The 121023-nt window shown below is 45.7% G+C and overlaps 5 protein-coding genes across 15 annotated transcripts; 3 read left to right on the top strand and 2 right to left on the bottom strand.

Annotated features, from left to right (window-relative positions):
- Window positions 1-3855: 3855 nt before the first annotated feature.
- Window positions 3856-22825, top strand: NRIP2 (nuclear receptor interacting protein 2). 5 transcript variants are annotated; one of them, XM_055809117.1, is made up of 7 exons: window positions 3862-5450; window positions 10479-10655; window positions 16251-16333; window positions 16799-16926; window positions 19724-19776; window positions 20650-20734; window positions 21530-22825. In XM_055809117.1, exons 1-7 carry the CDS (start codon window positions 5220-5222, stop codon window positions 21556-21558), a joined length of 786 nt encoding a protein of 261 aa, XP_055665092.1. In that variant the 5' UTR covers window positions 3862-5219; the 3' UTR covers window positions 21559-22825. The 5 variants fall into 5 exon arrangements, 4 of the variants coding, with proteins under 4 accessions (XP_055665094.1, XP_055665091.1, XP_055665092.1 ...); XR_003553154.2 differs by having other exon boundaries at window positions 3864-5450; window positions 20650-20802; XM_005234395.4 differs by having other exon boundaries at window positions 3864-5450; window positions 20650-22825.
- Window positions 22826-29005: 6180 nt separating this feature from the next.
- ITFG2 (integrin alpha FG-GAP repeat containing 2) lies at window positions 29006-42244 on the bottom strand. Of its 2 annotated transcripts, XM_055809114.1 has the most exons (12): window positions 42049-42243; window positions 40528-40623; window positions 40039-40080; window positions 39015-39186; window positions 38627-38766; window positions 38040-38188; window positions 36848-36942; window positions 34260-34313; window positions 32492-32583; window positions 31924-32041; window positions 31180-31353; window positions 29006-31022 (listed from the first exon to the last, which is right to left on the bottom strand). In XM_055809114.1, the coding sequence occupies exons 1-12, from the start codon at window positions 42142-42144 to the stop codon at window positions 30874-30876; spliced, it is 1377 nt and encodes a 458-aa protein (XP_055665089.1). In that variant the 5' UTR covers window positions 42145-42243; the 3' UTR covers window positions 29006-30873. The 2 variants fall into 2 exon arrangements, with proteins under 2 accessions (XP_055665089.1, XP_055665090.1); XM_055809115.1 differs by lacking the exons at window positions 40039-40080; window positions 40528-40623 and having other exon boundaries at window positions 42049-42244.
- A 388-nt stretch (window positions 42245-42632) lies between these two features.
- FKBP4 (FKBP prolyl isomerase 4) lies at window positions 42633-63179 on the bottom strand. Its single transcript, XM_055809113.1, has 10 exons — window positions 62924-63179; window positions 58995-59139; window positions 57678-57820; window positions 53207-53327; window positions 52304-52460; window positions 51028-51118; window positions 50603-50686; window positions 49650-49835; window positions 48888-49127; window positions 42633-44926 (listed from the first exon to the last, which is right to left on the bottom strand). The coding sequence occupies exons 1-10, from the start codon at window positions 63005-63007 to the stop codon at window positions 44828-44830; spliced, it is 1350 nt and encodes a 449-aa protein (XP_055665088.1). The 5' UTR covers window positions 63008-63179; the 3' UTR covers window positions 42633-44827.
- TCAF2 (TRPM8 channel associated factor 2) lies at window positions 62490-105038 on the top strand. 6 transcript variants are annotated; one of them, XR_008747917.1, is made up of 11 exons: window positions 62491-62919; window positions 64450-64624; window positions 72893-73526; window positions 75872-76842; window positions 78682-78776; window positions 79765-79978; window positions 80797-81036; window positions 82874-83211; window positions 85979-86101; window positions 97154-97295; window positions 104945-105038. XR_008747917.1 is itself a non-coding variant. In XM_055809108.1 (10 exons), the coding sequence occupies exons 1-10, from the start codon at window positions 62794-62796 to the stop codon at window positions 97220-97222; spliced, it is 2985 nt and encodes a 994-aa protein (XP_055665083.1). In that variant the 5' UTR covers window positions 62491-62793; the 3' UTR covers window positions 97223-97410. The 6 variants fall into 6 exon arrangements, 5 of the variants coding, with proteins under 5 accessions (XP_055665084.1, XP_055665083.1, XP_055665082.1 ...); XM_055809108.1 differs by lacking the exon at window positions 104945-105038 and having other exon boundaries at window positions 97154-97410; XM_055809109.1 differs by lacking the exons at window positions 85979-86101; window positions 104945-105038 and having other exon boundaries at window positions 62490-62919; window positions 97154-97412.
- Window positions 104761-111265, top strand: LOC101916184 (TRPM8 channel-associated factor 2-like). Its single transcript, XM_055808650.1, has 4 exons — window positions 104761-104805; window positions 104887-105184; window positions 109092-109423; window positions 110451-111265. The coding sequence occupies exons 1-4, from the start codon at window positions 104761-104763 to the stop codon at window positions 110703-110705; spliced, it is 930 nt and encodes a 309-aa protein (XP_055664625.1). The 3' UTR covers window positions 110706-111265.
- Window positions 111266-121023: the final 9758 nt, after the last annotated feature.

Here is a 121023-nt window from a genome sequence, read left to right as displayed (position 1 = left end):
GGAAATACTCTTCTCCCTATGAATAGGAAGTGGAGGGACAGTGAAATGAAAGTAACTACCCAGAGACACAGCCAGGAGACATCTCTGAGACTGCATATTTCCAAGTACTGTGCTATTGGCCTTAAATACACAACTATCCTTCATCTAAAGCTCTTGCATAATTCTATGGGTAAGCATATTCCTACTGGAAATTATTCTGTATTTAAACATCTTCATGAGCAGAGAAGCTCTAGTATGAGTAAGAGAGTTGCCTTTGCTAATATATACATTAGCACTCTGTAAGAAAAGTGGGTATTCTTTCCACTTGTGAAAACAAAGACAAAGTGAAAACAAAGTCATCTAGTGTAATTCGTGCAGCCATGTAATAGAAGGGTGAATTTTGTCTTGCCTGCTGCGTGACCAGCTGCAGTTCTGTGGCAATGCTGACCATTCCAGCCAGACAGAAAAGGTGCCTTTGTGTGCAGCTTTGCTCGAGCAGTGAAATCAATACAGGCAAGACACAAATCACTACAAGCAATATCTAGACAGCAGAAGGAATTCATCTTGGACAACATCATTACAAGTTTGCCACAGTGTTTTCATAAATCTAGCCCATATGGCAGATGACTACAAAGACTTGACCCTAAATTACCTAATTAAGCAAACTATTCTACTTTCTGACTGACCTTACTGGCAAGACACACTTTGCTGTCCAGCAGCTGAGCTAAAATGTTGCATACATCTGAGATGACATTTATCTCAAGGAAACCTGCCAGGCATATTGGCAGATATACATACTGTAACCTGGTACTTATTATTTGAAGAATAGGGAGATATTTTATTATCCACATAGACAAACTAGAGGGAATTCAAAGCAGAGGAAGCTTTTTTTTTTTTTTTTCCCCAAATCATATTTTTCAGAGATGGAAGGGGAGAGAGAAGCATGCACAGTTCGTCTGAGTAAGGTTTGTCCTCTCTCATGCCTCCTCTGCGCCATCTGTGCATCCACAGACCGTGCATAGGCTGTGAGAATGCAAGATGAGCAGAAAGTCGTCTCATAGTGATCCTGCACTGGGCCACCACAAGCAGTCTCCTGGCCTTGGCATAGTTGCTGCATCCAGGGGCACTTTTACAGGCACTTGAAGCTCGCTCTACCAAGCTGAGGCAGTGCCTTGGAAACTGGTGTAATGTAGAAACAACCTCTGGGCTGGTTACATTATATGCAGGCTATTGCTGAGCTCTGTAACAGCCCAGGTTGACACAGAAGAGATGTAAAGCTCTTTATCTACAATCCACGCTCCCACCTGCATTGTGTTGGCCCTATAAGAGGACAAAATAATAGTTTCCAAATTGCTGAGAGAAAAATTCAAAGCTGAAGAGAATTCTCTGAGAAGGGAAGAACAAGCTTTAGAAGTTGCAAAAGTAGCAGGAGAATATTTTAAAGAGGAATTATTAGGTTAGGTAAGGCTTCCCACAAGTGAGATACCAGGAAAATCTGTGATGAAAGAACCTCAGCTTCTGAAATTCAAAGTCAAATCAGTGAAAGCCTTCACCAGAGCATCTCCTCAAACAGCTGGGATACTCCCTAACGCTCCCGGCAGAGGGAGATAACATCTTTTACTTTGTCTCATGTTCTTTAACCTGGGAGTTGCTCCTTTCAGCGAAGGAGTCTATTCCTCCCTTTCACTGCTCTGGGTACTGTTCATTAATTTCTTCAACAAAAGAATAGCTGGCTGGAATATCGACCCTCTCCTGCTTCTTGGCTGGGCAAACTGACTACAGGGAAATGCCATTTTTCAGTGCCTTTCCTCAGAAATAAGGGCACTAGTTCTGAATTCTTCAGCGTTTCTCAGACACGGCAGGGGTCAACAGCCACAAACACAGATAAAGTGCTGTGGCTTTGTGGTTAGAAGCTGGAATATTTTCCAGCTCCCCAGAGCTCTCACAGACCTGTAACTGCTTGAGCTAGAAGGCCAAGCTGCTAGCCAGAGCGGGGAGAAAGGTTTTTATCTTTTGAGGAGGTGGAGTGGTTCTTACATCGTCTGAATAGCACCGTCACGCGTCCTGGAAGTATTTCTGTATGAAGGGTGGACAACATTAAGGTATAACGGGTTACAATTATTGTATGCTACTGGATCAAAGAAGGAAAGTAATTTCTCAGTGTATATAGGTTTCTGTATGAATGTTTTTTTATCTAAATCAGTTTTATTTTTCTAACACAGGCCATTGGTGGGTCATAGGCTATTTTCCAGGGCCTACAAAAGATGACTGGGAAATGCATAGCTACTGGGAATAAGCTTAAATTTGCTGCACTGTGGTCTGGCTATCCATCAGAAAACCTTTAAGAGTGTCCATTCTGCAAAAAACCTGAAAGCACCTAACCTACTTAGTAAATGGGCTCTGTTTAAGAAGAACAGGACGGAAAAAGTAATAGCCGAATAGAAAAAAAACAGTGACCTAGAACCTAGCATGCCTCTGAAGGAAGAAGATAATACCTTAACTGACTCCACCTCCATCAGAATGCTAGGGGATTTTTGCCAGATCTGGGAACTAAAACACCACAGGATATAAAGAGTTACATGACCTGCTCTTTGGAGCAGAAGGGATGAAGGAGGAGAGAAAGCTTTAAACAATATTTGAAGAATTCTCCCCTTTGAGGCACAAAGAGAGAAATACTTTGTGAGTCAGGGGCCAGGATTAGCTGGTCAGACCCTAAAGGAGGACCACTCAAAACAATGGCTCCAGCAGAGCTGCAAGGCAAAGGATTTTGGATTGGGCTTTGCCAAAATGTGGTGCAAGAACAAATAATAAAGAGTGGTTAGATGCAAGGAGGAACTGGGACTAGGAGCTGTGAGTTCTCTCTCCTCCTCATGCCCACATCCACATCCAAGGTGGGAGACAATCTCATTAGAAATTGTGCAACTCTGCCCGTAGATTTCAAGGCAGGAACTGTAGGGGGTCTAGTCCCACGATGTTCTGTTCTGCTTTATGGTTTTAAGATCTCTTCTGAGGCTTTAAGAAAATTGGCACTGCCGTTGCTGCCAGCAGAAGCAGAACTGCCTTGTCAAGGCTGCCCTGCTGAGGTACTCATGGTCAGCAGGAAGGGAAACACCTTTTGGCCCCGTGTGAGAGTAGAGGTGCATGATTCAGTACTGGTTTATGGGGACGGTTAAAAGACTTGATAAAAGACCCAGAGGATGCTCAGTGAGGCCACCAGAGGTTAAAATTGTGTGTAAATCAGGAATCATGACAACCCAGAGGCAAGAAAACAAGACCATGGGAACACAGCTTCCCTGGGAATATCCATTATTTAAACTTTCATCTTAATTCCTTTTGCAGAGAGGCAAGGACGGCTGAAAACAGCTCTACTGATCTCTTGATGGGACTCTGTCTGCATTATGATGTTGGAGTTTGGCCTTGTAGTGTAAAGCAGTTAGAAAATATTTCTACTCCCATTTCTGCAAAATCTAGTTCTGCAAGCTGGTGCTGTGGAAACCATGATACCTTTTGTAAAGCAGTTAGCATACTGGTAACAAAAAGGTTAACTTCTAAATTTTGGAATTACTTTAAAGCTGACCAGCCTCCCTTCTAATGTTTGAAGACCAAAGATCCCAAGAGAAATGCTAACACTGTGATGAATAGCAGGGAGTAAAAGGTAAACACTATGGTTTGCTTTGGACTGAGGCCAACTTTTTGCAGTTTCTGCAGCCACACTGAGGTCTCATAGTGGTTGACTGGACTCATCATTGTACATGGACCATTGGATTTACTTCCTAACATTTCAAACTCACTGTTTTATTTTTATATACAATCTAGAACATAGAAATAATTGGTATCAGCAACGTTGGAATGTTACATACTGCTAAGCTGGGAAAAAAGAAAGGGAGCAACGGAAAGGCTCCTTTTGGTGTAACTTTCATCTGTGGCTGCTATTCCTTCTGTGTCATACACAAAAGGTGTTTCACCCTCAGCTGGCATTCTTGGAAAGGTAATGCTGTCCTCAGCTTCGTAGCTGAGTAAAACTCAGTTTCCTCCTCTGTACAGAGCGTCAGAACTTGTGTTTATTGAGGCAGTGCATGCACCAGTTAAAAGGGATCAAAATAAAGCAGCTTCTGTTCAAGTTGAAACTTACAGTTTCAAGCAGCACAATGTGGAGGCAGAAAGTTGAAAAAGCGAGCTCTGCCTTGTCCTCTCCCCTCTGGGAGGAGGGATGCCCTGGTCCAGACATCCCACGCTGTAGCAGTGTCAGCATACTCTCAGCGTAAACAGGGAGTCAAATCCACTGGTATCGACAAGTCAGTGATTTTACACTTCTGCGACTTCGAGGGAATTGCTCTAGGTGGAGAGGGGTGAAAATGAGGGCAGAGTCAGGCCCAGTACATTTCCTCTGGCTGGAAGGAGAAACCAGGCCTTCATCATTTTGTTCAAGCTATACAATAAAATCCTTCAGTGCAGCCTATTCCAAACGCATGACACTCTGCAGAAATGAGACTGGGCATGCCTGCCAGCAGCCTTGAGGCAGATGCTCTCTCCCGTTTACCAAGGCACTGCATCATCTCCTAGGCTGAACCATGTTGTTGCCAACATTACGGACTCACTGCGATGCGTCAAAGCCCCCCCAGCACGGACACTGAACTGCACAGCCTGCCACCGGTTTACTGTCTCCTCAGTGTATCGGGGAGGGGGGGAACAGGCAGTGTATACACGCATAGGCACACACACAAGGTACACACGTACATTCTCTCTCTCTCTCTCACACACACGCGCGCGCGTGCGCACGCACAGCCCAAGGGAGGTAAGTCCAGCCCCCAGCAGCGGGGCCATCCTTCTGCTGCTGGATTTTTCCAGCCAGAGCATCTTGCCGGCTCTGCTGTAATTTATGGAAATTGGTTTCTGACGTGGGGGTTTTTCTGTTACGGCAGGAACCCTCCGACTGGAGGAGGCAGAGCTGCAGTCAGGGCACGGGAAGAGAGGGAGGCGAAGAGGTGGGGGGCAGAGGGACACCGAGGGAGTGGAGAGGACAGAGAAAGAAAAAGACACAGGGACACTTCAGAGATGGGTGAGTTATAACTAACAGAGCAGGAAGAAAGGCAGAGAAAGGGAGAGAAGAAGAGCTGTGGGGAAGGGAAAGGGAAAGGAGCTCGGAGACTGACTCGGTCTCAGGAGGGCAAACGCCAGGAGACGAGTTCAGGGAACACCCCAGCATATCAAGAAGGACCTGTTCTGTCTGAACCTTCACCATGAGCACAAGGAAGAGCTGCCCCCTGCCACTGGGGCAAGGAGACCGGGAGGAAAAGCACGGTGAGGGTACTCCTGACCTGCAGCGACAGGAGTGTGAGGTGGAGCTGAGGAACAAAGCTATTCTGCAACAGAAGAGGCGCCTTAAACAGGCCACCCAGTTTGTGCACAAGGACTCTGCTGACCTGCTGCCCCTGGATGGCTTGACAAGGCTTGGCACCTCCAAGGATCTGGTGAGTCCAGTGGGACCCCATGTGGGAGGGGGTCCTCCTAATAGCCTTCATCCCAGTTGGGAACTGCTGTCAGGCTTTGTGAAAGGGTCATGTGTTCAGCAAAGATGAAACTTCCCTTCAGCATCATCTAGGAGCAGGTCAGGGTGAGGGGAAAGAATGAATCACTCATTTTTTTTCATCCATCTTCCCACGCATCCCTTAGGAACCAAACTCCTCACAGAGGCAGGCAGACATGGACTGGAGGGACGCTCCAGGATCCAACTTTCCACTCACCCAGTACACAGATATGTTCGTCTGACATGTATGTTTCATATGGGACGTCTCCGAAAGCCCCCGTGTATTCCTGCATGATCCAGCTCAAAAGCAGACTCCTTTCTGGACTCCGCAGGGAGGGAAGCACAGCTAACTCCGAGAGGATAACGTTTGACCTTGTCACCTTTTTGCATTGTTCTCTTTCCCCCCACTCTTTGGATTTCAGAGGGGCAAGCGCAGGGCAGGATCGCTAGCCAGGCGTGCAGGCAGCTGCAGTGGCCAGCACCAGAGGATGCCACCTCTGGGGAGGAGGCAGAGGAGCGAGGCCTGTGGGTGTCTCCTTGTGGAGACATGGAGCAGGGAGCGTCAGGGAGGGGATCTGTTCCAGGAGCCTGGGCAGTCTGTGGTCTGCAGGGACTTCCTCAAGGCTGGGAGCGTTTCCCACAGGATCTTTGCTGGCTTACCTGCATGCATCTCCCTCTTGCTCTGGCAGTTTTGCTGTCTGACTTCTCTCCACTGTGGAGTTTAACTGCTCGAGGTTGCAGAGGTCTAAACCATTATCCCAAACGGTTTAGACTGGCCTGGGTCTGGCCAGTGGTGGGGGCAGAGCCACTTATTCCAGCTGTGCCAGCGGGTGCCATAGAAGATGTTGCCCCTCCCTGCAGCCTGTCCTTCCCTCTGTAACCTCAGACCATGGCAGCAACACCACAGATGCTCGTGTGTCGGTATCGCTGGCTGTGTCCCAGCTCCCGTGGCAGGCCCCATGGCTGCCGGCAGCGAGGCGCTGCTGTGCACGGGGGCACACACGTGTGGGACAGGCAGGGTCCCAGGCACCGGGCTGGAATGGAAGCCATGCTCCGGGCTGAACCCCCCGGGCGCAGAGGCTTTGCCACGCACAGATGAGGGGTCAGTGCCATGTTCCTGTGCCGCTGCACCCTGCTGCTCCTGCCGGCCTCCCCACAGCCACCTCAGCTGCTGCTGACAGTCGCTGGCTCAGCGGGGTCAAGGGTGGCTCCTCAAAAGCTGTCACCTCATGCTCCGCCAGCCCTTCCCAGCCACACACACGGCTGCCAGCAGGGACCCCTCTGGCCCTGGACGCAGCCGCTGTCTGAAGTGCAAGAGGGAAGTCACGTAAGCGTTATACTGGTGAGGAACGGGGCTGCTCCTGCCCGTGGGGAAGGATGTCTGGCCACACCGGAGCCTGGAGGGCCTGGAGGGCCTGGAGGGCCTGGAGGCCGGCGGCAGGGGCTGGCTACGCTGGCCCTTCGTGCCCCGCAGTGCTGCGGCTGAAGCACCCCAGGAGGGGACAGCCAGCGTACCCTGCGGCTCTCCCTTGTACAGCTTTTGGCAGGGAACGGGGAGGAGCCGCTCTGGAGTCTTTCAGTGCACGTTTGCTGAGCCCAGCTGCAAAGGCAGAGAGGAGCATGTCTACCTGCTTTGCTTTGGAGTTGACTCCTGTCACACCGTGCCCCCAGACGACAGCTGCGGTGCCAGCCAGCGGCCCCCGTGAGGGTCCTGCCAGTACGGCTGGCTGCCCAGGCCTCCGGAGGCTGGCACTCTGATGCCCCACATGTTTGCTCCAGCTTGTCTGGGACACTCGCCACAAGCAGCTCTCCTGCTCAAATTAACCATGCTAGGCAGGAGACTTCCTCGCACGCAGGTGGCATTCCGTCACTGAAAACCACTGCGTAGTTCATGTTTGGTTCATAGCAGAATGGCTGCAACATTTTCACCGTGGAGTTAGGGAAGCAGTGAGTAAAGCATCACATCTTTTCTGCCACGGAAACTTTGCACTGGTGTTAGAAGGCACAAAATAACGTGTGGCACCTGTGCAAAGTTCTTACACATCGTGCCATATCTGGGGTCAGTGCAGTAGCTGCGGTACCTCATTTCTGGTTTACCTTGGGGCGAGAGGAGAACCAGGCCGTAGACTTCCAAGAGCAATTCAGCAGTCCCTGCAACCTGAAGGGCTGTTGTGATATTGCTGTGATGTTTTGGGACCTGCAAATCAGAGTCCAAGATATGCTTTCAGGCACTCCTCTGGCCCCATGCAAAACTCTGTCTATGTCTCCTAAATTGATCTGTCACCCTCCTGTAGGACAGGGCTGCAGGGCTGCAAACAAAGCAGCAGCAGGAATTGCTGGAGACGTTGATCTTGGAGAGAGCACAGAACACCCCTAGAGTCCTCCAGCACTTACGCTGAGAGTTTAATTCCCCAAAATAGGTCTCCATTGACAGTGCCAGAAACTCCAGCTGTGGCAGCCCTGCATGTCCTAAAACTGGAGCAAGGCCCTGTGTCATTTAGAACTACATGTTTTCTTATACAACGTCAGGCTGTTGATTTTTGCCACTCTTTTCTGTGTATTTTGTGTGTGTGTTCAGCTTATGCAATGCATCCAGCACTGTCTGGGATTTGATGGGCCCATCACATCTCTGGCAATGAGTAATTACACATTTCAGTGCAGACCTCGCTTTTTTTTCCAGATTTATAACAACTACAAGCATGACACATTTTTTTTTAAACGGAGAAGAAAAATAAAGTAGCTGCACGAGCTAAACCATCCTGAAAGTACCAAGAAGGTCCAAATATCTGGCTTCTCCCTTCCCAAAAATCAAGATCCCAAGCTCATATCGGTTCCCTAATTATAGCGAGGCCTTGAGATTTCACTTTGGAGAGCCTGAACATGATGAGTTGCGCTGGGAACCTGCTCTCACCCTTCGAAGAGCCCTGAGAGGGCCTCCCTCCCAGCCGCTGGCCACAGCTCCTTCGGGTCCTCCCTCACCACCCTCTTCATCTCGCTGTTTCTCACCAGCCCAAGAGAGACAACAATCACTCCTCCGTCCCACTGGAGAGACAGAAGACAGGGAGGGCCCCAGGAGTCTGCTCCTGAACCCCATGCCTGCACAGTCCCAAAGCTCAGCTAATCCCCATCAGTGCTTGGCCTCTTCCCAGCCCAAGTGACAAGAAGGGGACAGAGGTGGCAGCTGCAAAGGGCCTGCTCTTTCTGTGGGAAAGGCTGTGGGGAGAGGGAAAGGTCCTTTGCAAGCCAGATTGTGAGAGGAGACAGGAGGGAGGATGGGAATTTGGAGACCTGCTGTCAGTCCCCTGCCCTTTTCCCATGGCCCAGATTTTAGCTGGCAGCCAAACTGGCACTGTGCTCGGAGTATTTACGGAGTAAACTACAACAGCCAGCTGTGCTGTGGGCCTGCACAGTAAGCTGGGAAAAGACCAGGAACACAGAGATATTTTTACCTCACTTTTACAACTACTGCAGCGTCTCTTATGCAGCATGTGAGGGGTCTGACTCCTGCCCCTTGAGTGATGGGGAGACAGGGGCATGAGGGACGCGGCACCTCGCAAAGAGCAACACTGAGCGCAACCGAAGGGCCAGTAACAGCCCTCCTGCTCCAACCGTGGGGTAAAACCGACAAGTCAGTGCGCTTCAAGTTGCAATTTACACACTTTCCTGGCCTCAGCCCCCTGACCAAGCATAAAGCCAGTCCGAAGCACACATACACTAAGGTTAATAACAGCCCAGCGCATTGGCAAGTCTGGTCTCATTCAGATGCTTGGCCTGTGCATTGATAAGATCCTACATCAAACTGCTGCACCATCTGGAAGTTGATTTTAAACATTTGTTTTGAGAAAGATGAAAACAATGGTTTATGCTGTAGCACATCAGCCACTGTAGATTCTTTGCCTTTCTTCACATAGGCAGTTGTTACTGAGACCGCTATTGTCAGCCCTGAGCAGCTGCTCTCCTGCAGAAGGACCATGGGGCCAAGTACATGGAGAAAGGACAAAGCAACCTGCAACAGGCCTTCTCCATTGATGCTGCCCATAGTTGATTTCGTAGCTGTGCAGGGACTGGAGGCGCTGGATCAACACCAGGCAAAAACTAGAGCATCAAGCCGATGACAAAGGGAGCTTTCTTTCCAAAGCAACACTTTCCTGGGTGCATATGCAATGCTGGGACAAGAAGTTTTTCAAAATTTTTCATCTCCTTTGGTGCACCTCCTCTTCTGCCCAGAAGAAAGGAAATAGAAATGAAGTAGGAATGTGGGATACATGAGATATGAATGAGATACTTGAGATGATAGATAGGAATAAAGTTCCTTCAGCTGTTGGTCTGGCTGATGGTGCTCCCTTCTAGCTGTGAGCAAGTAAGGGCTTCATAGATGCTCCCCCAACAGGGAAGGGAATCAAAATAGTATCACTTCTGATGAAAGGAAGCAGAGACAGACTCCAAAGAACATCAGAAGCTAGTTTTAGTTTTATATGCAAGGGAAGCTTCCCACCTCACTACAAATAACCATTTGTATACATAAAATTTCTAGAGTCCTGCCTTCTTACCCACACGTACATCACACACTTGCTGGGTCCCCTGTCCCCTCCCGCATTAGAAGGTGTGAGCATGCCTGGTTGGATGTCAGTGCACACCCACCAGGTAGTGTGTTGCAGGACCTGAACAGGTACGAAGCTGCTGAGTGCATGTTTAGCTGAAGGAACAGCTACGTGTGGGGGAAAACACGCATCAGGCATGCTCTTCTCCTCCAGTAACTGCGTCGCAGAGACCTGCCTGTCACAGACATCCCAACACTTTATCATCACCTTAGTGGCTACAGAAAAAACCTTGGGATTTTGGGATAAGTCTGTCTTTCATCATTATGATCAGTTGGGTTCAACATTTGCAGTCTGCTTCCTTGGGCTAGCAAAAGTCCTTGTCCTGAGCTCCATACTTAGCTGGGATTTCTCTTTCTTTGTGATGGAGACAGCAGCCGCATAGTGTGGTCCAGAGGCGCCTCTTGGAAGGCAATCTGAACAAGCTGCGGGGCGAGACCAGGGTTCAATCTGCATGGGTTCAATCTCCGCTGGCAAAAGACCAGGATGAAAAGATGGAAAAGGGAGAGGACAGGAGAAAAGAGACTTCACACCTGCTGATACAGTGTCAGGTAAGGCAACAACATGGCGCTGATTTCACAGTGATGGCAAATGCTCGGTGAGCTCCAGCTGCCCCACTCCAAGGGCCATGCAAAGTTATTAATTGCAAAGCCAGCTGCAGCCAGAGAGAGCAGATTTCCCACATGGCCTCACCTAGAGTTTGGATTCCGTTCTTCCCACAGACAGAGGAAAGCTTTTCTGCCACATGCATTCTAGTCGTCTATATTTGAAGATAAATTACATTACTCGCATCTCCTTCCTTTGGAGGCCAGCTTTTCCGTGATATGAGGTATTTCATAGCTGTATACAGAAGCATGGAATGTCTCCTTACTACTCTAATACAGGTGCCTCTAGTTAATTTACACTTACTGGAGCCGGTCTGGTCTAATTCTCTCAGGTGTCAAAGGACCGCCTACGAAAGTGGCTGTGTTCTGAATTAGCACTGTTGCATTTCTTGATGAAAGCAGTATTTTTAGCTCCCTTTTCTTATATCCTCCCGTGAGCAGAACATGCTCCTTCCTGGCCCCTGTAGGTAAGAAAGCACATCCAAAAGCTGTGCCCATGGAAGAAGGCTGCATGGTTAGAGCTGTTCAATAGTATGCAGATACAAGACTCACCAAGATGTAGACCTGGTATATAAAATTCATTTTAAAGCTGCATTTATTTCAGTCACCTGTCATAAAAAACATCTCACATGTTAGAGTGTGAAGTCTACACTTCCAGGAAAACCACATATACCTTTGAAAATTCAGTTGGCACAAGTAATTATATGAATACAACCTGGTGGCAAATTTCTGAAACGTTCAGACCAGGTGTCTCAATACCACGCAAAGCCACTGTCTGGTTTGTTTTCCAGCTTCGACTGTTGCAGTTAGGCGTTGCTTGTCCTGGGTTTTAGTCTCTGCTGTAGCTAGGTTAACATAACCATACTTGGAAAAACAAACCAGTGGGATGAATGGCTCTCAGGGTAATTTGTCCAAATAGCTGGAGTCTTTTTTTTTTTTTGAACAAATGAAGGAATTTCTTTTTTTTTTAATCACCACTCTATATTGTTTTGTAAGAGGAAACTCAGTGATAAACGGTGGGGGGTTTACCAGGCACATACATTGAACAAGGACAGGCATGCATAGGTATCATGTCCCAGGGGCAGCAGCTAACTCAGCTTCAGAGTCCACTACTCATTCCCCTCTTGTGTTTCTAACGGACCGTACCCCAGCTCTCACACACATGTTTTCCTTCAGGAGGAAGGTTAATGGACTCCACAGTCCAAGAAACAGGTCTAACGCTGCACTTAACTCCCTCTGAACTCAGTACCTTCTCTGCAGGCATTTCTCTCTTTTTCTGCCCTTCTTAAGAGCCAGTCACTGCTTTCCACACTTAATCTTCTTACATTGAAGGCAGGGAAGCTCTCCTTCACTTCTTTTTAGTCTTGCTGCTTTTCATGTGCACATTTGTCAACTTCAAAAAGCCTCGCCTGTAAGTAACAGCTCTATGGCAGGAAATGGCACTCAGGCTGCTGACCTGGCACCTTTTGGAAATCTGCTTGACTATGGTGTAGTTTTTATTAGAAATGGAACACGACCCCAGTGAAGTCTCTTCTCTCTGACAGCAGCTCCTGAGAAAAGATCATCCACCAGCATAAAGCTTCCATCTACAGTCAGGCAAGTATGCTGGAAATTTCAAAGTGGTAACAAATGCATCACCCGACTAGTAACTGAACTTGACTAGGAAATAAAGCTGAATATATGTAAACTTCAGTGGTACAAGGAGATTCAGGCAATAAGTGTTTTCACTCTAACAGGTTATAGTTGCCCTGTGCCAAAGGCCTTTTTAAGTTTCAGAGATCACAGAGAGACCCAGTCTATAGCAGTTGTACTGCACTGTCCCTCACCCTCTTATTTACTTGGGTGGGTTGCTCACATGGTGCTTTAGCAGAACTTCCTCCTTTTGTGGGAGTTTTTGCAAAGCACTTTGGAAAGCTTGTCGTGACTGGCATCTGCATCATAAAATCAAGCAGCTATTTTTTGTGGTGAGGCTTGTCTCTTGCTGACTTGGAAATAGATGCTAAAAGATTCCACTGCTATCCCAAGCTGCTTTTCCTCTGTGCTAAAGCAATGTGGAATTAATCAGCCTTGGTTGGTTAAAGCAGCTTCTTGGCTTTGGAACTGGCACTACTTCAGAAAACAGAACTCTTTATAGATGGCGATCCTTACTGATTCTTCTCCCCTCTTTCTCTTTCTTGGAAATCCAGATAATTAACCTTTAGACAAAGACTAATGGTGACTGGTAGTAACAGACTGAAAATTCTGAGGCAGAGATGAGAGTGGGTAATGTGATGAAAAGTCCTTTTAGTCCAAGAAGGCTTGCAGTACTCCTTACCTAATCTGCACTGTGTTTGTGGTATGCTGGACTAAGGACTCTCCTCAGGCTCCTGGTGAGTTCTCCGGGCAAATACTGGTATAACTGGAAGGTGGATAGCTTTTGTGAGGCTGGCGGAGCTGTGCAGGGCTGTTTACTACTGAATGAGACAAAATGTTGTTTTCCACAGAATAATCACTGTTCTGTTACATCCTAGCAAATTTTGAACTTGCAACTTTCCCAGTCTGCTCTGAAACAAAACTCAAGAATCCACTAGTGATACAGTTTAAATTTATTATTACAATGCTAACAGTTTGTGCATCTCAAGTCTGCCTGCTCCCAAAGTGGTTCCTTAGCAATTGCCATCGATACTCCAGGTCTTCTGTTTCTGAAGGGCTGATGTAACACTTTTTCAGTAGCTGGTCAATGAACAGTTGGCTTCTGTGAGCCACAGGGATGGTTAACACTTTCCCAGTAGAATCCATGTCTGTTAATAAGGAAGAGCGGATTCAGCCGGACGCTGTTAGCAGACTGCAGTCTGGGCAGATGTGGTAGCACACCTGACCTGGCGCTCATGGCTAATGCACCCACTTAGGTAGTGAGGAGGCACAGGGAAGCAGAGTACAGAGGCTGAGGTGGCAAATGCTTAGCACGTGTCTGCACTTAGTGCTTTATCTTGCCTCTCTGCTTAGTCTGGCCAGAATCCTTTCAGGCAGGGCTGATGTATCAGTGAGGACCAGAGAGCACAGACATTACAGAGCTCTAAAAGCAGAAGAGGAGGCATTTTGCCAAAGAATCAGAGGATGGTTTGGGTTGGAAGGGACCTTAAAGATCATCTAGTTCCAAACCCCCTGCCATGGGCAGGGATAAGGGACTGTCCTCTGACTCCAGTAAATTTCTAGGCTGTTTTCTCTCTAGAAGCCTGGACTTTGTAGCACCAGCTTTTGCAATAAATAGCTCTTGTCGTGTGGGATGTCTCCAGCTGGCCTTGGGGACCTCTATGGGCAGGCACTACTCCTAGTCCTGAATGTTTAAACCTGGCATGCCAGGCAGCCTGGAGCCATGGCGGTAACGTATGTTCTTGAACAAGCAGAAGTATTGCCAAAGTCGGGAGCTTCTAGAGTGCTTTGCAGCTCTTCCCCTTCTCTGATGCTCTAGCATGTTCCCTCACTCGCTTAAAGCAGATTTGTGCCAAAAGGCAGGAGGTGTGCAAGAGAATAGGTGCACATTCTGGGAACAGGCAGCAGCTCAGCTGGGTCTCCTACCAGCTCTGTCATGTGTGATCTGGATTACCGCAGGATGGCAGTTCAAGCTGCTCTGCAGTGAAATGGAACTGCTCATTTGTGAAGGAGCTGGGGGACTATTCCAGTCCAAATGTGCAAAAAACTGCAGAGAGGGCTTCTGAGGGCTGGTTTCTCTGTGGTCTGACTCTATTTCATGAGTCTTCCAGCTGGTATCATGTCAGTTAAGTTTTGTGTTCTCCCAGCCTGTGACTTTGCAATTCTGTGGCAATTTCCATACCATGTGCTGAAGAGCAGCCTTGGATCGAATGTAGATGCCAGTGCAGCTGAGACTGAGAAGCACATGATATAATGGGGAAGGCATAGTGCTGGCAGCCAGAAGTTTGTAAGATCTGTCTTGGCTTTGGCTTTCCTACAGTACTTGGCATTTTATGCTTCACTTGAGTGTTGTAAGAAGTCCCAAGTGTTTGCAGTCACATGGGACTGTTAATTAACCGGATATAATTCTTTGTGAATAAGATTTGCTTTTTTACATTAAAGGAGAAAAAGTGTAACAACCAAATCAGGAGCTGTTGAAAATATGCAGCTGTGCATATTTTCTCTGTGGATACTGCTTGAGCACTGCTCTCCTTTTTCCTGGATGAGGCCACACACGGTGAATGCTCTTCCTTCTAAAACTATTGATATTGTTTAAATATACATCTAAAACTATTGATATTGTTTAAATATACATCATATATGCATATATGAGTCTTACATGGTTCTTGGTGAACTCTGTAAAACAATACAGGTTAAGATCTCTAGTTCCAGTGGTCTTGCAGTTCTTGAGAATTTCTCAATTAAGTGGCCATTCTAGGAACATGGTGTATCTAAATGTTCAGAATGATTAAATTCTCTACACTGATGTACTGCAGATGCAGTTTAGACCAGAGGAAAAGCTCCAAGACAAAACAGACTTGAAGCTTCCAGCATGTACTTTATGAGGTTGCCTTGAGTGCAATTAGCTCTTCCTTCTCTTTATTTTTTTTCCTTTTTGAACAGAACTCTATTGATGTCCTTGATAACCCTATTTTTTTAAACCTTTACCATATATGAGACCTGCTGTTACTTCAGTACCTCTGGCCTGCCATTAAGGACCTCTGTGCAGAGAAGACAGAAAACAGATGGCAAGCACATCTCCTGTTCCCTTTCAAGTGCAAAGGGATGAAGAAATAAAGTGGGCAAGGCACTGGGGATTATTCCAGTAAAATCATTCAGAGGTGACTTGGGTGCAGGGCATCCAGTCTCTCCCTTTACTAGATGACACCAGCTGTGAATATTGCAGTTGTAGTGTTTGTGTCGTATTTCTTTAAAGAGCTGTCTAGGAACTTAATGTAAGCCCCACACAAATTAGAAGCCTCATGCTTAGGTTGTGTCTTGGATTCAGGACTCACTTGGATGTGTCAGTTATCTTGTGAACTGCCTTAAATTCAAGCTCTTCTCCGGTATGCTTGTCCTGGCGTGGTCCTGCTTCTCCCACAGACTTCTCCCTCTGGAAGCTTTTCAGCTGACAACAGATGTCTAGCTCTGGAACATTGTTCCCTGTGACACCAGAAGAAATGGAGAGAGGAAAGCTACAAAGGCTGTAGCACGTGCTTATATTCCTTTAGAAGCTTTTATCATATCAGTTATTGCTCTGTTAATAAAATCTATGTGAGTTTTCTTAACAAATTCACAAGCATCTTTTGCCTGGAATACTGCTAAGTTAAAGTCACTGATAACAGATAAGTGTCTGGGCAATCAATAGAAATTGAAGAAGATGAATTAAAAAAAGCCTTTGGCAGAGGTTTGCAGAGCAGTGGGGAGACAACCGTTGTCTTCGACAAGTCTCCTGGTTTCTGCCTACTGCCTAAAGCACCACACCTTCGGCTGTGTGGCTAAGGAAGTTCTAAGAGATGGTCACACTGTTAGAGGACTGGGTATGCCAGTTTTGAGCCCACAGTAATTATCTGTTGTTATTTTTTCTAGTGCCAAGGTCAGGTATTGAAAGCAACTGTTAACACCGGGTGTCTACCAAATCTCATCTCCAAGAGCTGTTTAAACCAGCTGGGGTAAGTCTTTGCACAGCAGCAAAGGAGGGGTGGCTAAAAGAAAACCTATGGCAAGAAACTAGGCACTCTTGGTTCCCAGCCCCAGTGATAATTACTAGCAGCTTTGCATGTGCACATGGCTGTTTAGGAGAAGACGCAGAGGGTGGGCTACAGGGCAAGGCATCAGAAGCACTCACAAAGTTGTGTGCAGACCCCAGCCTAGGAGGCAGAGCTGCGTCATTCTCTCTGTGCGTACTGCAGGGCAAAGCAGCCCAGCTAAGGGTTAGCCTCAGCAGTGAGGAACCCAAATGGACAGCGCTTTATGGTTTTGCTTGTGGAGTCTGCCTCCAGTCATGCTGTATGAAAGAGATCCCTCCTCTTGTGGGCCTGTTCCCAATGAGACCGAGAAGCACTGCCATCAGTGAGAAGTCCTGTTTTTCCTCCTCTTCCTCCGCTTGAGGCAATAACACCTCTTGTGTCCCACAGGCTGGAAGAAGTGTCTGCCATGGACTGTGGAGACCTCTCTCTTCCCATATCCAGCGTTGTTGGCCGAGTAGAACATATGGAGTTGCAATTTGGCCAGGAGACAGTGCTGTGTTCAGCACTGGTTGTAGGTGAGAGTGCCAGCCCCTCCTCTCCCCCAGTTTTCCTGTGTCCCTCTTGCCCTGCCGAGGGCATTTCAAAGGATCTCTGGGAAAAGCATAATGGTGTGGGAGGTTGGTGATGTGGTCACCTCCGCTGCTGGCCAAGATTATTATGCTCTGTGTATATCCCAAATGTAACCACAGGCGAAGGGCATAGGAAGAGTACAGAGAAGACTGAAGATGTTGAAAGTGGGGAGAAATTAGGTGCTTTTTGGTCCTAATACAGAATGTGGAAAATTCTTATGCCCTTCTAAAATGGACCTTTCCTAGCATTATCTAGACTGTTTGATTAGTACTCTGGTGCCCTATGTTCTCCCACTGAATAGGCACTTTTGTCTTTGGCTGGATGGAGTCATCAGAGAAACTGATAGAGGGTACAGCTTATTCCCCAGAGTGTTTCTGTGTGTACTCATCTGCCTCTGCTGCAGGAGGCACCCTGGAAGAACCTGGTAGGCCCAGAGTGTTGGGTTTCCCTTGGTGTCCTGAGGAGGACCCTTTGAAGGAAGGAGCCTTAGGAGACAAGGTCAAGTCAGCAGGCACTGGAGCACGCCCAAAGAACGGCAGAGGCTGCATGTTCTGCATTTCCATCAAGCTGTACATATGCTGAAACCAACTCAGTCGTCTTTTTTCCCCTGTTCTTTCTCCCTATTAGTCTTCCAGCTTTACCCTATTCCCTTTGTTTGCCTCCTCATCTTTGATGAGTATTATCAATCTTCCAAGGCCTCCCTTGCTCCCTCTTTCCATGTCCATTCTTCCCACCTTCCTAGTCATCTAGAAGGGGCTTCCTCCTCTTCCACACTCCGGCTCACTCTTCTTCCCTGTTTTCCCCTCTACTTGTTCTTGCCCTTCATGGGGACTCCATACTAGCACCAGCACCGCTGAATTACCCCAGTAACACCTATCCATTTTGATGGGATGTGGACATGGCTGCCTGAAAGGACCAGAATTGTTACATCTATGCCTTACATCTCCCTGTGCACACAGCGCTCTTGTTTATGTGGTGATAAATAAATTACGAAATACAGCCACACACAGGGCAAGCAGGTATCCAGGAAACATGGGGCATGTTAATGATGTCACGGGTGGCTGCTGAACCCTGGAGACTCTAGGAGCTGAGGATTCCTCCTTCCCTGCCAGTGAGGTCCAGATGGATGACTCTAACACCCACAAGGTTGCTCTTGACCAGTCCAATGCATGTTCTCAGTGGCAGGTTCAGTCAGCAGCAAGGCTGAAGTATTCCAGAGAGGCACATACAGAGAGGACACAGCCAAGGCCATCCACACAGATTGCCACACACCTTTACTAGCCCTCACATCAGCAGTGCCTTTACCAGCGCTCACATCATTGCCAGCACAGATAGCCCAGTGCCCAGTCCTGGTCCTCCTCTGTCTGACCAGGATGGAAGTTCACTAGCAGAAGCTCATACATCCTCAGTCTCTAGCTTCACAAGCACACTCATATTCACAGTCTTCAAATAACAGCACAGCTTTTAAGTCTGTTTTATATCCATGTCTGGACCCTAGGTCCCTCACCTAGCCACTGACCCAGGCCTTGAGTCTTTCCAGATGCAGGTTATTTTCTACTCACTGGCTAGACCAGACTGAAGTTTTCTAGCTAATTATGTATACAAATCCACCAGCTTATAGCATTAAATTCACTGCAGAAATATAAATACAAGTCTTTCTAGTTAGTGGCATTTAGACCTCTCACACATATGCCCTGTCCTTTTCAGTTGCTGGTTTATAATCCTAAGGCTCCTGTGACCCTGGTCAAAATTGGTACCCAGAGCTCCCTTGCATGCTGATCTCTCCAGCTGCTGGCACTCGGGTGTATCAGCCCTATGACCTGTGCTCTCTTCCCCAGCTACTGGAACCCAGACTTCTCTTGCACACTGGCCCGCTCTAGTTGCTGGCACCTGTGAGTTATGTCCCCTTGTCCAGTTGCTGACACAGACCTATAGGGCCTCTGCTGTCCCTTCAGTTACTGGCACCTCTCCACGTGCCAGTCCCTTTGGTTGCTGACATCTAGATTATTTGCCCTTTAACCTGTGGCATCTTCTACATTTGCTGACACTTACGACTTGCAGCAGTCACACATAGGATAGAGAGGTTACACAGAAAAAAAATTACTTTATAAAATTATTTAATAAGAAGATCAGATAGATTGCGGCCATCAGGAGCAGGGTTTGGTCAGACAAGTGAACTGACCAACAGCCTGCTTGCATGTGACTGGCTCCCTTACTCCCTCTCCTCTTCATTATTCCATGCTTGTTCTTCCCTGATCCACCCTGCTGCTTGACTTCTCCTGCCTTTGGCCCTTCCCCTACACAGCCCATAGCAAGTTTTACGTGATCCCACAAGCCTCTTCTGATATCTCATAGGAAGTTCCAAACAATCCCACAAACCCCCTCAAATATTTCATAATACTCGTGATAATCATAGTTCCTTCCCCTTAGCTAAGAAGTTCACTTTGACCTTCTTCAGGGTTGTGCCTGAGTAGCTCCTTTAATGACCCACCAGTCAGTGGCAGACGGGTGTTGGTCTCTGGTATTGTCACTGTTACCACCTGCTTGTTAATGTTTGTGTGTTCAATTAATCACTTTCCTTGTTATTTGTTATTATTTACTTTATACTGAATAGACCATAACCACGTAACTTTATGAACCAGCTGCTCTCATATTCCACATCCTCTTACAGGAGAGACACACTTTCTTTAGAGGGGCAATATATATAGTCTTAAGCCTGATCAGTCTCTTTTCTCTTCTCAGATGATGAAATGCTGGAGTTTTGCATTGGTCTCCAGACTCTGTTGTCTCTCAAGGTAAGGAACAGCTTCTTCCTTATTGCAGGACTCCTCTCAAGAAGTTTGCAAAGATTTGATTGCTGTAAGCATCAGAAATATTTACTTCAGGTCTTCCAGGGTGCTACCGGCAATGCTTGTTGCACAGCTGCGTGGCTGGCTGCAGTATGCTCTAATTCCTTTCCAGTCTAAGTCACTAATTCCTTTCCCGTCCTTCTTAAAGGTTTTAGGAAAGGAATCACCCAGTAGGATACTATCACATCTTCCATTCTTTGTATTCCTGACCATCCAAGTTGCAAAGGCAACGAGGGAACTGAAGAGGCAACAAAAAAAGAGGCAAAGCACGCTGTGTCACAAGTTAGATTTGTGTTGCCTTTGGAAGGCAGATGCGAACAAGCTCTGTCCTCGCTTTGAGCTAAGTGAAGCTGCACGATCACCATCAGCGTGCAACAGTAACCAGACACGAGTGGGAAGAGTCCTCCCCTTTTGTCAGCTCAGCTCAGGGTCAGTGCTCTGCTGGGCCTGGCGCCTGGGTGGCTCAGAGCATGGCTGCAGCAAGACAGCTTGCTCCTGCCTGTCATATGTTTGTAGCCACATGTCAAACACATAAGCAGGGAAAGTCTTGGGCTGAATGACTGAGTCATGTGAGGACATCACCTCAGAGGGAGTCATAGGAAGAAGTGAGGCGAGTGGCTCTCTGAAGGGTTTGGAGAGGAATTCATTGAAGGGAATAGGAGCAAGGAGGCAGCATGGGGGACAGGGAGGGGAACTGTAAAGTCTCTACAAACCAAAAGTGGAGTTTTTTGGTGGTTATACAGGTTTTCCCCAGTCACAGACATCATGAGATTTGCTATCTGAAATGTCCAGCAACTAACTGGCTCTCCCCGTCTTTAGTGTTGCATCGACTTGGAGAAAGGAGTCCTGAGATTTAAAGCACTGAGTCAAGAGCTGCCTTTTCTACATGCCTCTGAAGAACCTGGTCAGTGACTGGCTGCGTTCCCAAAGTCTAGGGCTGAGGAGACTTGCTGCCGTGAGAGAGAGATGAGGGTGAGGCTCACACGCCCCTAACCTTGCTGAGTTCTAGGCTGAGGCATTCGCTGGGGAGTTAGAAAAAGGCAAATGGGTGCTGGAAGCTGTTGTTGCTGGGAGTGCCTCATCTTGAGAGATATCCCTCCTTTCAGTGGACCCTCTTGCTTGTCCCCATGTGCTGAGTGGGCATTTTGTTCTTGTTTTTCTATCTGTCCCTAGTCACTCCAATTTCTACTTCTGTACTAAATTCAGCCTACCCTTTTAATGACTTATTTTTACAATACCCTCTGTTCATGAGACAAGAGAGTCTCTGTGAACAGTCTCCGGTTGTTCTGTGGACAGGAGGACAGTGCTTTCTCCAAAAGCCTCAAAGATTGCCATGAGTATTTCCCACCTCTTTGCCTCAGTGTGAGAGGACTCCACTCCCATTTCTTTGTGGGAAGGGCTCTGTGGCCAGTCACCTCACTTGTACTCTGGGAAGCTGGATTTTACTACTTTTTCCTGGCTCAGAGCAGAAGAGAAGTATTTTCTTGGAAAAACCTTGCAGCAAGAACACTTTGAGAGTCCTTAATTCTAAGAAAACTTTGCAGAAATGCTGAGTGTAGATGCCTAGAGTACGGTGAATGCTCACAGGGGCTTGGGCTTTGCCACTGCATCCTTGGCCACTAAGCTATATTATATGAATAGCAATGCTGTTGGTGTTATATGCAGTAACCAGACTTGCACACCCTGTTCTTCTGACCAGGCCTCTCCTCTCTGCACTCCAGCTGCTAGAGCTACATTTCTGCCTCCTCTGCTGCACCATCAGAGATCCTGCCACTCACTTTAAATGCTGCGATGAATTACAGCACCCAGAGTCTTTTGCTCTGCCAGCTCCTTTCTTTCAACTTGAGATCTAGTGATACATCAGCCTCAAGTCCCAGCACCTCAGAGCCCATCAACTTTCCTACTCCTGCATGAAACAAAATCTAGACTTCCTTGCAGTATCAGCTCAGGTCAGAGAACTGTGAACTTGTCTGGGATGATCAGGGTGATTGTTAAATCACTTAATTGTTGGGGGGGTTTAATATTTTTTTTATGTGCATCCTAGAGCATAGCTGTATGACGAATATATAGTCTATTCTTTACTAGCTCTAGGAAAGATGCACCAGATCAGGGCTTGTTCCATGCCTTTTGACTACTTATTCACTACCTGCATTTTGCACAATGTCCCTTAGTCCACCCTTAGAATGTCACGACACCCCCGTTTTGCCTATCTTCTTGGATTAAACACTACTGGCTCTCTTCCTTTTTATCAAGCCTCTTGTTTCCATTGTGCTTGTTAAAGAATTTGTGTATGCAGTTTTGCTTTTTACTGTTAGTTCTTCCCTAAATCAGATGCTGCATGCTGTAGTTTAACATACGGTGAAATCAGCAGAGTACAGCCTGGCTGATACGATTTGGGATGCACTTCCCAGTGTTAGCTGGTGTGACTGGCATCTGCTCCTCCCACAAGCAGCATCAGGCTAGTGACTTTTATTGTTAGTCGTCATATCTTGCAGCTTCTGATCTGTTCCTTGGCTTCTTTGCCATTCTCCTACTTGTGCATCTGTTTATTTCTGGCTGCATGAACTGCTTTCCATGAATCTCCTGAACGACACCAATGGTCCTCTCATTTAAGTCAGGACACATCTACTTGATGAGCCTGTCTTCCAAAGTACCAGTAATTCCTCCTGGATTTGTATCACTTGCGTGTCTGACTGGCTCCTCAAACCCAGGGGTCTTTAATGACAGTTCAGACTTGTACTAAACCATCCTGTGTCTCAGCTGGAATCTACATAGTACTTGGGTCAACTCTGCTGAAAATGTCGTGTTTGTGATAGATGAACCACCTGTTCCTACGTGCAGCAGCTTGCCTAGTTTCCAACTCTCATTGCCCTCTAAAAATGGCATGTGAAACAATGGCAAATAATCTGCTAAGGCCAGTAGATACCATGTCCATTAAAGCTCTTATGATTCATTAACTTTTATGCCCTATTTAAAAAAAAAAAAAAAAGACAAACACTTAAATCCTAACCGTAAACATTAATGCTCACTCTAGCCCCAACACAAACCCTAAACTCTAACCCTCATGCTATCCCCTAACCCTATCCCTCACCCCTAACCCTAAACTTTAATGTACCCCCTAACCCTAAAACCTAAACCTACCCTAAACTAAACCTAAGCCTAACCCCTAACGTAACAGCTAACCACAAAACCTAACATTAACCTTAATGCTAACTCTAACCCCAAAGCAGTAATCCTACCCCCTGGCACCTAACCCTAACCCCTAACTCCCTAAATGTAACCACCTAACTCTAACCCCATACACCTAATTCCAAACCCTAACCCTAATCCTAAACTTAACGTTAACTCCGAATATTAAACCCTAACGCCGACTCTAACCCTATTCCCAACTTTATACCTAAGCATAACCCTATCCCTAATGATAACCCCTAACTCTGAACCTGTGTAACTAAACCTAACCCCTAACCCTTGCTCTAAACATATCCCTAACCCTACTCCTAACACTAATTGTAAACCTAACTGTAACTCCAACCAGCTAACCCTGTCCCTAACCCTGCTGGCTTTTGCTGATGCCCACAGGGGACCCTGCACCCCCCCAGAGTGCCCGAGAGCTTCTGCTGCGTTTTGCTTTGGCTTGAAGGGGCCCTGCTGCCTTCCAGAGCACAGCAGGGCTTTGCCAGCCTTTGCCAACACCCAGGCACATCTCCGCTGCCTTCCAGTGTCTTGACAGCTTTTGCTGGGCTTTGCTGGTGCCCACAAGGGGCTGCCAAAAGGCCACCAACAGCTTCAGTCCAGTGCAAGAGCTGTGCCTGGTGGGTGTCTGTTTTGGAGCTGGGCTCTGGCTAGGGTGAGGGTGTAGGTGTGTAGGCATCTTCCTGAACTCGGACTGAAGCCAACAGGAACCTTTCCAATGATTTAAAGGGTGCTGGATGGGATCCTACAGAAAATTGGCACGACTTTTGAGTTGACAATTCTATTTTGACTAGCGCCTGTCACAGCCCTGCAGATACTTGCATGCTAGCTGCTGCTGGAATTCACCAGCTGCTGTTCCTACATGTCAGCCTTGAAATAACTGGTTTTGCTTACCTTCAGAACATCCTACAGTCCTTCTGAAGCCTGTCTGTGATTCACATGCCTCATTTCTCAAATCACCAACAGGTTCCTCTGCAAATTAATTGCTACTGTAGATGAAAATCACCAGCCTTATCTATCCCTCTCCTCCCTGCATAATGAATCCTTTGAATTCTCCTTACTTTCCCCTGAGTGAATCATTCATTCTTTCACACTGGTAAGTGACAAATTTGCTTCTTCCAAAAGCAATTATTTCCTTTTTAGATAATCCTTTTAACACTGTCCTGTACCCTGGTTGCTAATACTCTCACATTGTGCTACCATCTTGCCAGCCTTTCCTCTTTGGTGTTAACAATTGCAGGCATAAATGTAGACCGTGCCACTTGTTGGTCAGAGAGGATGTTTCCAAGCAAGCACTAAATTAGCATGTGAGAATTCTTCTTTTCAGCTGTGAAATCAGCTCTAGAGCAGAAGACATGCCTTTCACCTTCCTCCTGTCCATGTCAGCTGAACATCCAGGTCCTTACAGTAAAGGTCTCTTCCACCCAGCCATTGCGGGGTCTGTTGTCAACAGTTAATTTGGAACCTCCCCATCAAGCTGTTGCAGGCAAAGCTTACAGAGAAAAACATTTATAGGACTAAATGAGAACTGCAGGTGGTAACACCATGGCTGACACCTCACTTCAACTCATTCCCTGAATCACAGTCTAATCCTACAGTGTCAGTACCTGGTTTCCTCATCATCAAACAGAACTCCTGTTGGGTTTCCATCTCCCAAAGTTCCTTGCTGTTAAATGACATGTTGTTCTTGACCTTAACACATGCATTCTGAATTCTTGCCCAAACTGGTGTTTACTCCAAAGACCAACATTTTTGTGTCATTACATGGGAATCCCAGCTTCCGTTGTGAAAGACAGAAGTCTTGGCTTTAAAAGATATGATTATAAAACAGGATTTACATCTCAAAGAAGCAAACTCAACCCCATCTACAAACATTGTAATTTTTAAAAGTCTTCCTACGTTAGGGAGTGCAGTAATTTTAAAGTGTGTTGGCAAGGCTGAAGACTGCCTCAATTGTATTTTCTTTTGGAAAAGCCTATTATACAGATACACTTCCCTACCCCCGATTCCAGTCATCTCTACCGCTTTTGCAGGGCAAGGGGAAGGAAGGAGCTATCTAAAGGTCTTTTCCACTGGAGATCAAAAAATGTGAATACTTTCATACGGAAAGTAGAAATTCAGTACAAACTGCCACCTCAGAGCAGGACAGAGGCACATCCTGAACGTGTCCAACACTGGCTTCCTCATGGTGAGGCCCATCCCTTCAACATAGACAATGGAATGTTATTATTTGAGGGACAATCTCCCTGATTTGCCTTGGTTGTCAGCTCCTACTAGTTCTACTTTCCAGTAGAGCAGACACAACAGTTGTGAAAGAGTCCGCAGGGACGCGCCGGTCACAGCAAGAACAGAGAAGCAAGTGTTGCACTGCAGGTGTGAGATATGGCTGAACCCGCCTGGGGATGGGGAAACGGACTTCTGAGGCCCCTTCCAAGGCCTACATGCAAGAAGTAAACCTACCCCGAGAACACACGCACTGCTGAAGCCATAATCAGGACCTTTCAGGAGCTTGGGGTCACCTGGTTTTGAATGGAATGGGAGCTCCAGCCATCCATGCTCCCAGAGGCCTGCTCCTTCCTCCACTACTAGCGGGTGAGTTATGGAACTGAAGACCACTGAGCCACCTAGACATGCCTGCAGTCAGTCCTCCTTCCAAGAGACTCCACTGGCAGACACTAGAACATACCTGAAGAGTTACAGAAATAACTACATTCAGCAAAGAAACCATAAAAATGAGGGCAGGGAGAGCCAGCAGTTTATGATGTCTCAGGAAAATAAAGCAACCCCCTCCCTTTTTCTTGCTAGTAAATCGTCACAGCCAAAGCCATGAACCATTTATCTGCAAATGGCCCCAGCATCTGAGAAGGCTGTTGGGACTCCTCACGTGCTCTGTGTTGGCACTGGGACATAAGAAATATGTCTTGCAAATCCTGCCTTGTCAAAAAGCCTCCCGGCACCAGTGGGTACGTCAATCTGCTGCTGAGTAGGACGCAGCAAAACATTTTCTGCTGCGTGGGAAGGAACAACGATTTACAGCTCTGTGGCTTGTGCTGGGTGGCAAGGACAAACAGGCAATGCGTTACAATGAAAGTGTAACGTAAATCCATCTGCCCGGAGACCAAGCCTACGTGCCTCCTCCTCTGAGCAGATGTATACTTCACAGAACATTGTTTCCAGTGAAAACAGACTGAAGCATTGACTTCAGGAATTAACGACTGTAGCCAGTCTACTAATTGTCACTTTGGAGTTCAGGGCATGAAAAAGGAAGGAAAGTCATCTTTAGCCAAGGAGCAGTACAGAAGCTCCATGTGGTGGGCTGAACCTGGCTGGACGCCAGATGCCCACCAAAGCCACTCTATCACTGTCTCCCCTCAACTGGACAGAGGAGAGGAAATATAATGAAAGGCTCATGGATCAAAAAACAATGACAGGGAGAGCACTCAGCAATTACCATCATGGGCAAAACAGATTCAGCTTGGGAAAAAACTAATTTAATTTCTTGCCAACCAAATCAGAGTAGATTAACGGAGAAAAAAACAAATCTTAAAATGCCTTCCTCCCCACTCCTTCCTTCTTCCTGGACTCAACCTTACTCCCAGTTTTCTCTACCTCTTCCCTCTCCAGCAGTGCAGGGGTACAGGGAATGAGGGTTGTGGTCAGTTCATGATGTTTCTGCTGCTTCTTCCCCCACAGGGACAGGGGTCCTCACACTCTTCCCCTGCTCCAGCATGGGGTCCCTCCCACAGGAGACAGCCCTTCACAAACACAAAAGCGGGTCCTTCCCACAGGCTGCAGTTCTACATGAACTGCTCCAGCTTAGATCCTTCCCACGGGGCACGGCCCTTCAGGCACAGCCTGCCCCAGCATGGGTCCCCCCACGGGGTCACAAGTCCTGCCAGCAAACCCGCTCCAGCCTGGGCTCCTCTCCCCACAGGCCCACAGATCCTGCTAGGAGCCTGCTCCAGCGTGGGCCACCCATGGGTCACAGCTTCCCTCAGGCACCCACCTGCTCTGGTGTGGGGTCCTCCAGGGGCTGCAAGTGGGGATTTGCTCCACCATGGACCTCCATGGGCTGCAGCAGGACCGCCTGCCTCAGCCTGGGCTTCACCACAGGCTGCAGCGGAATCTCTGCTCCAGCACTTGAGGCACCTCCGACCCCTCCTTCTGCACTGGCCTGGATATCTGCAGGGCTGTTTTTCTCACTCCTCTCTCTGCTGCTGTTGTTTCCCCATTTGTTTTTCTTTCTCCTTCTTAAATATATTACAGAGGTGCTGTCGCTGATGTGCTCAGCCTTAGCCAGCCAGCAGCAGGTCCATCTCAGAGCCAGTTGGCATTGGCTCCATCAGACATGGGGGAAGCTTCTAGCAGCTTCTCACAGAAGCCACCCCTGTAGCCTCCCTGCTACCAAAACCTTGCCACACAAACAGAATACATTCCAATTAATTATTCCGTAGACAGTTTTCATTTTCCTTTGTGCACAAGGGGCACAGGAGCAAAATGCATCTGCAAATTATGATGTGCTGTAAGTAATATAAAACCGTTAAGGGAAAACATCAAACATTAGTATTTTTCCTCTCAAATGCTTTTAAGAGCTGAAGAGTTTTGCGGAACGGATCATCTGTATCTTCCCACCTCTGCTTTCCACAATGCAGCATGCCTGGGCTTGCACAGCACACAGCAATGTTATCCTCAGGCCAACACAAGGAGAGGGCGAGGTTGCACAGGTTGCCCTGTCTAACATTTGCATTAGTTTTGCCCCATTTTCTTTTAAAGATGGTTCTTAGGAAAATGTCACTCTGCCCCGTTAAGCCTTTCCTGTTTCTTCTCAACAATTAACAGCCCAACAATGGATCGATTTAACCTTCCTTCCTTGGAAATCATTTGACCTGTACGGCAAATTTTGTTTTGCATAAAACAGTTTCAGTCATACAACTATTTGTATTCTCCTTGTGCTTCTGTTGCTAATAAAGATTTATATTTGGCATGGATAAACAGCACTGAGTTGTTCTCTGTTATGAGTGTAGACAATCCTGTTTTCCTGTTAGGCCTCAAGAAGGAATCACAGCGGCACTGCAATAGGCTGTAAGACCCCGCTACCAGATTAGGTCAGCCTGGCCCAACTCTCAGGCAAATAAAATGCTCCATGCAATTGCTGCAGGAACCTCTGGCGTTCCACCAGTGGATCAAGAGAGTACTTCTGCAGAGAGCACCTGCTCCACCACTCTGAAACAGTGCTGAGTGGGGCCATGGCAGGCACAAGCTGTGGTAAGAATCCATCTGGGTTTGTCAAAGCACACACAGCAGAAGAGCCCATCACCTGTGCAACAGTACACACGCCAGGCTGCGCGAGCCATGACTGAAAACTCTGGCACGATATAAACAGTAGTTATTTTCTGTTGCTTGTAATCATCCTGTTTCTGTTGGTGGTGGGGGAGACAGAAGCCACAGAATTGGAGGGAGGGAACGGAGCAGGACAAGAAAATATACAACCTTAAGTAGAGGAAGAACAGCTGTCTGGGTTCAGGATGGAAGAACAGCAAATGCCAAGACACAGGCCTGTTCAGGACCATTGGCACAACATCACTTCTGTTGTATGCATCTGGAAACTGCTCTGCAGAGCCCTGCTCCGCTGTGGTCCCTCTTCATGTCAGTTCCACTAATTCTGAGTGCAAGATTAAAATGAGGTAGCAACAGGGCTAGGCAGAATTATCTCAGAATACAGTGAAATCAAACTCTTCACCACACCTGTAAGGACACCTGCTTCTGCCCAGCTCAGCTGGGCCCCAGAGGGAGGAGGTAAGAGTAGCAACTGCTACTACTTCAGCTGAAGAGAGAAAGGAGAATCCTTACTTGTTCTGGTGATTGGAAAGAGCAGCTTTAGGTTTTGGGAAACAGAAACCTGAAAGTAGCAAGAACCAATATCATGTAATCTAGTTAACAAGACTCATCCTCATTAGGAAAGGACTATGAGACTGATGAGAGCCCAAGGGGTCACGTGGATTTATTTGCCAGAAGCAACGGTGGTTGCCCACTGGGATGGGTGGCTGTACATCTCAGCATCATGAGAGCTGACCATTTCTTGAGGTTACAGTCCAGAGCTGACAAGCTTCAAGCCAATTCCTTGCTTCAGCCCATCAGTAGATGGCCCTGATGCTGCCCGCTCTCCGTAGCTGACAAACTCAGGCCATGCTGCTCCAAACACTACTGTTACTAAAGCACTGTTATGATTTGAGAGCTCCTGCCTGAAGGGTCCAGTTTCACACAAGCATTTAGTATGACAGGGGAACATTTAAAAATGCTTTGCAGCGAGGTCACTAAAATGGAAAGAAACTTCCACTGTAGTTAAGAGTCAGAAGACACAGTGGTATCTCAGAAGCAAGCTAGGTGGTACAGAGCAGGTCATACTATGCACTGCTCCACGTTTCAACTTTCTCAGCTATCAAATGCAGAGGACAGAAGCCATTTTCTATAAAGCTTATATAAATATACAGATGGAAATTGCAAAGAAAAGCCAGGACTTATTATGTAAAGATCCTGCTCTTCTACCATGGAGAGCTATTTCAACAGTCCTTTTGACCCAAGGGCAAGACACTCCCTTTCTATACAAAATTCTTTCTCCCAGTTTGGGCTGCCCTTGCACGTTTTACAGAGTACAGCACAGCAGGTTTTCAACAGCCTGCAAGATCTTTAAATGTTCGTATTTGCTGAAGAGAGATCACTGAATTATATTTGCTCTGAGTCAGGCTGACATAAGGGTGAAGGGACAGCTCCATCCATCATGCATGTCCAATAAAACATCACACAAGTGAGAGAAGACAACAGATGCAAAACAGCAGGTGAGCCTAATCTGAATTAGGCAAGGGGCAAGCCGAGATGGGAAGAGCAGAACACCAGCAGCATGTGGAAAGGTGGGTGCCTGGGTCTTTGCATATGAGTAGCCTGGGTGAGCAACAGCCTTTTTGAGGCTCCGCATACCAGCAAGTGGAACATCACCTCCAGTCCACCTCTTCCAGTTGTGCAGGACTCAAAAATAGCACAGCATGCTCCATAACAAGGAGTATGGAATGGCCAAGCTCTCACAGCACCACAGATCCATGGTTACGATAGACTGCTCTTATGGCCCAGTCCACAGCTGCTTTCCTAGGCCACCGCCATCTCTGGGATCACCCTATCCAAAAGGATGGAAAAAAGCAATGCCTCTCCAGTACAGCTGGGGTTCCCTGGAGCTGTTACCTCTTGCCACCTTATTAGTGCAAGTTTTAGTTCTTCTCATACACATCTCCAGCTCCTCAGAACAGGAGGTGGTTTGTGAGAAACTGCTTGGTAGACAAGCAGCAGCACAGCAAAAGCAAACCACACCTGGGTTTACTCTAAAAACACACCTAAATGGGAGAGAAGGCCCTTGTCTGCTTCCTAGCTCAGTCCTTCCACCTGCAGTTCCTGCGCTGTGATCCTGCTAAGAACTCAGAAGCAATCACTAGAGCAGTTGTAAAAACAGGCCAAAACAGAGGCTGAGCTCAGATATTCTCTCCATCTATGTCCTCAATCCTCCTTCACAGTCACCATAGAGCGCTTTACCTAGCAGAGAACATGGAAACTGACAGTAGAAGGCAAATGATCAGTACCCTGAACTCTTGCTGTTCTGGTAGCTTCCTCAGATAAAAGCAAATCGACCCACCACCTCCACTCAAGCCTACAGCCAAGCACATCCCTCCACAGAACCCAGCCTGTACACCCTTTGCTGTCTGGAAGCTTTGACAGAGATGGGAAAAGAACAGTCTCAACTTCATTAGATGCCTAATTCCAGTCAGTTTCTGCTGGTATTAAAGATGTCAACTTCCATGTGATTTGTTATAAAGGATCCTTGTTGACAGTAAGGTGGGCAGAGGAGTCTGTTCCAGCAGGGTCCTGATGCTGCGAGGGGATGCTCTGCTGGTGTTTCTCAGGAAAATAGAGTGTTTTGTGAATCAGATTTTTGACAGCAGAAACGTCGTCTCTTTCTATGGAAAAGACACAGACACTTGTTAGGGATTCTCAACAGGCAGTACGAAGTCCTTCTTCCTCAAGAAGTACTTAGAACTCCAGTTCCCACCATGTCACCTACCAGCAGCCCCTTCCTCTCTTTTCCTATACATCCTTCACCCTTTCTGCACTCACCCACACCCAGCTGCTGCAAAAGACTTCCAAACTCTGGGTCACAATCCAGGATTTTCAACAGGTTGGTGGACTCCATTCTCTCCAGTTGCACATCCCAGTAGATGTAGATCTTCTGACTGAAGCTGACATAAACCAAGCAGGGGCTGTTGCTTCCTCCTTTGCATGCATAGAGGCCTGTAGAAAGCAAAAGTGTGGCGATCTGACTATTTCCAAGAGGACAAAGCAAATGGGTAACTTCTCATGACAAGGTACCAAAGTTGTTAGCAGAAAGCAGAGAGCACCTGGGGTGAGGGGCACAGACACGCACTTGGGTATACGAAGTCCCTTTGAGATAATCCAAGAAAGTCTCTCTAAACCGCTATTAATGTAGGGAACTTGCGGATTTGCAAGCTGCTTGTTGTAGGTCAGAGAGGGGACTGAGCAAAGCCAAGGCTTAGGCTGGGTCCACTGGGCTCCTTAAGTTTGCAAATCAAACAAGCAGTGGGGAAGACAAGACCACTGTAGCACTCCCAAAAAGGACAGGAAAAACCCCAAAACCATTCCAAACAAACCTCAGCATCATCTTCTCTCACCCCTATTTTTCCCAGATGCTACCAGGAAAGACTAGCCGGGACTTCTGCAGTACACACACAGGGAAATTATTCCGCACTGCAGATAGACAAAGGATTCCAGGTCTCCCAGCGGGGAGCAGTAGCTTTGAGGGAGAAGTGCTGGGAGGGCTGGCTTTGCAGCCAGGCTCCCCACCTGCACAGAACGCACTGACGTTCTCGTCTGCTTGAAATCTGGCAACAGTCCGATTGTGGTCGATGATGTACGTCTGACCATCCCACGCACAGGCAATCACCTCCTCATGCCCGTTGCCCTGCAGGAACCATAAGGCAGCATATTAACACTTCTGGATATCTTGTCCAGACATTTTGCACTTGTCCACTCTTTCTGCACTTGGAGACCATCTCTCCTTCTCTACCACAACCATTATGTGTCCTAAGAGGTCACAGACAACTGAAGTATTAGCTATGCGCAAAACCACTCAACTTTGCAGTAAGATAAAAGAGCAGCAGCTGGGGGGATGAAAATGTTCACAGCAGGATACTGGGCTCGCTAGGCCAAACAGGCAGACACAGCTCAACCTCTTGCAGGTGTACAGACTGAGAAGAGTGCAGAATCCACCAGCACAGTCACTCTGTCACGCTGAGACCACCCCAGCCTTTCTCAGCTCAGTCGTACTCTCTCTGCCCTTCCTAAATTCATATACAAAAGCCATGTTGAGTTTTTGTCTTCATCCCTCCCAGTCCAATTCACAGATACTCACAGTAACATCCAACTTTTCCAGAGCAAACAGCTGGTGATCAACCTGCACAGACCAGAGCAGCTTGTCTGCTCCCTCCATGAGTTTCAATGTCCCTGAAGGGGGGAAAAAATAAAAAACAAATAAAGATTGTCTCAAAACTATTAAAAGGGAGCAAGATGCTTGCTAACACTGGACCCTGCACACTCCAACACAGAGCCTGCAAGCAGAGGGTTGAGCTCCATGGTATAGGCTGTCGTTGATAACAGATAACACAGTCTCAGTTCTGGGAAGGACAGCAGTCCGTTATCACATCATCAGTAAGCGGGCAAAGCAGAAACATGGCAGCAGCCATACTAATTGGATTGTGCTCTAAGACAAGAAGAAAACAGCCCCAAACAGGATCCCGAAGTACAGTACTCAACAGATGTCACTTGAGACAGTGAGTAAATGAGAAGCTTCTCATCAAGTTTATTCATCTTCTGTGTCCCACAGATCACGTGATCACAGGACAGCATGGTGACAGGTACCAGCTGAGAGCTGGCTGGCTAGTAGCTTGGGCATGGCTTCTTGGCTACTAAAATCATACTGGATGCTTACCTAACACACCATTTTTCTATCATCCAGAGATATTGTGATAGCACTGAGGGGGTGGGAGTGGCCATGAGAGAAATGAACATAAACATGAATCTACCCTCACAGCACCCTCCGGCCCCAGTAAGGCTCATGAGTGAACCACTGTGAGGCAGGAAGCCTTGCCACAAGCAGAAACTTCAGAGTTCAGGCCCAAAGAATAACCAGAAATTCCCTAGCATAACATCATTGGGCAGGTAGACATCTGGTCCATGCAGGCCAGGCTACCTGTCTGGTAAGAGAGCAGCACAGCATCTTGTCTCCACACTTGGTTTTTATGACAGAACCCCAGCATTCAGCTCATTAGATTTAGTCCTGTTGCAGCCTGTCCTATCACTTCTCAGTCTGGGGCACAGCAGAAGAATCTGGCTCCAGGCCCGTGTGAGGCCAGCTCCTCTCTACCAATATTCAAGTTCCAGCATCCATTTCCTTTACTGCTGTTGAAAATAACCCAAGACCCCTCAAGTACAAAGACATATCTCTGCTGTAGTTTAGAGGCTCCTGTCTACATGAACGGCACTGTTGCACTGGCATTTCAAACAGCCGTTTGACCACTGGGTGAGCTGGCAACTTAGGAGTCAGCAGACAGAAGTTCTAGTCTCACTCTCCCTCTCTGGCTTTCAGCTTTGGGCCAATGACCCAGCCTCTTCATCTTCCCTGCTGCTCACTGCAGCGTAACTTTAATACTTCTACCCCCATAGGCCATGGGACCACACAAGCAATTAATGTTTGTAAAATGCTTTGAAATCCAGATGAAGAGACTGTACCAGGAGAGAGAAAGGCAGATATTACAGTAACAGTAAGCCTGTGCAATATCAAACCCAGTTCAGTAAGGAACAAAGACAGGCTCAGCCTTATTATGTTACATCATATCCTCAGATACAGGCACGTTATTACACGCCTGGTTTATGGGGGGACTTGGTGACAGTGACAACTCTTACCTTGGCTCCTGTCTTAGCTTTCATGCTTTCATATAAAGTACGTCAGCCGGAGGAGTCTTTGAATTAAATTCTCTTGCCTGACCCAGAAAGCATTTCTGAAGCCCAGCTCCCCCTTCTTTCAAAATTAAAAGCACTGAGCCCCCGGTTCCCTTCTTTGAATTAGTGACAGGCCCTGGCCATCCCACAGGCCTTTCTTCCAGGACAGTGCTAAGACTTACCATCCAGAGTACAGAGGGCAAAGAGACCTGAGCCAGTATTCTCGCTGGAGCAGCCTGTAAGGCAAGAAGAGAATTACAGGAGTTGATGTAATTTTATGAGCATTGTCCCCTCCCTTTCCTGAAAAAAACAAAAACAAAAAACAAACAAAAAAAAAAAAACAAAAACAAAAACAAAAAAAAGGATCGAAAAGAAGCAGATTCATCCTGCCTCTTTTTCTGACACTTTGCTTAGCAGGTATCTGTAGATTCTTGCAACCAATTATACTTCATGCTAACTTTTATTTGTAGGGCACTGGCATCTCAAAACCCAAGACCTTTTCTTTGCACTGATACAGGCGTGTCTGGCTCTGCTGGCTGCTCCTAGGAGTTTGCCTGTACCACACATGCACCTGCAAGCCCATGGCAGTTCCAATTTTAGTGGACTATATCACATCCTCTCCAGGCTTCAGAAATACACAAGCACAGGCAGGACCACCGCAAAAGACAAGAACAGCTGAAGTCAAACAACAGGATTACAACTGGACCCTCACTGTTTCTTTCAGGGACAGGAACATGGCCTTCAGCTGTTTTGGGAACGTGCAGTATTGAAAAAAAATAAAAGGAGAGGTCCCAGCAGAAGGACAAAAGCACCTCCATGGCAACTCCTAAATGAGCCTGTGGAGATCAGGCTACCAACTCTATTGTTTTTGCTACAGCAAAATTGCACAGAAGCTGTGATCCTCTCCCAGCACACACTAGTCAGATGCCAGAGAGCCCTTGCTTTATGAGATTAGACACATGCCTTCACGCTCATCTACACACTTAGCCCTGGCCTTCCTGGGCTATGCTTACACAGACACGAACTGCCTGCAAGCAGTAGCCTCTCCAAAGCCTGTATATAAAAGCTGTGTGCAGGACAGCACTGACAGATGTGACTAGTTAAATATGAAGAGGAGACTCCCTTGACCGCTGGGCTACTTCAGCCCTTCAGTACACTCTCTACCTAGCTACCAGTCACAAAAGACATGCAAGGTCAGGTTTTGAAAGTGGTATCACACTTGGCAGAGAAGGACTGGAGCCATATTCAACTACAGCTGCACTCAATCCTTTCAGTGACAACAAAGGAGAGATGCTAGCTCCTGGAGGCCTGCAGGAACCCAGGAAACCTGGCAGTCAGCGACAGGCCAGCAGAGCTGAAAGCAAATAGGCAGTTTCCCCAGAACGATGCAATACTGCAAGTGTACCTCTGCTGTCCATAGAGAGCTCCAAGCTACAACACCCTGCATGCTCCCAGGATGCAGACTACCCTATTTCTGCAAATCAGCTTAAAGCAAAGTCAGCTGGCTGAGTGCTCTATTGCCCCTAGTTGACATTCATCCAGACAGGCTCTGGTTCAAAAGACCAGTCTGTAAGAGGGACACAGCAGATCAATATGGCATTCTTCAGCTGTTTCATTGCTGATGGTCCAGCATCAGTGGGCTTTTCACAACCTCCTCTTCATCCCTTACTCTGTGTGCCTTCATTTTTCACAGGCACCTCTCATTAGATGCAAGGCTTTGTATGCAATGAAATAATTGATCATGTGCTCTGTTGACCACATTGCTCATAGCTGCACCTGAGATGCTGAAAACGTGACAAGCTTAGGATGTGGGGAGGGAAGGGTACTCTGGGCAAGGCAAACGGAAGGGGTTTCAGCAGATTGCTCTTCTCCTCCAGCTCTAATTATGCTGGACAGCCTAAACTGTTCTCAGATAGCACTGTAGGGGGTAACACTCAGACAGAGCAAATGCAGCAGAACTCCAGCCAGCTGCACGTAAGAAAGTGACCTGCATTGGGAATTTTCTGCCTTCTTGTATTATGCCCGTATGGTCCAAGGGAGGGTGAAAGCTGCTTACTCTTCATAGGTCCCAAAACAGGATTCAGTAGGTACACCAGGCACAGGCCAGAGCCCAAAACAGTTACACAAGGGAGGCAGTGGCAGTGTGTCAAAGTCTGGACACAACAGCTGTGTGTCAGGCCTGAGAGGAGCCAGCAGCTACGGAGAGTCTAGATACAACAGCTGAACAGAATACATTGGAAGGGGACAGAGGACGGTGCTATCAATGAAATACAGAAGCAGCTCTGAAGGGGTTGGGACTGTATAGGTGGAGGAAGAGCAGGATATAGCTCCCGGTTATTGGCAATCAAATGCTGAAAAGCACAAAAGCAAGAATAAAGATGAGACTGTGGAAAGGAAGAGGTGCAGCTTGGGAACAAGAGGGCATAAGCTGCAGCCATGCAAAAGCAAAGATCAAGGACATCTGTAGGAGCAAGGCATGGCAGCCATTCAGGATGACTAAATGCAGCCAGTGGAGGCTGCAGAGAAACTGTTGTGCTAGGTGAAGAGTAAGAGCTACCCAGGGAAGGACAAAGGCTATAAAAAGCTCTAACGCAAATATCCAGCTGTCTTTTTTCGCGAGCTGGCTAACAGAAGACATGTTCCCTCTGTTCTTGCAGCTACCTCCCAGTTATTTTTCAGCCATGGGAAATCTGATTTCATGTCGGACTGATGCATTGAAAAACTATCGCGGCAACCATTGGGCCCCAGACCCCAAGCCCTAATCTCTCACCTCGACCAATGCTGCCAATTAGATGAGTGGAAACATTCTTGTTGTGAATCCGTCCAGATGTTTGGTGTAGAATAACATCTCGAACAGGGGCCTCACTAGGGAAAAACAGACAGACATCAGGGAAAAAGGCTAGGGAACCATGCCTAGGACAATCACAACAGCAGTGTACTCCAAAGCTTTACAAACCCAGAGACTGATACAGTTCGTGCATAGGTTAGCCCTTTAATGGTAAAGGCCAAGGAAAAGAATGCATGCCACCCCAAGTATGAAAAGAACCCACTAATGCTTAAATAACAAAACCAGAATGATATGATGCATTTGAAAACTGGAAAGCGCTCAAAAAAAAGAGAAAAAAAGAAAAAAATAAATCAGTAAAACATATTCCAATCAAGGAAAAGACAATTTTTGTCATTACTGTCACGTAAGCCTGGCTGCTTTTCACTTAACAAGTGTGTCTGCCTGGGGCTGAACAGGTTGGTCAAAGATCATGCCTGGGCCTGGCTTCTGGCTAGGAGGGTATCATTCCACTAAGGTCTCCGAGACATGAGGAAGACTTGCCCAGCTCTCCTCCTGCTGCAGTTTTCTGACTCTGCCTTAAAGTCTCACAGAACACCACAGAAGCATCTGAATTCCCTACAAGGGTCCCTCCAGTGCCAAGGAAAACCACCTCACTGCCCATCCCGATTGCTCTAGTTGTGACTTACAGCACTGGCTGCCAGGGGGTCTCATTATGAAAACCTCCAACTACCTCACCTGGAAGAATGGAGTGAATGAACCCAGTGTCATCCTGGGCTTCAGACTAACTGGGCTTGGCCCAGCCTTCCAGTTGCTACCCTTCCCACCATTAGACAGGTCACCAGATTGCCTACTACTTTCTCTGGAGACCTAGGCCACTCATTTCCCTGCTTTAGCCCCAGCAGTGCCCCCCACCAAAAAAATGGTTTTGTATTATCCTTGCCCAATCCAAGGAGAAGACAGTGGGACACAAGGAAAGCACTAGTATTCATCTATGTGACAGAGACATGAAGAGTGCTCATGGAAGCTTGGGTACAGATGGACTTCAGTTGTGAACTCCCAGCAGTATGGCAGCCCTTGCCCCGGAAAGGTGGTGGTGGTGGTGTGGTGGTGCCCTGTTGTGATGGGCATCTACAGCAGAATCTCCTCATCTAGCCCATGCAGTAATGCTCTTCACCTGCCTGCGGCAGAGCTGTCCCTTCCCTCTGTCGTAGCCTGCTGCTCAGAGTCCCAGGTGCACAGCAGAATGGCATAACCGCAGCCCGGCTGAGACACCATCAACTCCGGTGAGCCATCAGGGCCTGGGTTCACAGAGAGGCTGTCCACCTATACTAGCAAAAGAAAAACATGGAGAGTCAAACTGAGAACTTTAAACACCTCAGAAGGATTCACTGTGCTCCCTGACCTAAACTTGAATATAGCAGATCATCTTCTAGAGCTGAGCAGAAGTTGAACAAATTCAGCTAGAAGCAAAACGTCCAAGTTACAGTAAAAGGTTATGCTTCCCTAACTAAAGCCACTTAAGAACAACACTAGTATTTTATACTAATGCTCTCTAGTTGGGCAAGAGCAACTGACTGTTTCCCAGACAAACCCACCAGCTGCTCCACACGTACAGGACAACCACTGGGCAAATCTCCCTTCAAGCCACGAACAAGACAATCACTTTGTTCACAGGCCTGAGGTTTTGTGCTGCTTCTCCTGGGAGAGCCACCTCTCGAAGACTGTATGACAAGTTCTGCTCTGAACATCCCATTTCCTTACCTGACCTTCTAGCAGCCATTTCTTCAACAGGAGTAGCTGCCCAGAGACATGGTCTGAACTGTCCGACAAGTCCTCCCAGCGGAAGGCACGTACTACCCTGTCAGTGTAACCCACCACCAACTCACACTTCCCATCTCCATCTGCAGGGAATACAAGAAGATAGATGCGCTCTCTCAGGCTTTCATAGCCCCAAGAGCCCCAACAGTCAGAAACCACTGTGCTAGTTTCCATCAGGCAGCAACCCTGAGGATCCCAGTCCTGAAATGAGAACTCAAATACAATGGGAATTCAAAACACCCAGATGCTTCTCCCTCTCTCTCACAGTCCCTCATCTTCATACCCACAAACTCCCTCAACCCTACACTCCCACACCAGCTTCCCGGCTCACCTATGTCATTGATCAGCATGACCTTGGTGTTGGCAGGAATATGCTGCTTGAACACTGGCTTCTGCTCTTCTGCTGCTGCCAACTCATGGTGGCCCGAAGCATCTGGGTGTTTTGAAGTTGTCAGGTCGAAAAGATGAAACCAGCCTTCTGCACTCACTGCCACCACAAGATTCTGAGAGAGGAGAGAAAAACATTTTCATTTTTCTTCTTTTATAAACTGCAGAAACTGTCCCACTGCAGGGTGCAGGAAGATACAAGGGTAGATCCATCAAGATCAATGACTCCTACAGGGGAACAGGATAAGGATTTTGGCCAGCATACAAACTACACAGGTACTGCAGGACCCTAATTTCTTGTTCATCTTTGTCAGACTAGGATATCAAGCTGATGTAAGTGTCCCCGAACAACATGTGGCTTTCTCAATGCTCACTTCAGCTCTACTCCCCACTGGAGCACACATAGCTACAGTATTTTAGGCAGGGTGCCTAAACCAGGACTTTTGGACTCAACGATCCTGGCTTAATCGCCAGAAATAGCAGTCCAGCAAAAAGAGTCGCATTAGACCCAGTGGAATTTGCTTAGGAGTCTAGACTATTCTATGGCTCAACCTTGTTTAGATGACCTTAAATGCACACAGCCAAGCAGCAGAAGGGCCACGGCCCACAGCAGGGACCAGCACAGAGCAGGGCAAAAGCCACTGAGATAAAGGAGCAACCCTCAAATCACCAAAGCCTTGTGGTGCTCACACAGGGGTGTGTGGAAATCAGTAGTGCTCTCTGAAGATAGGATGGATTTCCTTTCTCATTAAAACCTACACATGGCTCACAGAAAGATACAGCTTGTCTCTAAACAGAAAACAGTTTTAGAACAGCAGTGCTAAAACTCTATGAACAAGGGAAAATCCTGAAAAGAAAGCACCTGCAACCTGCCCTCCTCCACACTCAGGATATGACTCGACCCTCATCTCCCAAACACCTCTCCCATGCCCTACAGGCACAGCTGAGAAGAGTCTGGCTGCTCTCACCTTTCCTTTATTGCATACATCTCCGATTCCAACACATGTGAGCTGCAAGAGAAAAGAAGGCCATACATGAGAGAAGGCAATCCAAAACAGCACTTTGGGCTAAGCCTCTGCCCTACCACCTCCTCTCTCATAAACCACCTCTTGAACTCTCAATGGCCTTTTCAAGGACAAAGAGAGCGGAATCAGGGACAGAAACACATCTGCCACACAACTGCCCAGAGCCCTGGGGGCAAAATTCACAGTGCACAGGAGCGGGATCCAGGTGGGACAGAAGCCCAGTTCCTGTATTCAGTACTTTGCTCATCAGTCCCAACCCATGGGGCTAGCTGCGGGCAAAAGCAAGGTCTTGCACAGCTACATGAAAAGCATCAGAACCAGTTCTGGCTGCCACTCCCCTCTGGCCTATGTATTCCTAGACAGTGGTCAAGGATAGCTGGCTGCACATACACCAAAAGGCCCAACCACTTAAGAATTTTGTCAAGAACTGACCATTCCTTGGCATGATCGCACAGCCCAGGGTTTGCTGTCATCATTCTTGTAAACATAGAGCTTCCCATTGGTGTCTCCCACCACTAGCTCATTCAGCTGTGAAAGAGAATCGGGTTAGTAAGAAGAAATCCACAATTACAGTAACAGTATTCCCACAGAGTAATAATTACAGAATTCATATCTAAAACTTAACTCGGTGGGAATAAGCAGCAAAGCAAAACAAGAGTTAAAGAGACGCCTCAAATCAATAGAGATGGTCTAGGAAAAAAATTTAAAAAGTCCTAATTTTACTCTCATGGATAAAAGCTGGAGAGCGACTCCTTAGAGCAATATCCCATTATTCAATGCTTCTCTAGTATTGCTGCTTCAGAGTTGCATCTCTGACTGTTCTAACATCCTACTCAATCATCATCACCCCATCTTCCATCCTTCATTGTCGATTGACTTGATCTTTCTTGAATGACCTGAGGAAGATTACGGCAGGGAGGAAAATATAATCATCCAGAGAAAGCTACAAGAGCACAAGATTTACACTGGATGTTCAATCTCACCAATGAAGAAGTAAAGGTCTTTCAGAACGGTGATAATTTCTTTAAAGATGACTGCTAAAAAACCCCAGCTACCCCTGCTGACGAGCCTACTCCTGCTACCCTGTCTTCTGCATCACACCTCTGTGTATTTAGGTCGTACGCATTTCCTAACTCCCTGCACACGCTGTCCCACATAACACAACTTCTGACGGGAAAATTTATTTTATCATCTATGGTATGCTAGCCGTGACACTTTTCAGGACAGCAGGACAAGGCTGTAAAAGAACTTGACTGTTAAGAAGAAGGACCAGTTTACAGGTACGCGGTTACGCTAACCTCTTCCTAGTTACGGACACATCAGACCCATCAGAAACAAGTTTGTGGGGCTGACAGCACCGCTCCTAGTGCACAGCCACCCGTCGTACGGGCCAAGAGACACCGACACTCGGCCCTGCCCCGCCGGCGATCCCCCGCGCCCCACCAAAGCATCACCCCCACCCCCCCCAGGACAGCAGAGCGCCCCCCCTCGGGGCCAGCTGCCAACCCCCCCGCCAGCTGGGGTCAGCCCGGGCCCCGCCGAGGGTGCCCAGCGTGCCCCAGGGGCTGCCAGCCCCCCCCCAGCCGCGCCCAGAGGCACCCGAACAGCCGCTTTGCCAGGGACCTCTGGGGCCACCCAATGCCGCCCCCACCTCCCCGCCGCCGCCCGCCCGTCCGCCAAGCGCCGAGGCGGGAAGCGCCGCCGCCGCCCGCAGGCCCCGGCTGCCAGCCCCGCCTCAGCCCCCAGCGCTCCCGCCCCATCGCCGGCCCCGGGGCGCCCCCGGCCGCTCCCCAGGCCCACCGAGCCCGGCTGCCCCGCCCCGCTGCTCGCTTCGCTTCGCCTCGGCCCCGCGCCCAAACCGGGCCCGGCACTGCGCCTGAGGAGGCGCTGCCTCCCGCGGCCCCCGGCCCGCCCGGTCCCCGCCGCCGCCGCCACCGCCCCCCGCCTCCACACCGTGTCGTTGTCGGCGTCCCCCAGGCAGATGGCGTGCGGGAAGAGGCTGCCGCCGAAGTCCAGCGCCACGCACTGCACGTAGCTGACGGAGCGCATCCCGCCGCCGCACCCACCCGCGGGGCCCGGCCCCTGGCCGAGGCGACGGCGGCTCCGCAGGGACAAACGCGGCCGCGGGACGGTGGCGCAGAGCGCGAGGATCACGTGGGGCGGGGCGGCTGCGCTGGCTGGCGGCCCCTCCCCCCGGCGGCCCCTCCCCCCGGCCCTCAGCGCGGCGGCGCCTCCGCTCGGGGCTCGGCCCCGCCGCCTGCCCAGCGGGAGCCACGGCCGCGCACCGGCCCGCCAGGCCGCATGTCCCAGCCCGCCCCGGGGGCCCGGCGCCCAGTACGTGATCCAGCCCGTCCCAAGGGCGACACCGCGTTCCTCCCGGCCCTCGACAAACGGGCCACCCGACCGCTCAGCGCCGGGGGCAGGGCCCCGCACCCGGCAGCACCGAGGGAGGCGGAGGCCGCTCTGCTCCCCCGCAGACACGGTACAACCGCTACGAGCGCTGCACAGGGCGAAGGACTTATAAAGCCAGACAGGTGTGCGTGGTTTACAAAGCCGATACCGTAATTGTTTATTTTAAGCGTTTTTCTATAAGGACGTAACAAATAGCTTATATTCGGAGTTTACATGCACGACCTCACTTAGAAACACCAGTGTGCCATCTGCTGCTGGCGACTAGCCACATTTTTAAAGACGGCATGGGATCATCCTTCAGCTGCCTGAATGTATAGTGCACTTACATTTACATTCTTAAGTATTTGTTATGTAGCAACAATAAGGGCAAAGACTGCTCACACTGAACGTATTATCCACCCTTGACTCTAGCAATTTTGTAGATGCTCTATAGAAATCATCTCGCTTGTTACTTTCCAAAACATGCTGAAGACCTGTCAGGTCTACGGGAGATTTCTGGAACTTGATGTTCCAAGAATTAGAAATTTCATCATTAGGACTTAGCCCTGTGCTTGCTTTCACACACCAAGTTTTCGCCCCAGGGGCTTGTATTTCTAGTAGTAACTGCCAACAAATCAAGGTATTTCTTTGCAGGAGAAAAATAACTTCCTTGGCATTCCTGCTTCCCCATACTGTTGTGTGGCTGGAAATCCCCCTCTTGAAACTTCAGTTGACAAGCATTCTTGTTACACCATGTTGTAACCTGTCTGTAATTCCCATTATCGGTACAAAGTGAAACAGTTTTCACAGAGAGCTGATACTGGCAACCTCCTGCCCATAAAGAAACCCATGAATAAGTTACACAGTACTTCAGTCTCAGCAAAGGAGACCAGGAAGTCAAGCTCACATTTCAGATGTCATTCATGTTACAACAGAGATACTCCACAACAGACACAATTCCAGCCCATCCCATGCCATGCAAAGACATCTTTCTCACTGCAAAAATAATTTTTTTTTTTTATCTGAAAGGAACAGATTATCTACCTGCTTCCTGCAGAACAGGTAAAAATGTGTCCCTGCTGCTAGTGTCTCAGAGCAGGACAGTGGAGATGCCGAGTTTAACTCTACATAACAAGATAAACAGAGGTGAGTGAGTAGTATGTTCCATGCCTGCAGACACAAAAAACCACCCCAACAAAAAGCCCACACAAAACCCATAAGCACAACCCGCTCCCAAACAAGACACGCTACATACTGCAGAAAGAAGTAGAACATCAAGTAATAGCTTTCTTGCGAAATAGGGATAAGCAGACATTTGAATCACCCAGAAGTCTGTAGTTCATGAGGATCTGGAAGTATTTGTAACATGTTAAACCAGTATCACCTATTTTCTCTTCAAAGCCAGTCACTTTCAGGTATAAATGAATGAGGTTTTTTTTTCCTGGTCCAGTTTTACAAGGTGGAGAGTGAAGTGGAAGCTACTAATACAAACAGAAAATAAGCTCTATGCATAGGTTACAGCCTTGCACTTGTACAGTTTTCCGCAACAGTTTTTCCTTTTGCAAATATATGGATAAATGCTGTGCCGATTACTGTTCATTGCCATAAGGGAATTTCCACAAACAACATACTAAAATAATCAGATACTGTGGCTACCATACAACTGCGTGGATGAGAAAACACTGAATTTCCAAAGGACAGTAAAATTATCTTAATTCTGCGCAAATCCCAATAAAAACCCACGAGAAGTTCTGTTTTCTTGAGTTTAATTGGAGCTTTTATTACTTAAGCTGTGACTTCACAGTCTTAACCTTCAGCAATTTGCAAAGAGGAGGCATACAAGAAAGGTTACAACACTTAATGGAAGGGACTCCCTACTGAATGGGGGGGGGGGGGGGGGGGGGGGCAGGCAAGGGGGCAATCCCAAGGCAGAAGAACTGGGAGCGCCAATTTGTTCTCAAGTCTCATGTGAAGACTCCTGGAAAAGGCTGATTACTTGAAAGAAATCAAGGAAATAAATTTAGGAAGCAGAACCTGAGATTAAAGTGAGCTGGAACCAGGAGACAAACACCAATGTCAAAATGCAAATAAACCAAGCAGAGTAAATCCAGACAGAACCCAACAGTAACAGAGGCTGAATGAATAAATAAAGTCCCTAGGATTAAACCAGATTTATGCTGCCACTCAGCTTCTTCAACAGACGTATAAAGCTGTAACTGACTGTGGCATGGTGGCTTCAGCCTCTGCTCCCCTGAAGCCACTGTCCAACCAGGTAGAAAAATAAAGGTCTAAATCACTGGAAATTCTTTCATTTACAAAACTAATGGAATAGGGTTTGTTTTTATGCTTCTGTGTCAACTTCCGATTTATCTTCCACTCCATTCTGCTCATCTTTCATTTCTGCATCTTCAGTGTGGCTGGTGTGAAGAGTAGCAGCTGACTAAAAGAGAGACAAAGAACATATTCCTCTGTTAAACAAAATTGCTAGCATTTGCAAACAATACCACAAACATCATTTGATTCTTATCACTAGGATACCTGGTCTTCCTGCAAGACTGAATTAAGACATTAGGACCTTCAGCCAAGAGAAAAGAAAAACTTCTTTGCATTTTTTCTGCATCCAAGAAACCAAAAGCAGTTTAGAGGAGGCTAAGAAATAATACTGGTGTTAGACCGTTGTGATTCATAACGTGGTGTGCACATGCTTGCCACATAACACTTCAAGAAAGCATTCTCCCACAAGCTGAAATTCCTTTAGGCAGCTTCTGTACAAAACTGCTTTTGTCCTGCTTCAGTTTCAGCAATTCCCATACCCTGCCCCCAGCCCCAACTTGCACGAGGCACATCTAGACTCAAAATATGAAGGATCTTTGTTGGACAACTCATTTCATGAATAGTGACTTCAACTCAACAACAGTTACTTGGATGTCCTCTGTAATAGCTTACCTGGAATAAAATCTTAATCTGATAAAGCGGCTGCTCTAGAAGCCCTCTCCTTGCTCTATCTTCCAGTCCACATAAAAAAGTTGTGGAAGGCAGCAACATGTGGCAAGGTCAGTTTTTACAGCAGGACATAACCAGCACATCTTGACCTTGCAATAATTTTTAAACACAGTAAAAGGAGGTAGAAGTGTCTTGACCTGCTCATCTCAAAAGACTGCAATGAAATTGCTATTCCACCTGTCAGCCTAGCACCCTGAACCATCTGATTTATAACAAAGTTAGATGAGAACCAGACAAGAAGCAAGGACATAAGCATGTGCTGTTGGAGGGGAACAGGAGGGCAGAAAGCGTCACAATCCTTAACTGTTACATCAACTTAAGATGCAACAAGAAACCACAGCCAAACGCCACCCCGGCAAAGATCAGCTTTCATCCTTAGAAGCATTCTATGAAGCACACAAGAGTGAAGCCTTCTCTCCACAGAAAACCCGTCAGCTGGCAATCCTGGACCTAAGATAAGGTGATAAACATCTTGACCTTTATAAAAATTCACACTTTACATGTGAACTATTCCAATTTGTGAAGCAAACTACTGATGCAAGAGTGACTGACAAACTTCAACAGACCATCAGCCATGCAGATGTCAGGCATTTAGGACCTACAGTCCAAGCTGCCTTCTTAGCCATCAGAAGATGTTTGGTAAACAAACCCTCTTCTCCAGAATTCTTGAACGTCTCCCATCACCACTAATAAACTGTTGCAGCTACAGTAAAGCAACATGATAGATGGAATTAACAGGAAAACATGTTTTCTTGCAAGAAAAATCCCCAAGCCTGACCTGGGGAGTAAGCATCTTTTGTTTACAGTTCCATGTTCCATTGACCCCCTTTTCATACAAAACCACGTCAATTTGAAGTAGGCCCGGTGGCTCAGAGAAAAAAATGTAGACACATGCACATTCCCAAGATCGTCTTAACTATTGACAAGAATGAGCCAGGCCAATAGCACCCTGGTCTGTATCAGAAATAAGTGGGGCCAGCAGGACTAGGGAAGTGATCATCCCCCTTGTACTCAGCGCCACTGGCAGGGCCACACCTCGAATCCTGCATCCAGTTTTGCGCCCCTAGCTACAGGGGAGACATAGAGGTGCTGGAGCGTGTCAAGGACGGGCAGTGAGGCTGGTGAAGAGCCTACAGCACAAATCTTAGGAGGAACAGCTGAGGGAACTGGGGTAGAAAAAAAACTGGGGTAGCCTGTAGAAAAGGAGGCTCAGGGAAGAACTTGCCACTCTTCTACAATTGCCTGAAAGGAGGTTGTAGCAAGGTAGGTGCCCGCCTCTTCTCCCAAGTAACAAGTGATAACAGAGGAAACTGCCTCAAGTTACATTAGGTGAGGTTTAGATTGAATACTAGGAAAAATTCATTCACCAAAAGGTCTGTCAAGCCTTGCAACAGGCTTCGCAGGGAAGTGGTTGAGCCACCATCCCTGGAAGTATTTAAAAGATGTGCAGACATGGTTTACTGGTGGACTTGGTAGTGCTAGGTTAATCATTAGACTTTATGATCTTAAGGTTCTTTTCTAACCTCTGTGATTCCATGACTCTAAAGGCTGACCCTATCCAAAGTAGATGGGAAAATCTGCCCTAAGTGCCACGTCTCTGCAGTATGCCCAACAGTCTGCAATCCGAAGACTAGAGTCCGCCTGTGGGCAATAATACGACTCACTCTGTCTTAGGGCCCAAGGTGTACATTTTGAAAAGCACCTTTTGTACTATTCGGGGGTACAGCTTGCTTCAGTGATCCACTCTTCCTCTCTGAACAGCAGCTCTTGCTGTGTCCCACTACTAGTGGAGGAAGCCAGATTCCCAGCAGCTATGCTAGCTGAAAGGAAATTGCACAGGAGAGCCTGACAGCTGACAACTAAAACCTGTAATTTCAAAAGTGAAGATGCTCAACAGTGAAATAATTCTAGTTTAGTTGCTCTTCCTGAGGTTTTTCATTAAAGCCTACCAAAAATTAAGGTACCGCATGGTTATACATGACAACGTCTAAAAGGACAGAATACTTTCTTCCAGGTTCCAATAATCAAGGACTGTTGACATCAGGCTGCCTCAGCGAGATACGTAAGTACACGGACAATGACACTTTCCTCACAGAACCAGTGGGAAATGTCTGCATTTATGTGCTTGTTTCACTCCTTCACGAGAAGCAGAACCCAATCCACAGAACTACTGCTCCTCTTTGGAGAGGGAAAAAAACACCAACCACCCACCCACAACACACACAGCTGAAAAGCCACAAACAGAACAGCTTGGCCACCCAACTATCCAGTTAGGAGTGATTACCCCATGCTTACTATTACGACTACTTTAGCAGAGTAAGAGATGAAGAATAGAATACATCTCCCATTGCCTCCAGGAGATAAATTTATTTCCGATATGTCAGTTTGAAAGACCAGGGGAGGGAAGAAAGAGAGGTTTATGAAGCATCTCATGTAGGAAATTGTCGACTCAGTCTGAAATGGCTGAATTGTCAGGATACACTCATCGGAGGACAGCAGGCCCTTGGACAGGCTCACTGACAGAGTTAACTACAGAAAATTGACATATCCCATGCATATTCTGGGAAAGTGGACAAAGATCTGTGAAAATAGCCTCACAAGACAGAAGCTTCTGTCCTCCCCAAAGTTACTGAGAAAATCTGAGGCTGATACAAATCCCACATGTGTCCTAGAAATTACAGGTTTACCTAGTCCTTCCGGACCATCACATTTAAGGAAAACAGAACATTTTCTTAGGATATATGATTCTCACCAGTAACTTCGAATGTTTCTTGCTAGTTGATACAACCTTGTTATAACCAGTTAACAATGACCGTATTTGAATACAGAACTAGTATTTACTAAAATTCTAGTGAAAGCTTAGTACAAAAACTACCCATGCAGTAGAATAATGTGTCATCTGACAGTCTGAATTCATACTGACACTTCATAACTGATCTGTGACATTTGGGATGGAGACAATCCTGAGCACCATCTGTATGACAGACGTAAGGCCTCAGTAGGCAGGCCACCCAGGCACCAAAACAGACTGTGCTTCAGAACAATCAGTTCAACGAACATTGATGCTTTTTTCAGTTCTTGAACATTACCATGTTTGCATCTCATGTCTTCAATTACTTTCTGATTAACACTCAGCTGTTGCAAAGTCAGCTGAAATACATAAAACCATTCTGTGCAGTGCTCAGTATTGCCAGTTGTCTTCTTCAAACAAGACAGCCTCACCATTTTGACTGCTGGTATTTTCAAGTGTTTTCTCCCCCCAGAGGAAGCTACGTGAGTGTTCTCCCACTATACTTACCTTTGCTAAGAATAAGAAGTAAGCTTAATGCCTAAAACACTGTTCCACGTCTAACATGTGACATCACCTCTTGTAAATCTTCTGGAGTAGTGTTACTTACCTTTACGTCTTTGTCTGCAAGCCTTTGGAACATGTTGGCATACATCTTTTTCTCTTTCTCACGCTGCTCCCGTATTTTTTGCTGACAAGTTACCAGTTGCACTTTGGCAGCTTTGTTACTTGGATAAAGTTGTATCACTTTCTGGAAATCTCCCCGGGCCAATTCAAAGTCATTGACAGCCAAGTGCGCTTCTCCACGCCGGAAGAGGCCTTTTTCATTGTTGCTATCCAATTCGAGTGCCTGCATTGAAAATCAAAACCAAACCACATTCAGAATATTTTTTTTTTAATAATACGCAGTCAGAAAACCAGAGACTGCTAGAAACTGTACCTTCTGATGTGAATTTAGGAGTCTTGTCAGGGCTTACTAATAAGGCGAGTTGAATACAGTAGAAGTAAGTACAAAGAAAACTGGCTATTTGAGAGTAGAGAACCAGCAAACCCAAGATTTAGTCCTGCCTCTATTCCACCACTTTGAAGGACCTTTGCCAACACAAATACCTTCACCACATCTCAGTGTTTCTACCTGCCAAATACTTGAATATTCGCAATATAGCAGCAAGTTAGTAAAAGGTATTCAAAAGGACAGCAATAATGAGAGTAACCTGTCTGATATTTTTACATTGTGTATTCAGTACTACTCAACTCCCGGTTGATAAGAAAGGCCAAACACCACGTGGCCTGGTATCCCTCAGATTGTTAAAGCAAGAGATAAAACTGTCGGATGGCTTGCACAGTTTAAAAATAAACCAAACCTGACTACCTTGTTGCAGTTCTCCAAAGCCTGGGAGTATTCCTTCAGCTTGAGATGGCACATAGCTAGATTAAGGTGGGCAGCAAGCCGCAGGCTTTTGGCTTTCGTATCCTCCTCATCAGAGAGTCCCGATTCATGCTCCAGCCATGACACAATCTTCTTATACTGTAACGCTGCTCGTTTGTATTTCCCCTCCTGTAAAAGAAGGCAGTTCAACTATCACACATCACAGTAACATCACAGTAACTTACCTCCCTCTCTCCCCTTCTGCTTACTTTGAGCAACAGTTCTGACTAAAAATAGTTCCACCAGAAATTAACTTAAATCATCAAAAATATACTACTTCTGAAAGTCATTCCTGCATAGGATCAGAAAACCTTTAGGAATACCTACTAGGGGTATAGGCCAGCATTGATACTTCACTCTCAACTCCCACCTTTATATTCAACTTTTGATAAAAAACAAAGCAGATGGGGCATTTTCAAAACAGCACAACTATTGTTGTGTCATGAAGATAATGGGGAACTCTTGCCTTTGACTGGTCAAATTGTTTGAAACTGCTTTTCTACATATCTTTACCCAAACAAACATTGCTCATTCACAGCACTATCCCACAGCAGGAACCTAAATACTGTAACCTTGCTGCTATTCAACGTATGCCCCAGAATTACCTGTAGGTACAGCAAACAGCTCTGACAGAGAGAACTAACTCCCTGCAGAGTTAGTTCTTTGGATATTCCAACTCTTGAGGTGTGGTTTTTTGTGGGTTTTTGGGGGGTTTTTTTTGGGGGGTTTTTTTTTTTGTTTGTTTGCTTTTCAAAAGACACCTTCCCCTCCAGTTCTCCTTATAAAACCACAGAAGATCATGAACACCACTCTGAAATGACAGGAGCTGTAATCATCATTATCGGCTCATAACATGGACTAAGAAATGTTATTATTACTTGGGGACTGTAATTTACCTTGAAGTACTGAGTGCCTCTCTCCTTCACAATGCCGCTTTGCTCCAGCTTCTCATCTGTGTTCATTTCCCAGGACTCCTTAGCCTATCCAAACAGAAACAGTTCAAGTCAACGATGCAGCTTTCGGGGAGACCCAAATGGCTGTACTGCTTCCCACTAACAGTATGACAGAGAGAGGTCTGGCAAAGCAGTTTCACCCTGCAAACTGGGCTAGTGCAGTAGAGACACTGACAGCAACGGACAGGGATATACTATAAAAGCAAGGACAATTTCAGCCAAGAGCTCCCAGCATGTCGTCATCTCTCACAACAGTGGCTTCCTTATTTCAGATCAATGTTCAAGGATTCCATCATCTTTGTTTAAGCTGCACTCACACTTCTCCCCCCATCTCCCAATCTCTTTGGGACTTCATCTCTCATTCCTACCTTTTCAAAGCTTTTGAGTTTCACTTCATACTGTAGCTCTGCATCTGGAGGGATCTGAAATTTCTCCTTCCCAGCACTTCCAAAACCATAGCTGTAAGATCAAGGCGGTGAGAGGAAGAAAAGAATGAAATGAAGAAAGAAACAAACCAACAAAAAGCAAGTTCCAAAACTATCCATCCAGCCATATTGAATACACAGGAAGCTGGAGACAAACAAAAATAAGCAAATCTGGGATGCCTATACAGCATTAATAAAAGACAAAGGCTTGAAGAATTCTCAGTACTATTCTAAAATTAGCAAGCACAAGGTAGAAGAAAACTAGAGAAACCTGGGTTTAATGTCATTACTCTCTCAGTCACCAGTTCCTATTCTTTCTTTTTTTAGCTTCTATGAAGGAAAAGCAAGTTCTCTCTCCATCAAGGAAAAAAGAATATAAAGTTATACATATCTTGCTTTATATTCATGACCCGAGACTGAACGCAGTAAGTAGCTGCATATTAAGAGGAAAACCCTCAAGATCAGATTGCTTTGCAATCAGTATCCCTCTTTTCCCATCAGGTTCAGTTCCAGTTCAAAAAAAATTATAAAATAAAAACTGAAGTTAATTATCAGTGCAAACTCCACTTGTTTCAGCTATGTTCTCACTGTAAAGAGAAAATTCTGCTTATATCCTAAACTGACTAAAGTGACAATATTGGGCAGTCATATGTCTTGGTTAGCTGTTGTTAGAGAATTCTATAATGGGCCAAGGTTTGCATGACTTTGCCTTGTGTCTCACAGGAGTCTTAAAGGCTTTTTTTGAAAAGGCTTTCAGAATACCAGTGCAAGTTTTCTACTGACAAAAGATTTATAGTACTCTTTACTAACCACATCACCTAAGGACTAGCTATCTGGTCACACTGGGCTCCTCAGAAGGCTCTTTTCCTATTCTAAGGCTGTTCTTTAGGTATCTTTATAAGCACTGCTGTATAGTTAAGTACTGTTTCATTAAGAGGGACCACAAAAATGTGAGTTAAGAGAGCAACAATTAATTTTTTTTTATATTCACCAAGATCAACACTGCAGAGGCTTAAATAAATTTCTTTTGGAGTGCCATCACTTCCCAACCAAGTGGCAAGGCGATCTTAGCTTCATACTTATACATCAAACTTTTGGGACTGATCATGGTTTTACCAGAGCACTGAAAAATGCTGAAAAGCGTTATAACAAAACACTTTGTTCTTGTCAGATGCTTAATAGAAGCCCTTAAAGTACCAAAAGATCAGGAAAAGCATACTTGGGTTTGAGATAGAACACAGATTCCTCAGATTTCTCCATTTTTTGAATGGCTTTCTCCAGACCATGAGGAAGATCATAGTTGTCACCTTCTCCGATCTCAAACCGCAATTCCCGCCTGTCAAAAACACGATCTCCACATCGGCCTTCAAACTGGACTGGTAACAAAAACAGAACCACCAGAGAAAAATCAGAAGATATCCACATATGGTAAAGGGCAGGTAGCACAGCTAATATAGGAAGCGCCAAAGCCTCCTCCTGAACAGTCTTTTTTCTCTTTTAACAGCTACCTATGGTGGCTACTGCTACCATTAGCAAATAAAACTTCTGCTGCTGAACTTTATAAACCACCATGTGTAATTTGATGCAATATAAATAAGCCATAAGTATCTTCAGATTTATGTATTTAAAAATGCTGTTTAAGAACAGCTTTACAAGATACCATTTTTCAACAGTCAATTGCAGAAATAATGCCATTAATTTTGACATACTCTGAGTAAGTACTTATCCCCGAGTTCACCTTTGGGGTTTTGGTGTTTTCATTTGTAGTTGTTTTTTGGTGGTTTTTTTTTTTCCACTCCAAATGCCAGAACTACTTCCCCTCTTGTTCCTCAGCAAATGGCAATACCTCCTTAGACTCCATCTACTTTTTGTGATCAGATAAGCACTTTATCAGATCCAGTATCTCTGGAGAACACAGGTGCTGCTGGAAAATGTAAACCTCGCTAAAAATAAAAAGAAAGCTTACTCTGTCTTGTTAAGTTACTTGGTAAAGGAAAGAGAATTCACATATTCCTATCCCTCAGGACAAGGAGTTGTAGATTGGGAGAAAGGTTCTCTCTTCCTGGCCCCCCCCCCCCCCCCCCCCCAGTAAACCCATTTACTATTTGTGTAACAGACTTACTATCTACAAGTGCACCCTCATTGGGCTTGGAGTAGCCTTCCCCTTTTTTACGGATTCTTCGGATGATGCCACCATCTTCATCATCAGTGAGATCCTCCCCCTTGAACTCAAAAAGTTCGATCTGTGGAGGGAAGAGCAGCCATGCATTTATTTTCATCACATCAATTCAGTAATTCACAGAATTTGTTCTCCAGGTACTTTTGAAATGTTCAGAAAGCCACTATCTTAGTTTATCTCCTCTAAGATATTAAACCACCAAGGCTATGAAGATGCTATACTCAGTAGATACTGGCTGGAAACCTACTGAAGAGTTTCAGATTCTTTCAGGCCTTTACAGCTTTTGTTCTCCAGCAATATCGGTCTCCCAGTACTACAAATTAGATCCTTTATTTGAAAGGACTGTGAACCTGGTTTCTGAATAAAGCTTCCATGAGCCACAATGCTTAGGGACTACTACAAAAAAAAGATTCTATTGGCTTCTTTGGTAGTATTTTTGCTAACGTCTGCAGGTGGAAGTATGGACAGTGGTTTTTGGGATTGAGGCTTGTTTCTTTAATATGCGGGCAAATACCTTTTGAACACATTAAGCCATGAAGAATATGTTCTCAACTGCCACTTTGCAGTGCTACCACACTGATCAGCAGCTGTCTTACAGAGCTTATCAGAGCTCTCGCTTTACAGCTGAGTAGAATCACCAGTGGTGTCACTGCATCCAAGGGCCAGGGAGGTTTGTAATTAACACAAGGACAACAGAAGCAGAAAAATTGAATATAAACATACAATTGTTATCCTTAAGTCCTGACTATACCCTGAATTCCATATATGGTTCAAATTCACATCTATAGTGTTTCAAACCGAGTCGAAACTGATTTCAAATGCCTGTCCTGCAATATTAAAACAAATTAAAGGGTACCTTTTCAGACTTCGGCTATTTCCCACCTGTTTCTCCAGCCTCCTGCTCTTGTGACAGAGAACAATAGTTTCAACTATGTCATCCTCCCCTGCATCACTGCACAGAGTTTGGTGTTCTCTTTCTACTCACTGCTTTTTCCCCTCTAGTCTTGCCTTATTGTGGAATCATTTCAGAAAAAAAATATTTCCACTAGAATGATAAAACAACAAAACCATAATCTGGCCCACTTTTCATCTAAACTTGTTACTGCAACAAATTTTTCAGAATTTTAAAGAGCTGGTGTTAATGCAGGAGATAAGCCTGAATCTTCACATGCTCTCCCAAGTCTCTAATGCAAATCATAGTTTAAAGTGGGAGTGCCATGACAAGATGAAAAAATACTCTAGTCACAGAAGAAATTTGTTGTTGCTATTACCTTAAGAAAAGTCTTTTGCTATCCACGTTTGAGTAAAACAATAGTAAAAACAGCACAGAAGAGCAAGCCATTATAATCAGTATTGTTTAGACCAAGTACCTCATTTAAAAAAAAAAAGTTCAGGGCTAATGCTGTGGAGGTTCATGACACTTGGACTTAAGATACCCAGAATGCAAAAGGAATTGAATATTCACCAGCACTAAGAGTACTTCCACTTTGTATTTTGATGGATACCTAATAACAAATAATATTCTGGTCTTTATCTTCAGTTTGTCCGAAACAAGCAAAGTCATTCCAGAACATCCCACTGATGACCATACGGGTTTCCTCATTATTTTTTTTTCCACCTACACAACAGTATTCTATGGAAGAATCTATCTGTTTATATTCCTTAGCAAAAGCAACCACGATAACAGCTCAAAACCCTCAAAACAAACAAAACCCCCCCAACATAACCGAACAGAAAAACCACCAAAACTCCGAACCATAACACATCCATTATTTCTGGTCATAATGAAATGCTGATGTGGTGATGACAGCTACAAAAAACTTTTAAATAAGTTTTACAGGGTCATTTTTAAGGCTACTTGCACAGAATTTTAGTAGGGTTACGGCACTTGCAAAGGAACCATGCTGACACTGTTCTAATAATAAAAAGAAAATGTAGAGGCAGGACTACAAGAGTGGAAACTCAAGGGATTTTAAGCACCTGAGAGTCATACTAGTTAGAAGTCCCTTCTACCTAATAAAAAGAGAGTTTCTGGATCCAAGTTCCACTCCCCCAGTTCAGGATATACCCAGCACTGCTTATCTGTTGTAGCTAGTCATCTGCAGGCCTTTTTGTTAGGGAGGCACAGGCAGCTTCAGTGTTTTTCTTTCTTTCTCCCTTTTCTCCTCTAACATTACTGCTCAGGCAGGGGATAGAAAGGGTCATGAATGAAACGCTACTTTTACCTAAACTACCCAGAAGATGGAGAGGTCAGACTGGCATCATTAAGAAAAATTCAGTGGGAAGTGAATAATCTGGATGACTATCAGGTAAGACTCAGTACTACTCTGATGAAACAAATCTCATCTTGCAGGTAGCGCTTTTATTTATCAAAAGGTTAGGTATTATCTCTTGTTGTAGGACAACAATGTAGCATCCTGTATGCTACTGCTAAGCCCTTCAGAATACTTCATCATGCTGACAAGGCAGAAGATCTTGACCTTTGAAACACTGCGCATGGACAGTAAAAAACAGAGGTGAGCATCTTCAGTAATTGCTATGCTGAAGGTCTATTTGTTTTTCCTTTCCCTCAACAAAATGAGGTGGGCAGAAAAATGCAGAGGGGTAGAGGAAAAAACCTCTCCCTTCAAAATCCTGCCCTGTATTATACTTAGTATCACTCGCATTTGTGCAAAGCACAGAGCATTCCAGCATGTGTAGTTTTAGCCAATATAAAGAAGCCACAAGTATCTACAGAGTTAGACATTTAAAAAATGCCCTTTAAGAACAGCTTTACAAGATACTATTGTTTCAACAGTCAACTGCAGAAATAATGGCATGAGTTTTGATACACTTTCAATTAGTTCTTATCCCTTAGTGGCCTGGGGTACTAGCTGCTGGCAGCATTTTTTGAATCCTTCCACACAAAATACACCTTTAATGCTATTACTCACAAGTTCATGCAAGAAAAGAAATAGGAATACAATATCCAACTATGTTTAATTTATCCTTCTTAACAGATGCTCATTGTTTCCCTTAAAATCTAAACAGGCTTTCAGTCCCTACTCCGTGAGTTCCTTCTACCTTTCTCAGGTATTAGATGAAACCTTCAATCTTACAGCAATCATCAGGGCTTAATTTTCCTTATGCCTCTAACATAGGAATCCATTTCATTGATTAAGTATTTTAGAATAAAGTGATTTTCAAAAAACCACATTTAAAGTCCATCTGCCTTCTCTCAGGTTCAATTACAGTATTTCTTGGAAAATTGAACTGCTTCAACAATAAAAAGAAATATATCCTCCCAAACACAGTTTAGACTGTTTGTCAGAGCATGCTCCAGGAACTGCTTTAGTATCATGTTTGATTTTTCCATACATGAAGAGTCTCAGCATTCTGAGGAGCCACCCTCACTACTGAAATAACGCACAACAGACAGCTGCTATTTCCAATCCCTTTGTGGGGGGTGGTGGGGGGTGCATGGGGGCACATGGTGAGGGAAGATGCCTTCAAGATCCCTAGGAAATGGGTTCCGTCCTCTGCTGATGAGGTTAAGAAATACCCACGCTAACTGGCTCCACGCTCACCAAGACACCCAGTTCACCTCCCAGGAAACCAACTGTCCACATGAATGGCAAAATCACTGTTATCCAGACCCCAAACCCAGGACTGTCAGAATCTATCACAGGGACCAAGTGTGTACAGACTACTTTCTGTGATGGTAATATTGATCAATGTAGCCTGGATCCACAGACATTGGTCATAAACAAGGAACCTGAATGCAAACTCTTATGGTGCTTTAAGGCTTATTAAAATGCTCGGCTCTACAGAAAACTGAGTTCATAGTTGCACAGCTGTTCAAATACACTTTTATAGTCCAGCAGTTTATATGGCACCATTATCTCTTTTCTCCCCCTAACAGCTCATAAAAAATCATGTTAATATTGCAAAGTAAACACAAAAAAAAAAGTACAAAAAATATGTTACTAGGACATTAATTGCTCTTCCTGTTGTTGAGAACTTTTACATGTTCAACATAAGTATCATTACTTTGAGTCCTATGAAGTAGAAAGAGGGTTAAAAATTCCATTTTTTCAACTACTTCAGAGTCTGTCACTAAGATGGTCCACCCTCCCAACCTGCACTCTCCCATAGTGATTCATTCTGTAACTGTAAAATAAAAACTATGAACCCTGGAAAACATTCAAGTATTTTTAAGAGCTCCAAAATAAAGGAACCTGAGCCACTGCAGATCAGTAGCAGCTAGACTAGAACTCTGTACATTGCCCACATTACCCTAATTGAGCACACTTTTTCTTTTGAAAACCTAACATTCCTGTTTTAAAAGGGTATTACATCACACATTTTCTACACTGAAATCTGATCTTTGTTGTGGTTTTCAAGCATACGGTTTTAGTGACCATCTCTCACTTACCTCAAAAATCAGCGTAGCGTTGGGAAGTATCTTTGGGGGGCTCCCAGCTGAGCCATAGGCGTATTCTGGTTTACATGTAATCTGACAGATTTCACCAACCTTCATAGTGGCCACAGCAATGTCCCATGCTTTTATCACCTCACCTATGCAAGTCAAATTTCAATCACATGATTGCTAGGCATACATGAAAGGCATGATCAGCTGTAAAACTGAACTTCATTACTTTCGGTATACAAAAGCCAAGACAGAGCAGAAATGCTGAAAGACTTGTGATTGCTCTGATTTATCAAAGGTTTCTTCATTCTAGGTGTAGTGATTATTTTCCTCCCCTATAGGGGACACAAGTAATCTGAATACAGACATGGACTGAAGTGCTTGGCACAATCTCGAGTACGAGGAAATAACAATAAACTGAAGGTCTTAGGGCAAGAGATTGCCTGGCTCCTATTTTGAAAACAATCTAAAAAAGCCTTTTCTCTCTCTACTTTATCAGCTGGCAAAGAGCAGCACAAGTGGTAACTAGAAGTTAACACCCACTTGAATGGGAAGGGGAGGAAAACAGAAGTAGTCCTTCTAAAGCCAAAAGAGAGCAGAAGCTGGAATCTCAAGTAACAAAATCCTGTCTTTTCCTCAAGCTCTCCTACTTGCTGCTCCTTTCAACTCAATCAAGCAGCTTTTCTATCAGTCTTGCATTAATAGGTACACTTCGTTATTATCTCAAATTTCAGTACACCACAGAATTTCTCTCTCAATCAAAAAAAAAACAGTGGGTGAGGAAGTGTCAGCAGAAAAAAATAAACAATTGAGTAGTAAGATTTGCTGAAACAAAGATGTTTGTATTTCTGCATTCAAAAAATGAAGGTTTTTGATAATAAAGAGGTGTACTTCAAGATTCAGATTTGGGTTAATTTGGAAACTAAGGGAAAAAGGGAGTATGTTTCATCATGCTGCAGCTGACAGCTGCCCCTATGCGCTCTGTTCCAGTGTCTGGTCACTATTAAGTACTCCTGAATTTGCGTCTTTGCCAAAACAAGTACCAACAAAATGCATATTCTGGCTACTTAACTACCCTTTATCACTATACTTCAGTGCAAGTTTGCTCCCCTGGAGTGCTTTGTCTAAGGCCCATAATTTCTTCAGCAGGCCTCAGGGGCTACACAATTCCCTCATTCAGAAAAATCTCAAAGCCATTCTGATTTGGCCAGAAAATAAACCTTAAGCTCTGAAAACCAATTTAAATAGCAACTTTCAGGTGCAAAGAGTCATACATGCAAGGAAATCCCATCTCAATTATTAATACCAAACACAAGTTATTACCTTTTCCCAAGTCAAATGAGAATTTGTCTTTCCTGTCCAGACTGGAGTCAAATTTTGTGCCATCAAGAAGCCATCCTGTGTAATGGACGGTCACTTTATCACCTATCATCGGAGACTCTGTCCCACTGCCTTCTCTCTTGACAACCTGAGAAAAAACAGTAAGCAACATAAAGATCATTAAAGTCTTTTTTTTATTATTAATAATAATTAATAATAAAGTCTGCCTATTGGACATTAATTCCACGCACTTAGGTGCATGCATTATCATCTTCATTAGATAAAAGATTTGCAGGTCTACTTCAGTTATTTGGAAATGGATTGGCTATTCTGTCTACAGATTAGAAGTGTTGCAAATGCAGGAGCCTTAAGATGGCTCTGCTGTGATACAAGAACTTAATTGGCAACAGTTGGCACCAGCTCACAGATCTCTCTGCATCTATAGTTAGCAATGTCACTTAATTTCCTCAACAAGATTTTAAATGTTCTTGAAACTTTAACAGGTAAAACATTAGGCAAGTTGCCTTTTTTTTATTTATTCAAGTACTTTCCTCACCACCACTCACTCTATCATTACCTCCAAGTTTGGTGTTCTAGGCAAAGCATTTAAATAAGAAATGAGCTAGTTCTTTCCATGCAAAATCTATTCTAACATGCAACTCGAGATTGCTCAAGTGAAACCAGACAGTTCAACAAAAGTTAACAGAATCTCGTCCCAATGCGGGTTAGTTCTAGCAGCTACCACAGTAACACTTAGGAATTATTAAACTGTATTTTTGTCTTGCCACCACTCTGGGTGCCAGCACCCCAGTTTCACATACAACTGCAAGGATTTAATTTTCTTCTCAAGAGGTTCCCCAGCCTAGCTAGCAAGACCAATAGCAACTAAATACACACTATACAAAATGCAAGATTAGCCAGTCTATCTAGTATACATTTAAAATGTATATAAAAATAAGAGAATAATACTGACATATCTCATAGGGCAAAGATATGAAGCCTTGCCCGTAACAGGAATCCAGGAAGTTCAGATTTGAGTTTTCTCCAACACTGACTGAAACCATCTAGCTCAGAGCCAAAGTTCTGCATTACTTTAGCTAGGCAAAAGGTAACCAATGGAGAACCCTATTCACTTGCATCTATAGAGACCTGAAAAACATACTGTTCATACAAGATAAACATTTACTCAAGGACAGTTATATGGAAGTATGGATTGGTGTCCCTCCTTTGAAGAAAAACTATAAAGATGTCATGCTTCTACACCAATCGTGGTTTTCACTGCAGGAACCAGACCGCTGGGAGACTCCTTCCCAAATTTCAACTTCTTGCAACCAACCACTGTCTATCTCCCACTCTGCCTTTCACCATCCCTGCAGCTGACTATATGGCTGAAATGCCAGCACCCTCCACCAAAGCTGAGGCAATGCGGACAGACTCTTAACAAACTGAAAGCACCTCACTGGATACATAAAAGAGGAGGGGAAAAAAGTAAAATCTTGAAAAAAATACTACCTGCTCAGCTTCCTAGGGAGAGAATTCTCAGTATGAAAAGGGATGCCTGATCTCACACAGCACACCATCCCCTTACCCTGCACCACCTCAGTGCTACAGCAGTTATTAGCATTACAGAACTAATTACTGATTTCTCCTCCAAGGAAGGCAAAAAATCAAGCAACCACTATCACAGATCACAGAGGTAAGGGAACAGAGACATATGAAAATAACATGAATCTGGTAACCAAACTAAACTACATCATGTTTAGATGGATGTATAAAACCAGTGGATCCAAACTAGTAATTTTAAAGCAGTCAAACTGAAGTCACTTTGAAATGGTAGTTGCTTTTAATGAAAACTTCTATCCCTAATGCCATATTCTTGTGGTGTCATACTAAGTTATTCAACATAAAACTAACAAATATCTCATGTTCAGTATTTATGCATTATTATTCTTTTGCATCTACTTAATTTTCAAGAAACTCGTTTCACTTTTTCATATACTCAACAGGGCAACCCTATTTTCTGTAAGATTTTTATTTCCCTTTCAGATGAAGAAACCTGGCTTTTCTGTTCATATTGTGATGGCAAGTATTTCTAAACTTAAGTGCTTACACTAGAAATAGTGCAATCACATTGAGCAATACCAGGAAAAAAACCTCTGGATACTATTCTGATACAAAGCTAACGAAAAAATTAAAAAACCTCGTGGAATCAGTGCAATCATACTAGTACAAGATTGTTGTAGATTAGTTCAGAATTAGACCCTTGATTTCAATGGGTGTATTCTGCACTCTAGTAATTACTAGAAAAATAAAATCCATGAAGGCTGGACTTCATGACCTCTACAGTCTTTTGCCTTATCAATTCACAATCTCACCTTTTTTGAAGTTCTCACAACCTCAGCTCTCTCACCAATATTTTTCCTACCCCCTTTTTAAAATATTTTGAAGAGTCACCTGCTGCTTTTCCACCATCAAAAGGTGGGGATTGCACGATGTAGACAGACACACTCTCTGCCTTTTACCATGCTTAGTTAGGTATCCAAGATGCAGGAGACCTGTGGGCAGCTTCCTAGGCAGCCACGCAGATGAGAACTCTAACCTAATGCTCTAATCTGTGCTATATGTAAAAAATAGAAACTTTCACCAAAGCACATAAGCTGGAAACATGGGAAAGCAGAGTACAGAAACCAGCCACACATCTTCAATCTGGCCCCTGATAACCCTCCTAAGACTGCAGACAGCACCTCTATGACAAACCCAGAATTTAAAGCCAGAAGGCTCTAAAGGCTAAAACTAGAGTTTTGTCTTTGCTGCTTTGCTGTGGTGCTACTTTTCTTCTTTTTAACACCGGAACTCTGAAATCTCACTGTGATTCAAAAAAAAAACAACCAACACGTTTCCAGTGATCATTAGAAGTTTCTAGAGATATGGAAATAGGAAATATCTGACAGAGGAAGTTAGTGCAACTCCCCCTCATGGTATAAACGCTGCTACACGTATCAACTGACTTTCCAGTACAAAGCCAGAAGCCAGTCTACTGGCACGTTGAATACAGGACACAAGCCGCTCCCGCAGCCTGCCCTGGGGGTGTCCCCAGCGGCCTCACCTGCAGCTGGCTCGCAGCCCGCGCTCCCGCCGAGCCCGCACCAACGGGCCGCCGGCCCGGCTCCCGCCGCCGGCTTCACACCGGGCGCACGTGCACGATGCGCCACCGCAGGTACGAGCGGCCGGCGCGCGCCAGGAGCTCGCGCCAAGATGGAGCGCCCCGCTTCCAGCGCCGCAAAGGCGGGCGGGCGCAGGCAGCCGGCCCCGCGCTGCGCCACAACCACGGCCGCAGACGAGCCACACGTGCCCTGCCGCGGCACCATCTTTAATTCCCGGCCCCCGAACACGTGCTGGGGGGCGGGCCCGGACACCCACCCCCCACTCCCCCCCAAAAAACGCCGTGCGGGCAGAGCCGCACCCTGCGAGCGGGGCGGAGAGCGCGGCCCGGCACCCCCGCACCCCCCCCCCCCACCCCCCGGCCCCAGGGAAAAGCCCGAAGGCAGCAAGCAGCCCCCCCCCCTCCACCACGGCCCCGGGCTTTCCTAGCGGGCGGCCCGGGCTGCGGCTCGCCCTGCCGGCGGGGGAGCCCCGGAGAGCTGAGGGGAGCCCCGCGCCGCCACCGCCGTGTGGGAGCCCCCGCGGGCGGGCAGCGCGTGCGCGCCTGAGGCGGCCTCCCGCCCTCCGCGCGCGCTGAAGCGGCAGGGCTGCGGGCAGCGGCCCCGGCCCCTCAGCGGGCACAGCCCGCCCCGGCACGGCAATGTACTCGGGGGCGCCCGCCCGCAGGCGAGGAGGGACACGCACCCCTCCCGTGCGGACCCCTCCCCACCGGCCTCCGAGTCACTGCGGGGGGGCGGAGACGCGGAGCGGCCGCCCCAGCCACCAGGTACCTTGAGGACGCCCCCATCGCGCTTGGGGGTGATGTCCACCCCTTGCAAGGGAGCCCCGTCCGCTTTCATCTCCTCCGCCGTCATGCCGCCTGCCGCTGCCACCGCTGCGCAGGGAAGGGCCGCTCCGCGAGGGGGGGGGGGGTGTCGGCACCGGCCTCCCGCCGGGCTGGGGCTCGCGTCTCGCTGCGCCTCCGGCTCCGAGCAGCGCGGGCGGGGGCGGGCGCCGCGCGCCGCCCTCCCTCCTGCCTTCGCCGCAGCGCCGGCTCGCGGGCGGCGGGGAGGAGGAAGGGGAGGGGAGAGGGAGGGACCGAGAAGTTTCTAGAGAGGCTGCCGCAAAGCGCCCGGCCGTGCCAGGGGCCGGGGTGAAAGTGTGTGTCGCCCCTGGGGGCGGAGAGGAGGGTGGGGAGGCGGCCGGCGTTACACGGCCGGAGGGTGAGGAAGAGGAGCAGGAGGAAGAGTTAATTGGGGGGGGGGGGGAGAGGGCCGCTTGTGCAGCGCGGGCAGCGCGCCCACCTCCCGCAGGTGGCGCAGGGTCCGGCCCCGCAGCGGGGAGGGGCCGCTGCCCCCTGCGCTGCCCGGGCAAGGCGCTGCGCTCAGCTGGGCTCGGAGCAGAGCCAGCCCTGCTGCCACCGCGGCCTCTGCAGCTGCCTGGCGCTTGCTTGCGTTTTCGCCCACCGCGAGCTGTGGACGAGCGCAGGAAAGGTAGAATCAGGCACGGGAGCAACGTGCCGGCAGCGAGCGTGCAGCCCCGGGAGCTCGGGGCATCCCCTGGCTTGCCGGGGTGGCGATCCCGTTAGAAATCATGTGCTTGAAAACGGTTTGTTAACCCTGGACCAGGACTCGCTTAGGGCGCAGAGTGCAGGCTGTGTGGCTTGTCTGTCCATATCCATAAGGGTTGGTAGCACCGTTTTGTACCTCAGCCTGCTGCTGGAATATTTGGGGATGCATCAAAAAAGGGATGCGCCCTCTGGATATGAAGAGTGCATTAGAGAGCATTAGTGCAAGTGTAGAGAAATTAGCAGACCAGATTATGGGCTTGCTCGGCATCTGCGCAAACCTCGCGGGCTGAATGCTATTTTTGACCAAATCATTTGCCACTTCCCATGATGTAAAATCAAAACACGGACCTTGTCCGTCACTTCAGGCACAAATAAGGCCAAAATGTTAAACGTGTTCGGCGTTTCACTGCAAGCCATGGCTCCCACGGCCCCCTCGCACAGCTTTGCGCGCTCCCCGCGACGGCTGCGACTTCCCGCGGCGCTTTCCCGACCCTTCTTGAACTTTCCCTTCCCCTCTCTCCTCCCGCTTTCCCGACGGGTGCTGGGCGCTGCCGGCCCCTCCTGCCCGCCTGCCGCAGCTGCTCCTGCTCGCCGGCGGCTCGGGAGAGGCGCTGGGGCTGCGCAACCGCGGCCATAACGCGCACAGCCCCGGGGCGACTGCGGGGCACGGGGAGCGGGCGCCCGCTTGTTGTGCGCCTAGTGGGTTTTGCATTGCTTCTTCAGCGTGACGTCTGATTCTTCCTTAAGGGTAACCGGTCACTGAAGGTAAAAGGGAAGAGGCTGACAGGCTGGTGCTCAGTCTACCGGAGTTGCTTTTACAAACCGCGTTGCCATCCGGGCCTGTGCGGTGCAGAACGCCAAGTTCACAAGGGATCCCTGAACAGGCTGCAGGAGGTCTGGCAGCAGTATGTAAGATCGCTCTGTGAGTACGCATGTTGCATCTGCCCTGATTCTGCATGCAACCTGGACTTGTTCTGTGCCAGTATAAAGCTGCATCTATACACACAGATTCCAGCTTCTGCCGATGCCAAAGGAAGGTGGTAACAAAGAGCCTAAATAAAGTACCTGCAATTACTTCAGTAGGTGGGTGTAAACTGGGAAATCTACGGGTTTCCCCTGAAAAAGAGATGCCTTTCAACCCCAGGCAAACATAAGTGCTTTAATACACTTTCAAACTGAGTAAGTGGAGAGGGAAAGAAACTTGTGGTTTCTGGGTGCATTTTGTCTAGAAGCTTCTAGCTGCTGTCAGTTTGCAGTTTAGCACGAGTAAGTTATTTGGCTGTAGATTAAATCTGTAGGAGGTACAAAGCTGGTTCTGCGCATAGACCCTAGACCCCGATACACTGAGGAACACAGAGGGAAGCATCTAAGCTGGTTCTGGCCCAGCAGGTCTAGCAGGTCTTGTTAGGGGAGGCACAGCAAAAACACGAGAGGTGCTTCTTCGTTTTGTCCCGTAATGAGTCTGCATGGTACTGAATTTACATTCTTCAGTCAGCGCTAACACACAAGTTAGGAGTACCCTAATTCATTGGGTTTGACCTCTCTTTTCACCTAGATGTTCTAATAATAAACCAATATGTTGGTTTAAAATAAACGTTTACTGGTCATCTGCCTTACGTTTGGCAATGAAGTTTCTGTTTGGGACTAGTACTTTTTCAGCTGTATATTGTATGCTTCATAATGCAGCATTTAAAAGTTGCAGTATGTAGAAACGGTGCTAAATTTGCCACAACTGCCAAACATGCTAGAACCAAGTTGAGGAAAGTGTTTAATAGTAAAAAAGAAAGATCTTTTAGTGGAGATCTCTTACCTTTTAGTGTTAGATATCTCATATTTTCAGCCATTCCTGTTTTCAGCATAGTGGTGCAAACTTACGTATGTAATTTAAACCCAGTACTGCGGGCTGTGTCCCTTAATAACTTTTCAACGACTGCCCAGATCTTGTTTAAGGGCCTCCCTTAGGGTACTACAGGCAGAACAGAAGTTGAAAGCAGGCTGTATCTGGAGGGCTTTATGGAAAAAGGGGGCAGAGGTAGTAGAAAAAAGGCAGTGAGCATTTTAGGTGATGTCAATGCTATAATGCTTTCGCTAGGGTATGTATGGGTGGAAGGTAGGTTGAAAGAGTCTCCCCTGTCTTTTAAGCCTTGGCTTTAGCCTCTTTTAAGGTGTGTTTATAGCACCACAGCATTGGAAAGGTGCCTTAATGTCATGTCAGGCCTGTTTTCAGAAGATATATGGTGGAGACAATTTTGAAACTAAAGACATTAACTAAGCAAGGTGAGGAGAATACAAAGGAAAGATTTTGGATCTTGGTGGGTACATTTAGGTGAAAACAAAAATTTTGGCAATAGCTTTCAGGCAGAGTGAAAGACAAGTGAGGTGATTGCCTAAAATAGCAGAGAATAGCCTGGGCAGTAAAATGCCCTGAAAAACGACTAATTGCAGCAATAGTCTGGAACAGCCTCCCAGAACACATCCAGACCAGCCTCCCAGGACATGAAGCCTATCTAAAGCTGGTCTGCAACATGCTGGAGTTATGAATAGGTTTATATAAAAACTTGCTAGAGATAGCAAGGTTTGGACGTAAAACGTAATGATGGCGTAAGGCAATGCAGCTCAGCTGTAGCTTTACTGACAGGTCCTGCAGAGGCCGGGGCAGGACTTGAGGTGGCCTAGCCCATCAAGAAGGACCTTTGGGGTGCTATCAAAGGGTCAGCTTCCCAGGTATGTCATGGCTCAAGTCACTGCACTGCGTAGGTTGACCACAGCCCCGCCGTGACAGGCTGTGTGGCCTTGGAGGTTCATTTGCCCAGTTGTGTGGATCAAGCTGGCACCACAGACGCACACAGATGGGGATAAGAAGTGAAGAATGCAGGTCTGTGCAAGTACAAAGATGACAGTATGAGATGACAGCAAAGAGAATATGCAAAAAGGGAACAATCTTGAATATTCATTTGTGATTGGAACATGAACTGAACCCAAGCTTATCATGAGCAAAGGTTTGGGCTTGATTGGCTTGAAAGGGCCAAGCACAGGGTGTAAGAAAGGAATAAAGGCAGAAGCCCCACACTCTGTGTCAACACAAACTCACCGGCTGGCAGACTAACAGCCTGGCCCTTGGCGGGGACGCCCCTGATGCCAACTGCCAGGAAAGACATGATTCAACCCAGCATGGCTTGAGTGTGGTGAGGACATCTCTGGGAAAGCTAATACCAGAGGAACAGCTCATAGGGCATGGGAGGGAACAGTAATTTGTGCACCCAATGTTTTTTGAAATAAGGCCTTAAAACATGTATCGATTGTAAATCTAGCTGCAGTAACAAAGAACTAAGTAAACTTGGTACTTTTTCTACTTGGCATACATTTCTTCTGAGGCATTGTTTGGTTAGTCTCAGAATCCAAAATAAGCCCCAGATGCTCCTTGTTGGTGTATCACCCTTATACTGAGTTGAAAAAGAATATGATTTAAGAGATAAGGCATGGCTTGTAATACTTCTGCTTGTTGCATTGTAAAATATAATAGTGCATGACGGTAAGGAGGAAACAATGTTCAGTTTATGTGAACTGCACATTTTTTTGTTGCAGTAAGTGGTGCTACGCAATTCACAGTAAGGCACAAACCTTCACCAGTCTAACTGTACACTGTTAGTTTGTGTGACATGTCTTTGATAGGTCATTAAGGGTATCAGCTGCTGCCCACCACCTGAGTTACACCCTGCCTGTTCTTCGTGCTCAGCTTCAGTGAGCTGTCCCAGTATCCTTGCTTTCCCTTGCTCCCCGGCAGTATATAGCAAAACAAGTCCTGTGCTTTCCTTTTAGTTTAGAAGGGATAAAGTTGTTGGTTTCCCTCATCTTTTACCAACATCACTGCAGGCTATAGTAGATTGGTGCAGACGAGGTTATGCTTATCGCGTGCTTTAAAACCCAGCAACATTGAAAGGGAAATGATCTGTGCTTATACACAGCAGGCATGTAAATGAGGCTCAGCCCCTCTGGAAAAGGGCTCTGTATCAACAGTTGCTGGAGATTTCTGTGCTGCTCTCCTCCTCCTTCACCAACAGATGTCAACACTTCGCTAAAACTAGAGGCCAGAGGACTTGCGTTCAAGCAATTTCTCATTTTTTAAAAAATTATTTTCTAGTAAGGTTATGATTTCTTCTCCTGTGCTTCTGTACATTACTTTCTATTTGGTAATTTCATTCATGTGATACTTGCTGTCCTTTTTAGATCACAGGTGTAGATTTTTTAAAGAGACTATAAACAGCACTTTTTTGTATAGACATTTCTTCTGATTCAGTGTATCCCTGTCTTTACTGATCATAGCCGATCGGCTTGCTTTCAGTTCATAGGAAGTTAGTAAAATCAATTTTATTAAGATGTTAATTACATTTCCAAATGCAAAATTATTTTGAAATACCCAGACAGATGTCATCAGCTGCTTTCATTTGGTTCTTTCTTTGCCTTATCTTGGAAAGCAACTAAGATGGCTGGACAGATGTGTGTTTAGACATTCATATTTTCTGTTTCTTTGCATCCTGTTAGCCAGTGAGTGTACCCTAATGCATGCATGTTAACACCACCAGAAGTGTACCCTAATGCATGCATGTTAACACCACCAGAAAGCATGGGAAATTCCTGGTTTTTTCCTTAAAACACACCAGCATTTTACTCGGCTTTGAAATTATAGTGGTTTGTAATCTGCTGTAAAGTGCCATATAAAAGTAATAACATTAACAGTAATTACAGGTAATTGCCTGATTGATTCAGCTGCACTTTCACTAAAAATTATTTTTTTTTTAGCTTTTATTGGTTTTCAATCTGCTCTCTTATAACTCTAAACACTGTAACTGTAAACAAAAAAAAAAATAGTCGCTTCCTTTAATAATTGCTTTCTTGACCTAATTTTAGAGTGCCATTAATTTACAACCTAATCTACTACTTCTTTGGCTCTATTTCCCTTTGATGTATTTAGCTTTGTTTCTTTGACTTTTGTTATGTAACATTAGAAAGGCAAAGGCTTTTTTTGATGTATGTTTTTCTAACCTTGTATTTCCCATGCAAACTATTGCTTGGCTGCCTCCCGCTTCTCCATCTCACTTTTCCAGCTGTGTCAGGGGAAGTTCAGCTTGGACATTAGGAAAAGGTTCTTCACTGAGAGTGTGATCCGTCACTGGAACAGGCTCCTCAGGGAAGTGGACCAAGCCTGTCAGAGTTCAAGGAGCATCTGGGCAACACTCTTGGTCGTATGGTTTAGTTTTGGTAGTCCTGCAAGGAGCATGGAGTTGGACTCATGATCCTTATGGGTCTCTTCCAACTTGAGATATTCTGTGATCTCCACTAGGTGTCTTCTTTTACCATAGTTTTGAGCAGTTCTTTAAGAAGGGCTGTGGTCAAAGTTTAAGTGTTGTGTTCCCTTCTGCATGCAATCCATTGCACCTGAATTTATTGCTTCATCTCACCACCCTTCTTGCACATCGCTTAATCTTTACATTTTACGGCTTACTGCTTTAGCCTTCCCCACTGGTGGCTTCATGGTGCTTTTGCTTTCACAGGTGTCGAAAAGGGTGGGGAAGCATGCAGAGCATACCTGAGATGTTCAGTTCTGACAGTCATCATCTCCATCTTCAGGTTAACACAAATTTGAGCCCATTCTCAAGTGGTCCAGCCTCACAGTTACCCTGGATGCTGTATGTATGTGAGCACACACTGGCTAAGACCAAGTTCCTGATCCTCTAGTAGTGCAGAGCCTGAGCACATTCCTGCCCTGGCAGCAGCCTAGGCTCTCCCTTATGTGCTTAAGCCAGCTCTAAGGCCCACTTACTCTTGCAGTGTGCATTTGTGCTACATAGCATGCGAGTCTTAGAATCACAGAATCATAGAACAGTTTGGGTTGGAAGGGACTTTGAATTATCATCTAGTCCAACCCTCCTGCCCTGCTGGAGCATCTTTTGCTAGACCAGGTTACTCAAAACCTCATCCAACCTGACTTTGAACACTTCTACGGTTGGGGCATCCACAGCTTCTCTGGATAACCCATTCCAGTGTCTCACCACCCTCATCATAACAAATGTCTCCCTTATATCCAATCTAAATCTACCTTCTTTCAGTTTAAAACCTCACTTGATGATGAACAGACATAATGAATATAGTAAGTACTTTTGTCCCTTCAGCAAATGGCAAATGTCAGCATTTTTCTCCTTGCTCAATTTGCTGATAAACGTGAAAAAGAAAGAGCCCACCAGTTCTTTACTGCCTACAGACTTTGCAACATACTTGATGCTTGGTTACTGTGCAGACTGCTAAACTGTGAATCTGAAAGAAAAGACTGGAAACCCCCAAGTGTGCCCCCCACCATTTAGGAAGAGCAGCCAAATGTCTAGGACCTGTGTTTCTCTCACTCACTTAGGCTGCCTGTGTTCTTAACAAGTGATCCACTCCAGTGAATATCCTGTGCCTTTTGTCCTCTTCCTCTCAGGTACTGCACATTCCCGTGCTTTTTACTCACTGAAATTCTCACAGGCTTTACAGGGACCTAAAAGACTTACCCCAAAGTGAGCGCTTGACACACAAAGTCTGTTCCCTTGTTCACCCTTAGAGCCCCCCCTCCCCGGTCATCTCTCTCCCAGAGATATTCTTCCTGAGTGGCCCAAGGGGTATTCCTTCCTTTGTACCTCATCCCTTTTGCCTGGATGTGATGACTTCAGGACAGCAGATGATGGAATCTTAAGTCTGCATTTAATGAAGCCCCAATACCTTGCAATTACATTTTTGTCCCTTTTCCAGAGACAGAAGAAATGCTAGGAGAGAATTAGTCGTCTGGCAGGATTTATAAATGTATGCTGCAATACCTACTCTCAATATTCTCAGCTCTGTGGGGATAGGGAACTGTCTGGAGGTGAGAAATGGAAGGGACAGGAGGGGAAGGCAAGGAACTGAGAGTCTTTTGACTTGTTCAGGACACTGTCATGGAGAATTTGTACTTCCATGTTAAGAAGGGAAGTGGCCAAGTGAAGAGCTTCCCCTTCTCTCTGTGTGTGCCCAGGTGTAGTCGTCGTTTCCTCCTAATTGACACAAAAGTCACACAGCTCAGTCTTCTGCGGCTTCCCACAGTTCTTGTCAGACATGTGTGTTCTCTGTCCCTGCTATGTTTTCTCCCTTCTCTCCGTAGAAAGAGGAAATCACCTGTAGTTGTGTCTGTTCTAACGAGTACACTTCCTTTCTTCTCTCCACACTCAAATGGTTAATGCAATGGAAGTGAAGAAATTGTGATTATATAGAACTTGGGAATTCTGTTATATGGTGAAAATTGCATTCCATTTAGAGAGAGTTAAAATCCTGTCCAAGACAGCCACACCATGTTCTGGATAAATGCCAGGGAGCACCCATGCTTTTGTGGGACCCAGTCTAGGAAGTTAGCTTTCAAATCCTGTGATAGGAAGGGTGCAGACTAAGAAGTAAAGGTTGCTTTTTACTGAATTTACTTCAAACCTAGTCCTGTAGGGTAGTCCTCAGGTAGAATACGAGTTGTTGAAACTATCCAACTGATTTTCCTCTCCCCTACGTTATGGTTAGTGTGTCAGTACAGGTACATTAGTATCAAGTCCACAGAAGCCACCAGAAAAAACTTCAGTGTTTTCCCAAACTGTGTTACTGCTTTGTTGCATGATTCCTGGTAAAACAACCTAAACTACTTAAACCTTGTATTTGCCTTTAAATGTCGGGCTTATTCAAACCTAGGGAAACAAAGCTGGACTTCAGACTAAGCCAGCAAACAAGCTAAATGACTGGGCAGTGTAGGTTTTATCCTATGTTAATCAGCAGCTTTGACTCATAAATCATATGTGGAGTCCCACGAGAGTGTGGGTGAAAAACAGGAGCTTCCAGGCATGTCCGGAGGATAAGCAATGGGAATGATACTGTCACTCTTGATTGGGTTGCTGTTTCTCAGCTCCCTGGGGCCTGTGACAAATCCAAATTAAGGATGCCGCTTCTCCAGGATTTCTCCATTTTCCTGTGTTTGCATGGCAAGGATTTACTTTCAGGGTAGCCAAATACGAAATGCATGTGCAGACCAGGGAAGGTCGCTGCAGTGTTGGCATGGGTGCTGCCAGGGAAAGGGCTAGGCTAGCCCCGGAGCTGCTCCTTCCCATGGTGTAGGCGTTGTGCTCCAAGTCAGCCTTGTGAATCCTGAATGACAGGAACTGGGTGGAGCTGGGTCATATTCTCTACTTCAAAACCTTCCTGTTTGCACAGCCACAGCTGCCCCAGCTCAGCAGAAGGTAACTTTGGTGAGGAGCTAAGCCAAGCATTCAACCTGAGGGAGCCTAAGTAGAGCACGTGTGATCCGTAGACCTCAAAAGGCTTGGCAATCGAGGTCAGTACCACTCTCCTTACTTTATAGATGGGAAAACAGGTGAAAAAAAAGCTACAGAAAAGGGAAATTATTTCCTTGAGATCATGCGGCAGTTTGGATCAGGGAACTAGGGCATGAATCTCCTGTGCCCAGACCTGCTCTTCTAGGTACTGTGTGACTTAAACTGGCAGTTACTCCAGGGGAGCTGGTAGTCTCCATCATTTCTGCTTGATTCTCCTCCCCCTCACATCTCCTAATACTAAGCAAGGGCTTATTGTGCCTCAACGGAGTTAGAAAAGTACAACTTTGGAATACCATCTTGCAGCAGCTGTGTGTAACTCTGTACATAGCCAATTAGGAATTAAAATGTGGACCACATGTTTGAATTGTGCTGTGTGTTGTGTTGATAAGGTCTTTTAATTTTCTGGCTATTTCCATGTGAACCACCTCTACTGGACAAGCCTAGTCAACTTCCTGGAGTCTCTGGCACTCCCCCTTTCCAAATAAATGTTAATGGGAGAGTGAATAGTGAGTACTTATTTCCCTGTTCTTCTCCATGATGCATAGCAGAATTTGTTGGAACAGTCACTTTCTTTTCCTTCATCATCTTGATATACTTGTCACTTCTGTTTAAATGTTAAATAGTGTGGTAGCAAAGCCAAACACAAAAAAAATAATCCCAAATCCCTGAAAAAGTTTGTCCACAAAGCTGCTTCCAGTAAATGATTCCCGTTTGGAGTTCCTGCTAGACAAGAAAGAAATGACTCCACAGGGTTATTACAGCTGTTTGTTATTGCTGAGCCATACTGTGATGAATGTTGGTCTTCTCTCCACCAGATAGGAGTGACCTGAAGATGAAACCCTCTGCCACCTACGAGCTGTTAGTGGACGGTGTTGGGCAATGGGACTTCACTGGCAGTTTTGTTCCTTGTGAGCTGCTGCTTGTCGGAGAGGATGCCTACCCTGTGCTTATGAGCTCCAAGAAGCAGGTTCTGATTGCCGTTTCACAGTATGGGAAGGGCCGGATGGTGGTTGTTTCCCATGAAGGAATCTTGAAGGACTCCAAGTTCTCCCAGTTCCTCAGAAATGCTGTGGAGTGGCTCAAGCCTTCCCCCGAGGCCCTGGTTGGGGTCCATCCTCATCTGGATTCCCTCTCCCAGCTGCTGCTCAGGGCTGGCACCGCAGTGCAGGCGGGGGCAGAGCTCAGCCCCTCGCTGGGGGTGTACTGTATGGACGCCTATGGCAGCGCACGGGCGAAAGACCTGGTTGGCTTTGTGGCGGGGGGGGGAGGGCTGCTGGTTGGAGGCCAGGCCTGGCACTGGGCTAGTCAACATGGCAAGGAGAAGGTGCTGTTGGAGTTCCCTGGGAACCAGGTGACCAGCGTGGCTGGCATATATTTCACGGGAAACGCTGTGGAGAAAGGCATCTTCAAAGTCGCCAAGAAAATTCCCAAGATCCCATTAATTGTCCCGTGAGTATCTGAATTGCTCTCTATGTAAACAACTGATCAGGTTATGCAGGTGAGGGGTTTACAGAAGATTCTTGAGGTGAGAGATGAGGATGATGGTGAATGCTGGTTCTTTAATAGCCAGGATGGGATGCAACTGTTTGTCTTTTTTTTTTAAGAGGGACTTTCCACTGTTTGCAATTGGGAAGATTTATGTCTTTGACTGCTTCCAGGACAGCTGGGCCAGGTCCAGGGAGTTTCTTCAGAGGGAAGGAAATGAGGGGAGCCATCTTTTAAAGCAGTCTGCCTGATGAAGCGTGCCTGAGTGCAATGTGCAGCAAACACAGGGACAGGAGGAACAACTCCTACTCCCCACGTGTGTGTGTGTTCGGAGCAGCTTTCCAGCAGTTCAAAACCAGGTTGGAGATGGAGCACAAGGCCACCTCTCTGGGCCAGGCTGTGGCTGGCAGCTGCTAAACCTGTTTAGCCTGTTACTTGCGGAAATTCACCTTCTGCAAGTGAAACCCTGAGGCTGGAGCAGGGCTGAGGAGATCGCCTGAGTGCCACTTCCCTTCTCAGCTTCTGGCAGGCTGTGGGCAGGAAATCTCCATGCTCCTAGTTTGGGCTCCCAGCCTGATCCTTTGGGACCTGGAGCAGCAGGTGTAATGCTCAGGGTTGCTGTGACTCATATCGCACAGCTGACCTGGCAGCGGAGTGCCATCTTTGTCTTCCCCACCTCCCCGTGCCAGTGGGTGTGCCAGGCTGTGCCTCTGGCCACTTTCCACCAAGTTACACAAGGTGCAGTGGGTTCTCCGAGGAGCGTGAGTGCTGCTGCGCTTCCTCTGTGTGGCAGCTTCATTTCACTGCAGTGAAAGCTGCAACAATGACGATAAAATTCCCTGCAAGTCTTTTCTTCGCAGGCTTTTCCTTGTGGATATATAGTACTAAATTTCTAATATTTTCAAATAATTGCATCTGATGCTTACTGGATCAGTTTGTGTCTGATCAGTTTGTATCCCAATAAAGGTAGCAGAAAGCTCTGCTGTTGAATTCAGCGAAATGCTTAGGACACAGCTAACAAATGAAGTTACTTAATTAAATTTTGCCGATTGGTTTTTCTTCCCACCTGCATTGTGTGGGCATGTTCCCACCGCCTCATGCACAGTGTGTGGAAGAGGGAGAGGGGTGGACAATTCACCAGAGAAAAATTACATAGCAATTAACAAGACTTTAAATGGTAACTAAGGGTGAATTACACCTTTTTGGGGGTGCTTTTGTGGTAGTTTTGGTTGGATCCAGAGCCACAGAGAAATTTAGATACCTAATTTCCATGTAATACAATGGCTCTGTGTATTTGGGCCTTCCTGCTGGCCTTTGCTTAACTCACGGAGAATCAGACTGCAGCCCAAGGCAGGTGCTGTGCCATATGCCTGCGCACATACTCTGTGCGACAAAGGGTCTCAGTAAAGTAATAACCAAAGGAGAGCTGCAGATTTAATTCCTGTCCTACGGGCATACAGAGGAGCAGCAGCATTTATTCTTGAGCTGGCTGCAGTGGCCGCAGAACAACAGATTATTTCCAGGTGTTGAAGGAAAACTGTGTTTGGCAGAACCAGGAGAAAGTGTAAACAAAGCACATGAGAGTAATTTGATGTGTCTTTCTGCACCATGACATATAGCAGTTATATGGAAATAGCAGAGATAAGAGGACCTTGCACCGTATAATCTCTTTATGTTGTGGAGACCAACTAGTAGTAACGTGAGGACTATGTGTTAGGGCCCTGGTTCAACTTCTAGTCAGTCATTAGTTGTCTAGCTGTGTGTCTGCCTGGCCATCTAGCCCATCTGGCCTAGCCACCCTTTCTTCAGTTCTCAAAGTGGCAGAGGCTGGGAGAAGAAGGCGTAGAGAAATCTTTTGGGCTTGCCTGATTGATAATGACTAGGGTGGGGTAAATGGAGAAAGTTTCTGTCAGAGGAGATGTGCCAATTCCCACATCATTTGCAGTTTAAACCTGCAGTTTAAAAAATATGAAACATCTTCTCATTTTTTCTTTTCTGCAATGTATTTCGATTTTCAAGCTGCTCTTCAAAGTCAGAGGTCTAGAAGCATCCCTTCGAACTCTTCCTACTCTCCTTTTTTTTAAAATGAGTGCTGAGATTCTTACAGATTTGCTTGACTGCAAAAAACTGAGGCTTTAAAAGGAGAAAAATTGAGGTGTTGATGGGTTTGTTGTTTTTTTTTTAAAAATGAAAGAACTGATGAGATGTACAAGGATGAGGGAGGAAGAAGAGGCAGGGCTGTACAAGGTGGCCTTTTGTGCAGAGGATTCAGGATAGGGGGCTAACCTGGACCTCTCTTGGTTCTGCAGGCACCAGGCCAACCTCAGCCTTGATGTGGAGTTTCTCCTGCGTGGTGTGTCAGAGCTGGATTTGGTGACAGGGGGTGTACCCTCCATCTTGCTGGTGCATGGTGTACTGTCCTTCCCGCTCTGCCTGGACAGCTCGCACCGCTGCTTCTTAGCTGCGGCACGCTACGGCCGAGGCCGTGTTGTGGTGGCAACCCATGAGAGCCAGCTGTTCTCCCCAAAGCTGGCCAGGTTCCTACTCAATGCTGTCTGCTGGCTGGATGCTGGGAAAAAGGGGCTGGTGGGGGTGGATGCCAGCCTGAAGAAACTGTGTAGCCTCCTCTCTCAGGAAGAGGTGAAGTCACAGGTGTCACAGCTGACAGGTGACCTGAGTGTGTACTGCTGCTCTTCTTACAGCGACAGAGATGCGGAGAGGGTTCACGCTTTTGTGGCAGAGGGAGGTGGGTTACTGATTGGAGGCCAGGCCTGGTACTGGGCTTCCCAGAATCATGGCAAAGCTGCTGTGGCAGAATATCCTGGCAACAAAATCCTGAACCGTTTTGGGCTGAGCATCCTGGGGCAGAGCGTCAAGGCAGCTAAGCACCCGGCGGTGGGCTCTGGGGAGCACTACCACTTCCGCAAGGCGCTGGCTCTTTTCAACAGACATGTAGAGAAGCATGAGGAGCTCAAGGCCCCCTTGAAGGACTGGCTGCAAAGGCTAGCACAAGACTGTGCTGCCTTTCTGCACATCCCAGCCCATGACTGCCCTGCATATGCCTCGCTCCACCGCATCCTGACCAAAGTGCTTCAGAGAAGTGGGATCCCACATGTCAGCAGGCAATGCCCTGTCAAGAGCAACTCCAAAGAAGCAGTCCTTCTCTGCATGGCGACCGAGCTGTCCCTCACCATGACGGACAGTGCAGCCCTAGTGCAGAAATCTGCTGCTGGGGTCTGCACCCTCCCTGTCACTGTGGAAATTGATGGCACAAACCCAGGTGAGGAGCCTATCCCCCTTCCTCTTGAGGCATCCTGTTGCTGGGATCGGTGGGGCGCCTGTCCTCAGTGTGCGTGTGTCTGCGTGTGCCTGAACATGGGCACAGGCACTTTGGGGAGAAGAACCACCTAACAAGTGCCTCAGGGTTCTCGCACAGCACAGTGGCTTTGCAAGAAAGCAAGAAAGCTTCCTTGAGAAACTCTGGGCTCTACACTGCAAATTGTTGTTGGCGTAGTTGTGCTGATGCAGCCGTCTATGGGCCATCCTGTGAAGGGGTAGGAGTTAGGAACAAAATGTTTATCTAGATAATTTCAGCCTGAGTTGTAGCACGGTCTCACAACTTGTGTCAGCACACTTGATGGAGTGAAGGTCTGGTTTTAGGGGTGATAAAAACAAGAGGCTGAAAGCATGGTGGGAACTTCTTGGGCTGACACCGCCACTGAAGCCGAAGTACTTGGTAATTACACCCTGAATGATTTGTCTAAGCTTAGGCCTTGTATCTCTACAACCTCGCTGAGATTCCGGCTTACAGCTGATTAGGTTAAATTTCACTGGTAAAGTATTATCCCCTGGACAGGTTAATCTTTTTTTTTGTATTAGAATATGATTGAGAGGAGTTGTTTCCAAACTGTTCTAATGAGATAAAGGAGACTTTGCTGGAGTGGCAATGTCCGAGTGCAGAGGATATGCAGAGAGAAAAGTTGTGGAATAACTGCTCACTGGTTTTAACACTACTGAGTCAGGACAAAAAGGAAAAATTGTTAGGGTTGGCTGAACTGAATGCCAATTGGATTGAACATAGTATTTTGTTTGACCAGAAATACTCAGAATTTGTGTCATTTGATATGAGCAGAAAAGAACGAAATGCCAGCAAACTCTGAACACCATTTCAAAACTGCCTTTGGTGTAAATTCAGCAAAACTGAGTTGAATTGGTGAAACACTGTGATATAGTCTAATTTGCATTTTTCCTTGGATTAGGTTTTGCTTGACAAAACTGGCCCCACCTTCTTAGAGGACAGGAGAGGTTGTAAGTTGGGTGCTATATGACAGTTGAACCCTTTTTAGGACTTTTACTGTTTGTGTTGAAATATGCTTGAGTAAACTTTATGTCAGAACTATGTAGTGGATTTTGCCCAATTGGTGCAGTAGAGATGGATCAGTTTTGCACTGTGTATTGCAAGCATTTACAGATATCTAAGGAGAGGAGACTTGCATTTCCGTGGCAAGACCGTCTAGAAACATGCTGAATTGTAGTAGTATGGTGGAGTAGCCATTTTACAGTTACACCTAGCACAGGACATTCCTTTTAGACTTTCTCATAACTTCACTCAGCTAGAAACGGGAATTCCTGTGGGACCCAGCTTGTGCCAGACCAGTCAGTAAGGAAAAATGCAATGTCACTGTCAGTCTATTATTTAGGAAATGGATTATGATCATTGCAACTTCAACCATGTTTAATGCCACCACAGTATGCACCTCTTATGAGGGCTTTAATGTAAGAAGATCTGAGTGGAGAAGGTATGGGGGGGGTGGTTTCTCTTTTTTTCTTCTTGTTTTTAAAAGATACTAGTAAACACATTTAAGCTTGGCCTTTCCAGAAGTTCAGATTTGGGTGGGTTTGCTTGCTAATGGTGTGTTGATTTGTTCACGCTGCTACCCTATTGCTTTAAAACTATTTCTGACAGGTTGGGTAAAACACGAGACAGTTCTGTGAGTGTAGAGCAAGGGAAGAGAAAAGAATGGAAGATTCTTCTGTTGCAGCTTGAAATCTCCAGAATCCATAACATCAGGCCAAAGAAGTGCTTGCTTGTTTAGGTCTGTGTTCTCTTACCTTCTAGGTAAGACAGCCTGGAGGAGTACAGGACTCTACCTACCTGAAGGGCATACAGCAGTTATAACATTCCCATGCCTGGCAGTCGGTGCTGGTCTGAAGGTAAGCTGTCTCTAGTTTGGCTTGTGTTTACACTGATGTATTTGTCAGGTGGGCACTCCAAAATAGCACGGAGAAGGTTTTTCTCCTTACTGGTTTTGCTGCCTTTTCAGTCCTTTCCTACTGCTGCCATCCTGTGGCATTTCCATGTATTCTCATAATTTTTCACCTTGTTTCCCACTCTCTTCTGCATTCCTCGGATTTCTGTTTGCTGGTGGGATAATTCAGTGTGGCTGCTGCCTGAAGGCAGCTCTGTTTGTTATTGTGCAGAGAGAAGTGATTAAGGTGATTTTCAGGCCCAAGATAACTATTTGGGCCCTTCTTTGCACCAAACTTAGTTCTCTATCTGCAGATCTCTCATACGGTACTTTCACAGTGCTGTCACTATTGCTCATGTAGATGTATCCCGATCAGATATAAACAGGTTACTTGGGATCCTGTTCTCTGTGAAGCAGATAAATGCTTACCTGCTTGAATATTTTTTTGCAGTGAGCTCCCTGCGGTTGAAATGCTGAGTTAACTCAGGTGTTACTGTCTGATCCTGCAGCCACAGGCTGTCTGTTTTACTGTATGAGGACCAAGAAAGAGGCACAATAAAAGAAGCCAGCAGTGATCACATCTATCCAACTCGTATGTTATAGGATGTGACTTTGATGGTGGTGAAAGAGTGATCAATCCAAGTAAAGAATTCACTGCTGTACCCCGAGCTGCTGCTGAAGGATGTAGTTAAGCCAGTAATAATGGGAGTATAGCTGTAAGACTGTCTGAGACAGGAATAGCACTGAACTTCACCAGCTTTTTTTCACTGTATTTACTGCTTCTGGTCACCACAGGCTGAAAACTTGAACTAGGCTGGAGTCAGAGGGCTGCTTCTGTGTTCTTGCCCTGCAGGGACAGTGCTGCAGCAGACACAACTCAGGGAGTTGCAGTCAGTCTGCCAGATCACACTTGGAGCCCTTTGACCAGCTGTTCCTACCCTTCTCTTTGCCAGGTGCAGATTGGGTGTCACACGGATGACCTCTCTCATGCCACAGAGCTGAAACGGGCCCCAGTGGTAATACGCACCTGTGATATTGCCTGCCAGAAACAGTCTGTTTCCTGCCTCTGGGGTGGCCTCATTTACATCGTCGTACCAGCAAAGAGCATCCTGGGGAAAGTGCCCATCACGGTAGAAGGGGCAGTCAGAGCTCCTTTCTTCAAGCTTGGTAGGTTTGTTTACCTTGGTGCCTTTCTCCTTAGTGCTGCTCACAGATGCTCTGTCCCTGTGACTGAAAGATGGTCCTGTGCTTAGGAACATCTTAGAAATGCCTGGATTTAGGAATACCTAGATTTAGTTTCCTTACTTTGTTGTCCTCTGGGATTCCAGGTAAGTCAGTTAGTCACTCTGCGCCTGCTACATGGCAGGAGGTTGGTGAAGAAGTTGTCACAAAATGGGCAGGGTTTGTCCAAGCCGACATTTCTTGGAGGTTGGGGTTGTAATTTCTGATGGAAACCGTTGCATTGGAGGGAGACAGGCCGACCTCTGAAATGACAAAGCCTGCCTTGCGCTCTGCATGCTTTACTGTGCCCCCATATGTCCATCTCTAGTCCCTACAGTAAATCTGAATTTTCCATGTTTCCATCAGTTTCTCTTCTCTTCCTCTATGCAATTTCTTCCTGCTCTTCTGGCAAAGTAAACAAAACCAGTGTTGTTATATGAAACAACAAATCTGCGCTGGAAAAGAAAAGAGGAGATCATCAAGGCCTGCTGGAGAAACCTGATGTGGATCTGTTCTTGCTATGCTACCCATCTGGTATATGCCAGCTCTTTTCTGTCTGTTTCTCATCCATTAAAGAGCCTGAGGAGACTTACAAGCAGAGGATGAGGATTAACTAGTTAACAGCCATCACCCCCAGTCATGCAACTACTACATACTGTTTTTCAAGAATTTCATGACTGTGGTCTCTTTTTCCAGCTTGCCCTCTGGGAGCATGCTCAAAAGTCATAGCTGTGCTTAACTGACTTTCTGTGGTGTTGATGTAGGGGAGACGTGTGAAAACCAGTGGAAGGACTGTATCCGGCACTACCCTGCTCCCTGGGCAGAACTGGCTGTTGAGAATCTCATCCTGACGGTGCCATCTGACAACATCCGCCACATGAAGAACCCACAGCCACTGCTGACCCTGTGGAATGAGATCATGGTGGCGATAAGCAAATTGGCAGCCATACCAACAAAATTCCCAAGGCCAGAGAGGATTGTAACAGATGTCCAGATCTCGTGTGGTAGGTACATTGCCATATGGCCTTCTCAAGGGCTGAGAGACAAGTGGCCTCTAGCAGCAACGTCTGTTCCTTCAAGGTTATTTTGCTAAAACCAGACTGGGAACATATGTAAGGTGTTAAATGACTGTGACCCTTGCATAATTGTGAGCTACTCCATCAGGATCAAGACATGGTAGGGCTGGGCTTAAAAAATGTATTGACCCTTTCGGATGCCTCCCTGCTCTCAAAACTCTCACTCAGCTGTTCTTCTGCCTGGGTGTGTTAAGAGGCAGAGCTGCTGACTGCAGTGGCTTTGACTCACATGTAGTTACTCATTCTCCCTCCTGAATGCACTGCAGAGTCAGTACAGCTAGGAGACACCAACCTGGTTTCTATTTTTTCCCTGCCTCAGCCACAGGCCTGTTCTCACACATTCAGTGACAGCTGTTAAACCTGTGTGTGCCTACCTGCTGGAGATGGGCTCCACAAAGGTTATTGTGGGCAAGGCTTAGCCTAAAAAGATGTGTGCCTGAGATGATGGCAATGAGGAAGTACAACCAGTATCACTGTCAAAGCTCCTGAGAGTGTAGTTTTGCAACTGATGCTCCTCCACCCCAGCTTTCCCAGTTATGAACGGAGTGCATTTGATCTAGAGTCAAATTATATGGTAAATTTGGAACTTTGCAATACAAGTTTTGTTGTTTTTCAAAATAGACTGATTAAATTCATCATCCAACAATGAGACGTGGGCTTGGCATGAACCCTGATGTCCTAACCCTTTGCTAAGCCACATGGAAAGAATTTGTTGCACATCTTGGGAGTGTTAATTTCTGCTGTCCTGAGCAAATGCCAGTTAAAAATAGTCTGCAGGCATAAAATTCCCTTCTGTTTTGGGTAGACTAAATGGTTTCATTTGCATTTCTGAACCAGAACTTTTTGGATACCCATGGCTGCTAAATGCATGCTTCCCTCTTTTTGAAAAAGAGGGAGCTCAAGATCTTAAATAGTTCCTGCAGGAAAGGATTTGCCATTTGTGTTCTCCCACTTGGGTAGTCTACAAGCTTAGTGTTCAGTCAGAGCCAGCTGTGTAGGCTCCCTATGTAGTGAGTGTCAAGGGCTGCTTATCCCCTGCTGCAATAGGTGTTTGAGTTCAGGGACATGACCTAGCGTGAAGTTTTGGGATCTTCAAGAAGAAGGAAAAATTAGGGATGAAGACACCAAGGAGACATAAGTAACATCTCTTGCAGCACAGATTTCTTGCCTAGCATAGTGCTGGGAAGTTGTTTATAGACTAGCTCTCCTATGAGGTTAAGAATAGGCTTAAACATAACAAATTCTGCAGCCCTTACACGTGACAAATTGTGACTTCCATGTGCCTCATCCACATTGCTGACTACTGGAGTGCAGACCTGCAGTACCCACACTCTACATAGGAAGACTCAAGGTCTTCCAGGGTGCTGAATCACATTATTGCATGGTTGGGTTCATGTCACCTGTGCTCAGTTTGGGTTCAGGTGTATCCTGGGCAATGATCAGGCTTTTCCCCCCTCATCCTAAAATCTCAACCTCAGTCCAGCCTTGAGTGTATGCTCATGTATGAAAAGGGAAAGCAGGAGAAACTGTGCTTAAGTGATAGTTCAGTATTACCTTTACACTCCTTGTTTGACTGTTTGTTAGGGTGAAACTTGTAGTATTGCCTTATCTCACGAAGGGAAATGTTTATCATTCATAGTAATACAGTGTGGATTGTGAGGCAGAGGAAAGGCACTAGAGAAATGAAATAAAATACAGTCATTTATATCTAAGAGGCATTGGGGTGAGCACTTACGATGTGTGTTGGTACCTGTCTTTCCTGCAGGCTGGATGCATGCTGGCTACCCCATCATGGGCCACCTAGATTCAGTGAAGGAGATGTTAGACATGAAGCACATGCAAACTGCTGGTCTTTGGGGTCCTGTCCATGAGCTGGGACACAATCAACAGCAGCAAGCATGGGAATTTCCCCCTCATACCACAGAGGCCACCTGCAACCTCTGGTCTGTCTATGTTCACGAGGAGGTGCTGGGGATTCCCAGACATCAGGCCCATCAGGCACTTAAGTCACAGTGTCGGGAGGCAAGGATAAGAGAGTATCTGAAGAAAGGTGCTCAACTGAAGAACTGGGAGATGTGGACTGCTCTGGAGACGTACCTGCAGGTAACTGGGAAAAGCAGGTGTATTCTTAGTGCAGTCAGTGAAGCTTGTGTCAGAAGGATGTCTGCAGCCTGGTGGCTGTAGCTGTCATGCCTTTTAAATGTTTGCTTACAATCTGGGTTCATCTTAGGTTCAGAAAGCACCTGAGAGGTATACACACAGAGCGTCTAATGCTGATGTCTACTGAAAACCTTCTTTTGCCAGACTTGGGCTTAGCCACTCAGGGAGAGAGCTAAGAGCAATATACTAATCTTTCTCTCTGGAAAAGAAACAGCAACTGCTTCTTGTAGTACAGCATGGGAAAAGGGTGGTCAAACTTGGGAACAGCTCATTAATCTGCTGCAGATTTCCTGTGGGACATTGGGCTAGCTGGCAAAACAACCCTTGGCATTGTCAAGTGTCTAGAAGAGCCAGGCTTCTAGCAGTGTCCTGGTGAGTTACATGGCTAGGCTGTTCTTTACAAAACCTAGCAAAGAGTGGGGTGTGCCTGTCAGCTGATGCGCTGTGTGGAGCCAGTGTAGTTCATCAAGGGGCAAGAGGATGGATTCAGCTTATCCTCCCGCACATGTAACTGAATCCATTACTGTGGTCAAGCCTTTACAATCATGACTCCTGTCCTAGATTAAAGTGCGTTCTCTTGGGAAACATGTGAGAGAGATTTTTCTCTTCCCCTTTTCCCTTTATCCTTATAGCAACTAGTGTAATTTAGCAACTAGAGCACTCAACCTGATTTTAACTGGGACTGTAAGGCAAAAGTCCATTATAATGGCTTAAGCTACTGACTGTTGTGAGGTGAGTATCCCTCAGCCCCCTTGTCTGGGAGCTCTCACAGCTTAGACAAATAACAAAATATTGGAGGAGTACTGGTCCTGACTTTTCCACTTCCTAGAGAAGGGCCTGAATCATCAAGCTGAAGAGTCAATCTCTGTTTTCTCTGGTGCAACAAATATCAAAATAGTTACACAGAGCGGAACAGTTGCAAAAGGGGAAATTTTCCCACACTACCAGTTTGGCCACTGCCCCACTGCCTCACCCACACCCTGAAGGCTGGGATCTCCCATCTGCTGTCTGGCTAACGGGACTAGTAATATCTGGCTACCTATCCAGGACTGCTGGGATAAATGTGACATGAAAGAGCAATTACAGTTCTGTTTATATATTGTCCCTATTACAGCCATAATATGGGTTTTTTTTCTATGGAATGGTTTCTGCATTCCTTTGAGCTCCTCCTTTGGCTGCCATTTAGACACTTTTCACATTCCTTCAGGAAGTCGTCAGCCTTCTTCAGGCCTGTTTAGGTCCAACTCCTGTCTGGTTCTTACATTGCATGGCAGCACACGGTGTCTTGCCACAGCCTGATGGAGCAGCCGTCTCTCGGAGTTCGACCTGGATACCATTTACCTCTCCAGAGTGGTCCCTAAAGCCTGTCACACAGTTTTTGCAAAAAAGAGTGTAAAACAATTAGAAAATCAGTTAATTGGCTCAAAAGATTTACGGATTAAAATGGAACAACAAAACTCCTATCTATACCGTTCTGTCTTCACCTCCTCACTGCTTGCTTTAAAGTAAAGTCAGAGACCTCCAACGTTCTGTCTAGACTAGGAAAAAGAAGCACTTCTAGGATACTCCAGGGCACTGGCTCCACCACTTGTCCCAGGATGTGCCACAGCCAACCCCACAAAGACCTGAAGACCTGTGTTTTCTTCTCATAGAAAACTGGCCACAGGAGAGGGAACAGACTATTTTCACTGTGGACATGTTGTGACAAGGTGTTGGGAAGTGTGTGGGGTGGATACTTGAACTCAGGGTGCAGGAGATGCTCCTGCATTCTGCAGTTCAGACATAACCTAACATGGTGTGGAGCCTCCTCCAGTATAAGTTGGCTTACTGCTTTTGACCTGCCACAAGACCAGACCCCTTCATCTCCCACCTTCCACTCAGCCTCCTCGTGGCTCTCCAGCCTTCTCACAAAAAGATACTGCCTAGTCCATAGCTAGTCTCAGCACCAGGAGTTTCCATATCAATAGGGGATTATCAAAGGTAGATAACCTGCCTGTTTGTTCTGTCTAATGTAGAAGTGCTGTCTCCTCCTTAGCTGTTCCAGCACGATGAAGGATTTGTGGAATGCGATTTAGTGTCAATCTGTTTAGTATCAGGAGTGAGGTCATGGCTTGGTAAAAGAACTATGGACACTGAGTAGACATTCTGCATCCTGTCTTGCTGTGATTCCACATCAGCTCTTCGTATTAACCTCATCTTAAGCAACAACGTAGGTTTCCCATCCCGCTTTAAAATCCTTACTCATGCAACAGCAGTTTTCCTATCTGGATCCTTTTTGTTCTTATTCCTAGCCCAAGCATGCCCTGCTCACAATCTCTCATTCCTGTTTTCTGTTTACTCCTTGCTCTCCTGTGCTCCTTCTTTCTGGGTTTTTTGTCAGTGTCCTCTTTGATGCTTTTTCACTGAACAAGCAGCTTTCCTCTGCCCAAAGGGGCAGGACTTTGTATAGTAGGCTGCTGACATTTGTGACTGCTCCCAAGGTATCTTTCATCTGTTTTGGGAAGCCAGTGTAATGGGGAGGTGTATTTGTCTGTACTCTGGCGCTGTAAGTTATGCTCTGAAGCCTGAAAGTTGGATGCCTTCATTTAATTTTATGTTCATTCTAAAAGACGCTGCAGAAACCTACGGAATTTTCTACTGCTTGCAACACAGGAATAATGCCAGTGAAATGAGAACTTCATTGTTTTTACACTATATTCTTCTCCATCAGTTGCAGGAAGGGTTTGGTTGGGACCCCTTCACCCACCTCTTCTCTGACTACCAGAAAATGTCCACCATCCCAAAAGACAACCCTTCTAAGATGAACTTGTGGGCACAGAAGTTTTCTCAGCAGGTGAATAAGAATTTGGCTCCATTTTTTACAGCCTGGGGATGGCCTATCAAGAAAGAGCTGTCTGCGGAACTGTCCTCTTTACCCAGCTGGGAACAGGACCCAATGAGATCCTGTAGACCATGAAGGAAAAATATCCAAACGTTGATTCTCATACTATCTATAGCGTATCTTTTCGTCCCTGTATGCTGCATGGTAGCTCACTGGGTGCTTAGCTTTACACTGAATTGCTGTCAGTGGAGGTCAGCCCCAACAGAAATTAACAGAAACTTGTGTGCAGATCAACAACCATCTGAGGCATCTTCTGAAGGGTTAAATAACAAATGAGCTTTGTTCTGGGTTCTTCACCTCAGGAGGAATGTAACTGAGTAGATTTGGTTCCTGCAGAACCTTTCTCTGCAGGAAGTTTTCAGGATGGAACAGTCACTGAAGTGGTCTCGAAGACAATACCAATAGAATATGGATCTTTAAAGCAAATAGTAGCCTGCACAATGTTGTATTCTTCAGTTATAATCCCAGTAACATGAGATTTTCGCTATGGGTTTAGTTACCCTAAAATCCCTAATTTTTAATCACTCTAAGTGTGCAGAACTTCCACAACTATTGTCATGAAAGTGACCTTATAACGCTTATCTACAGCTTATATAATACTGAAATACTGTAGATTTCTTCCTACATTGTATGACTGTGTGACCCAACACCCACCTTTATGTGAATAGTTTAATTATAAGTTGTATCTGTCACTTATCACAGCCTGGCAGCAAGATACATGCCGTGAAAGATGGGAGAGTAGAAAAAAAGAGGTGACTTCGTTGTAGTCAGTTACGGTTTAACTCACGGACTCCTCAAAGGTTAAAAAATAGGTGCTGACATGACAGCATGAGGGAGCAGAGAGGTGGAAGACAGCAGTGGACCAGCCTTTTCCACAGAGCAACAGAAGTTAACGGCTTTGCTATTGTGGGAGCTGGTACGCATGTTAATGCTTAGCCTAACAGCTTACCAGTCCCAACCCATTCCTTGTGTATCAGCAATAAATAAAACAATCGTTGTGGACTTACAGACTGTGCATGTGGTCCTACTTTCACATCTCTATGCCCAGTAAGAAAAGCCTAAATGGAAGTATTCCAAAGATTTGGTACAGCAGCTTTTCTTTTTTCATTCTGGCTCAGATGTGGTTCCAATTTCCCTGTGATTAATTGGCCTAATATTTTGCTTTGTCTTTCAAACTTTCTTTCTATTCTTACTCACTACTAGTTTGGGTTGTTCTTGCAACAAAATAAATGCAGAGGCTAATTATAGCTTGGACAGTGTTTCAGTAGTGATTTGGTCATGGTTTGGAGATTCAAAAGAAAATTCACATAGTGTAAAGATTTAGACCTGACCCTACCTACAGAAGTAGAATTCACCCCTAATGAGTTTATGAATAAAAGTTGAGTTCATATTCCATTAAAAAAAATGCAAAATATAATCAGATCTGTTACCTAAGTATGGCAGGATCTGTTCTTTTTTTCATGAATGGCACAACAAAATGAATCTTGAAATACTTAGGAGAAAAAAGGACAAAAGAAAAAGGTGATGGGTTGGATTCTGGCCTAAGGTGAACTTGTTCAACCGTAGGGATTCCAATGGAGAAGCTACAATTTACACCAGCCCTAAATGCAGCCTGAAATATTTAGGCATACATAGTAACAAAATTCAAAACTAGACTTAACTCAGATTGTTACCCTTGGAATGGTGTCTGTTCTCCTCCATAAAGTTAAAAAAATAAATAATAAAAAGCAACATAGTATAAATCAGAAAAGACTGGCACATTGCAGGACTGAATTTTGCAATTCCATATCCACTAGTTATGGTGCATGCTGGAGTAGCCCGTCAAAGCAGAAACTCAGATTGTAGAAATAAGGAAATGTTAGCACACAGACAGATTGCAAAGTAACACATGAAACATTTAAAAATTCCTGTGAAAATGTAATTCAAGCAGCAGTCACAGAGCAATTCAGCATGCAGTCTGGAAAAACCCTAGGACACACCTGAGACCGACCTAAGCAGGAGCTGAAATGGAAAAAAAGTAAAATAGATTTGGAGGCCACATTAACAGCAAAAATAAAACCAGGAACAGAGTATTTTCATGCTGTGATAAATTGCGAATGAATGGGTTCACTGGTGAGGTTTCCAAATTACATATAGACTTACTGGCTTCATTTTTACATTCAGCTTGCTTTTAGTGGTAAGTTGCCTGCTATTGCTATATCCTCTCTTCTGCTAGTAGGGAGACGGAGGCCCAACAAAGATCTGATGAAGACTTTCCTTTTATTATCAGACTAAGGGTGATTTCACTAATAGATAAAGTGCCAGATTTGCCACGACACTTGGAGAAACACACCAAGGCACAATACCTTTTCAAGAGGAAATATGAAATAAGATATCAATGATTGTCAGTTTTATTATCTATGTTTGTATAAGCTTTCTGGCTAGCAGCAAATTTGTTTTCAAACATGGCTTTTCCTTTTGTGGTTGTAAAGAACTCAGTGGTATTGAAGGAGCTGCTAATTTAGTAACAGGTTCACCTAATTTTGTTTTCTCCAAATTCAGGTAGACAGCTAGAGAAGTTTATACCATTTGTATTGATTCTTTTAGCCTTTGATTCTCTGGCAGCACCTTTAGGAAGTAATCCACAAATCAAACATAGGTAAAATGGAATTCATCTGCCTCAGTTTGGCCTTCAATAGTTCGCTATCTCAATCGGAGCTGCTCGCCCAAGGCTTCCTTTAGGGCCAACACAGAGAAGCAAGCACCTGCCGAGGGCAGTTCACCCCCTGAGACAGCACAGAGGGTTTGCCCCTTGGAAGTCTCTGTTTCTAAGGTAGGATAGATGAATCATCACCTTAACATGGAAGAAAGTGAACTCTGCGGTACAGCAGTGACATACATGACTTTTTGACCACTTTCCTCAGGTGTTCAGTGCTATGTGCTTCATGTCTTGGAGACTTGAAGGCTCTTCCCACTCAGTCTTGCATAGTATAACCGTGCCAATAATAGGAAAGTTGAATGTATATGAGAATGGGGAATAGTGGCTGGAGAGGATGAATGACTGAAAGTGACACTTTGAGTTGAGTTGATTACTGCCAGAGCTGAGCAGAAGTTGGATTTCCATTGCAGAGCAGTGGGGTACTAGGGATCCAGGGAGTTCTGTGGGAGTAGAAGGAGTGGGATAAAAAACCTTGCTGAGTGATTTAGTACTTCATAGCTTAAGGCTACACAAGAGAGAAAAGAAGCCTGTTGCAGGTGCAGAGATTTTGGGCAGTCAGATGGAACTGTGGAGAATGCAAGCTATGTGAGTGAAATGAAGTTTGAATAAGCCACAGTATTCCCTCAATAAAACTCTTCTGGAATATAGGAATGGTGCTTTTCTTTGAGGAAACACAATTCCTTTTGCACAATATTTTATGAAACAACTGCTTGGTGTAAACACTGCATCACACACTGGTTTCCCTTTAGAGAAGTCCTCACCTTTGTGATACAAACACAGGATAGTGGAAGGAGGATCCAGTGAGAAATGTACAGGGTTGCCTTTAGAAAAACCTTATCGACGACTTTGATAAAATCCTTAGGCATTTTATATTTGCAAGTTACAGCTCTGCTTTGCAAGTTACAGCTCTACTTTAAGTGAGCAGCCTTCAGTTAAGCCCAAAGAGACACTGTTGAAGATGTAAGCAGCATTTTTAACACAAATTGTTTGGTTCATTCACATGTTTGAACTAAACAGCAGAATAACACAGTCCCTGATTCTAAATCATCTGAAATCAATGGAGGTCTGCTATACAGAGAGGGTTGAGTAGTCTTTGGGTCAGACCTGAAGCTGAAACAATTCAGTCTGCCAGTTATAAAATGCAATTCCCCTTTTTCATCTTGCCCTTTGCTTTTCTCTGTCCTGCAGTTATGTGGAATTTTGCTTTGTCCATTCACCCTGCTTGCTGTCCACCATGATTTGCTTCTGACCTTTTTATCATACTTTCTATTTCCTCCTGAATTGTTTTGTTAAACACAGTCTTTTGTATCAATCAAATGGTCAAAGTCACTGCCATCTGGAGCTTTATGCCTTCTCTATTTTATTTTTTAAAAAATATATTTAGGGTGAAAAGGGGACTGCTACATGGGAACTAGAGAATGAAAAATATTATAATGCAAGTAAAACATATTGCAAGCATTACAGGTTTATTTTTGTAATAAGCTATTTCTATTGCATGTATTACTTTAGATCCCCATTTTTTTCCATCAGAATCACTTTACTTAATGTAGGAATTATGACATTTCTACATATGCATGGTCATAGTTTTGAATTGTGTCATCTAAGATGCTTTTTTCCTCCCAAGATAAAATTGATTGAGTATATAGCAGAGATGGGCAATCAGGCAGTATTAAAGTGAAATGACACCCTTAAATCTGGCAGTCTTACTTTTTGCAACTTAAATAACATGGTTTGGGCATTCTTGTACATTTTTGTATGTATCTAAATTTATAAAGACAACCAAGTAGGAATATAATTAGAAATGGAATTTGTTGCATATATATTTATACACTTTCCCAATTTGATATTCTTCAGTTACAAACAATGCACTCATTATTCTACTTAAATTTGTCTGCCTTAGTGTGAAACATGAAATTGTTTTAGTAAGTTGATAACAGAGAGAAGTGAAAATAAGTGACTTCATGATGAAGTATAATTTGTGTAAGAGCCAGGGATTTTACTATGTGTGTAGACATGTACATTATTAGATAGGAAATAGCCATTGAAGTAACACTATGATCTTACATTATTGATATTGGTGGCTTCTTTTCCTAAAGCATACCGTGACTTAATTCAAGATATGTGGATGTTTTCAGATCAGGCATACTTGGCATTTAACACCCTGTAGAGAAGTGTGTAGATCTGGGTTATTTTCATGAATTATTCCTTGTTCCCCGCTATCATAATCCAGATTCAACCATGCAGATGTAGGACCTTCAAAGGGGGAACTTTTATTATGACTGTAATTTCAGAAAAAAATAAAAAAAATCGTACAACTGAGAAAAAACGGTTCTGATTGCTGATGCACTGAAGAAAAGGTCCCTCGTGGCAGTGTGTCGGAGGCAAAGCACTACACTGGGTATGCAGGCTGCGGCAACGGCGCTGGCTCTGTGGTACAGGTTATGTCTAGATCTGCTGGTAGAACTGCAGCTTATGCAAATCAGAGTCACCTTTAAACTACCCTGAGATTCAGGCTGCTCACGGGTAGCTGCCATAGCACATAGCACAGAGTAGGAGTCAACAAGTGCAAGCGGTAACCTGGCTAAAGCCTGTGCAGGACAAGACGGAAACATGCAGACTGAGAAGTGTTCATCACAGAATGGCCAGAGGGGACTGCAGATGTTTGGGCTGTTCTGAGGGAGCTGCCTTGCTTTTACCGTGTAATCATCACACCAAATTAGAGCACTGTTTTGGCTTAAATTGCCTTTCATAACAGTGAGCATCTGAGTTCGTGCGCTCCAAAATAAACAGAATTCTGCAAAGTATAAAGGCTTAATTCAGATAAATGCTCTCTGTTCTTTTTTGAAAAAGAAACAGTACGGTATAGCTTGGGTGACATGACATACCTTTTGATAGTTCACATTGCTTAAAATCTGTGGGCTTTCATGAAACCATAATCCAAAAATCCACTACTTAGATGAGACTTCTTTTCAGCAGTGGATTAAATGAATTACATTCTTAAGTAACTGGTACTATCTTTCTTGTATGAAATGTTTGCCTGCCTTCCCTTTTCGGACCTACCTGAAGAAGAGGTAAAAGCAGGGGATGTTATTGACACCCTGGACTACATAAATGAATCAATAGCTGTTACTTTCTGCATTTACCTCTACAATAAAAATTGTCCCCACTGTGTGACATTGGATTAAATCCTGCATTGCCAATAATTTACATAGGCTCTGTGCCCGGATGGAGTAGGAAGAACAGCTGGTAATTAATTATGCTGAAAGGCCCTTAGTAAGGGAAAATTGCAAAATAATATTGGTGGTTGGCTGAGGACACAAGTGCTTGCAAACCAGAAGCATTGTCTTTGTCCAGAATGGCCACTATTTGGGGTGAAAGGAGGTGGTGGAATAAGAGCCCAGGAGGTAAGAATCTGATAGAACATCAGGTTGGGACTCTCCCATTACGTGGTTCCTTCATGTGGCTAACATGTACGTCAGCTGCTTGGGTCTTTGGACCTATTTCTTCCTTCGGATCCTAAGGGGGTTCGGTATCACTGACTTTGAGCTCACAAACTGCCCCCCATGATTATTTCTTTGGGAGTTGCTTGGGGTGTTGAATTCAGTGGGACTGGATACATTACTCTTCTGCTCTAAATCAGTGGAGTCAAGAACCTGTACAAAAGATGAAACTGGAATACAAAGTTTAGCGACCCTGTGATCCATAATCAGGAGCATAGAGCGCAAGTCTGTGAGCTTAGGTGCAGAACTGATGCATGCACTGGTGTAGACAGACTATGGCTATGCTCCAGCCTGCATATAGGAAGCTGACATGGTTGAGATGACCCATAAGCGGTGGGAGACCCAAAGATAAACAGGATGGCCAAGATGTATAGCAGAGCAGTGTTGGGTATTGCCAAGAGGACTTGGCACAGTGTTTGGTATTGTTTAGGGGTATGGCCTCACCAAACTGGCTGGGAATAAACCCAGGCAAAACTGAATATGGTCCAGCTCATGGTAACGGGTTGAAAAACGCTCCTGAAACCTACAGAGCTGGGGTGCATAGCCTACTGCTGTTTCTTAAATGGGAAAATACAAGATCAGGCACAGAATCGGCCAGAAGCTGTTGCTGCTTCTGCAGAATGTAAAAGGTATGTGTGGGATGTACAATATCTCCACTGGGATCCAGTTCCCACCTCCCAGGATTAGATCTTGACCTTACCTCGACCTTAAAAAAAAAGTAATAGATAATTCAGTGCTCACCGCCACTGCCTGACTGAATAGTCAAGAAAGCAAAAGCTTTTATCTGCTCAGAGAGGTTCAGCCTGGGATTTGACAGTCATTTATTACAATTATTCTTTTTAGGCCGTCAGGGCCCTGTGAGGGCGAGAGCTTCGTGCCAGGCACTGCACAAACACACAGAAACCAATGGTGCCTTCCCCACAGGCTGCAGTCTAGTTAAGCAAATGAAAGAGGTTTAAAAGATAAAATGAATTATCCACAGCTAGATCAGGATGCAAATCACTACATTCTGAGAGGAAGACCCTGTCCCTTGCCTGAACGAACGGCCGTCTGCCACCCACCCTTTGCTGTGTGCTGGGGGGGTGAGGGGTTCCCTGGCACTGCCAGGCTGGAGCTGCTCACTGGGAGGGAGCAGCAGGTGACAGCTGCTCGTGGCAGAAAGCGAGCTTGGAGCTGAGGGGGTGGCAGCACCGGCAGTGCCCTCACGGACCGGGCACAGCCCTGTGGGGCGCGAACGCCGGAGGCAGAGCAGGGTGCTGGTACAGAGTCCCCGAGCAGTCCCAGGCGAGGCAAGCCATGGGCCGGGTCCATGGTCTCTCCAGACAGTCCCATCAGGAGCAGAAGGAGAGGGGGTCAGAGGCTGGACAGGAGACAAGCTAGAACATATGCCTGCGGGGCCCATCCTGGAGAAAAGCTACCTACAGCACATCTCTGAGAGCAGGGCCGGAGGCAGCCCTAGAGACAGGCACGCCGACACCTGGAGGCCCAGTGCCGAGCTGGAATGGAGCCCCTGGTCCTATGGGCAGGGGGAGCGGGTGGAGGCAAGGTTGGCCATTAAAGGCCATTAAGGCTTTTTGGTGCACCCAGGACTCCCAACATGGAGTCCCAACTACCAGGAGAAAACTATCTGTGGTGGCTATTTTGACAAGGTGTTCTCAGCTCTGAGGGAAATGGGTTTAGATCAGCTAGTCACTTCACTGAAGCTATAGGAAGCAAATATTAAATGGCTAGAGTTTCCGTTCACTCCAGCCTGGGGCAGATGCGAAGGGGCACCCTACCTCTGCTCCCCATGGGTCACATCTCTACGTCTCTGCCCTGTTCCCTTGCTGATACAGGAAGGCACCCAGCGTGTCACTAGGTCACCTTATGTAAGGAGGTGGCACCCAGTGCAGGATCGGATTAAAAAAGATTCTGTTAACACAGCTTTACCCTACTGGGTAATTTTCCTGTCTGGACAGGTGGAGATATGTGAAACCTGCTGCACCAGTGTAGCCCGAGAGAAGACAATGCTGGTCATGAATGCATGCAGTTATCTATCCTAACGGTCGGGTAGATGGGTGGGGAGGCAAGGGGACTGCGCTGCTTATGCCAGAAGACATGCCCCTAAACACACAGCCTTGCAAAAGCATGAGTCTGTCTAATTCTTCAGCACCCCATACATTATGTTCTGGAACAGGTTGCCCAGTAAATGCATTGTTGCTATTGCTAGAGGCAATTCACAGGCCTCGTACTAATTTAATAGCTCAAGACTCACCAGTGTCTTGTGTGGCCACAGGTCTCTTTTAGTTATAACTTCAGAAATTTCTAAGTGTCAGGAAAGACTTGGGAGGCCTGTCTCCTATAGCTTAACAATGATTCTGCATATTTATCCGATATGGTAGAGGTCTAACATTACTAAGTAGTCATCATGTAACTGACCCATGGGCCAGTGAGAAATGGGTTGTTTGACAAGTATAAAAATAACTCCAAGAGGACCTAAGATCAAGGAGGAAGAGCCTTCTCCTTTCTTTCATTGAATTCTTCCCAGCAAAGAACTCAGGATATTAACGGCTCCCCGCAAACCATCTCTTCTGAGAAAAGACTAGCACAACTGCACATCAGGACCCAGCACTGGGGAAATGGTTAGATACTGGAGAACCTATGTATATCAGTTTTAACTGGATCATTACTGGGATTTAGCAATAGTGGAATAATTTGTATTATATCTGTTAGTTATCAATTTAACTGGATAAATATTTTTGCCTTGTTGTAATTACCCTGTGTGGGAAAATTACTTTGGGGGGGTATTAGAGATAATCGGGACCTAACAGAAGTGTGGTATTACAGAAAGCTTTTTAGGGTAAAATAGAGCTATCACTTTCAGGATGGTTGGCATGCATGGAATCTACTTTACCACGGCTCCCTAAGCAGCACACCCTGCCACCTCAGCATGTGCTGGCAGGAGTAACGGAGGGTGGAGCAGACTGGAAACGCCTCAGCCAGGCTCTGCAGGAAAAGGAGCCTTTCCCTGCAGGAAAGGAGACCTGGTGGTCTGATAAGCTGCATAGCAGTTGTCATATAAAGAATCTATGAGATGGTGTCTGCTGATCTGACCATTGTGGCAAAATTGCTTTCCTTAAATGAAATAATGTCATTGTAATACTAATGCACGCCTCCATCCCAAAGTTAGCCGCCTCCAGGGTACTAACACTTCACTGGGTACATGATACCAATCAGTAGCAAAAATGTGTCACTCAAACTTCACCTAAATGTAAAGAAAATGGACTGGCCCTGGACTGAAATAAATCTAAAGGGGGGAAATTATTGCCTAAACTCCCAAAATACCACACTCTGATTTAGTGTCACAAGGTTAGGTGAAGCTGACCCACCCTCTAAAGCTGTAAGTTCTGGCTGACAAGCTGATAAGGTGTCATGACCCCCATACATCAACAGAAACTTAGTTGAAAGTAGGACAAAGGTAATTGTGGTAGTGGGAGATCATGACCTCTGACTCAAATAGCCCCCCCAAAAGAGGGCAAAACCCCACCTGGAGAGCATGTGGAGTTAGCGAAAAACTTCCATAGTGCTATCTGAGGATGCGTACTAATTTATATTGGAAGTGAGAAACTTGTAACCAGTCGTGTGTATGATAATGAATACGCAATGTACTATGAAGTGTAAAAGTGGGCAACTGAGGGCAGAAGTTAGGGAAGACTCCATTGTAACTTCTGGGATCAGTTGGCAGGCTGAACCTGTCTTCTCCCCCATAGGGACGCCTGCTGGGTAAGAACTTAATTTTTTGACTAACTCATGCTAGCTGTTATTAGGTGAATCGTTCTAAGCTTGTTTTGCAGTCAGTGTGTCATCACTGGCAATCTTCAAACCTTACTCTGTCACAAACTTGCAATAAAAATCTTCAGCTGACGTTCATTTTGTACAGGTCTCTGGAGGTTTGAGTCATTGTTGTAAGGGATTTGACTGAGTGACGCTGTCAGCGGGGGTCCCTGAATAGGTTGGTCACATCCCCTCCGATACAGCGGGCTGTCACAGCGCAGGCAGCAGGCAGGCTGGGCAGGCACAAGGGTCTCATCTCTCCTGGGAAACGGACAGGCTGATCTAACATAAAGGGTTTGAGGAAACCCCCCTTCTTAATGTGACACCCTGTCAAGGCACTAATGAGACCAACAAGAAATTCTTTACTCTGTATATAAGGCATGTTCCTTTAAGTCTATATAATTTTCATTGAATGCAACGCATTCTGACAGCAGGTGTACAATGGCGTGAGAGCCACTGCTTCCACCTCTGCCAGACAGGTGAACACTATGTCCTACACTCTTAGAGATAACTGAAGGCCTTTGCCTCTCTGAGATGCCAGACTTCCTCTTAAAATTGAGCCGTGGAAGCACAATAGCTTGTGGCTAGACCTAGTAATCTGAAATCTACATTTTATCTAATTAAAAAATTATTAGGGTTGTTGTACAGCTCCAGACATGTCAGTGTTGTAAAGCAGTTTCATACCTATTCAGACACTCACAGGCAGAAGAATATAGAAAGGCTTAACTGGAATTGTGTCTTCAATGTACATTTCCTAACATGTCTGTTGGGCTTATTGTGGGACTAGTAGCCATGTAATGTTCCCTCCTTCCTGTCGTATTTTCCTGACTCACGTTACTCCTGGGCCGTATATTTGTGCACCACTTGGGGACAGAGGTTCCTCATGGGACTGTAGAATAGCATAGCTGGTATATATCTCAATAGCTTAAATATGTTAAACATTTCAAATGTGGCTTCTAACCTAAGCAGTGCTTCCCTTCCTTTCTCTTTCAGTACTCATTAACAAGAGGTATATCAGATGGATTCCACAGCAGCCTGTGCCTCTCTGGTGGAAGATGTTAATTCGTCTGAGTTCACAACAAACTATCATCCATATGAGCTGTTGCTTACTGGAGATGAAGCCTTCCTGTTGCTGGTGAGTACCAATGGGCTAATTGCAGAATATTGTTATGGGAAGGGCCGGATGGTGTTGTTTCCCATGAAGGAATCTTGAAGGACTCCAAGTTCTCCCAGTTCCTCAGAAATGCTGTGGTGTGGCTCAAGCCTTCCCCCGAGGCCCTGGTTGGGGTCCATCCTCATCTGGATTCCCTCTCCCAGCTGCTGCTCAGGGCTGGCACCGCAGTGCAGGCGGGGGCAGAGCTCAGCCCCTCGCTGGGGGTGTACTGTATGGACGCCTATGGCAGCGCGCGGGCGAAAGACCTGGTTGGCTTTGTGGCGGGGGGGGGAGGGCTGCTGGTTGGAGGCCAGGCCTGGCACTGGGCTAGTCAACATGGCAAGGAGAAGGTGCTGTTGGGGTTCCCTGGGAACCAGGTGACCAGCGTGGCTGGCATATATTTCATAGGCAGTGAGGGAGAGACTGGCACTTTCTCAGTGTCCAAAGGAATGTCAAGGATACTTCTGATCACCCAGTGAGTATTTAAATATTTGTGCTGTCTTTAGATTGTATATAGTGTTTATTCTGCCTTGGGTTTGCTGCTATTAGCCTGCTGGAATGAAAAATATCTCTTCTCCCTGTCCCCCTAAAGAAATGACCATGAATAGAGATGGATATGCAGGAGCTGAAGGTGCTGCTATAGATTATTGAGAAACTACCAAGTAGTTTGGCTCATGTGCTCCATGTTAAAATGTTCAACAGATGACTGTTCTGGAAGAAACTTCTGGTTGGGTCTGATCTGCAAAGCAATGACACACACAGTATTTTTTCCCCACTATGTCAACAGCACAGCTATGGGGCCACTTCCTGAGGTATTTAAATCCTTCTTGATGCAGGACCTGGGACACAAAAGATGACCTTTATCTTTCCTGCAAATTTCCTGCGGCGTGGTGTAAACCTTAAGGCATTAAAACTAAGCATAGTTCTTAGCTTTGTTACAGGGTGTTGTTGCACCTCAGGGTGCATTTCAAAGTCCCTGGGAACCTGGGGTAGATACTGTGCGGATCCATGAGTCTTGGGTTCTGTGCACAGAGGGTCCATGATCTAGCTGTGCATTCCCCAGTAGATTGTATATTGCATAAATGTCTGATAGGGGGGACAACTAGACTCAGCACAGGTGATCCTTTCCTGCCCAGTGCTGCGAATAGAATAGAACAGAATAGTTCCAACTGGAAGGGATCATCTAGTCCAACTGCCTGATCACCTCAGGGCTGACCAAAAGTTAAAGCATGTCCAAAAGTAAAGTAAGGGCCTTGTCCAAATGCCTCTGAAACACCGACAGGCGTGGGGCATCGACCACCCCTCTAGGAAGCTGTTGCAGTGTCTGACCACCCTCTCGGTAAAGAAATGCTTCCTAATGTCCAGTCTGAACCTCCCCTGACACAGCTTTGGACCATTCCCATGCATCCTGTCACTGGATCCCAAGGAGAAGAGACCATCACTGCCCTCTCCACTTCCCCTCCTCAGGAAGCCGTAGAGAGCAAGGAGCTCACCCCTCAGCCTCCTTTTCTCCAAACTAGACAAACCCAGAGTCCTTGGCCGCTCCTCACAGGACATTCTTTCCAGCCCTTCCACCAGCTTCGTTGCCCTCCTCTGGATGCAGTCCAGGACCTGCACATCCTTCTTAAATTGTGGGGCCCCGGACTGCACACACCACTTGAGGTGAGGCCGCACCAACGCTGAACACAGCGGGACAGTCACCTCTCTTGCCCGGCTGGTGATGCTGTTTGATGCACCCCAGGGTGCTGTTTGCCCCCCTGGCTGCCAGGGCACCCTGCTGCCTCACGCTGAGCCTGCTGCCGGCCAGCACCCCCAGGTCCTTCTGCAGGGCTGCGCTCCAGCCACTCCTCTCCCACCTTATCCTTGTGCTCAGCGTTACTTCATCCCAGGTGCAGAATCCAGAATTTTTTCTTGTTAAATTTCATGCCATGGATGATCGGCCAATGCTGCAATGTATCCAGATCCCTCTGCAAGGCTTCTTGTCCCTCCAGAGAGTCAGCAGCACCTCCCAGTTTAGCATCTTCAGCAAACTGGCTAATGTCAACTCCTGCAACCAGATCATTGATAAAAATATTGAAGAGAATTGGCTCTAGAATGGACCCCTGAAGGACTTGGCTAGTGACTGGCCACCAGCCAGAGGTAGCCCCATTCAGCACAACCCTCTGAGCTCTACCCTTGAGCCTTCACCCAGCGCACTGTGGACCTGTTCATCTCACAGCTGTAGAACTTGTCCAGAAGGATGCTGTGAGGGACCGTATCAAAAGCCTTACTAAAATCCAGAAAAACTACATCCACTACCTGCCCTTCATCGATTAGGCAGGTAACCTTAGACTATTAGAGTAAGGCAATTTCTTTTCTCATCAGAAGTTCTTGAAAGTGATGATAATTCTTCAGGGAATTTCTGATAAATAGGGTGGGAATTTGAAGTTCTGTAATTGGACCTTATACTGCTACATGAGGAAGAATATATTACAGCTTCATCTCTGTCTCAGAGCTATGTTCAGACAAGGATAATATACCATGTCATGATAAGACTGTGCTCAGGAGGCAGCTCTGCTGAGGCAATAAGCCATTGTCTTCACATTAATTTTTCACATGTTCTGCACTGCCAATACATTTGGAACATGCTGATGGAAAACTGAATCATGGAATAGCTGAGGTTGGAAGGGACCTCTGGAGGTCAGTTGCTCCCATGTCTGCTCAAAGCAGGGCCACCTAGAGCAGGTTGCTTAGGGCTTTGCCTAGTCAGGTACTGAATATCTCCAGGGACAGAGATTCCACAACCTGTCTTGACATCTCTTCAGTGTTTAACCACTATTATGATGGAGAAAATTATCCTTATATCCCAGGATGGGGAGGCAGGCAGGCAACGAAGGCTAAAGTTTCTACTGAAGCCTGTGGTAAAGAGAATAGCAAGAGAGCAGATGACTCTGCAACTTTGCAAAAAACTACCATAGTTTTAACGTTTTGCTACCTGGTTTCCATTTGCTCTGTGCTGGAGGTCACCACCTTAAAGCTGAATTGTTAGAAGAGTGTCAGAGCCTCTAGACTTTCTGAAAGCAAAATCAAGTGGATTAGTTGAAGCTATTGCTGTGAATGTTTTGAGGTGCATGCCTGCCTTTGCATTGGAAAGGATTAGGAAGTGCTTGGCTCATCTCTTATGGATTCTGTGCCCTGGGGACAACAACTTCTTGTAAAGGACAGAGCCACCCTCTGTGGGTAGTAGCGTCTTAGCCCACTGCAGAAAAATATGACATGAGTCACAAAGACACAGCACCATTCTTGCCTGGAATTCCATTGATACCATGCTTAAGGAAAGCTGGTGATCCCTATAATTTTAACATTGCTGCCACTTGGTGATATCTGTTGGGTTAACTTTCAAGCCTCTTTTGACAGAGGTTACTATATTTGCCTTGATAACTTCTTGCAACAAGGAGTGTTTCACTACTAACAGGGCAAAGATGAGTACAGCTTTCAGCACTTATAAATCAAGTCTGGATGACAAGGATTTCTTTTGCTTTTCCAGACATGAATTGGGTGAAAAAGAAAAAAAAAGAAAAAAAAAAAAATTCCTTTTGAAGGGAGTTACCAAATGCAAAACTGAATACGGCAGTGTCTCCTCCCATCTACTCATCCATTGTGCATTAGTGTTTCCCATTGCTATGAATGCCTCCCACCAGGCATTCCTTGCAGCTGCACACTGTGGCAGGGGCCATGTTGTGGTACTCACTTGTGAAAACTTTTTCCAGGTATCAGCGATTAACACCTTTATCCTCAATGTCATTGGTTGGCTTGATGCTGGGAAGGGAGGACAAGTTGTGGTCATCTACAGGACTTTTTCTCTCTCCTAAGCCAGGAGAAGTTCCGTTGCAAACTAACAGATCTTAAGGAAAACCTGAGTGTGTACTGCTGCAAAGCCTACAGTGGTGAGAAGGTGAAGATTCATGTCTTTTCTCCAAGGGGTGGTGGTCTGCTGGTTGGAGAACAGGCATGGTCCTGGGAACAGCAGGGAATGCTGTTGAGAGTGCCATTGCTGGGATGCATGGGAACAAAATACTACAACATTTTGGAGGTGGTATCTTAGGCAATAACACACTAGCATCAAGTCAGCCAGTCTCACATCCTGATGAGGTTTTCTCACAGTACCACTTCTGCAAGGCACTCTCCCAATTTTGGGAAAACCACAAAAAGAAAGAAGCTCTGAAGCCACCTTCCTCGTGGCTCAAGAAATTAGCACAGGCCTCAACAGTGTTCCTGAGGATTCCAGCTCAGACCTCCCTAGCTGTCTGCTCTGTCCAGGAGGAGATGACTAACCTAGTACTTTTCCAGGGTCAGTGCTGACAGCCCAGTCAAAGGCAGCTCTGGAAATGGTTTTAATCAACATTGCAGAGCTCTATGACAGCTTCCTTGATGTATAGAAATGAATATGTGCTCCCAACAAAAATCTTCCAGAAATGACTACTTCTCCAACTGTAACTGTTCAGATCAATGGAAGAAATTAAGGTAGGGCATATTTTTCTCTTTCCTTCTTCAGCAGCACCAAAACTATGGAATGGAATCAGGCTGCCCGGAGTACTCTATAAATATAATAGTCTAAATCTCTCTGCTTCCTTCCTGTCCCAGATTGCATGCTCACCGTGTAGTCAGAAATGCCTCAGTCTTATAATAGGTGCTGGTATATTAATCATTTGATCTTCTGTTGGGTACAATTTTGGTCAGATGATGAATAAATTTTTGATTTTGCAGTAGAGGAGTTGACCAGACACATGGCTCATACATAAATGTTTCCAGAGGAAGTGATTTAACTTATTGCTCAATATAAAGTACCACTACTGCTCTTTGTCAAATTCAGGTGCAAATTCAGGTGCAATGACATTACCTGAAGATGTTATTGCATGAAGCTGGGTATTTTGTCTTGCTTGAGGAGAGCTTCTCTGGAAAGAAAAAATGCCACACTGTTATGGAGTGTTTCTAGTTGGACAAAATAAAAATAAAATGGACATATAAAATCATAGATTTTGGAGATTGTCCTCCATTCTTTTCAGAAACAAACGTCACTTCTGATATTTGTTGGGTTTTTGTTTTTAAATAAAATTTAACAGAAAGGTCACTTTGATGCCAAGCTTATCCAACTGAACTAACTTTTATGATGTGACAGTTGGGCAGGGTTATCTTGATAGTTTAGTCTGAAATTTCCTTGCATTTTCTCAATTCCCTATAAATCATTAAGAATTGTAACTTTTCAAAGAAGATTCAGAGTTAGCTGTTGGTCAGATGGGGAAGGATTCAGCACAAAGGTGAAAGCCTCAGAAAATTAGTTTATTAGGATTAGAATTGAAGCTGCTGGATTTTACCTGTAACTTGAAGGCTATCATACGACTTACGTGTTTCTATTTGATAATGCTTGTGATTCTTTCTAAGATCCTGAAGCATGGAGAAGCACTGGGCTTTCTGTTCCTCCCAGAAGAGTAGTCACTCTGCATTTTCCTGCTTCTGCTGTTGTAGCTAACCTGGAGGTGAACATTTGCCTTTGTTTCTCATTACAGTCAGAAGAACTTTCTTTGTTTCTGTTCTCATTTCTTTGAAGTTTGTCTTGGCCTTACTAAGTCACAATTTCTCCCCAAGTTTCTCCTATCGTAAACATCTTTCTACATTTCTCAAGTTACACTCACTTCTGTCCTAAAAAAATGACTGCCCTATACAGCCGTAATGGACACACCTCTGATTTTCATCTGGTCCGTACTGTGGTCATCTCACATTGGTCTCATACCACCTCTGTGCTCTACTCCATTCCCCTAGAGAGGGCAGAGGTCAAACAAGACAAATACCTATACTGTTGCTTTCAAGATTAACAGAATAATCCCTGTATTGACATTAAATAGGATGAGAAATAATAAAATTGAATGTTGTCTATGTGGAGGAGACTAATAGATCTTTCTGCCCACTGTAAAAATATCTCACTTGCCCCACCTTGCTATCTTCTGCTATCATCCTGCCTCATTTCAAGGCCTCCAAGCTGTTTTCTTTCAAGTTTTATTACCTTTGTCATAAGGACAAACACTCACACTATCAAAAAATATTTTTGTGGGGCTTATATCTTGACTCTGAAACCAGTCCTTACATTATTGTAAGTGGAAAGGGATAAACACTACTGTAGAGGTAGTTGTCCAGACAGTATTATCGCATAGCAGGGTGAGTTGTTTTTTCTCTTTGAAGGGACAATAGGACAATTATTTAGGCAGATAATTGTCCTATTTTATATTTAAAAATATGTACATTTATATATATATATATATATATAAAAATTTAGGAAGAACTGGGAATAACTAGTCTGGAAACCAGGGACTTCTTCAGTCACTGATGGCTGGCCCATGGGAGCATTACAGTGTTTCAGAGAGCGCATGGAACACAGGTGAATTATAAATGGGGACATTATCCCCTTCACCACCTTACTTTCTTCTCACTCATTTTATATCAGGACAATCTCTGCTCGTGCTCTGCTTTTCACCTTGGTGCTGATCCATTCATAGCAGCACAGCTGTGGTAGCTGTGATGGTAAGTAAGGGTGCTAAAACTGGGGCCAACCAACTTCGAAATTTCTTCAAAACCAATGAAATCCCTCCTTTCAAACAGAGCTGTAGAAAGAGAATTCTGCTTTTCTTTGACAGTTGATCCAGCATTTCCATTTTATTCTTCATGGGGCTTAAGTCTGCCCTTGAATTCTTTCATGCCTCTTTCATCTGATTGATGCCTGTGCCGACATGAAGAATGATGTTCCATATGGTAGTATACTGTTGTCTTTCCCTGCTGAGACGAGAGACTATGGCAGCTACAGAACACACCGAATTTGGAGTGGAGCTACTCAAGCCTGACCAAGTTGCAGTGCCTTTTGGTGACCATTGGTCCCCACCAGGTGCAGATTAGCTGTCACACTGATGTCCTCAGCTATGCTGCAGACCTGCAGCAGCCTCCCTTGGTGGTAAAGAAGTTAGTTATAAGTTGAAAAAAACTCCATGGAAGTCTCTAGTCTGTGGGGTGGCCTCATATATGGCATAGTGCCAAAGGAGAGAACATTAGGTCAAATATCAGTCACAGTTAAAGCAGCGGTGCAGGCTCCATTCTTCTGGTTTGGTAAGCAGTCCCAAAACCTAACTACAGGCAGGGGAGTAAAGAAGTATTTCTGTATTGATTGCTTGCCTACATTTTCCTGGTTTTTTGTGGTCATGCATGGAAAAGACCTCAGAATAAATAATGCCCCAGGAAAGCCTTTGCATAAAGCTTTGTATTTCTCAGTGCAGAAAGTATATTGGTAGGACTTGCATTTAGGAATTAATCTCTGTCCATGTTGCCAGTATAAGCATTTCTGAGACACCTTCAAGGTGGCTTGATATTCAAAAATCAATGTCATCAACCGCTTGCAGTGACAGTAGACATACGGTCACCAAAGATGACTGGACCCCTCACCAGAATCTCAGGTTCTCCCCCTGATTCAGTAAAGTCCAGTTATGTCTAGATTAACTTGTTTCTGAGGCTATGCAGAGAGTTTTAGCTATGTAGTGATTCTCCTCTCTAGTCACACTTAAAACTTCTTTCTAAATTGCCTACCTTTTTTCACCTGAATGCGGAATTAGGGGAAACCGACGTCTCTGCCTGGCAGTCAACCATCTGTCATTACCCGGCCCCCTGGGCTGAGCTGGCCACAGAGGACATCATCCTGACAGTACCAGCTGCTGATGTACACCACATGAACAACCCAGCGAGTCTGCTTTCCATCTGCAACAAGATGATGTATGCAATAGCCAGACTGGCAGTCATCCCAGCAACTTTTCCAAGGCCAGAGAGGATGGTGGCAGATGTCCATATATCTCATGGCAAGTATAATAATTAGAACATTTTGTCTTTACCTGTGATGGGTATTTATAAGGGAAATACACAAGGCAGTAACATTACCACAAGATCATGCAGATCCTCAAATCAGCAGATTAATCCCACCAAATTCAAGGAGACCCTTTGTGAAAGTAAGAATCTTCTGTGAATGTCAAGAGGTAACACATTCTGCTGCTAAACCTGAGGCTATCCCAGGGTAAAACACAGTGCAGGGAGACAGGCTAGCCACCAAATGATGTGTATAGTGTCACGTTACTGTTATTACGGTGGGAATGGGTTTATGCTAATAGCAACAGAAAGAAGGGACACAGAGCTAGCTGTTTTAGGCAGGACAAACAAGATCTTGAAACTTAAATCGAGGCATTTAACTGATGCACAGGCAACCTACTATGTAATAAGACCCTATGCAGCAGGCATAGGATCACTTACATCAGTCAAGAAATAAGGGAAGGGGTAGGGGGGAAAGTTTATTGTAAGCAGCATTTTGTTATCTGTCATTAGAAACATGCTGCTTAAAGACAATTCGCTAGGCCAGTAGAACTGAAGCCTGTTAGGAGTGGTAAGGAGGCTCCTAAAGGCCAAATCTCACCGTTATTTGCAATTAATCTTTGTTCAAGTATTGCACTTTTCTCAGTAGGATTGGAGGATGCTTTTAGCTTTACTTGATTGTAACACTAGAGGTGTTTTCTACCACTGGAATTGATCAGTTCATCAGCTTCCCAGGCCACCACTCTGTCAATAATCCACAGCTCTAGCAGCTTAACTCACGTGGTGTAGCAGCTGTCAGTCAAGTAGCACTAATTCAAGAGAGGCTGGCTCAAGTGTAAACAACTTACACTTCAGTTATTAATAACCAGTTAATTATAATCACTAGTGAAATAAACCCAAAATAAATAACAAGCCCCCTTTCAATACTTAAAGGGGGCTTCTAAGAAAGGTAGGGGAGACTTTTTAGTAGGGCCAGTAGCAATAGGACAAGGGGTAATGGTTTTAAAGTAAAGGAGGGTAGATTCAGACGAGGTATAAGGAAGAAATTTTTATGGTGAGGACGGTGAAATACTAGAACAGGTTTCCCAAAGAGGTGGTAGATGCCCCAGCCCTAGAAACATTCAAGGTCAGGTTGGATGGGGCTCTGAGCAACCTGATTAAGTTGAAGATGTCCCTGCTTATTGCAGGGGGGTTGAACTAGATGGCCTTTAAAGGTCCCTTTCAACCCAAACCATTCCATGATTCCATGATACATAGGTGCTATGTTGCCATGCTGCATATTCTGTTCCAGGTATATCCTCATGTAAGAAGGATTTTATTGGAGTAATCAATCATTGCATCTGGCCACCTATGGCTCTGAATTTAACAGTGAAGTTGTAATCTGAGAGTGACTTTGCAACAATTGTGTTTAGATTACATGTCAGTTGCTACTTTTTGTAACTGCTAACCCCTCAAGATCAACAGGGGAACATGGGAGTATTACATTTTTCCTATTCACTCTGACCATTAGTGACAGCTCTATTTGAAAATTCAGACACAGGACACAAAGGTAACATAATTGTCATGAATAATTTTGTACAGGTATAAAGGATGAGCAAGCAGTTCATCTGGCAGTGCATGTCAGAGAGCAGAGTCCATCCCTTTCCCTGCTTTGTTTTAGCTGTATCGACCCCGCAAGCCCAGTAAGCTAGCTATGGCATGTGTCTGACCCAGGCCAACGGGTAGGTTTTGCGCTGACACAAGTGGCTGTTCTGCAGTAATTTTTACTGACGCACAGGAAGAACTGATTTCCAAATACCAGAGTTTAAAATCCTTGGATGTGTACAGGTTGAGGTGAACTTTAAAGCCACTAGTTTTCCCTTCCCTTGAGCCTTAAAAACCAGCATGACCCTGAAGGCATGCAGACTTGATTCACAGCTGCTATGAATCAGATCTTTCAAATGAGTTTGCACCGACTGAGAAGCTGCCTGAAGAAACAGTTGTTGTTCAGGTAGCTGCCATTCTCTGAGTGAAGTTGCACTTAGAAACAAAGACTTCTGAATTATTGATTTATGTGGCTCCGTCTCTGAATGTATTCCAGCCTTCCGCACAGCTACTCACCATGTGATGATAGACAGCTGTGTCCATCAGAGGCCACACTGGCAGAACCCAACATATAAAACTCTTCCAGCTTCTATCGTGCCTGCTGAAATAAGTGGAGAGTAGCACCGTTTCAGAGATGCGAATGGCTCTGTATCCTCCCTGCACTATGCTGGAGCTGTAAAAAAACAGTGAAGGATCCATTGAGCCTATTGAATTGGCACTGAAAGAAAAAGAAATAAAGACAGTAAATTTCTATGAAAAGCTACTGAAACATGATTTTTAAAGCTGGTTATTGTAGTCAGCAATACTGAGAAACTCATGGGAGATACTAAGGAGTATGGTAAGTCTGTTTGTCTTTTCTGAAAAAAGATTTTTACAAGCAGCGTGACAAACAGCGTAACTGCAACCAAAGTGATGACAATTATAGTGAGGTAGTAACTGTGGCCAGCAGCAGCAAGTTCTAGCTGAAGCTGAACTGTGGAATATTTTTCAATAGTAAAGAGCTGTCTTGCTAAAAACACTGAGAAAAATCTGCCTTCACACACACACAAAAATATCTAAAAAAATATTTTTTTTGTTCCTGTTTTGCTTTCTGGTACAACAGACATTGCCAGGGTACAGTGGAGGATGCTGGCTGGGGGACAGGGAGCCAGGAGAAATGGCAGTGACACAGCCAGCAGGACAGGGGCCATCCCACAACACCTAAGTGAGGCAAGCAGGGCAGAGCTGGCACAACAGCCAGGGTCAGCTGAGAGTCCAGGTTGCCCGACAAGTGTTCAGGAATGAGGCAGGTCTGTGGTGAAGCAAAGAAGTCAATCCACGGCTCAGAGTCAGGTCCAGTGATGGTAACCAGGATTACCAGGCAGGCCCGTCGTGATGAGGCACATCTGAAATCCAGTGAGGAAGTCAGACCGTGGATCAGGGACTGGATCGACAGGGTCCACGGCCAGACACAGGCATGGCTGTGACAGAGCTGGAGACAAACACACCTACAACATAGCTCAGGCAGGGACTGACAGCCCAGGGCTGAGCTGAAACGTGGCCCCTGGGGCCACTGACAGGAGGTGTAGGTGGAATCCCCAAGTGGGGCTCCTCAAGGCCATTAATGCCTTTTGGTGCACTCAGGGCCCTGACAGAATTTTGCAGTGAAACATTTTAGTCCCCTGCCTTCAACATTAAGATCTGCTTGTTCTTTGGAAGCATTTCAGGAAAAAATAATCCATTTTTCTACTTTAATTGTGTCTGCTGCTTATCATTATATTTTTCCCCCATGTATTTCCTATAGAGCCAGAACTTAGATCACAGAGTTTCTAGGGAGAGCTGGGGAGGGTGCTGGGGTCATTTTCATCAACACAAGCCATACAGTTATTTGGCTGTACAAGGATACAAACTGTCCTGGCAACAGTGTCTTCCTTGCCAGATCTGAAAATACGAAAGCACCAGTGTCAACAGAAAATTCTTGTATAGACAGGATTGGATTTCCATGCCTCCTCTCCACTCCTGTAGCTGGGAGTAAGGTCATCTGCAGTGTCCGTAGCTCTGGCAAAAGTAATTTGGCCTTTTTTGCTCTTTGTGGTATATAGTGCCGAGGAGTGGAAGTGAAGCAGAAAAGCATATAATATGCACGTTAAACTTTTGCTTGTGGTTGATACATTTGATAGTCCAGCAGAGGGAGTGGAAGCACGTAATGAGTAGCATCCACTCCTGACAAACAACTCAAAGAATGAGTTAATGTAAAGAGAATTATTTTCATCCTGTGTTCTAGCCATAAGCTTTCCCAGGCAGATTGCCAAGACTGTTTGTGGTTTACCTTCCCTGCAGGTTGGATGCATGCTGGCAACCCAGTCATGCATCATTTGAAGTCAGTGACAGAGGTGGTGGGTGTTCGGTCCCTTGAAGCCAATGGCCTTTGGGGTGCCATTCATGAGCTGGGCCACAACCAGCAGCAATCTGAACAGTTTTCCCCTCACGCCTCCAAAGCCACCTGCAGTCTCTGGTCTGTTTATATGAATAAGACTGTGTTGGGCATCCCAAAAGATAAGGCCCATAATGCACTTGCACTAGAACTTAGGAAGAAGATTCGAGATTACCTTGAAAATGGATCACAGCTGAAGTACTGGGAAGTATTTACTGCCCTGGAGACATACCTGCAGGTGATCTGCAGGCAAGTTAAGCTTGCAAAAGGTTTACAAACTGGTAATTTAAAATCTGGACTGCTCCTTTCCTTTTCCTCACTTTCTACAGCCACTTGATGCCTACCCCAGATTATCTCTCTCTGTTGACTCTATTAGTCTCCAACAGTGTCTTTATGTGTCAGCTCATAGGATTCCACAAACCAACATGAGTCAGTCATGATCTGTCCCTGAGTAGCACACTTCACCAGGAGACCCAGGGCTGCAGGGAAATGTTTTTGAAGCAGTCCCCAACAAATGTACTTGTTCTGAGTAATTTGTGATCTCAGCACAGTGTAAAAGCCTGTGGAGTGTACTGGTTTGGGATGCAATGGTAAACCATGTAAACCACAGCCTTTAGCCATTACCAACCATGACTTCTCATCATCGATAATGGTTTCTTTTTTTTTATTTTTTTTCTTTTTTTTTTTTCTTTTTTTTTTCTTTTTTTTTCCAGTTTAAGCCAGTCTTTCAGTTTTGTTGGTGCAATACTTCATTCAGGAGTCCCCAGGATTAACTGACTACAAACACTGAGTGCAGAGTCACCAAGCAGGGAGCCTGTATTTTGTGCTGCAGGAAGACAGTCTTATGCATTCTAAATATGCAGAGGTATTACACGTATGCATACTTATAAGCATGCAGACATGGGTGGATATTTGTATCAATCTTGTTTTGAACAATTGTAACAACTGCAAAAGAAAAGAGTAGCGATGAAGTTTGTAAGCACAGCCATGCCCTCCAGGATGAAAATCATTTATATAAATACTTGATTTGGGGGGTTGTGTGAATATTAGAAACATAGGCTTGTTGAATAGTCTGATGGTGTTAAAGGGCTACTCTGATTCTTCAGTAGGCATTTAGAATTTGTCAGGTAGCTACACTTATAAAAAAGAAAGAAAAATACCCTGTAAAAAAATCAGAAACTGGATTTAGTAAAGAATGCAGGTAGAGTAATTCTAAACTTCCATGCATATATTTTGTACTGTTTCACTTTTCTTATGATTTATAGGTGCAAGAGGCTTTTGATTGGGAAGCCTTAATTAAATATTTTGAATACCAAAATATGTCTGAACTCCCAGATGATAATGACTTAAAAATGAATCTGTGGGCAGAAACCTTTTCTCATCTGGTGAAGAAGAATTTGACTCCTTTCTTTAAATCCTGGGGATGGCCACCGAGGAGAGCCTTTCCCCAGCTGGTCAGACGATCTAATGAAGCAGTGCATCTCCTAAGCAGGTTTTTGCTCATGAAAATGGAAATATGATGGTGCTCTGCAGCAGTTTTAAATGGTGTTTGGATGCTATGGAACTGTAATGAATCTAAGAAGCAGCTCTAAATTGTACTTGTGATAGAAGAGATTGTTCTTAGCTCCCTCCCAAGCCTGCCTTTGTGTGTTAGGGTCCCACTACTTCCCAACAGGGCCTTGAACTTCATTTAATGTTTTGGAAGAGGTTGCCTTCGTGCTGTGCTCTCAGAGTTGGTAGCTGTGTAGTAAGAAACTGCTGCTTTAGCTCATGTCAGAAGTAAAACAGAGTCCAGGCAGTGAATTTACCACCTTGATCCTCAGCTAGAATATATCTGCAGTTATCTGTAGTAAAATTATAGCAACTTGCTCTGTCTAAGGATCTAAGACAGCAGTTGCCTCACCTCACAGGTTTGAATATGTTTACAGGAAAGCAGCGCTGGACTGTGTTTACTATGGTCTATTTTGATCTCAAATCTAAATAAACAGATCAATGGCTTGTTCTTAAATGCTACACCTGAATTTCCCCTATGTTAAAACACAGACTGTAGCACAAGCCAGTTTTTATGCTGCATTTCAAGATCCTGAGCCAAGCAGTTGCTTGTCTTGTGGCTGTGGTTTCTTTTTCAACCAAATATTACAGAATTCTTGATCTTGCAGTTTAAGACCACTGACACACACCCCAAGGGACAGCAGTGACAGAGCTGGACACTCTCTGCAACTCCTCCAAATCTCATGGGCCATAGCTGAGCAGATTCTTCCCAGCTTCATCCCAGCAAAGGAGTTGGGAAGTAAGGGATACAATCATTTCTTTTCTCTGTGCCCCGATAAACATATGCCAAATCTATGAGCAATCCAAAGTCAATGAAGTGACCTGCACTAATAATACAGATCATTTACATGTATATCCAATAGCACATTATCCAGAAAGTTCCCCCAAATCCTTTAACCACCCTGAACTTGAAAACCTTTGTTCTATACTTTGAAGCCAAATGTACAAATGCTATGATTTTTTTTCTCTGGCAAGGCCCTACAACTATTCTGTTTTGAAGTTTGGGGGATTCTAAGCTGAAAAAGAGCTCAAGACTTTTTGATCTGATTCTCAAGAACTAAAACCTAACAGTGTGCATGATTATCTCCTCAACCTCGATGTTTGAAAATTTTCCACAAAGCTACTTTTAAATATCCCAGAAAATTTGACTTACTCCCTTCTCTACAGTAAAGGATAAAGAAAAAAAGAAGAAATTATGAATAGAGTTGTTTTCCCTGTAATAAAATCCTTTAAGAGTTCAGAGGAGCAAAATGAGGTAGCCCTTTGCAGAGGTGGGACCTGCTCAGTATCCTGTGACCTGATCAGAGGATGGTTCAGTGCTGCACAGCTCAGGATTCCCAGCATCCAAAGGGACATAACATTATCTGTACTATCCACTCTTTATAGTTTTATCTCTGGTAAATAACATTTTAGCTGGTACTTTAAAGAGTGTGAGTGCCTTTCATACTGGGATCATAACAAAACAACATTTCTTGGTGCCAAACACCAACGCCAGCTGCATAACCAGTTGTTTACCCACAGAATCCATCCATTCCTCCTCAGACCTTTCACCCTCACTGGCAGGATCAAGGAGAATATTTCTTGGGCTCCCATCCCCTTGGACTTTGTCCCTTGTTCCCCGAGCCATGTAGTTCTTGTTATGCGCCAGGTCTCCCCTGGCAGTACCATCATTGCCCACGTGGAAGAGCAGCAGGGTGTAATAGTCTAAAGGCCAGACAAGTGTTGACAATCTTTCCACAACATCATAAATGCAAGACCCTGGCAAACAGCAAACCTGCCCAGATGATGTATCAGGTTGGCAGATGGGGGGGGCCTCAGTTCCCTAGAGCAGAGGATCCAACCCCTTCTGATCCAAAGACCACTTTTAAGAAATTTCCCACTTACCTTGAGTCTGTCTAGGAGATCCAAAAGTGAACTGCAGCAGCAGGTTAGCACCTCAGCTCTGTACTGCTTTGGTCCATGGGCGTTAATAATACAGCTGTCCTGGGACACCCCTGGGATGGCTGAAGATCTAGGTCCCCTGTGCTCTAAACCACACCAGCTCTGTTGCACCTCCATGAAGCCAGCAGTGCTCTACCACCACTCAACCCTCATGCCTAGCAGAAATATGGGATATTCTCCTGCCCATACGGCTGTGCCAGAAAGAAAACATATGACAATGGCAGCTCTGTGGTTGCCCTGACCACTTACCAGTTGCAGGAGAGATAGGACTGCACAGGCTGCCTTGTTGAAGCAATAAATACTGTGCCCCTCTGCCTGCTTCTTGCCAGAACTGCCTGAACTGCTAGCCTGGCTTACAGACACGGGTAGGCATTTGATCAGAAAGGGGTTGCAGCTGCAGTACAGGCATGGTTTTGGTATAGACATGAACCTCCCTCACAGTTATGTTCATTTTGTTGTATGGCACTTGAATGTTTGTGCAGGAAGCACAGATGCTTGTTCTCATGTGGCTACAAGTCATCGGTAACTGTTCTTTGGAACTACCCAGAGCGAGGGAGGTCTGCTCCCATTAACAGTGTGATGGTGTTTGTTACTTGGACAGTTTTCATCCACTGCTTTCATTTGCTTTAATAACTCTTTGGTGAGTTCAGTAGCTGTGGAGGGATGGCTGAAAACCTCAGCACTCCAGCAGCAAAGCACGCAGCGCTCTGCAAACAGGAAGCCACCCCGACTTGCTTTCCAGAACTGCAAAACTATCAGGATTTCAGAAATGACTCATAATGTTTTGGCTCTGGGGTGCAGCCACACCATATGGCCTCCGCTTCAGCAACTCTTCAGGCCGGGAGAAAGGACAACAATCTGTCCCACAGCATGCTCATCCCAACCTGGCCCGTACCACCCTTCCTTCTTTCACCAGGTGAACAGTGCCATGCACTAGAATGGCTTCCCAGCAGCCAGCATGGAAAGGAGGGAAGATGAACTGGCAAGAGTCCTGCTGATGGAAGTGACCCATGGTACTTCTGCATGTGGCATCACCAGAGAACATTGGGTTAACTAGAGAAGTTACCCAAAAAAGGTTTTTTTCCCCTTTTATTAAGATTTCTACTCCTTGTCCTCTTCCATATTTTCTGCATGGACATGAAATTGCAAAGAGCTCAAAGCTTTGCTGCAGTACCTAAGAATGGCAGAGACTGTGTCTTTAAGATACCTGATGAGCAAAAGTTGCTTACCAGGAACGATGTAGATCATCTCTTCTTAACACCTCCTATGTTAGTCAGGTGGCTAACTTGCTCCCACATCTCCCCACTCAAAATTGTTGTTCTTAAAAACAGAGGAAGAGTCAACTACGAGGGAGGACATAAGGACAAAGGAAAGCAACAGACTGCATTTCAAGTCAGGGATTGGAGAAATAGTGACAGATGAGTCTGATTACATTGAGATACTACTGGTTTTTGCAGGCACAGATTTCCATGAGAGGTTACATCCACAATAATCAGCTTGTTGATGTAGCTGGAGCTGCTAAATGTATTAGGAAGATCTTCTCATAACCCATATTTTATCCCAGTCTCAGCAAAGACCTAAACATAGGATAGCAAATGCTTAGACACATTAGGGAGGAAACGATTCTGTGTGGTTCCCAGGGACTATGGGATATCCCATGGAAATCACTGGTGCTTGCTCTGTGCTTGTCCTCCATGCACAGGGCAAGGCAGGATCTGCTGTCCATCAGCTGAAGAGGACTTCAAGTCAGCTAGTCCTGCGTATTGTCTGACACAATGTTCCAGCAACGAGAACAAGAACTGCAATGGGATGGGCTCCCACCTGACCTGTACAGGTGCTGAGAAGGTAACAACAGAGCTCAGCAGTTCTGGTGGCATCCTACACCCCCCACCTTGCTCCCGACCTGGACCCTCTCTCTTAGGGCTGCCTTCACCCTCAGTCCCACAGTCAACCTGCAGAGACTCTTGTCTGCTCAAGCCCTGCCTCTGCTGAAGAGCTGGGTTTATGTTTTAGCAGAATTTCCTTTTCTGTTTGGGTCTCAGTACTTGTCACGGGCAGCAAAGAAGTAAACTTCTGCATCGGTCTGTGTGCGGAGGAAGCAGAAGACTGTAGCCACTGGGCATGCCACATTGCGATGTGTGTATACTCCATGATGGAAACCATTTGTCAGGACACACCAGCAGTAAGCAGGGCTGAAGAGGCTGTCAGGCATGTGTGTATCTGGGTGCTGATGCATGTGTGAAAGGGTTCGTTCTCCTCACTTGCAATGAAGTCTTTCGGCTGTAACAGTAAAAGCTGTGCTGAAAGAAAGTCTTCTTGGGGCAAAGAAGACACCTTTCTATGTTATTCTGAGACTCTTCCCACCCCTCCAGATCCAGCTCCAGCTCCATCTTTGCAATATCATGTTCATAATAATTCCCTTCTGATGCAAGGGCATTTGCTTCTCAGAGAGGCTGGTACCCAGAGGTATTTAATCATATAGACAAGGAGGATTTATTGTGTTTGTGAAAGGATTAACATACCAGAATGGAAATAGGAATTGCCTGGTTTTCCTTGAGAGCCTGTCACATTCATGGCACTCCAGGAAAATATCTGTGAAGGATTCTTTGGGTCTCCTGGATGTTGAGCTACAGCAAGAGAGACCACCCTGGCTCTTTTAAGGGAATCTGACGAGAGAGGACTTGGGGAAACCCTGAATCATGGCTCTTATTATGCCAAAAGAGGAGAGGCTGAGGTGGCCTGGTTCACCATCTTGGAATGAAGAAAGCATTATTCTTTAAGCAAATTTCAAACATTTAAGATGTGACAGTGTAGGATGGCCAGCCTACCATGTGAAGACTTCTTGAAAATGTCTAAACATGTTCTAGAAGAGGCTGCTTAGACACAGATGTTCTTGAGAAGTGATACAGGGCAAATGAGACCAACACTGCTAAACTTTGCAGTTTTGGTGTGAATGCTATGGATCCAGCAAGTTTGTCCAAACAGGAATGAGGAAGTGGTTCCTCTTGTGTGCAAACCTGTGACAGCAAAGATTCAGCTTTTGGGCAATGAAGAGCCAAACTTCTGTTGATTGCTTTGGCCCTATTGGAGATGTACCTGTTTCCAGCTGGGAACAGCAGTAGTTTCTAACATCTTTTAATGAATTTGAAAAGTATCAACAGGGAAGCAGAGGCTTGCCTCGTAGCCTCTATTCAGGAGCTTTGTTCAGCCTACCTTCCGCTAAGCCAGCTCAAATTGTGTCTCTGTCACGTGCAGAAGGTCTCGCAGTGTCTCTCAGCCAGCCTAACCCTGTGGGCAACTGATGGGCACTGCCAGAAACCCTCTGAGGCAGATGTGTCTGCCACAGGTGCAGTCATGCAGGACCTGACCATGCAAACTGGTGATTGCTCTGCATATTTCTGTGTGGGATAGATGAACCTTTCTGGGCAGAAGAATAACCAAAATTTCTGCTGAGCAGGTGAAACTGCTTTGGGATAATCTGGTGACATGAAGTAGCTGCATTTCGCTGCTGCGGCTTTAAAAAGCTGTCTCCTCAGGGCTATGAGCCGTGGGAGAAGTTTTCTTCTGCATTGCAGTTCTCCTGTCGCAAGCTTCGGCAGTTCCCCATGAAGAACAACTGCCAGAAGCCCTGGCCACCCCCCGCGCTGCACCAGCAGCCTGCCATGACCTGTTCACCTTCTGGTGGCACAACCTTAAGGCCCAGGGCTGGCTGGTCCTTTCCCTGCTAGCTGTGCAGGGGTGGAGGGAACAGACAGGAGGCTTTGTCTCTCTTCTGTGGCAGGAGGAGGATGTTTCCTCCATGAAGGGAGGACTTTCCACCCTGCAGATCCCGGTCAGCCGCCTCTGCCCCTGCCTCCCTTCCCTGTCTCTCCCCACCCACAGCTGCTGGTCTCACAAGGCCTCTCCCAGCTCCACTGACCTCCTCCTGCCCCCTGACAGCCCCCTGCATGGCCCCCACCGAGTGCCTCCCGCTCAGGCCCTGCCATCCCCTCCCTGCCTCTCGCAAGCTGCACAAAGGCACAAGCGTCCAGCAGCCCTGGCCGCCGTGGTCCTGGGAGGGCTTGAGGCAGCAGCCCCCCAGCTCAGCAGGAAGGCTGGGCAGCCCTTTGGCCAAAGGCCCTTGCAGACAGCTGCATCCCTGCTTTTTGTGATCCAGGGAACCTCTGCCTCGCAGGCTGCCTGCTGCTTCAGCTCTGGGCCATTCACACAGGTCTGACAGTGCCCCCGCTCCTGCCCTGTAGACCCTTTCCAGCCAAGAAATACATCCCTTTCCCCCCCAAGAGGCTCTCAGTCCTTGTTGGAAGAGCTATAATAATCCAACTGTTTCATTTTGGAATGGAAATTGAATTTAGTCGCATCTTAGGTGTAGGGGAATGAAGACAGTGGGTTGATTGACATTGATGATACGCAGCTGTGGCCTTGCTTTGATGATGTGCAGCTGTGATCCTACAGCAAAGCGGTTAAATAGCTCTGAGGAGGGTGGGAGAAAAACCTGGATAAAGCAGAGGCAAGGAGGAGTGTGGTCTGGCCTCTGGAGGATGGCAAAACAGCATGGACAGTAGAGTTTGACCGATGGTGAAGCTTTTTGCTGCTTACTGTTTTATTTGTGTTGTGTTATTTCCTGACTGCCGTAACTCAATCGCAACACTTAGGTAATTTATTTAAGCATTATCGTTGCCCACAGCTGGAAATGGCTTTATCTAGCGGTTCTAGTTTGGAGTCGCTGAGCAGCTGGCACTACAAAAGTCTGAAATAAGTGAGGTGGATGGAAAGGACCCTTGACCTGTGATTGCTCATCTGCAGAGGATTTCCCCTACATCTGCTTGGGGTGGAAAGCAGAAGAGGTATTTTTTTTATTTCCTCTTTTGTAAAATGGTGAATAGATTTGGACACTCTGGAAATATGTGTTGGTGGTCCATTGTAAAGGGAGTTGAGAAGGCACAGGCGGTGGGAATTCCTTCTCCATAAGCTCATTAATCCACACATTCCCTTCCATCTCACCAAGTCAGTATGCTGAAGAGCAGCAAAGGCAGTTTCATGCATTGCCATAAGGGAAAGTTGGATCAGGTACAAGAAAAAAAAATTTTCCCTGAGAGTGGTGTGGCACTGGAACACGTGGCCAGTGGGTCTGCGTGAGCTTCATCCTTGAGACTGTCTCAACAGGAAAAGGACAAAAGCAACTTCATGTAGCCTCTGAGATAGCCCTGCTGCTGGCAGTGGGTAGGACTAAACACCTCCAGCTGTTCAATGCCACCTAAAATGCTCTGTGCGATCAAAGGTACCAAACAGCAGGACAGCTTGGTATTGCAGTCTCACAGTACAGAAAATGTAGATAAGAAAGCACCACATGCAGCAACTGTCTTCCAAAACAACTACATTGCTTTGGCACTATGCTTTCCCATCTTCAGGATTCCTTGGCCAAAGACCACTCAGATCAGACCTTCATGGATGCTTTGAGATATATGACTGAGTATCAGTTGGCTGCATGACCAAGAAATCCCCTTCTAGAGAGAAAAAAAAGCTTAATTCACATACTCCTTCCACAGTAGTCTGATACTGCTGCCGTGTCTGGTTCTGGTCCCTGCTGGATACCACACAATGGCCTTTGGCAGCTGAGCTCAGGTGGCTTGGTCTGCAAACCCAGGAGCTTCACACATTTTCACCTTATCTGCTAGGGCAGATCTTAGCTTATTCCTGGTCTTTTTCCTCTCCAGCTCCTTCACACCTGAGTTGACCTTCCTGGAGAGGAGCTGTCTCCTTCTGAACCAGCCCATGTGGGACAAGGTGGGCAGGGTGTGTAGAGGTATGGGACAGATCAAGCAATGAGCTGACAGAACAGTAGAAACATCTCTGCTGTGCGGGAGACCCTTACAACGTGAGATGGTAAAACACTTTACACACTTTGAACAATTGTTTACAATTGCATCCAGTCACACTTAATTCTCACTAGTTCTTACGAGCCTTGTCTCCATTTAAAGGTGCAGTGCTCTTTTATTTCACCAGGCATGATCTGTGGGGAGGGGGCTTTCTTTGTTCGAGGGTGGATCTTTTAGTATGCTAATTAGGATAGTCCATACATAGTTCAAGTAATCTTCTGTTTGGTCTCATCAACCATTTGGTTCTCCCTGAGCTTATCTTGTTATGCCTCAGCTTGACATCTTTATGGTGTCTATTCCTTCTCCCAAGGCCAAGTTTTGTTAACTGTTCATAACATCCTCTGTTCTTCAAATCTTTTCTTGTTTTTCATTATAGATATTTACATATTTTGTCTAAATTTCAACAAACTGACCTTCTATTAACCATGTATATGCACATATCTGATCTAATACTGAGCCGGTTGACTATAGAATGAGGATTATTTTTCTTGTCCATTAAAAAAAAGCGCAGTGGTCTTAGACCCAGATTATTTTTTTATTATTATTATCCAAGACACAACACAGTAGACAGCTGTATTAGCATCAGGGGTGGGACCCCTACGTTCAGAGCAGAGGTGGGAATGAGTTGCCAGTGTGGAAATGAGAAATTCTTAAACCAGTGTCACAAGCAGAGTTATAACAATGCCCCTGCAAGAAGTTACAAGTGCATCAGCGGCGTACTGCCCCTTGACTGACTGTTGTCTTTGGTTGCAATGCAAACATTGGAACTTAAAGCTTTTGCTAGCCTAGTCCTACTTCATACCGGATGATGAACCTTTCAAGGTAAGGTACGTATGCAAACACCCTGTGGAGCAGAAATCCCTAGCCATTCCCAGGCAGTGTGGCCAGGCCACTGTCATGATGACCATATTGGCTCATCCAGTCCTGACTTTAGCTGAAGAACAATTTGGCATTAAGAAGTTGCACGGCAAACACAGCCAGCCTGCTACCTGTGAGGTCACACACCCACTGTACAAGGAGCATTTTGCAGCCAACAGGAGGTTCCAAACCAACTCACTACTCAATGCAAGCTGCAAGAAAGGGGCAAAGCAGGGATGCTCTGCTCAGGGATGCGCAGTGAGAACTCTTTGGCGTAGCAAAAACAGACTGATGTAACAGGGGTCAAAACAGACAGACCTCTTGCTGGCCACCACTACCCACCATTGAGGGGACATTCTATTCCCTGATCTGTGACTTGCTCAGCAGGTGTCAGTGGCTCAGGACAGTGAGTTATCAGAGTAATGGTTACTTTCAGTAGCATACTGGAGCACAGTAGAAATCGTGATTCCTGGTGTAGCAGTTCCAGTTCAGTAGGAAGCTCATCCTACCTAATGCAAGCCCTTTCACAGGAGAGCTTTCTAACTTGCAGCTCAGAAACAGCAGTTTCAGGTCAGTTGACTGTTATTTTTCATCTCCTTTGCTTTTTCTGCTGCATTTAGACTGCAAGGTCTTTGGGGCAGGAGCTGCCTTCTGACTTCTGCTAAGGGTGTATCTAGTAACCGTTTCTGTGGGGACCTACCCAGGCCTCTAAGAGCTATAGGAGTGGATCACAGAAAAGTAAAAATGCTTAAATCCCACGTACCATCAAAGTAAGTCACTGCAGAATGAAAGTTTTGGTTGAGTGCTACTTCTCATTATTAATGTATCTAGGCAGAACAAGTTGCACATATTCAATAATCTCTTTCCTCTTTCCTTATAAACTGTTAAAAGCCAGAACACGTGTTTCCAGTGTCAGAACTCCTTTAAATGCCATTTCTCTGTTTTATTTTCTAAAACAACATTGTACGCTCCTCATCTGTGGTCTAGCAAGGAAAGGTAAAAGGAAACCAAATTAAAAAGGAAAGGAGAAATAAAGGTGGGAACAGTATGAGAGACAGCAGGAGTGCAAAGAAACATAAATAAGTGGAGGAATAAGTGTTGTAAGGGAACACAGAAGAATTTAAGGTGGGATAAAAGAGAAAAAGTGAGAAAGAGTAGGGGGGGAAATCTCTGTTTTGTCTAAAAAAAGATCAGAGACCCTTGGGGAAAATTTTTATTGAAAAGTCCTTAGAAAATGACAATGGTTGTCATGAAAAACAAACATTTCACTTTATTTCTTCACTTGGCAAGGATCACGGTTTAATAAAGAAAGTCAGGTGTATCCTATAAAAAAAGAACCAGCTGTCAGAACTAAACATAGAGAGCAGCATGCAGTGTACAGATGTAATTAATAAGCCTGACCAGATTAATAATGAACACTGCTTTACATGTCCACTGCCCAGCTGATGTCAGTACCAACTGCTGTGACCTCCCAGAGGTTTTGCTGTCATTCCTCTGAGCAGAGGAGCAGGAAGGTAAGCCAGCACATGCCAGTTCTCTCCAAGGAAATAAGGAATTTTTCAAAAGGGTAAATACGCTGTTACTGTGACAGACCCTGCACCACTGCTCCTCT

The sequence above is a fragment of the Falco peregrinus genome, chromosome 6 (assembly GCF_023634155.1).
Source record: "Falco peregrinus isolate bFalPer1 chromosome 6, bFalPer1.pri, whole genome shotgun sequence".
NCBI classification, from domain to species: domain Eukaryota; kingdom Metazoa; phylum Chordata; class Aves; order Falconiformes; family Falconidae; genus Falco; species Falco peregrinus.
Note: the sequence above shows the minus strand (reverse complement) of the source record. Positions and strands in the feature narration are given on the sequence as shown.

Coding starts and splice junctions, on each gene's coding strand:
- NRIP2 (XM_055809116.1), top strand. CDS start 5,220: ATGAGCACAAGGAAGAGCTGCCCCCTGCCACTGGGGCAAGGAGACCGG. Junction 5,451..10,478: donor TTGGCACCTCCAAGGATCTG/GTGAGTCCAGTG, acceptor TGATGGAGACAG/CAGCCGCATAGTGTGGTCCA. Junction 10,656..16,250: donor ACCTGCTGATACAGTGTCAG/GTAAGGCAACAA, acceptor TATTTTTTCTAG/TGCCAAGGTCAGGTATTGAA.
- ITFG2 (XM_055809114.1), bottom strand. CDS start 42,144: ATGCGCTCCGTCAGCTACGTGCAGTGCGTGGCGCTGGACTTCGGCGGC. Junction 38,189..38,626: donor AATGGCTGCTAGAAGGTCAG/GTAAGGAAATGG, acceptor TTGCTAGTATAG/GTGGACAGCCTCTCTGTGAA. Junction 32,584..34,259: donor TGCCCTCTGTACTCTGGATG/GTAAGTCTTAGC, acceptor TCCCCCCTTCAG/GGACATTGAAACTCATGGAG.
- TCAF2 (XM_055809107.1), top strand. CDS start 62,794: ATGTACTCGGGGGCGCCCGCCCGCAGGCGAGGAGGGACACGCACCCCT. Junction 73,527..75,871: donor AAGATCCCATTAATTGTCCC/GTGAGTATCTGA, acceptor TTGGTTCTGCAG/GCACCAGGCCAACCTCAGCC. Junction 79,979..80,796: donor AGCTCCTTTCTTCAAGCTTG/GTAGGTTTGTTT, acceptor GTGTTGATGTAG/GGGAGACGTGTGAAAACCAG.
- FKBP4 (XM_055809113.1), bottom strand. CDS start 63,007: ATGACGGCGGAGGAGATGAAAGCGGACGGGGCTCCCTTGCAAGGGGTG. Junction 59,140..62,923: donor GCGATGGGGGCGTCCTCAAG/GTACCTGGTGGC, acceptor GTTTTTTCTCAG/GTTGTCAAGAGAGAAGGCAG. Junction 57,821..58,994: donor CTCATTTGACTTGGGAAAAG/GTAATAACTTGT, acceptor TGACTTGCATAG/GTGAGGTGATAAAAGCATGG.
- LOC101916184 (XM_055808650.1), top strand. CDS start 104,761: ATGACTGGACCCCTCACCAGAATCTCAGGTTCTCCCCCTGATTCA. Junction 104,806..104,886: donor CAGGTTCTCCCCCTGATTCA/GTAAAGTCCAGT, acceptor TCTCCTCTCTAG/TCACACTTAAAACTTCTTTC. Junction 105,185..109,091: donor AGATGTCCATATATCTCATG/GCAAGTATAATA, acceptor CCTTCCCTGCAG/GTTGGATGCATGCTGGCAAC.